This window comes from Trachurus trachurus (genome assembly GCF_905171665.1).
Source record: "Trachurus trachurus genome assembly, chromosome: 17".
In the NCBI taxonomy this organism is placed as follows: domain Eukaryota; kingdom Metazoa; phylum Chordata; class Actinopteri; order Carangiformes; family Carangidae; genus Trachurus; species Trachurus trachurus.
In genome coordinates this window covers 33,828,754-33,972,932 of record NC_139900.1, presented here as the reverse complement: position 1 = coordinate 33,972,932, position 144,179 = coordinate 33,828,754, and the positions used below count along the sequence as shown (strand labels likewise).

Here is a 144,179-nt window from a genome sequence, read left to right as displayed (position 1 = left end):
GACACAAACATCAGCAAACTGCAACAGTGACTATGCAGAGCTTAGCCTATTCTCATCTCAGTCTCTTATTCTCTGCAGCATACAGCAGCAGCAAAATAGAAGTTCAAATTCATCAATACTTTTATTTAAATGAGCCATTTAACAAAACACTAATACACAAAAACAGGCTGCAGTGAATGGGCAATGAAGACAGTTTATCTAGAGACAATTAACAATGTGCAGTTTTTCCATTATTCAGTTTCTTGAAATATTTGGGCTGGTGTTCTGCTGAATCTTTCCTTTTGCGGAAGGGAATTAGGGGAAGCATTTCCCAAATATTGCTCGGAGGAGTGAGCAACAATCTCTGCGTCAGCTGCGCCGATGCTGCAAGAAAAGAACGACCATGTTTAAAACAAATTAGTGAGATCATGAGCCGCTGAGATATTGTAAGAATGACTGACTGACCACTGATGGGGAGCAAGTAATATGGCCAGTTCAATCAGCTGTAAAAAAAGAAAGGAAAAAAAAGAGATTATTCCTATTAATTCCTTCTCCTCTGCTCCCTCATTCATTATTCCATGCCTTGTGGCTCCTATCTACTCTTATCTCTTCTCACTTCCCTCTATTATCCTGTTGGTTTCAAAATTCAAGAGGCAACTGCTTCTTTGCTTCCGTCATTTAATAAAATTGGCCTAAAACTACCGCTCCTCTCTCGGAGCCCACACAGGAGCCGATCGCTAATCAGCTGGCCCTGTATTAACCCTGTTAGCTGCACCTGTGGCATGCTTCCAGCTCTTGGCATTGATATTCACATTTAAGCAGCGGCGGCAGCAGCAGCACCCCCCACCGAGCTGGGGTGTAATGTTGCCGACCATTATGAGGTTCATTTGAGATTATCAGCATTAATCACAGATGGAGTCTCTGCCAAAAAAATGTAATCTAGGTTTTATCTACAGTATTTTATTAGCATGCATTAGTCCTTCTTGGATGAAATGAATGCTAATCCATTGACAACCCTGTGAGCTGTCTTAATTAGTTGTCATTTCTTTAATGTTATTTTTGGACAGAAATCTGAATAAATCTGAATATTGAAATTTGACCTTAAATGTGAGGCTGTAGGTAATCGGAGCAGAATGTGTTGTCAGAGAACTACAAAGCGCTGCCTTGGGCATATTGTCTGGGCTTTGGTTCACTGCCCTAAATGAGAATTTCAGCACTGCCAACTTACCTGGGCTGTGTTCACTATCTCGTCTCTCCCTCTTTCTCTGTCTGGCTGACAGTCTAATTGTCATGTGGGCAGCCTCCGCCGCATGGATTTAGTGTCGCGCTTGCCTTAATTTAATTGAAAAGCTGCGGAAGGGAAAGGAGGGAGGGGATGAAAAACAGATAAATAAAAAGTGGAACCAATCTTTGGCGGGTGCGCTGGGCGGTAAAATGGCAATGTGCGGTGAATAATGCATGGGGGAGATGGATAGGTCTGTGTGGTTAGAGCCCAGGACTGCTGGCGCTTCATTACCGAGGTGTTTGTATGCTGATGCTGTGATGCCGGCTCCTTGGCTCTGTGACAGAGAAGTGGCTGCAGAGGTCCCACCTCCCTAAACTATCTCACATTTTTGTCATTCATTTTGTCTTTTAAGCTCTTGCACCCTCTCTCTCTCTCTTCTTCTGTACATTTTAACGCCTGAAACAGCCAACACGCCTTGTCCTCCTATCTGTGTGTGTGTAGTTGGTTCTCCCATGGTATGATGGCAGAGCACAGACAGATGGTATTTAAGCATCCCTGTTCTTAGGGGGCAACACACACCAGCACAGTTCTAGCAGCCTCTCACAGAGCTAGTTCACATCATGGTCTGTGAGACAAGAGACAACTCTTGCACTTGACCTTTGACCCCTGCTGCACCTGTCCCGTCTGTGCAACAGGTGTCCAGTTAACACCGATCCCTACACATCCTTTCATTTCTTTTGTAGCAGCCTGATTAATGAGTGCATTTTTTTGTATATTTTAGTTTACCACTTGTGGTGGTGTGATTACAGACTGTGTTCAAACACAAATATCAGCCAAAATATCATGATCATTTTTTAAACCAGCCTCAAGACTCTAGTTTCAGGCGGGTAGTCACGTTCTGTGTGCTCCATTTCTTTTTTTCGCCGATGTGACTGCTGGAAATAATCAGGGGTTCGCTGTGCTTTAGTCTAACAAACAAAATAAACAACTCAATGCTCCCACTCTGGAGACTTGTGCAGTTGAAACTACAGGAGCGGGGCGAGGTTGTGTCAGTGTTGCTGTGGTTTGACGGTTCCTCCTACCTCACTCGCTCACCTTACATGAAAGGAAAATTCCAAGGAGATATTTAAGTGTGAATGTCACTTTACCTCTTGCGCAGGATACATTGCTTTTAATTATCTCGGGTTCTGGATCAGTTTGTGGGGCTGGCAGCAGTTAAAACAAACACCCTGGACTCACTTGAGGTGGTAATTGTGTCCTCAAAGACGCATTCAAATAAAACTAAAGTAAATTCTTTGGAGCATTCGATGTCTTGTGTTTGAGTAGGAGGTCCCTGGAAGGCCGGGCCTATGGCGTGCCGACATCCTGTTATGTATTCGATTTCATTATATTCAACCTCCCAGCCTGCTCTCATCAGTGGATCAGGAGTGTGCCGTCTCGCAGGCACATCGAGATATAATTACTTTCTAACACATGAAAAGAGAGAAAGAGGGAGAGAGCAGCAAAGAAACGGAGAGAGGATGAAGGAATGAACAATGAGGTTTAATTATGCTTTATGGCAACAATTATAGAATGAAAACAGAAAGTCAATAGGCAGAAACATTGTCTCATTTTCTCTGCTGAGGTGGACTGGGTTCTGCACAGGGCCCGAGGCAAACCAAAATAAGAAACAGTTGAGAGGAAACAAAGAAAAGAGGGAGAATGTGCCTGATCACATTTATTAGAGAAAGAGGAGAGCTGGTGCGACTCCAAATCCTTCTCCGTGTGTGTGATTTTTTTTCCCCCGCCATCTAATGTTTCCTCACACAAGCTAAGTGTACCACTTCACTAATTGCAACCTTTGCAAGTAATTAGGAGACTGTAATGGATTCCACTTGTACTCTCCTCACCTTGATAATTGTGGATGTGTAGGTTGGCCCACTCTTTGTGTTGAGGTCAGTGGAGATGTAGAACTCAAGTAGCTCCACAGGCTGTGTGACATTTTGTTTTCCATCACTTACTCAGAGACTCATCAGGATCAGTGTGATTATCATGCCACATTGGCTGCAATAGTATGCACGCACATGCACACACACACACACACACACACACACACACACACACACACACACACACACACATAGAGTACACGAACGGCTGTGTACTCACACACAGACAAACACAAGCTCAATCAAGGACAGATTAATTAAAGGGAACAATCTAATTAGCGTCATTAAGCCAGGAATAATAGAGAGGCTTGTACACGGGGACAAGAACTGAAGAAAGCTGTCATTGTGTTTACACGTGCACGAACACACACATATGCACAGTTACACACACACTCGTGCATGTGCATGTGCTCACATACCCCCACTTTGGGAACACACACAACTAGTTGGTCATCGATGCTCTTAAAGAGGAATAGTGTATCAATTTGTTTGGGAGGTTTTAATGGTGTTGAATCAATATTTCACCGTTGAACACATTACACGCAACACAATATGCCTCCTTTTTCACTCTTTGTCTGTGATCATGTCTTTTGAAGTTGGAAAGCAGCAGACCAAAGTGGGCACAGCCGAGTTGCCATGAGCAACGAGCCCCTAATGGTAACCCAGAGTTACTCAGTTGCCAAAAAAAAATGCCTTGGGTGGACTGTTGAACACAAGAGCCAAGGAGACGGCCATTAATTGCTTAAACACACACAGAAACATTTGCACATTCCTGATTGAACGACACATGTGATCACACACACACACACACACACACACACACACACACACACACACACACACACACACACACACACACACACACACACACACACACACACACACACACACACACACACACACACACACACACACACACACACACACACACTGGCTGTAGCCACAAGAGCCAAAATTTCTCAGAAAGTAAGTGCTTGGATGGCCTATAGCAAAAAAAAAACCTCCCAATACCATCATCCCCTTTTCTTCTCTGTGCGTACTCCCCCTCACACACACTCAGGGCACAGAAAAACAGAGCATCTCTCACTCACACACACACACACACACACACACACGGACTCGCAGACACACCTGATTTGCTAGAGGCTGCATAAATATGAATCAGGGGTGACAATGGCGTGCAGAGTGGAGCCCTGTGCATCCTATTTTCATCATTTACCTCAGGCTAAATGGATTCGGAACACTGTTGGATGGCTCACCTCTCACACTGGTTTGCCTACTTAAATGTGAAATATGGTCGAGATCCAAACCCGACCGTACGTTCTTTTCATTTGTCTCCCATTCTCTCACTTGTCTCTGCTCCCGTACTCAAAACTAGTGACACGATGACTGTCTGTAAAGAGGGAACTACTGTACTAACCAGCAGAAGTGTTATCACTGCAATAATATGCACTCACACTGGTGCAGCCATTGTGCTTGTAAATGGAGCAGAGGCAAAATCTATTGGTAGGCCTACTAATAATAAAAAAAATATGATCAAACATATCTTTGAATTTCTTTACGTTCAAGTGACAAAAGCGGTGAAGGAAAAAGTGTTATGGTTATTTATTTCAGATAGTTTTTTATTGAGTTTTCAAAAAACAAAAAACTGTAGTGAGAAAAAAACAAAACAATTGAAACTGACAGAGAGCTAATAGACAGAATAGCATGGATGCCATACATGGATCCCATCTCCAGTGTGCGTTGGATATAATATACATACTTACATACTTCATATACTATTTTTTATTTTTTGCTTCAATTTGTTACATTTCCAATAGTCGTTTCATGGTTAACACACATTGTGTTTGCAGTCACGCTGTGTAAAAATCTGGTTCATCCAATTGACCCAAAACTTTTTTTTTTTTTTTTTTTTTACCTGCCTCCAGTGCCCGGATTGTTTCATTTTTATTTGCCCGTATTTTGAAATATCTGCTTCTGAGATTTATGGCTTCACCCCAATACACCGGAGGTGAATGTAATTTCATTTCTATTGCCCACAGCATCCTAAAAATGAAAAGACTACCGAAAAAAAAGCCCAACATTGTCACGTCTTTCAAGAGTCAGTGTCTGGATTCCTCCTGCTAGACTTTGCTGTGATCACGTTCGACTGATGAAAGTTGATGACAATGAGGTCTGTGGATTATCTAAAATGACAGCAGGAACGTTTTTTTTTTCTTTTTTCTTTTTAACTGTGAACATCACAAGCTGCGCACACTGTTCACCTCCACTGTATTAGCTAGAGTTCAGAATATATGATGAAATATGATTCAGGAAATCCAGTTTGAGTAACATGAATTTTTCTGGCCACCTCACCAAAACTGGATCAGGTTCCCCACCAAATAAACAAATAGCTCTGGAGTTTGTTTCTGACTGAACTGAGATCACTTCCTTTTAAACTGTGCTGGGAGCGGCTGTTTGGTCCCACACCCGAGTAATCGCTGTGTTCAGATCTGCCCAAATGAATCGTACGCCGAGGGAGGAAACAAATTACAGTGGGGTTCGTGTGAACTAAAATATTGCAGGTGTGAAAACGCCCACAGAGTGGCCAGAGAATCTCAGAGAGAGAGATAAAACCAAAACCCTCTGCATTGGCTAGATCCCACTTGAGATAAGTAAGAAAATATGTTTTCCTAATTTGGGTAAGCTGATCCTTTAAAAGCTAATGCCCTTGACTCATTGTGCATCTCGTATCACTCCTCTGTCTGTTCCTCTCTTTCTCTCTTCATGTTTCCACCGGCTTCTCCCTCTGCTCTCGTCCTTTGTCCTCGCTCTTTACCCTTTCCCCCGGGTCTCCTCTTCTCCCTCTCTTTCTCTCCGCATCTTTCTATCCTTCAGTCCCTCCTGATGGCAACATGTTTATCCATTATTGATATTCTGACTGGGCTCGCTTCCCGCCCTCCTGTCGCCCCACTTTTCCTACAGCCTGCCCTACTTCACCAGAGTCCTCACGAGACACTCGTGCACATACACAGATGCACAAGTTTGTGTGAGACACAAGTTGTGATAACCCTGAGTGTTTATTGAGTGTGTGTGTGTTCAAGTCGGTGAGACAGAAAGAGAGACTAAGTGAAAGTCCACACACAGCAAGTTCCTATATTTAGATCCATATAAGAGACTGTTCCCAGCATCCGAGCGTGCATACACAGGGCTTAGCAATGCATTACCGTCTCTCAGGCATTCAGACGTCGACTATTCAACTCTGGAGCTCTGTTTATGTGAGCACACATTCACACAACAGTTGCTTTTAATGAACAGTTTGCTGTATTTTACTGTTGATTTCTTCATCATGACTTTTTTATTACTATCCTTAAAGCAGAAGTATGCGATCCGGTTGTTTTGGCTAATGCTGCGTTCCAGGCAGGCTTTTGAAACCGTAAATTACAGCTTCAAGTCACAACTTACGACTTTGTAGCGTTCCAGGCAACCCACTCGTGTTTTTCCGACCTGTTTTACCGGTGAAAGTCACTATAACGGCCACTCGTAACTTCCGACCCGTGAACTCGTACCAGATCGAACTGGTACGACTTCACAGGTCGGAAAAATACGAGTTTCCTTGAACGCACCATAACAGTCCTCGTCGCTACGTCACCACATTCACGGCGTTCCTTGGCTGCACACACAGCCCTGCATGCCGTTCTCTCTCCTCATTGGATAAAAACTGTAGGATACTATAAATGTTTTCTCTTCGGCTCAGAGCAGAGCAGAGTGACTGACAGACCCGTGTTTCAGTCCAAACACTCTATGTAAGTGATTGCTGTCGGAAGATATAACTATTTAAGACTTATATTAACACAAATATATTGCTTACTTCTGCTTTAACTTGGTTCCAAAAAAAAAAAAAAAGTTGTTCATAACGCTTTTGGAACATCAAGTGTTTTTACTTTTCTAATTCACTTTGTTCAAGCTAATTAGCATCCAACACATTCTTTTTCTATTACAGCAGAGCTCCCTCGTGTCTCATCTGTGAATGTGTGAGTTTGTGTGTGAGGCTCAAGAGGCTCACATATAAACACATACTGCATGCACAATGCAAACACACAAGCACATGCAACACACATTTCACATGTGCTGGCTCATATGTGTACACACACACAGACACAGTTTGAGAGCTTTGATTAGGCGGACTGTGGAGTGTATTAGCGTGTGATCCTTTGAAGAGAAAACATGAAAACGTTTGTTGTGCTCGCAGCAAAGGTTTGTTTGGTGCTGTCGCTCGACTTTGCTCCGCGGGGCCCTCGCAGTGGTAGGCTGTTTTGAAGCCCTTATCAAATAAGATTTCTCATCTGCTACTTTCCTTCAGCACCAGATTGGCTTGAAGCTCTGTTGAATCCTCTTCCACTTCATTATGTGCGTAGGTTTCTCCTTGAATGTTCCCTTGTATGTGTTTGTGCATGCATGTTTGCTGAATAATATGTTCATTTGCGTAATCCGCATGTCTGTGCGCACATGTCTCTGTCTAGGATGCATGTGGATGTCTGTGTGTATCCTTCAAGGTTTCTTCAGGTGTGTGTGTGCATGCATGCATATGTACATCCATGAGAGTGTGTGCAGAATTTTCCCCTGCGCTGACTTTTAATTGTTCTGTGCTTCTGAGAGTGTGTGTTCAGTTTAGTCCACAGCAATTGATCTGGAGAGTAATGGTTGGTGGAGAGTCCCAGGTCTCAAGAACCACTGTCTGAAACTCCTTGTAATTACCTCTGGGACCACTGGCAATGATGATGGGAGAGAGAGAGAAAGAGAGAGAGAGCAAGGAAAAGAATGAAACAAAGAGAAAAATGACAGAAACTGACAGAGATAAAAAAAAATAATAAGTGAGCAAACCCAAGTGCTGGGAAATTCCTCAGATTTTAAAAATAGCAGACAGGTTTTCACAGACAGTTTACACAGATTCTATGAAATGTCATTTATATCATCTGTTGTTTGAATTCGCTGATCGCCCGAGTCAACGGTTAACAAGGTCTTTGTGTGAGAAAAAAGGCTCAAAAATTGAACAGAAAAGTGGGGAGAAATTAGCTTCACCGCCAAAAAACAAAATGAAACAATAAATGATTAAACTACACAGTTGTTACACTGCAGGTAGATATCAAAACAGATTGAAAAATCTTACCTACTCCCAGGACTCCCTTTTATCCTTTATTCTGAGAATTAGAAAGCCTTTATTGTTACTGTGAGCTCTGTGCACAATGAAATAAAAGGCACTGCTCCTCTTTGGTGCAGAGGACAATACAGACAAGCAACATCAAAAAACACATTGATTCTTTCATATAATACAAATAGGATGAATAAAAGGATGTATGAACACTAAAATAGCACAGTAACACATTGCTACTTTGGTATTGCACTAATAGGAATGTGAGATAAATAGTAGTATCAATTTGTGGCAGCATGGCAAAGCAATCCAAATAAGCACAGTTCACCTTTTGCATTTTTTACCTCAAGAAAAATGAGAATAATGATTCATGACTGTGTCTAAGTCTTGCACGATTCAGACGTTGTGTGGGTGTGGATGTCTAACAGCACCTTGTAGTGTCCAAGGCAGCTTATCATTCTGTTTGTGCCATTGTCAGTCTGAGTCAATTTTAAAGATCTGCGGTCTCTCCCATAAGTTGTTAAGCTGTTAGCAGCAGAGCAGCCCAGCCGCTTTCTGCTAGTTTGTGTGTGTACGTGAATGTGTGTGTTGATCCAATCAACAGGAGACATGTTCGTAGAGAGCAGAGGCCAGACACAAACACACATGCTTCAGAGTTATCAGTGCTAACAAGTACAAGGCTGCATTGATCTCCCAGCAGAGCCGCAGCCTTTGGAAAATCATTTATGGTCATTGTTATTTCTTTGTCTGCCCGAATGTGTCGTTTTCAACCTGAAGTGCTGGATTTTAAATCCGAGCTGATTCACATCAAATAGATAAAGAGGAGGATTGATTCAATATTTCTGCAAAGTGGCCATGCTCATTTCAAGCTTATACACATAAACACAGTCATCACCAGCTCTTGCATGCACATGGTCACGCATAGCGCCAAGTGCACACACGCACACACGCACATATTCGCCAGCAAACAATGGGAGGTGAGCATCATCAGTAACTCCAGCAGTATAGCAAATAGCTTTGTGCTGTTGTTAAGGTATCATCATTTCTCTTTCTCTCTCTCGTTCCATATCCACAAAAAGATTACATCGGAAAGAGCGTGCAGATGAAACTGGGGAGCCAGAGAGCAGGGGAATAGGGGACGGGGGAAAGTGACGGCGCCAAAATGAAAACTGGAGATTACTGATCAACGGGTAACAGGATGAATATTTGATTCAGTCTTTTGTGATGTTTTCTTATCTGAAAACACATATTACTGTTATACTGGTGTGTTAAGAACATGCAGGGCGAGGGGGGTTCAACGCAGGCACAAAGGATTATTTTTAGATGAAAACATAAAAGCCGGCAATTCTCAGTGTTACTGTTCCATGGGAGAGAGAGGATCTATTGGTTGTATCGTGGTGAAATTACATTTCATCTAACAGATTTCAGTTAGTGCTTTTGTTCCCTTTTTGAATGGAAGAAAAGCCTTTTGGGTGTTTGAGTCGTTTAATGCTGGATCCTCCGAACGGCCACATTGTTGTTGGGGCTTCACACGGTAAATGACTTCTGTCAGTGTGAGAAACATTTTAGATATTCGCAGGATAAACCAAAAAATGACAGCTATTACGCCGTTTTAGGAGGAATGCATAGCACTGTATGTGTGTGTTACAGTGTTTGGATTACACTGGATGGGTACGGATTATGTCCTTGTAGTGGAGATCATCAGTAAGCAGTGGTGCATGTCCGAGGGCTGATAACATTTTAAACATTGATGCGACTTTGAAAATAACATATTAGGAGTTTATTGGCTTTGAGAGGTAAATGCTGGCAGGTATGTTTGCATGCAATGTGCACGCAGACACACCCACACACACACACACACACTAGACATCCTTGTCCTTGTAATTGCTCCTCTCATTGCCCCGAGGCTGCGTGAGCTGGCATATAAGCTATATAATAAAGCATATTATCCTGGCTGGTAATGCATTTCTGCCTCCTCCAGTCTGATGACAGCTGGAATTGAGCTCTGTGTGTTGCAGAAGGTGATCCATACTAAATTCCTCCAGGCAGCTTGGAGCTCTGTGTCATAGCGCTGACCTTCCCCTGACAACTAGCATAATGAGTTTTGGAATAGCGGCATCTTCCATGAATGAGTAAGGTTGCTATTTAGGTTTTACTTTGATCCCGGTACACTGAAGACGGCATATCTGGGATTTCAACCAGTATCAGTCAAGGAAAGATTTACATTGTGCAGCTGCCGTGGTCTAGAGGTCGCCTGAGAACCAAATTCAACAGTTGCAAATCAGACCTTTTTCTTGTAGGTTTCAGGAGAGATCGCTTTCCAATCACTGATTTCTGCTTGTAAACAAAGCAGCAGAAACCAGGTGCACAAAGTAATGTGTCCCACTTAGTTCTGGTCTATTTATCGTATTAGAATTGGCGCCAATCCTCCTCTCAAGTTGTTAAGGGAGCGGTAAATAAAGTCGTTGTGCCACTCACTCTGTATCCACCTGTACTCCCTCTAAACAGCTGTGCTTTGACACAATCCCATACTTTCCCAGTGAAGAAAAATGTCTGCAGTTTGGTGATCCTTTCATCTGAGTGAAGTAAACTGTCAGCTGTGCCAGTTTGAGGTGTTTGGTAGTGTTACAACTGTGAGACAGGTGAAGCCTGCCACAGTCAGTTGGAATAATGCCATAAAGTGATAATATCTTCACCACACCGCTCAAGCAAAAAGAAAACGTGCCATTCAACATAGACACCGAAAGCCTCGGGGTGTAACGCCTCTGAACCTGAGACAGAACCAGGGGTCTATCAGGGTTTTTGTAAATATTACACATTGCACATATTCTATTGTCCTCTAACAGCGTGTGTCATGTGACTGTTTTGGTGCAGTCATGTGATGGAATGATAACGCTGCAGAGTTAGGATAGTTTAATTTGCTCACGATGGATAATAACCCTGAGAGTGCAAATGCCTTAGGCATATTCTGGTGCCCGGGGGGGGGGGGGGGGGAAACCACATTCAGCTCAGGAAAAAAAAAAATCGAAGGTGAAGATTAAAACCACTAAATGTAGGATTTTTACATTTCTGGATTTGAAGCACCCAGTGGGAGCGTTGCTCCATGTTGCTGTTGCAACAGATTCAAGAGCTAAATCAACACATGTAGAGTGAGTGGAAATACTGGAATACACTGTTTTTCTATTGCAAATGCAGGTTATTCAGTACGACTCTCTGTGATAGAAATAACCTTGATTTCTATATCCCCTGTGAACATATTCAGGATATATAATATTTAGGAGGCTATAAATGAAACATAAACTAAAGTCATGTATTTGGTTATGGGGTATTCCCACAATACGTCCTGGAGGTGCTGATGGTTAATCATTTACTACAGTTGTTTTAAACCCTGTCTCCACTAAGTAACTAAGAACATGGTTGAAAATGCAGATCATAAACGAGAAGCATGGAAGGAAGATCTAGGCACAGATATATCATCAGAGGACTGGCAATATATATGCACTAAAGCTCACACCCAATCAGTCAACACCAGATTTAGACTGTTGCAGTATAAATGGCTGATGAGAATCTATATTACGGCAGTTAAATTAAATAAATACAATAGGAATATCCCAGATACATGTACAAAATGCACTGAGGCGAAGGGGACATTATTCCATTGTATGTGGCAATGCAGTAAGATAAAATCTTTTTGGGAAGAGGTTAAAAGATCAATAGAAAAAATGATTTCAAAAAACATTCCAATGGATCCTGCATTCTTTATCTTAGGTCTTTACCCAAAAGGTCATAAGTACAATAAAAGTGAACGAATAATAACAGATATGTGTCTTTTACATGCCAAAAGATCCATTGCAATGTTTTGGAAAAAGATCAGCAGACCAAGTGTTACGTATTTAAACCTTGTAACAGAATTAATGAGTTCAAATACCCGCAATTGTATTAAGCCCTTAAATTATGTACAAAATGTATTATGGCTGAGAAGTGGATGTTTGTGATGTGTATATGTAATGTTTGTTTGTTTGTTTGGTTTTGTTCTTTCTACAACACTTGTACCATAACAGGTGCCTTCATTAATGGAGCACAGAGCTACATATTGATATAACTGCATATGTAATACAAGTGTATGTGAAGAAAATGTTAATAAAAATGTTAATAAATATATTGTTTAAAAAAAAAAGTAACTAAGAACATTGGAGAGAAACCACATCCTTGCCACCAAGCCTCATTATCAGCGATCGGAGGGTGGTAGTAACACAACGTGGGAGAGAGTGTTAATAAAAATAAGTGTATAAAGAGAAGTGTGACACCAAGGCTGTAAAACATTTCCAGAAGTTGTGGAGGTGGGTGAACCGTCGCTATTTGAAAACCGTCGCTACGTTGGTTGCTGTTTGTGCATTCAAACTGTTACTCGTGTGTGGACCACTGGTATATTTTCACTTTGTGTAGTAGGAAAGTGTTAGGGGTTTTCAAAGAGAGAAGGGAACCATGAGAGAGAAAGTGTGTGTGTGTGAGAGAACAGGGGTTATTTAATGATCAGAGCAGTGTAATTACCTCCCAGTGAGGTTCAGCCTTTTAGACAGATGATTATTCAAGGAGAGAAATCTCATTTGCATCTTGTACAGTAATATGTAAAAGTGTTCACTCTACACAAATTTAAATTGCCACATTGATTTTTTCCCCCCTCCTCACTAAAACTAAATTTTTGTACTTTTTCAGCAGAATTATGGTTTTACATGTAAATGAATTTATCTGCGAGCATAAAAGAGGAGATGGTCTCCGCGGTTCGTGTATCCAGTCACGTCTCTGGAGTTCAGTGTTAAGATAAGTAACAAGGTGTTGGACATGATACTCTGTGCTCCATAAGGAGCCGAGGAAAGAATGGCAGCGGACCCGCGCCAAGGCCTTTAGCGAAGGCAGGCAGTTTCACTATGAATGAAAATTAGCCTCCAGTAATTTTGTCAAATATTTGCAACACTTTACTCTGCATGTCCACTTCTCCCCGGTCTCTACACTAAAACACACACACACACACACACACACAGGCGTACACCCCTCGCCTCGGCAGGCCCACAGCTTTCAGTATCTTCAAAGTATGAAATCAAGAACCCTGCTTTCATTCACAGCACCTCCAATTACAGTGGGAGTGAAATAGCACGGAGTGAGTGTAATGACAGCAATCTAAGCTGTGTGGGGGAGAGCAGAGGAACATCTGACTGAGCTCATGTCACATTTGCTGCTGCACCTCCTGGGGACAAATGAAGAGATAGACGGGGGAAAAAGAGATTCAGAGGGAAAGATAGTAGATTTACAACAATATTGGATGGTCAGGATAAGAAAAGAAAGAGTAAATGAAGGTGGAGAATTGAGAGAGGAATAGTGAGTTAATAGAAAAAAGGAAAAAAAGATGATTGACAGAGAGCCATCTGTTGATCTTCATGCTTATTTGTGTTGCTTTGAGCTTTTCCCCTCCCAACTAGTCCCTTGCATCGCTGACTGGGGGTCAGCTGTGACTGATAGTCTGCGCTCCTGTTTGCAGGCTGACAGATGGGCACGGGGACCGACTCTGGTGCAGCCTGAAAACGGATTCTCCATGCCTCTGTGTGCTGCCACAGCCATTTTACCCAGCTGTCAGTCACAGAGAAGCCTGGTTGACGTTATCAGTTGTACCCCGCTTAACGGTGGAGGTCTGCTCAGAACCGCTGCTGGGTAGGAGTCAGGCGGCAGCAGAGAGGGAGAGGAAGGGGAAGGGGAGGGGACGGAGAAGGCGAGGCATAAATTGATGGAAGTAGGGGAAAAAGAGACGAGATAATGGAATCTGCGAAGGTTAAACACATGAGTAGGGAAGGCAGGAATATAAAGTGAGAGATGAGAAAGAGAAGAGAGGAGAGCTACGCCACGCTATAGGTGGGAGAGCGGGATAATTAAAATGACATCAGGCGGAGGGGCCGCTAACATCGTCTCCACCGTAGATGGACACATAATGAAGATGGCTTCCAAGGCCCCTGGCTCGGCACCAAGCAGAGAGGTTAAAGATGAAGCACAACAAGAGAATCAATTCCCCCCCTGTCCCTCCTCTCCTCTTCCACTCAGAGAAAGATTTACAAGCCAAGTTATGACACACACAATAACGTCAGCCATATTTTTACCCCTGCAGTCTGACAACGGCATCCGCAGCCAATCAAATCTACCACAGAACGAAGTTGTTATCTCTACTGTGTGTGTGTGTGTGTGTGAGCGCGCATAGGTGTTGAAAACGGCTTGTCATCGCCAAATGTGATTGTGCTGCATTGAGTTGATCCAGTCAATTTATTGCTGTCAGAGATAAGGGATTCTAGGGGATGAGAAGATCGACTTTTATGGGAAACATGTAAGAAAAATAAACACCCATAAAAGAACCGGTTTCAATCACTCAGAGATGAATCGCATGGAAACATGATCGGGAAACACTGTACGCTCTTAAAAGTTCACGCAAGTGCTAAAAAGAGGCAGAGGAAGATGGAAAAAGAAATACGAGAGTGAGAGGAGGAGAACAGGGGGGATACTTTTAGCCTGGACGGGTGCAACAGAATGATGAGAAAATAAAGAATGAGAAGAGGAGACGCAGGAAAAAGAAAGAAGGCGACTAGAGAGTTACTTAAAGCTGGATGAAAGTGTGCTTGGATCAATAGATATGGATGTGAATAGGGAGACTTTTAAATAAGGCCCTCGCTCATGTCCTCAGATCCTGTTTCACAAAGAAACCCAAACTCTGCAGATCAATAGCCCAGCTCGTCTCTCTGACCGGAGCCCTGTGCAGCGCCGTAGCCGGTGGCTCCTCGTGCACGCCGCCGTCTGTGCGTCTCTTGTTTGTTGCTGTTGTTGTTCGCAGCGCTCGAAGCCCACTCAAACAGCCCTTCCACTGCTCTCTTCATCCCCACAGTCCTCCACACCCCTCCTCATTCACACCACCTTTGCTTGTGGACGTGCTTGTTTATCCAACAGTGTAACCATTCTCACTACCAAGCAACAATCTGGCATGTTTTTATTTCCATCTAAAAAAGAACCAGATCTGCTCTCTATTGCAATTTGATATAACAATAGCAATACACAGAGGACTCCAGAGTGTACCTTTTTTATATTTGCTGTTTTCAACATCTGGTATCAGTTAGGACTTTTCCTGGAATATTTTTTTTGTTTTTAAAGTTATTTATTTATTTTTTACATTCCTGACCTAAAACTGAAGAAAATACCAGTTAACTCAACAACCTTTTGAGGGGTTGCTCAACATTTTGGGAACTATACTTATTCATTTTCTTGCCAAGAGTTACACAAGAAGGTCAACACCACTCTGAGGTGGAGGGGTGATTAGCATAAAGGCTGTCAAGAAATAGGTCCAGCACGTTTTTCCTGGAAAGACAAAGAAGACTCAAGCCTGTAATCAGTCAGTGTTCAGCATCCAACTCTGTCTCTAGCGTAGGAAAGCAACTCTTGACTCATATCTGTCATGTCTATTATCTTCTACTGTGGTTAGCAAGCTAATCAGCCTGCCCTGGCTCATCTCCCATAATGACTAACTCTGTCCTCCAGTTTGTCCTAAACACACTGTTTATGGTGTATTAAAGCCTGTCTTGTAATTGTAATTATAGCTGAAGCTGTTGTCAAGCAACAGTGGCCACCACAGCTTCCAAAACTTACAAATAGTCTCTTAAATATATAAACTGTATTAACTTTAATTACCTTCAATACATTACTAACATTTCCTTAGTCCCATTTGCACTTTGTATTTAATGCTAATCAGTAAATGTTTGCATGCTCTGATGACACTCTATAGTAAGGCTACACATGATTTTTGCATTGTAGTTGTGAGCATGTTAGCATGTTGCACGGCCTCACAGAGCCACTTAGTGCAGTGCATTTTAATCACGTTACATTTTTGTTTATGTATGGATACAATTAATGAGCAACAGCATGTTAATTAGCTTAATTTGCTCCTGGCTGTAGTTGACATACAGATTTGAAACTGGTATCAATATTCTCATCTAACTTTTAGTAGTAACAGCAGCAAAGCAGCATATTTCCCAGTAGTGGGAACTATTTCTATAGCTTTATCGACAGAGAAGTCAAAAGTAAGACACCACTTCATTAAGCACGCTATCTGATTATCTAATGACCTCTGGGGAAAAAAGCAGCAGTAATGAAAAAACACAGCTAAAAACCACAAGTATTGCTATACGCCAATTATGAATACATTATTCAGGCAGAAAACATCCACTGGTAAGATATAGAAAGGATGCTGTGTAAATTCTTAATAATTCCCATCTATACTCACACTAATGCATCATGTATACATGTGTATGCACACACACACACACTACACACACACACACGCTCTTTTAATTAATTCCTGACCTGCTAGTGTGAGTCATCGACAGCCCTGGGACATCTGTTATTGAGATGCAGAGCGACTGCCAATGGTTAGTCTAAACTGAGACTGCGCTCCACTGCCTCACAGCAGCCCCTGGTCATGTGTGTGTCAATACACAAAGATTGCTACATTAGAGCTTTGTTTGACCAGAGGCCTTTTGAGTCCAGCCTAGTAGTCATATGTGTGCTTGTGTATCTGCATTAACACAGGTATGTGTGCATGTGCTGTGTGTGTGTGTGTGTGTGTGTGACCTGCATAAGAAACAATGAATTTATTCTCTATTTCTTCAAGAAGCTGGGATCAGAGCAGAGAAAGACACTGTGTATCTGTGTGTACACTTGAATGTATGCATGTACCACTGAGTGTGAGTGTGTGGATGTCAGGCCAGCTCTCTGCCCACATCCTCCTTGTTTTTCTCATTAGTAAAAGCGGACCTTGTTCATCATTATGCTGTGATGGTCGGTTCCTACTGTGCAAATGTCACCAGAGTCCTCTCCTTGTGTCACCTCTGTCTGCTTCCTGCTGTCCCCTCTGACACCTCTGGGTCCCTCCCTGCCCTTTCTCTGACAAGGAACCCTGGTGATTACAGACACACACACACACACACACACACACTGTTTTACACAATGTGCATAGTACACACACTCCTGGACTGCTAAATGTGCACACTGACACACACACACAAATGAAGAACTGATAAAAACACCCACAGACCGAGACAAGATGAAACCCATTAAAAGATGAAGCACCTTGTACCTCTGGTTTTACATTACATAAATATGCTTTACATTCCCTAATATGTGTAAGACTACACAGACATTGTGCTCTCTTAATCTAAACCCCTTCTCGCATTGCTCACCTAACAGAAACTCTGCATAAGAGTACATCTGACAATGATATGACCTCAACAAACACATGATTCAATATGAGACACTGCAGCTATTCACTCCGATGTTGCATCCAAGCCTCGCAGATGCATTTAAAACCATAGCAGCACCTATTCTTGCTCCATTTGTTACATTATATAGACGTACAAAATGATTTAAATGCTCTCTGTGCCACTTTCATTGCCTTCTCTCTTGAACATTATATAGCACAGAATTTGCATTTTGCAGGGAGCAGAGGTAATCAGTTAGATGCTTTTTAGTAGGATAAGTACTGTATGAACAGAGACTGGAAAAGGCTCTTTCAATTTGAAAAAAATGCATATTGTAGTGTGGATGTAGCAGTTACCTCCCCTGCTACTATGTTAATACAGATGCATTACTTGTATGGACTTAAGAGGAAGTGCAGGTATGATATTTTGCATCTAGATTATAAAAAATGTTTGTTTTTTTATCGCTATACTGGCAAATTCATTTTAAATAAGCATGAATTCCTAATTAGGCAAAAGGAAGGAAGGAAGGAATGATATATATTTATGAACAACCCTTAAAAGTACAGTCAGGAACATTATAATGTGTGTTATGTTCATGGACAGAACATAGACAGCTATACCTTTCACCACTGTGCTCTGCTTGGTTTGAATGTCAAGTTTATTTGTGTGGCTCTTTAATACACTTACAGGCTCCAAGAGCTTTTCAACAACGCCCACAGTCTGATAACAGTAAAAGAAAATGGCACTACCGATGTTAGACCGGCAGTGACAACATGGGGGGGGGGGGGGGGGGACCTCCCACGACAATCTCTGTAGGAAATAACAGATCATGTTCTCTGATCTTCATCTGAAGGGGAAAGAAGACGAGAACTGTTCTTATTGTGAGGCTACAAAATGTTAGCAAGATTCAAATATATATAAAATCCCTGGAGTTCAGATTGTAGGTTTTGATACATTAGTAAAGGTGAAGGAGTAAAGCTGTGACTGAATCCAAATCTCAGGTTTCATTTCAGCAAAATAAAACAAAATGAAAAGAATACCTTGTGGAAAAGGATGACAGTGTTTTTGGTCGAGTCAGATCACACTGAAGTACAGTAGTAAGTAGAGCAGAACTGAAAATTGTATAGACAGTATTTCATTATTTTTACCATAATATTTTTTTTTTTATCAATTATTTATTGTTTTTTTAACAGACAACTGATAGGGCATGAAAGGAAACACAATCGGTGGGGTAGCATAATGAAATACTGCCTTGTTATCTTCATTTTACCCCATTAATCCCCTTCCCCCCACCCTCCTCCCGATTGGCATATTGAATTAACAGGGTTGTTCAATCAATCAAAACCAAACAAACAATAATATTAAAAAACAAAACAACAACAACAACAATAACAACAAAAAAAGACAAAACAGAACCAATAATATCCCAAAGCACTCACTCATACATCATTCATTCACTCACTCATTCTACCCTAACCCAGAAATTTCATGACCGCACACATAGCCAGTATGTCAGTTGCATGCACATCTGTACATGTACATTTTATATGTTTTAGTCAAATAGACAGACAAGTACACAAGAAATAAGCAGTTCACTGCACAGCCAGAAAAAAAATAAATAATAATAATACAATTCTTACATTATATTTTCTTTTCAACACTGTTCGTTTTGCAGCAGTCTATTGTTGCTGAGAGTTAGCAGAGAGAAGGAGAGAATACACCTGGGCCGAACCCCCCACTGGTTGCTAAAGGGAGTTAAGTGTGTTTGACTCGGAGAGCTGATCAAAGCCTGCATGGCTGCTGGGCACCGTGCCCTTGCAGTAGTCTGGTTCTTACCCTCCATCGTGTTCATCTCGGCCGTAGAGCGGCTGCTCGGAGCAGAGTACGGGAGGGAAGCCTTGCTGAGAGCATGTGGACCTGCAGCATGGTGTGGTTGAACTGAGGATTTAGATATCAGAGAAGAAATTACCAGAGGCTTAGAAAGAAACATCTGAATCATTCTCTGTATATTTCTTGGAGCTGGGAGACTGGGAATGAAACTATCTCTTTGTTAACAATACAGTGGAGTTGGCAAACAAAACATTTCATTCATTTGTTAGCATTGTGTTGACAGTCAGAAAATAACCAAATTTTTCCTTGTATGTGCCAGCGGCCTCTCACTAGGTCGATACCATGAAGGTGAACAATAGGGAATTGGATACTTTGTCTGAGCTCTGTGTGGGTAAAGTAAAGCTTACACTTATTTCCTTAAAGCTGCTCTAATTGATATATTTGTAGTAATGAGGTTGAAATGACAGTGTGAAATGTGAAAGGGCCCTTTATCATGATGACCAAACAAAGAGCCCCATTAGGAAAACCACCTGAAGAGATCAGCATAGAAATAGAACAAAGAACTAAAGTGGACACAAGCATATGTCAAGACAAAGGAAGTTATTGTTCCTTTTCACAATGCTGTCGTAACCTATGACAAGTTTGTTACCTATGGCCTTAGCAACCTAATTATGTTGTCACTAATTATTTATACGACTATGCTAGAGCCTGTTGCCCTTAACAAGAAAAGGATAAAAAGAAAGAATGCAATAATAACTGCAGGTGGTGTGTTCGAGGTCAATTGTTCTTTGAGCAGTGAACATTGAGAAAGAATGACAAAAGAGCCTTAGATGCATTTAAAGTCATATCCAGGTTTTGTGTAAGTCATTTAACCTTTCACCTCCAGGCAATTATTAATTTTTCTAGCATGTTTAATCAATGCTATCGATCGCTGTCATTAGTTCTGTGTTAATTAGACTTGTCAAAAGCTATAATCCTGGTCACCGTGCGGCTGCGTCTGCACCAGGAGAGGTTATCGTCAGGGATCAGAGCTGAATGGTAATGAGGGTGTATGGGCACAAGAGATAATACCAGAGTAGTGTGTGTGTGTGTGTGTGCACTGTCTGTGTGTATGTGGGAGGTCGTAATGCTAATGATGTCACCTCCTACCATGGAAAACGCTATTGTTCACTAACACAATAACGCATTTCCTTTCTCGTTTTTCCTGCTTTGAGTGTCTGTGTAGCTACTCTGTATTAATCACATTATTGTTATAAAACTCTGCTCACACAGTCACGTTAAGGACAAAGAGCTGGTCCCTTAAGTCAAGATAAACCATTAAATTTGATGGTCATAACTAGGTTTTTAGTTAAAGCTTTTACTGTATAATCAATACTTGGATCACACTAACCCACAGAGAATAATCACCCAGCTCCTCAGATCTATGGAGGGGTTAAACGTCGTTCAGGGCACCGTTTTGGTTTTCTGCTCTGTTACTTTATAGTTTTGATTAATACTCACCACACTCATCGCTCCCAGCAGAAACACTTTTTTTTTTTTTTTTTTTTTTGCTTTTAACCCCCCCAAAAAAACTCTGATAAAACCCACAGCGTGCTGGGTAGGCCCAGCACCAAACAGCAGACCGATGACGTGAGCCGCTGAACAAAAGCCAAATAGTGTTGTGTTCACAGCTTATTGTTGCCGCCCTAAAGTAACTCAACAATCAGTTCTTGTATTTTTAAGGCTAGGGGAAAATGGCCGGGCTTTTCTTTCCTGCCACTTACAGTTAAGGTCAGGTTAGACTACAAAGAATAAATGTGGGCATGTCCGAGTGTCTATGGCGATGGTGTATCATACTACACAGCCCCACATCTGCTAAACAGCTGGAGTTTTTACTGTTTGAGCCTATGGCCTCGGCAGGGAGGCAAAACATGTAAATACACATTGATTTTTCAGTCAGTTGCTTTTAGTTATGGATTGATGCAACATAATAGACAGAGACATCTCTTGCTGTCTTAAATGAAAGTCATATGCTCAAAAATGTATACAGTAAATCCTTCCCTTGTGTAAAAGAATATTGTGCTTTGATCTGTTAAATGATCAACAGCTGATATTCAATGGCCTCTGTCACTTAAATTAACTGATGTTGGAAAGTTCCTCTCTCATATACACTGACAAATCCCTCTCTCGCTCTCTATTCTCTGTGTTTACATTGGCACACACACACACACACATGCATACAAACGCAAAATGCATACATACTTGCACAAAAATTTGCACACACAGGACTGAAATTTGATGATCAGGTGTCCTCAAACCCCCCCCGTCTTCAGCTGTGGGGCCCTAAAATCTGCTCCAACCATCCATCATGTTTTATAGTACATCACACATTACAGCCTGACAAGAAACAGAGAGAGACAGAGGAGAAGGAGGGAAATACTGAGACAGCTGAGGAGGGAGGGTATTAAAAAAAGCAAAACAGAGAGAGAGAGGGAGAGAGAGAGAGATAGAGAGAGAAAAGGGAGAAATGGAAGGAGTGTAAGGGGGAAAAAAAGCATCAACCTCTTCTAATCAATATCCATTTCCCGGGGCTGTCATGTTATTGCGAGAGTGGCTGTTGCATTACCAAACGGAGAGCGTCTGAGCCTAAATAAAATATCACCTTCAATCCAAACCATTGCATTCATCTTCATTTAACAAACACTCAGCTTTTGGCAATACCTTTTATGCTCCCTCTTCTTCGCCATGGCCAGAATGAACGTCAGAATGATGCCGCCTGCCACCTGCATACGGGAACATTTCTCCACAGAAAGGCGCTTCACTGTTTGTGTCATTGTTGCACGTGTGTTCCCATAGTGGAGGAATTGAATTTTTTACAGTTTATTACTTGTGGGCTTGTGAGTGATAGATTACAAGCAATGGAATTTTTTAGAATACATGACTCTGAAATGAATCCAACCAGGGACAGGAAGGGTTTTCCAGAAAGTGTATGAGTATGCTGTCCTTTGCGCTACACAAATGGGTTTGTTTATGTGTGTGTTGGCTGTAATGATGCACAATCAGCTTGAAAATCAGTTTGTGCTCGCGGCATGTGTCTGTTTGTGCATATACACTCCTTTAAATAAGTCTCGACTGACAGCTGACCTTATCAGCAGAAAGCAGGACCTAATTTGCGTGATGATAAGTCTGAGAAAAACATGTGAACGCACAAATTGGCTCTCCTCTCTCTCTCTTTCTCTTTCCTCACCCCTCCTGCTGTTTTTCCCCTTTTCTGCTCTCCTTTCCTCCCCCTCTCCCTCGTCCGGCTGTCATGAGTCTACGGACGGCATTAAGAAAATCATCTGACTGTTTATCAAATGAAAAAAGAGCAGCGTAATGTCATTACCGAAGCGCTGCTCATCTCTGCGATTCTCACGGCTCTCAGTCAATGGACTCTTAGTTTCCTCAGTGCGTGAGAAGAGCAAAGGAAAGACTCCGCTGCACTGGTTTGCCTCTGTCTGAGAATGTTATTTTTTTTCCACCCCGTGTTTTGGCCTATACTGGATAGATCTGAGAGCAATGACCTTGCATTTTAGTGTGTCCAAGGGAAATGACGTGAGCCCTCTCAAACACATTCGGGGCTTGTGTGTATCTCTCTGATCTCTGTGATCACTCATTTGAAATGTCAGTGTAGTTGATCAAACCCAGTGGTTGTCATTAGTCAACATGAGCTTGCAATTATAAAAACATTCAAATTATGAAATAGAATTTTTAAAGGGGAACTATGCAAGTCCGGCCCTTTTTTGCTGTTTTGGTCGCTTTTTTCTTCTACAGAGCCCCCCCTCTGCAGTTTCCGAGTCCATATTTTCACTGTCGAAAAACCTCAATGTACATTTATTGTGTCATAGTACCGTGAAGCAGTCCATGTTTCTGGGATGCTGGGTCGGAGGCACTGATCTTGCAAGGTTGATTTTCGGCCAAGAGACATTAGGTGGAAGGCAGAGAGCCTCCATAACAAGTCATTTAACTATCACAATTACTCAGAAGGTGCAGATATTGCATAGTTCCTCTTAATATGAAATAGTCATGGATGATAGGAAGCAGCGTTGAGCCTCAACCAACATGTCCAGTCTGACAAGAAAAGCAGAAAAAGTGGTTGTTCTGTTGTTTACCAACTGCTTAAGACACTGATTTCTGTGCCCTCTGTTTAAAGTGGTCTTTGTTGAGGTGTTTTTGCGCAGTTGGGGATCATTAACAAAAAACAAACCTGGAAATATTTGTTTGGATGCATAATGTGTTCCAACAGCGTGGACATGATCAGAGAAGGGGAAGCAGACAGGAAGGAAAAGACGAGAAGAGGAGAGAGAAAAGCATCTTGTGTGGGTAAAATCTCATGTCATCTCATTTGTCTGTCTTTGCCCTCTCCTCCTCTCTCATGGCATCCTGTTGCTCTGTGCTCTGGGCTCTGATCTGTGGAGCCGTGACAGGAGCCTGATCCTAGAGCTGCATCTCCACTTCAAACACAGAGGTAAATGACCTGCCGCAGTACGGGAGGGGAGCACACAGGATTATATGCATGCTACGCACAGACACACACACACAGAGTTATATGTGCTTTTGGGATATCTTAACTCGTCTTTCGGGTCTGCCTGAGTTGTCATCTCCTCCAGCAGCTGCTAACAGTCCATTTCAGCCTCTAACTCTGCCTGAGGCCAGCACCATACAGTGGCGTACTAATGATCTCTGCGCTTCGGTCTGTCTCTCCCTCTACAGCCATACGTTTCTCACCGCCTCTATCACTACGCCTAATTTACAACACTGCTTTTCCTCTCTGATTACACCTGTTTATAATCAGCACCTGTCAGCCCCTGCACCGGTTTAGCAGCCGTGTTCGTGAGTGTCTCCATAATTGCGCATACCGCCGTGCATTCGCACATCTTTGTAAACCCAGTGTCCATTAACATCGTGTTTACTGTCTCTGTATCATTAAGAACCGCAGACGTGTGTCCTAGTAAAAGACTGGGACATAAACTGAAGTGATGTAGGCACGGTCAGACTCACATTATTCTCTGTTCTATTTCCATGGCTGCTTGGGAGCCTAAAAGCCTTCATAAATTACACTGTTATTTGGGTCAAACCTCTGTTAGTAAGCACGTGGTTGATTTAGAGCCTCAGCCGCCGACCCTTAGCTCTGTGTTTGTGCTTTATATGTGTGTGCAGTGCACATAACCGCACACAGATGCACAAACAAATGCTCTGTTGTTATGACATACACAATAAATATGTGTTTATATCACAGAGAGGTGACATGAAGACACAAGGAGAAAAGAAAGGCCCAAATGTTTTTCATTTTCTGTGACCAGACCACAAGTAGAGTTTGAGTCAGCACTTGCACACACTGTTTTAGTAACCCGTCTTGTGTGGTCAGACGTCAACTGTCACAGTGTGTGTGCTTTCTGCATGTGGCTATGGATGTGCTTGTGTTTGTGTGTGCGCGTGTGCGTGTATGCGTGTGTGTGTGTGTGTGCATGCATGTGTTGGTTTGCCTCCAGAGTTGCTGTTAGTTTTCCACAGCATTTTACAAACCATGTGATTGTGGTTTTACACTACAAAAAACCCACCAAGTGTTTTTTCTCTTGAACTTGTAATTTGGCTATCCTGCTGTTTTTTCTTTCAGTTTATTTTATGGAGTCCTACCCAACTGGTTTGTACACTTAGTACATTTGTTATCCATAAAGTTTGGAAACTTTTATATTTCCTTTTTATTCCATTTGTATTTAACAGTCAGTACCCTAATTATATCGTTGTATTCAACTTTTATTGTTTTCATTTCGTGACCTTAGCTTAATGGATCACACAGTACTGAAAAGAACCCAAATAATGCAGCACGTATTTAGCCATTAACCAAAGAAGATATTTTTTCTTCTGATGTTGATGCAAAAGAAAAAGCCACTCAATATTTATGTCTAGTGGAAAATATCAATGGGCTAATATTTCTGCAGTGCTTAATAAATGAGGACTGTTCAAAAACCCGCTGAAGAAAGTCAGTAATGTACAGTATGGTTGTCACGTTTAAACAGGTTTCTTTTTACTCTTTAACCAGCATGAAAATGTTTTTTATCAAACAACAGATGTAAAAACCTCATACAGAAAAGTCCTGAGGTAAATTACTTCGGTTTGATGCCAGCAGTCGGTGATTTTTCAAAAAGAGTTGTTTCATTTAGTAATTGAACTGAATAGGAAACAAACATATGGACATAATTGCTGGGATGCTAATGAATATTTACAAGAGCCTCAGATGGTCTTTTAGCAGAACCTGGTGTGTTGGATCCGTTATTGACCCTTGACCACCCAAAAAAAAAAAAAAAAAAAAAATCTCATTAACTTTAACTCAGTGAACCGTCTGTCACACACACCGGTCAGTCTCACATTTTATCCTGTTTTGTCCATCACAGTAAATTCACAAAAATTCATCGCTGTCAACTCTTTCATTAGTTTAATGTGTATGTGAAGGTCTGTAGTCTTTGTGTTTCTGCACAATGTGAACTTTCCTTACTTACGCACCCTGTAATTTCCCAGATACACCCACGCAGCGATATACACAACCACACAACAGCAGCATTTACTCATGCTCTGCTGTCTCTTATGTCACTAGTCATATCCCTAGAGGCCACCAATCAATGCCAAGTAGACACGCCCACTTGTCAATGGCAGCCATTATGTAGATGACAAACTCGCTTGAGGAAGAGGAGGAACAGATCTGGGGGTGGAAAGGCATCATAGTGTCAGATGCATTTTATTTTATTATAAGCGACTATTTTATGTTGTGTGATTAGAACTGTGTTGTGTTGAGAATGATGGGGGGCCTAAAGCAGAATGTTGGGTGAGGTGTCAGTTGAGGAGAGGAGGAAAGGAGAGTGACTGGCGTCCCCTCATTTTGTTGTTGCTTTGGTTTTGTTGTGGCTAATAAATAAACCATCGTTGTTGAGCTAATCCGGAGTTCCTGTGTTGTTCCTCATCTACGACCCACGGATCTCTCAGATCGAGATGACGCTAACGACACAGCGTTACAATAAAGTAAAGGTGGTCATTTCTAGCAGAAGGGAAACCAGCATGTGTCTGTCTTTTTGTTGAATCGCATTCAGACCACAGCTTTTATAAATCCTTCATACATTTCAACGATCTGAGCCACACATGGAGCCAGAATAATACCACAGTATAGAGAAATTTCTAGTCTTAACCTACAGTGACAGTTTTTCTGAGGTCTAATGATGCTCCAGTGAGGCCTACTTCAAGTCAGTCCAAGCCACCACTTTGCTCTGTGTTTAAAATGCTGGAAAAATTAAAAGACCACCCCATATCTTTGGAATATCACATCTGCCAGTGCTTTTCTTGCGCGGCATCGTAGCTATGATAAAGAAATGAAGTCTTCTTCCAAAGATAATGATGATTCAGATCTTCTTTGGCAAAGAAGTTTTTATGGCTGTGCTTTAGTTTTATTATATGCAGTATTAATGGAGTACATTGTGAAGGTCTTGGTATTGTTTTGGTGTATATCAATTTTGAGGATGTTTTAAGTGAATATTTCACCTTGAAAAGCGTGGTTCAACAGAAATTACATTCTCAGTGACATTAAACCTTAGTTTTTCTGTTTTTTTTATGATGGTTACCAACAGTGTGTGTATGTTTGTGTTAGTGAGTGGCATATTGTTGAGAACTATCCCACCTTCAAAAAAATCTGTTTTACATCATACTGTCTAAACTGGATCAGTATTTATTTGTATTTGCAACATTTGTGCTGCTGAGGTCGGGGTTGCGAATGTAACCTCATTGCTTCATGCCCTCGTCAGACGAGAAACAAAGAAGAGAAAAAGCAGTGTAACAAATGAAGAGGAGGAAGAATAGGGTGATGAAAGGAGCATGAGTATGCAGAACGCAGTGCAAAATACAGCCACATTGTTTTGCTGCTTTGATGTTGTAAAATAAAAACTGCAGATGTTAACCACATAAACATCTATTTTCACCAGCCAAGACATTACAAAGTACCCTGAGATAACCACACTTTGGATGAGCTGCGTAACATCCACAGTCAGTTACAGTTTCTACACTACACCTACTTTTGGTTTAAGAAAACATTTTCTATGGATCCACCAACAGTACACCAGCTAAGCCTCAGCGCATTGAGGGGATGTTTTTTTTTTAGACTCTTCCCTGAAACATCAAAGCTTGATTGATGGCACTTGAAGAGCTGCCTTTGATTATACAGGATGGGAAACACACATATACATGTGCTGTGTACAAAAGCACACTCATGTCTCTCCATCATACATGCACATGTGCACACGCAGGCAACACGCACAGGAAATCATGCAACCTACTGCAATCAGATGTCACACACAAGGGTTCATGCCTGGATTTCACAGAATAGAAGGGCAGCGCCAGGCCTTTGGTATTTCTGAGACGAGGAAGACATTAGCTGTATAATTACACTTAAATATAGTAAATAAAGCCTCTTCTCATGCTATGACTCCATATGAGTCACTGAGGCCTGGAACGACACACAGGCCTGTATGTATCAGTTTGTGTAATTTATAGACCAGCAGATGTGGTCTTGCTACATTTGTTCTAAATTTAGATTTTCATCATCTTTTCTCCAGCGATAGACGGTGCCATTTGAGCGAGAGCGAGTTTGTCTTTGGTCAGAGTCCCTCTTGAGCCATCCAATAGCGTTTCAGCATGTCATGTCTGCCAGGCATTAAACTGTGATTTCCACATCTGTAAGGGATTATGTGGTCAATATTATCTCAGTCCCCCCCAAAGCCATCCAAGTTTTTCTTCACCTTTTTTTTCCAAGCTCAAACACTATTTATTCTCCTCTCCTCTTATTCTACTCATCCTCTATCTGCCTCTGCTCCATTTTAAAATCTGTTCCTGATTAAAGGTGGTGACAGTTGTCCGATACAGGCAGGATTCTTGCTGATTCACTTTGTCTGGTTTCCTATTTGAATTGGGTCGAACAGCATTTGAAAATCCAACAGTTTTTAGCTCATTTGCTTGCAACAACCATGCATTGATTATGAGACAGCAGTAGCTGTTTTGTGTTTTCACTTTGTTGTTTTTCTTTTAGTCTTTGTCACCGTTTTGTGTCTCCACCTACGTGGAATTTCAACTCCTGCTGACCTGCATGTTGGGTGGTCACATTGTTCTGGAACTCACTCCCTCTCACCTTTCCAGTGTTGGATTTGCGGGAGTCTGTGTCCAACTATTTCTGAAACTTTCCGGACCCAGCCTTCCGCCAAGCACCCACTTCACACTGTGACTGGAGAACTCTGTGAAGGTGAGAGAGGAGCCAGGCATTGTGCTTTCTCTGGCTCTCTTTTTTATTTGTTACATAACTATTTGTGGTTAAAGGTTGAATATGGAGAATGTTTATTAAAAAAAAAAAAAAACACACCCACGGGGTGTTAAGAGGGGTGCGGGGAAAAAAAGTATTGCTTTTCAAAAAAAAAAGGGGGGGGGGGACCGGTGTCAAAAAGGAAAAAAAGAACACAACAAAAAAAAATCGATCATGGACTTTCATGATCGATTAGCATGGCAACGAACGAAGCTTCGAAGCTTCGAATTTTTTGGGTCAGCCCTACTATTTTCCTCCCAGTCGTGTGCGTTTGTTTTCATTGAAGCCTTTTTTATGAACAATCAGTGGATCGATGTAATATCATATGCGTGTTACGATGTGTGTATTTGTGTAGTCTTATCTATCATAAACAAGAGATTATGGCTCACAGGGTGCGTTTGTATCGCAGACTCGCGGTGCCACCGAGGCATGAGCTTTTTTTTTTTTTTTCACCGAAACGAGAGCTCTGACATGGGGTCCGAGGCTCCGATCATGCAGGTTTGGTTTTCAGCAGCGGTGTGAAATTAATTAATTAAATTAATTAATTTAATTTTATGTGAACAACTTCACATCATAACATCAATAGTTTCTTTAAAGCAGAAGTGAGTGATCCGGTCGTTTTCGCTAATGCTGCGTTCCAGGCAGGCTTTTGAAATCGTAAATTACAGCTTCAAGTCACAACTTACGACTTTGTAGCGTTCCAGGCAACCCACTTGTGTTTTTCCGACCTGTTTTACCGGTGAAAGTCACTATAACGGCCACTCGTAACTTTCGACCGGTGAACTCGTACCAGATCGAACTGGTACCACTTCACGGTCGGAAAAATACGAGTTTCCTTGAACGCACCATAACAGTCCTCGTCGCTACGTCACCACATTCACGGCGTCCCTTGGCTGCACACACAGCCCTGCATGCCGTTCTCTCTCCTCATTGGATAAAAACTGTAGGATACGATAAATGTTTTCTCTTCGGCTCAGAGCAGAGCAGAGGGACTGACAGACCCGTGTTTCAGTCCAAACACTCTATGTAAGTGATTGCTGTCTGAAGATATAACTATTTAAGACTTATATTAACACAAATATATCACTCACTTCTGCTTTAAAGATGTGAACAGGTATTCTTGTTTTAATGGTAGTGCATCTTTCCTCAATATGCTTTTTAATCCATCATCCAGTGCAGCCATTCAGAACAACCTCTGACTTGCAGTACAGTCAAACAGCACATGTTGAAAATTAGTTTAGAAAAGACCATAAGCCCTTTGTCTATTTCTGTCACTTTGTTGTTGTTTTGTGTCTTTGTAATCTTTTTTTTGAGTGGCTTTGTGGCTTCTTTTAGTCATTTGATGCCTCTTTGTAGTTGCTTTATCTCTTGCGTATTGTTTTGAATCTGTTTCTGTTTGATTTCGTGCATCTGTATGGAAGTTTAAAGTCTGTTTCAGTGTCATTTTTCAGGTGAATCAGATCTTTGAAGTGTCCCCCAGTGATTCAGTGCATGACCTTCCTCTTAATAGATGTTGCACTAGACACTACTAGATATTATACAAAAGATACAAAACATTACAGGAAACAATCAAAGGAAGCTTGACTTGCAGGTCATACTTCTGAGCCGTCCTGTTCTGATTCTGTCAAACTGATTTAAATGGGTTAGATAGTTTTACTGTATTTAGATGAGATGTGACTGTAGCCACAGTATCCTGTGCAGTTGCAAAATAAAAGCAAGAATAAAGAAAAAAAAATTGGATTTGATCTGGGTATCTGGCCCCTTGGACCCCTGGGCCCTGCAACTGGTAGTGAAGTACTCCATCCATACCAACAACAAAAGGAAGAATTTCACATTACTATTAGAGCCATGCTGTTACAATTAACCTCACCCATCTGGTATTAAGTTGACACTAAAACAAATGCCAAGAATTATTTACACATACAACCAGATCCAGGTGTGTTATCTTTACCGTCATTTTACCATCCTTCTACCCTTTCGCTGCTATCTGTCCCAACAAAAAACTGCATGGATCAAATCACAGTTCTGTCAACATCCATTTTCCAGATTCGCTATAAACACGAGAACAAATACACGCGCGCACACACACACACACACACAGACCATGACGCAGACATGCACCCAGGGTGGCGTCTCATTCCTGTGGCTGATGAGAGCAGGCATGATGGGAGTGAGGCATGTAATGTGATTTATAGAGCTAGGCTCACTTTTCAAATTCAATCAGGAACTTTGATTACTGATGAAAATTTGAGACAGGAAATCGCTTTGATAGCAAACTAAAACCTCATGAGACAGAAGAGGACCGATGTGTGTGTGTGTGTGTGTGTGTGTATGTGTGTGTATGCAGACTGGGGAATACTGAGCCTGTCTGAACTTGGCCATATTTGATTAGAGACGACATACGCAACGCATTCAAGAGCGACAAAACAGGAACTCCAGCAAATTTAACCAATGACCGATGAAATCTTTCCTCTGGTTAGAGATTTTATCTGCTTTCGTTTCGTCTCCTATTTAATGCTCACACTGCTCACTCGCTTACATGAGCGCAGCGGTTTTGGTCTCACAAGCATTACAAACACACGGAGGTAACAGTCACACATTTCTGAACAAACACACCCGGCTGACCCCTTCCGAGGTCACGGTAGCAGTTTGGTCTCCTGTGTTATTTTAATGTCTGCTGTTGCACATGAGGGGACACTCAAACCCACACCTGACAGCATGACAGAGGGGCCCAATTACCATTCCCATGGGAGTGTGAACGTCTGTGTGTCATAGAGAGGGAGCGCAGAGCAGAGGAACAGAGAGAGAGCGGCGCCGCTGAAACAAAGTGAGAGAGTGCTTGCGCATGTGTGTGATAGAAACATGACAGGCTCATCAGTCACCAATGGCCTTTTAAAGTGTTCTCCATAGGGACACCTGACCTTTTCACATGATGCCAATAGCAGCTGCATGATGAATCAATCGCCTAAGCCTTTGGCTCCTGGTAGCTTCCATGTTATCCAGAGTAAATACGCGGGATGACATTCTCCCTGTTGAGACACCTGGAGACAAAAGCCCAAAGTTATGGATTGGCCTTTAATAGTGAAGGGAAAATCCAGTGGTGATCGCAGTGAGACAGAAAGAGGCAGTGGACCTCAAAGAGAGGGCTACGTGTGGAGAAAACCTTTGGATGGATGGGTGGATGGGTAGATGGATGGAGGCAGGGGAAGTCAGAAAGCTATGAGAGGAGGGAGATAATGGGGTGTTCGAGGTCGGAGGACTAGCCACAACCTTTCTGTCTGTCTGCACAGGATGGATAGGAAAGGTGAGGGGAAAAAATGAGGATGCACAAGGCCAGCAGAAAGATTAAGTGGAGGGCAGAGGGAGGAGATAGATACTGAGGAAATGGAGAACAGACCTGATTTGTAGCTGTGTGTGTGTGTGTGTGTGTGTGTGTGTGTGTGTGTGTGTGTGTGTGTGTGTGTGTGTGTGTGTGTGTGTGTGTGTGTGTGTGTGTGTGTGTGTGTGTGTGTGTGTGTGTGTGTGTGTGTGTGTGTGTGAGAGAGAGAGAGAGAGGGGGGGAGGGAGGTGGAGGGAGCAAGTGGTAGGGAAATACAGACCCTAATATGATGGGCTAAATGAGGTGTAATGGCGGTAACATAGACTGACAGCAACTGGGGCAGTGCATTAAGGGGTTAACCAAGGCCAGGAGTCACTGACCTCCCCCCTCCCCTGAGACAGAATTATCTCTCAGCAAGGAACACACACACACACACACACACACACACACACACACACACACACACACACACACACACACACACACACTGATAATGAAGATGTGGTTGCAGACCGGCCATATTTTGCCATTTAAGAATGGCATGATGGGAGTTTCACCAACACCATTACCATTTAGGCAGAGCTGAGGATGAACACAACTACCCCTGAATTTCCCAGTTCCCATTCACTGATTTTCTGCAAGACTGGTCAGGCACTCACCAAAACAAAATTTGATACCCTCAGGCTTTGTTACACAGCAGAAAATAATTAAGTGAGGGCTTCATAACACTTTAATCTTGAGGCACTTTGAATTTTAAATCATCATATTCTGTAAGTCGCAGTGTAATTGTACTGTGGAATTGAGCAAGTGAAAGAGTGTTTTCCTGCTGTGCAAACGTGTGTCTGAGGGACAAAAAATGAGAGGATGTGTGAAAAAGAAAGACGCTGCAGGCTTCAGGTGAGAAATTAGAAATATTAGCATATTTATTACAGCAACATGAAAGACATTAGAATGCCTACACCCTTTACAACAAGCAACGCAGAGGAAACTGGCATGGGGACAAATAAGCACTGTACGGTGGCCAAAGAAAGAGAGAGAGAGAGAGAGAAAGAGGAGGAGAGAAAGAGACAGAGATGAAAGTCTCAAATGAGAATCACTCATGTACATTTACAATACAGACCTGGTGGGAAATGGAGGACAGACACCATGTTTCCGGTCAAGCAAACCAACCCACATTACTAACCTTGATGGGGTGAGTAGAAGCACAAACTTGGGATTTGGAGACTTGAACTTAAAGTGTGAATATGACTTCTGTATTCTTAAAATGGGAGTGTTAAACAAACCTACTGAACAAATTTACTGATGACTCCATCTTGTTCTGACCTACTGTAGACTTTGCATGAGGAATTTAGCACTTTATGCAGCCAAAAATATCCAAATGTAAGCCAATCACATCCATCATTTGCATTTTGTTTTAATTACTGAAAACGTTATTACTCAGATAAATAATCACAGTATTTTCATTTTCTCCTTCAACTTGATTGGTAAGCAGCTTTAAGGTTTATTGTAATATTTCAGAATAAAATTACTTTCTTCTCTGTAGAAAGTGAAGATACAATTGAAGGGGGGAGGGGTCTCTGAGATGTTACAAAACCAGGGTGTTGATGTGAGGTCATCTTAAGAACACAGATAAATACTACCTGTACATACACTTTACTCTTAATATCGCCTCTACAGGGCAACAGAAAAGAAGAATAGCTCAGTAAATAAGGCATCTAAAAGGCCAGCGGTCAATTGTAGTCCGCTAGAGTGATATCATAGAGTTAGTAAGAGTAGAATGAACAGTTTCAGACTGAATTTTATTTTGCCTGTAGCTTATTTCACAAAACAGCAAAATGGTTTGGCAAAGAGAATCTCTAGATCTTTTAGCAGATTTGTAAATTAAAATGTAAATTCATCCATATGCTTTCTGTATACAAACATATTTATCAACATCATTTATCACTAGTAAAAAAAAAAAATCTAATGAGCTGGGTTGAAAAATTTTAATTGGTATCTCACTTTGGCTCCACCCAAACTGACAGTTTAGTAAACCCAGCAACCCAGTCCCTGCTGACAGGCCTGTCAAGCACAACAAATATAATTCACTGTGATAACGTTGTGCTACCATCAATTTTCTTTGTCATTCTTGAAACATTGAATTTTAGATGGAGACGATGGCTAGAGATTAATTTTGCCATCTAAGATGACAGCTGTAGCTCGCTTGCTACTAGAGCTGTCATCAGCTCAACAAATTGGTTGACAGTACCATGTCTGGCTATCCCTTCATGTAAAACCAAACCTTAAATATTCACTTGATGACTATAAACATGTTATTGCGCTAAAAGACCAAGATGGCCCATGCACAACTATTGATGATCCACATCGAGGATGAGGAAATGACATTGCTCTTGTATTGCCATGTAGAGTTACATACTTATTTAAACAGGTTTTCTCTTTTCACAATAGAAAGGACCCAGAACTGGCCTGAGCTAAGTGGTGAAATACAGAATAGCGTATGCTATAACCTGCAACCCCACAAACTCCTGTTACAGCTCCTTGACCTGGGCAGTACTGTGTAAGTACTACTGTAAGTTAGCCAGACATGCTAATGAACGTAGCTTATATTAGAGTAGATAAACACACAGTTTAATCTATCGAATATACACTTCTTTTCTTTTCTTTTCTTTTTAACACAGTTCAGGTGTTTGAGATATTGCAAGAATGAAAAAAATGTTATTAGCATCCAAACACTCTAAATGCCCTTACTCTTACAACAGCATCACTTTGTAACAAGAAGATAATATGTAAAACTTGATAGGTCTACCATGCCTGGGCACAATTGTTAGGACTGGGCAACGGTTGTTTTGGGGGAGGGTCTTACAGTAAATGAATGTTCAATTTGTGTAGGAATTTAATTTGAGGATTTCTTTGATTTTCCCTCCCTTCCTAACCCAAACAAGTATTTTCAAAAGTTACGTTGAGTTGAATGCGGAGGCAGGCTTTAAAATGTGCATGTAATTGCTGTCTACATTTGGTATGCAAATTAAGCCAGTGTATCAATAAGGAACGTACATTCTACTCGTTCTAACGCTATGGTAGAAACTGCAGTCACTGTCACCTGTCAATCAAAGCTGAAGCTTCGCGCCATGCTACATTCCTTTGTTCAGACCAACGAATCACCTCCCTTCACTTTTTTCTCCTGTACGACCCGACCCTGAACGAGTACTTCAGAAATCTCTTTTTCACAATAAAAGTACATCATAGTCATCATCATCATCATCATCATCATCGTTTTCATTACAAACATTCTAAACATTGGAAATCAACACTGTACATATTTTACACTATGATACAATCATATATACTGTACTTTATGCCACTGTTGGTCCTATAGAGTACCACATATATTAAAACTGGGTTTGGGAATACACTAAAAAGCAGATTCAGTGCCATTAATACAGTGCACACAAAGAGGGTCCCATCATATCTAACCTTGTAATTAATGTGATAAGCAGCTGTTTCCCTCTGACAAGGAAAAACCAACAAACCAATTTATTTGCCTTTTGCTGTAAACATTGTTTTGTAAATTAGCCTTATGGGTGTTGGTTTGGAACTAGGGATGCTTGAAATAGGTTGGCATGACAGATAACAAGAAAGTGAGATAGTACACAACACACAAATCCACATCCTCTTTTTCACTAAAATTTGCCCTCACTCAGTGGCACAGCTGAAATCAACACTGCAAATATTTCATCTTGCTGAAAAAAGGGGTCCGTTCCAGCGCTCCTTTTCATCAGAGAAACTACTTGGACAAAACACTGTAATTATTGTGACAGGCCTTGTGTAACCACCCAGCCATGAGAGCTGATGAAAGGAAAGAGAATAGGGGAAGAGGAATGGTGCTATGTCGCCCCAATGAACATTTCAAGGTTACCGTACTGTACATGGCACAACACTGGAAAAACAAGATACACGTTCTTGACAGTGTCAACTCTATCGTAACCTTTGCTTTACACAAAACACTAGAAAATTTCTCAACACACCTGAAACATGGGAAGGCAAATTATGAGGCTGAACTAGTCCCAACAACATCACACAGTAGCAACTGAATAGACAATGTTGTTTGGAATAGACAGTCATGGAAGAGTAAAAATGTTCACTGTGCTATCGCCACCTCAAGCTGTTGCTGCTGTTACTTTGCAACCCGTTACATCATAAGTGCAAGCAGACAAGCAAACGTGCACCGGGACTAGTTGCTATGGAAGTGTGTCTGAGAGCAGTCACTAGGGAAGCCCTTGTCCTGGTCAAAAACACTATTTAAATGAATCATCCTTCCACCCTACATGAGCTAGCAAAATCTACATCCCTCTCTATCTCTAAAGGTCCAGGTTTTCGGTTCCCCTCACCCCACACATTCATGTCATTCAGAATCTCGGCTCATTCACTGCTTTTCTGTGCACAGAGAGCAATGGAAGTGGCCATACACATACTAGATAATAACTCCTATTAAGGTTGAGCGATATAAACCTCACCACCAATACAAACGTTAGGTCCATCTCTACGGTTGTGGGACACACAGCCCATATAAACATATATCTACACATATACATATCTTCTGACCCTTTTAAAACTCTTCAAGGTGAAAACTCATAACAAACAAAATGACAGTAAAAATCAACTGTACACCTCACAGACAGTGATGATAATTATATTCTATTCTGTTTTTTGTCATTTCTTTTGTTAAAAATCTTTTTTTTTTCCTCTTTTGTTGCGCTGATATGATGTGAAATGATCAGGGATGCTCTACATGTGGCCATGTTGTTGGACATGTGTCTCTCTGTTGCTTCCATAATGGTGATTGTGTTGCTGGGACTCTTGAGTGCTAAAGCCGGTAGTGCCCATCAAGGATGGGTAGAATGGTGAAACTGCGCGAAGGTGAAGGAGTCAAGCGTCCATGTCGTCTCCATCTCAGTGTGTCTCAAAATCAGTGGAGGCCTGAGCACAGAGTATCCATTACAACTCAATGTCAGATGGGGAAACTCTTCAGGACCATCCGTTTTGGCTCTGTCTCACTGTGTGTTTATGTGGAAACTGTTATACTTGGATGTGTGTCCCCTGGGTCTGCAGGCTCTGCGCACTGGACAAAATCTTCTTCTGATGGCCGGCCAGAGTCACACCCATCTTAGATAATTCACTATGAGAAAAAAAGACAGAAAACATTGATTTATTATTGGTGTCTTTTGAGGAAATAAATCCACATTGTCCTTCAAATGCCAGGCCAAGCAGCTGCTTGAGATTCTGTGTCTGAGATACTTGTGTAAATCCCCTTCTTTAATTTCAAATGACACTCAAGTGTAATGTAACACGTCTTTTACTGACAATCTTGACCTTTTGAGTGTTTCAATTTATAGGGACGAGGCACCGGCCATTTGTACCTGACACTGATGTAGAGGATTGAGTCCAAGCTGACATATCCAGCACTGGAAAAGCTCTCCTTATACTGGCCCATCTTGATGGCCTCCAACCACTCATCCACTGTGCTCACATTGAACTCTGGGGTGGATGGCTCCTCCCTGCTGGGATACAAAGCACACTCACAACTCAATGAAGTTTCGGCCTGTTGAGTGGCTAAATAACAGTTCCTGACTTGTGTTAAAGTCAGTTACTCGCCCTTGGAACTTTTATTAAATCTGACTATTGTTGGCGTATTCGTAATAATAACAACTGTCGGCTGCACACTTGAGGAGTCACTTAATGCTTATTTATGGTGCTGGATCTGGATTTGGACAGAATTGTTTGAATTCTGCAACAGCCGCAGCATGACAGACTCAAGTCAACTGAGAAAAGAAAACATAAATCCTAAACTTTAAACCTACTCATTAGTGGGTAAGTTTGATTAATGATTCATCCCCTCGTTGCCCCCCCCCCCCCCCCCCCCCCCGCCCTCCCTCCTCCTGCACAAGCGGACATGCTTTGAAACCCTTTGACTTGTATGCTTGCTTCCTTTGGCTGTAAATTGTTATAAATGATCTGTGTGTTTCTCCGTTCTTGTGCTCAAACATTGTAAATACCTGGCACAAACAGGGTTAATTGCATCCGCAGCACCCACACTTATGTATATACAATATGTCCATGCATGGGTATATGTGCTTCATTTAAAGCTGTGACGTAGTCCATAAGTCTGCTGTATGAGACTCTTCTCATGCTCTTGAGTTTCTGTCTTTTCGGTTGGGATGAGATTTTGTGTTTTTGTGCTCCGAGTGTATCCTCTGAAAGAGACTGAAATATCTTGTGCTGCACACTCAGGTTGCTGGTCTGGTTCAGAACATCAGCCAAATGCCTGAAGTGTAAAATGTAAATGTAAAAATAATGATATACTATGGATGTGTGCAGCACAGCTGGGGGAGACGAGGTGTCTAAACCGGATATGAGACTATGGATATGCCAAACCACAAACTTACATTTATGTCTTTTCACTGGCAAATATTACTGCTTTTGGATAAGAAAAAAAGAAAATCATCTATCTATACTGTGTGCTATCAAATAAAGGCAAAAACGCCAAAAAAATATACTTAAAAAAAAAAGAAAAAGAAAATCACGTTTCCTCCTTTTTCCTAATTTTCAATACTTTCCAAGTAGGTGTACAATGTTTTTCAAGAGTACATGTCAGTAGAAGTGTTGAATTTACTGCTTTGGTTTATAACTTTCTCCCACTGACCATGCTGAGCTGTTGGCCAGCTCTCTGAGGCTGGCTGGGTTTCTGATGAGCTTGTCCAGGATTGTGACAATCTGTCCAAACTTTGGCCTATCGCTGCGTCCCTTCTCCCAGCAGTCCAACATGAGCTGGTGCAACACCACAGGACAGTCCATCGGAGCAGGAAGACGGTAACCCTCATCTATTGCTTTGATCACCTGCAGGGACATAGAGGCAGGAAGTCAAGTGCTGTAATGAATACAAGAAAAAGGGAAATAAAAATGTCCAGGAAATTTATTTTCCCAGTTAAGAATAGGCCTGATGGTCAGTGAAGCTGAAACATGAAGAGTGTGTTTTTGACTCACGTCCTGGTTGGACATCTCCCAGTAGGGTCGCTCTCCGTATGAAATCACCTCCCACATGACAATCCCATAACTCCACACATCGCTGGCTGAGGTGAACTTCCTGTAAGCTATAGCCTCAGGAGCCGTCCATCTGATGGGGATCTTCCCTCCCTGTAAATGATTTAGATCACAGTCAGCATTCTTGGCAGTCTGAATATACCATCCTGAACCTGATATTTTACCATGTCTGGAATAGTGTAAATATTTAAAGGTTGTTTTTATTGCTACGTTTCTGCCTGAGTGTTGTAGTAAATCAAGAGCAGATCTGACAAAGCAAATTATAAGACGGTGCCTCCAGAGAAACCTGCTGCCATCAATAATACAGCAGATGAGATTAAGTTCAACTTCTGCTTCCGTGTTTATTCTTGCACTTGACTTTCCTTTGCTATCAATTTCCTTGTCTTCCTCCATGCTGCCTTTTTTGTTGTTGATGTGCAGATCAAAAGGATCCAATAAAGCCTGGTGTATAGACACAATAGGCAGTGAGTTGTCCCCGCCCTCCCGCTCTCTTGTCTACACACAGCCTCTACCTCTATAGGGCTTGGTTCAGCTTTTTAACATGCGGCAGCTGCCTCTGCACCACCTAGTATTCCCCATCTCTGCTTGGTCAAAGTCAAATAAAAGACAAAGCTGCCAAGTCACTCAGCGCTGTACTTTCGTTTCCACCACCCCCCTGTCCACCCCTACACCATCCTCTGTTTTTTTCTTCTCTTAACTGCTCTCACTGGAGCAGTCCTTCCCCCTGTCTTCCCTTATTCTCTCTCTCAGTCTCTCTAGATCCTCAGTCTTATTTGATATCCAGTCCTCTCTCCCTGTCTCTTCCCCATCTCCGCCTCGGCCTCTCTCTTTCCCTCCCCCCTTCATGCCTGCAGCTCTCCATCTAGGTCTCCTGACATAAGTCGGAGTATATACGGTATGTGTGTGTGTGATTGCAATAGAGCAGTCAGCGGCTGATACACTCCTCCCAGGGCAATGCTAATGCCATATTAAAAATAACATCCCCAACACTTCCTATGAATATGAATAATGCCGTCTCCTTGTGGGCATTTTAGATGATTTACTCCACAGTGGTTTAACTCACTGGCGTTTGAGTTTCTTCATTCTCTCACAGCTTTGTGAGAGCATGTGATGTTGACAAAGAGTTCTTCGATTTGACTATATACTGTATAGGCAAAGATATAAAGGAGGGGGGAGGATTTTTACTCATCCTGTGTATGCATTTTCTTTCTAGAACATCACATGTTTGTGCCATCAGTGAACCTCAACCAAAACTGCTTAGTTTTAAAACTGATTTCACCATCTAATACAATGTTAAATAGATAGATTGTTAGATTGAGATATATTGACAGATTGATCAATTTGAACATGGCAAATTGAATAAATGTGAGGATTGAGCAGACTCGTGTATCAAGGACTGTTGCTGACCATGAGATGTGGTGAACAGATGCATTTACTGTCCTCACCGTTATGTATTTATTTGTAATACACTGAATTTTCTTTATTATAATTAATTAATACTGTATGTTCATTGATTTTCAATGTAAGTGCAGCACGAGCTATACAATAAAAAAAACAGGCACCACAGAGGCGGTGTTATTACATAACGGTGCCCTTAGAGAAATATATTAGAGCTAATTCAGCCAGACTGTTTTTGTGGAAATGACCACAGACAGCAATCAGCTGGTCATCTCAGGACAGGAGCTGGCTTTCTAGCTACGAGGACGATTGGTTGGTGATATTCAACAAACAGGTCCTCACACACTTCCAAAATACATTGGAGCATGTTTGAAGTTTGACGTTTTTGTAAAACGACAGCATATTTGAATTACTCAATGGTTTCTCACTGGAAAAAGGGAAAAAAACAAACTTTATTTAATGATAGAAAACAGAACAGAACAGCCATAATCATTCAGTCTGGGTTGCAGTCTTTGTCATAGCCAGTGGTTGATGTGCAATGCATGCTGGGATACATATTTACAGAACTGACTGACCAGAACTGAATGTCCAAATTATATTTAGTCTAATCAGGTCCTGTAGGGTCCCTTGATATTGCAGCTAGTCTCAGGTTTGTGCATCTAAGCAGTGTCTCTAATATCCCAAGTGGACACACTATCATGTTTGATCACTTGTTATGTCACAATAATCACAGGAAGCGTGAACTGTGAAGTGCGAGGAGAAATAAAATCTGTGTTGTGATTAATATGACTAATTATTTGTAGGGATTATTCTTGAACTGGTTCTGGCTGTTTTTGATCCTCTTGTGGGAGCGTGTCTGAATGAATTTATGCACATCTGGTTTAAGTTTAAGTTCGTGCCAGGCTGTTTTGGATCTAGAAGAATAATGACAGGATGAACTGTGTGCGTCTTACCCTCGTAGTGTACGCAGCCTCTGGGTCGTCCTCCAGAACCCGGCTCAGGCCAAAGTCCGACACCTTACACACCAGGTTGCTGTTGACCAGGATGTTCCGCGCTGCCAGGTCTCTGTGAACGTAGCTCATGTCTGACAGGTACTTCATACCTGAGGCGATGCCGCGCAGCATGCCGACCAGCTGGATCACCGTGAACTGGCCGTCGTGTTTCTGGACAGAGAGACAAGGAGAAAGATGAATTAATACACGGTGCGCTGTGTAAACGCTGACATTAAGCAGCAGCGAGGGGGGGGGGGGCATGTAGATTAGTGTTGGGTCCTTCAGCAACCTCAGCTGGAAGTGGAGGTTCGAGCCAGGATTCAAGCACCTCTCATGGCACCAATCCACGCTTCTGAAGTGTCCCTGAGCAAAATGTCTGAATCCTTTCCAGCCCCTGCCTGCTAACTCTGCGCTTTGACCCCGCTCTGGAGGCTGGCGAGCAAAAGATGGATTTCTCCTTTCAGGGATCAATAGCGGATCACACACACAAAAAAAAAAGAAAGAAACCCTACGTGCAGAGGATTGGATCTGACAGAGCAGACAAAACTTCCCACTCTAACGCCGACCGTGTGCCCAAGCAGAGCTCACTGGATTTCAGATTTGAGCTGTCTTTGGCAGAGAGTGGAGCCTGTTGATCGATGGCGGTCCAGCTCACCTTCCTCTGCCAATTATTTCTGCCCTGGGCCAACGGTCCCCGTTAAAAAGCCATCCATGTTATCAGTCACCCTCTCTCCTTTATATCATCTCTCCTTCCCTCTGTCTTTTTGCTCTCTCCATCCATCTCTGTCCCTCCTCAGTCTCTGTCTCAGGGTGTGAGAGTGCAAGAGGGAGAGAGAACTCTGTATTACTTTGATTCAGTCTCCATCTATCTATCTATCTTCCTTCATCTTTCTGCATCTGTGCACCCCCCCTGTACCCCCCTTCCTCTATCGTTCTTTCTCTGTCTCTCCCTCGGCAGCTGTGGAGTAAGTTAATTAGCCGGTGGTTTTGTGAGATGCTGATTGATTGGACTGTCTAACAAACCTACAGACTTCCTCTATCAATCTGCCCACCACATTGCCTTGCCAGGAAGGAGGAGGAAGGAGGGTGGGCAGGGCAGGGAGAGAGAGAGACGAGACAAATGCAGGGCATAGAGGTTGAGCAAGGAGATGGAGACAAATGAGAAAGGTAGACAATGACTTTTTTGGGGGGCAGATTTTGGCATATTATTGAATTTTTATTTTTTCTTCCAAGACTAAGAAGGAGAAACCTGAAGACAAAGGGAAAAGATGAAAAATGCATAAACATAACAGCAAGGAGATTTAAAGATGAGCCTGCCTGCTTTTGTTATTTCTGAGAGCTGAAAGCTGCTTGATTAATTGTCAACATAATTAAAGATGCATATGGATGCCAGCAGCACGAATGAGCTGTAAAACCCATAAAAATGATGATTCCATAATTATATTGAGCCACTGCGGACACCTTTTATAACCGTTATTACAATACATACCGACCGTAACACACAACATACATGTATTGTGTCTGTGTGTGGGTTGCTGTGTGACTGCGTGTGTGTGTGTGTACTGTATGTGCGCGTGTGTGTTCTCAAGACTTTATGCCTTAGCCATTTTTTATCTGTCAGATTCCATTTCATTTTGCTTCAGTGTTGCTGATGGGATTGGTGTCTATTTAGTGATGGGCCTATCATCACGGGCTTAATGGCTTTGGAGCACTGCAGTGATTTTACTGGCTGACTAACAACTCTGAATATGAATCAGGGGGACTTTCAACGTGAGGCACACAAGAGCTGGAACAATCCATTCATCTGGGTGTGTGCAAAACCCAATTCAGGGCTGCTTAGCTAAATAAATACTGCACGTTTGTCACTTCTGCTACACAGTGTGTATAGACAGGAGTCATGAATCACACATTCGACATGTTTCACATTATTGAAGCTACTCTTTTTGTGCTTGCAGCTCCCATTAAATGTAGAGTCATTCTTGTTTCTGTATAATTGACATTTTAAGAAATGCTTCAAGACCCTATGTCAGGTTTGATAAAATTCATATCCATTTCATGTGTCTGCAGGTTTGTGATTTGTTCAGGCTTCAGGAACTGATTCTTTAAAAATGAGCTAATGTAATGAGGTATGGAGTGACGGGTTGTTCTAACTCTTGTCTTAATGTTTCTCCTGACAAAGCCTCTTTAAATCTGTTGTCTAACAGATTCGGCAAACACCCCTCTCAGGATGGACTTTTGTTATACTCCAGCATGGATTTGAACTCAAAACAAGTCTCTTTTCTGCGATCATAATACTCTGCTGACTGTACTTCCCCGCCCATGCATGATAATGTTGATTCATTCAATCATTTTACATCTCTTTGGAGGAGATTTCCAGTGTTTTTCTCAGTTGCTTTTAACCATAAGACTTTGGCGGTGTAACATTACATCTGAAATGGACTGTTTATTTTCGTATCGTGCCGAGCAAACATTGCACACAAAGCAATACACTTATTCTGTTTTATTGCCATTTTGTTGCTGTTTTCTGCTTTGGGAAATGGACACTAAGTGCATTTTATAGACCCGGTATCAAACATCATGTAATGAAAGTGTAGGAAAGGCCACACAACTGAGTGAATGTGGTACACCAGCTCTATGTTTGTAAAGAAGTTCAGTGTCTGTGTATCATGGATACCTTCATGTGTGTACTCTGTATTGATGAAATGTTTCTAGAAACTGAGGCAGTAGTCCTTCACTTTCTGTGTTCCTCCTTTTTTATACTGCAAACTGTCTGACATGTTGTTTCCAGCTGCACACATTTATGTGTTAAGCAATCATGTGTGCTTCTGAACATATTAAACAGTCTGGTTCAAATCAAGAAAACAACAGTCAGCTGACATGGTGCTGCTTATTGTTCAGGCAACTAAAGTTAACCCCTGAACTGAAGTCCTTGGTGGTTTCTGTAAAGTTTTACAGATTGAATTCTCCACCTTGGACAGATCAAAGACACATTTAGTGCAGTGTCTTTATACATTTTCAAAAGAACGTGTCCTCGAGTACAGCTGTGATTCTTCCAGCTGAGCCGTGACTCACCTTGAGGAAAGTGTCCAGAGATCCGTTTTCCATGAACTCCGTTATGATCATCACTGGCTTGCCTACAGAGAGACACACACAGCAAGGCAGCTGTTAGTCGGAGCAGAATTACAAGTAAGAAAAGACACAAACTATAAAGAGATGAGGACAGAGAAGTAGTGGCGTCCACAGCTGTGACCAGCCTTCCTCTCCGTCTCCCTGCTTCTCTCTCTGGGGGATAACATGGCATGTCGTCATCAGTCACACTGACAGCTTCTAATCAGCCCTCTCCATAAACGCCAGGAGATAATTAGAATGGACCAATCCACCAGAATGTGTGTGTGTGTGTGTGTGTGTTGGGGGGCCTCCTGAGATCTCATGAATACTAATCAGCCTCAAGGGGAAAGGGGGTTGTGGTCAGACCGTTGTGCACCTGCACCTGAATGAGTGTGTGTTTGTGTGCATGTGTGTGTGATGGAGGGGCGGTTGACTGACAGGCTGCATGCACTATGGTCCCTGCATGGCATCTGGTGAGGCTTACAAATGATTAACAAAGTACCTGCAATCACACACACACACACACACACACACACACACACACTCACTGATGCACACACACTTCAAAAACAGCAGTTGTCCCTAGTTGAGCTTGGACAATTGCGAACAAACACACAAGGTGTAGTTACAAATGATGGTGTGTGTGTGTATGTGTGTTTGTGGGGGCCAGGGAGGTGAGGAGGGGACTTGTAAACACACAGTCTATGTCAGTGGTGATGAATAGGTCACATTTCCTCAATCAGACCTCAGAGATGCTGGGGGAGAAGTAAAGACGACACAAGAGGAGGCAGAGGTCTGCTCGTGGAATTGTTTCAGGTCAAAAATCCCAGTCTTTTTTCCATTCCAACTTGTTATACAGTATAGCTGCTTTTTATAATACAAGACATGGGTCAATCAATTATTTGCTTTAGGAAGAGGTTGATTAAAACCTGAAACCTCGTTTGGTTAAACTGAAGAAGAGAATGGGAGCAGAGACTCATGAAAGAAAGAAAAGGTTAAATATATAAAGGATAAATATAAACCAATGTATAGTATAAAAGTGTATTGGGGTAAATAGGAGGTTAAGGATTGAAAAGATAAAGGTGCAGGAAAAAAAAAGTTGGATCAGAAAGGATGAAGAAAGAACGGGGTGAAAAGGGTCAAAAGCTTGTCATGGAACAACACCACAGAGGCCTACAGTGAGACTGTAGGTAAAGACAGCAATATATCACCTTAAATGAATTCACTATCTCGCTGCAGCAAACACACACACATAAAGGGACACACACACAAACAGAGTCGCCTGGTCTCTGGTGGTGGTGTCTTCTTTGACAGTAACATTAGTCTCAGGGATAAAAGTGAAAGAGAATTGGATTTTCTTCTGCTGGGGGTGAGGACTGCTGGTCACATTTATCTCCACATGGGGCCTGTGTTGTGTGTGGCGTATCGCTGTGTGTGTGTGTGTGTGTGTGTATGTGTGTGTGTGTGACAGAGAGAGAGAGAGAGAGAGAGCTGGTTTCAGGGCACAGCAAGTTGGGAGGGATGGCACAATGATGACCGGCTGATTTCAGCCCTGTTGAGAACATGTGTGAGCTTTTGTTTGTGTGTTTGTCACAGCAGCAGATAAAAACAGTGGATGGGATTGATTCTGCCCGAAAGGAGGTCTGACTCCTCACAGCTTTCTTTCCACCGAGCCAGACGTGAGTGTGTTCGGACGTGCGCGAGAGTGTGCGCTTAATTGTGTCTCGGATTGCGGATCCCTGTGGATGTGAATGCATGCATGTTGTTTTGTGTGCGCCTGTGTGTATCCATACAGAACAGATAGGCATAAATGTCATATTCTACAACGGAGACAGCCATGAAATGGAAAAGACCTATAAAAAACTACCACTGAAAACCAATTATGTGTGTGTGTTTATTGTGTACACGCATGTATAAGCCCATATACTGTATGTTACTGAGGAAGGAGAATATTACCTTCAGGCCCACAGTGTTAGATGCGTTCAAGATAGAAACACAATGAGACACATTCATTCTGTTGTGTTGGCCTAGAGGACCATGTGAACCTGGCATGGACTGACACACAGACACACGCACACACACAAATACACACTATCGCTAGCCATCATCTGGACACCTGCCATACAGAATTATCCTTGCAACTCTGAAAGATAACAGAAGTTACTAATAAAACTGACCACACACACCATTAGGCTGTATATTAGCTCATTCTCTATTATGTTGCAACACACACACACACACACACACACCCTTGTAATGCTATCTTTGTGAGGACACTCATTGACATAATGTATTCCCTAGCCCCTTACTGTAACCTTAACCATCCAAAACTATCCTGAATAAATAAATTCAAATTCAAATTCAAATGCCTAACCTTAACCGTTACTCTTAACCTAACTTAAACCTAATTATAACCTAAAGTCTTAACCCTCAAACAGCCCTTGGAAAAAGTGAGGACCACTTCCCAAAAATGTCCTCACTATGCTGGTTAAAAACTCGTTACAGTCCTCACAACGTAGTATGTATACAAGAACACACACACACACACACACACTTGTTTTACAGTATTTGAAATGACGCGTCATTGACAAAATGCATTCCCTGTCCCCGTACGCTAACCATAACCATCCCAAAATTGTAGCTCAAGCCCTAAAACCAATTCTTTTTTTTATTCCACTTTTAGTCACAAAAATGTATTTTACAAGTCAACAGTATATAAGTGGTTTTTCTCCCCCTCACCTCTCACCACCCATCCCCACCTCCTCCACCCAATAATACCCTTACAGACAAGTAAATTACTGACAAATTCATATCAGCAGAAAAAAGAAAAGAAAAAAACAATTCTTAACCCTCAAACAGCAGTTAAATCTGGTTGGGTACAGTATTTTGGCCCATGATAAACTGTTAAACCTCACAAGTATAGCTGTATAGTTTAATTTTTGAACCCCACAAATATAGAAAGAACAAGGGTGCACACACACACACACACACACATAGACACACACGAACTCAACAATACCAAGAATTCCTTTCACTTCTTGCTGCATCTTCATCACACAGCACCCACACTTCAAACACACCAGCAAGACGGCGCCTCTCCATCTCATCATGGAGCTGCTCTCCGCCAAACATTCACGAGCGCTCCTCAATTTCCCCCTGAAAGCACATAATTAACTAATCACGTTCATATTCATTTGAATGTATTGCCTTTCATCGCCGACAGAAATAACACAGCCGTTTGCAGAGCTAAAAACACCTCTGTGTACGGGTGTGTGTGTGTGTGTGTGTGTGTGCGCGTGCAGATTGGGTATTGATGTTCTGCCAGGTGGAGTGTGTTATGGAATGGATCAGAGAGGAGTTTGCTCCTTTTTACAGCTCTTCATTAGGTGAAAGTAGAAAGTGTTGTCTCTGCTTTTCCAAGGATAAAACTTGGATTATTTAAGCTTTGTGTGTGTGTTTGCTTTTTTTTTTTTAATTTTGTGTGCGTGCGTGTGTGTGTTTGTGTATGAAAGTGACAGGATACTCATATAGAGTAACTGGGAAATTACATTATGAGAGGCTGTTTCTCTGTGTGTTAGTGTGAATGTAAACGAAAGTGATAGACTCTGTATACATCCTCACAATTACATTATGAGTGGCTATCTGTGTGTGTGTGTGTGTGTGTGTGTGTGTGTGTGTGTGTGTGTGTGTGTGTGTGTGTGTGTGTGTGTGTGTGTGTGTGTGTGCTAGTGGGCCGCATTATTGAATGAGGCAACCCAAGGTACAAATGAGAAAATGAAATAACTGCTGTATTGATTAATGTTAAGGGTCCAAACTAAATGATACAATGCTTTTAACACAGGACAGATCTCTGTTCTGGGAAGCGCCGCGTGAGGATACGGGGGTGCGGAGAAACGTACAGACAGAAACTCAATAACCTTATCTCCTCTCCTCTCCTCACCTCTCCTCCCCCTCTCTTTGCTTTCTCATCTCCCCTCATTTCCTCACGTTTGTCTCTTCGCCGTCTCCCCTCTCATCCATTCGCTCCTCTTTGCCTCAAATCTCTTCGCACATCTTCCCCCTGTCGCCCTCATTTGTTCTCAAGCCCCATGTTCTCTCATTTCCTTGCTCTTGTATCCTATCTCATCCATCGAACCCCCCCCCCCATTCCCCCATTCCCCTTTCCCCCAACACCCCACACCCATCGTCACCTTTTCTCTACTTTCCCCCCTACATTTTTAGTTTGTCTCCAGATCTGCTTGCATATTCAAAATGTGAATAACTTCAAACACTCTGAAAGGTAGCATTGAAACACTTAGTGTGCGACTGTGTGTTGAGTGAGGGAGCGAGCAATGTGGGCAGATGAGATGGAGCTTGGTAATTGAGGGTTTTCCAAATGAGCCGATTGTTGCAGTGATTGTAAAACACATAAAGGATGGATGGATAAAATGAGGGACGGGGGGAGATGAAGAGAAGATAAGGGGGAAAGGAGGGAGGTGGGGGGAGGGGGCGGGAAGGGGCAGATTGCTGCACTTTCCTGATGTGTAGAGAAGACAAATAGAGAAAAGATCTATTTTTTTCTCTCTTTTTCCGCATGTGGCGCCGCAATTAGCATGACAATAGCAACAATCAGGTGACAGACAGCAGAGTAGGTTATTATGGTGGCCCATTGCAGGCGCTGAAGGCTTAAGTTGGTTTTAAGCGGCAAGAACACACACGCACGCACACGCACACCTAAAAGAATGAAACAGGACGATGCAGTCAGTGGAACTAGACACTCATGCACTTGAAGTACAGCTGTACCAAATGTTAAATAATGCTAATTTAACCATTACTGCAACCACAACTGCCACCACCACCACCGCACCGCACTTCACTACAACTACCTCTGTGGCTCAGGAGGTAGAGTGGGTTGTCCACTAATCAGAGGGTCGGTGGTTTTCGATCCGTGGCTCCACATCCAGTCCACATGTCAAATTGTCCTTAGGCAAGAATACTGCAACTTGAATAGCCTGTGATACATCATAGGTGTGTGAACGTGTCTGATGGAGAAAAGCACAGTACAGTATGTAGCCAGGGGGAATGTAAAGCACTTGAGTCCTTGAGACTAGAAAAGCGCTATATAAATGTAGTCCATTTACAAGCCTACTTGTATTATCCCTACCACCACTGCTGCTACTAATAGTCCTTCTACTATTATGCTGACAGTGTTACTTGTAAGACGTAAGCTACATTTACAATTCTGCAGCATCTACAGGAATAAGATCTACCAGTGCCTGTTAGCATTATTGCTTCCTGTACTATGATGCTGTAATGATAAAGTGATAAAGTATAGTCTGATTAATTAACTGTATAAAAGAATCAAATCTGGATGAAGTAACACCAGCAACACCTCACACTTTACAGACTTTACACACTTCACAGATCTGACTACATCCATGTTATAAGGAATAGGTATAGCATTTATGTTCATGTGTAGGTGTGTGTGTCTTCAAGTGTGAAAATGTGTGATCTTATGTAATAGTAAAATGTTCATCTTTGGGTCTCACACTACAGCTTTTGCTCCTTATACGGTATCATTTGCATCACATTAATATTTCTGCACCTGCTACTGCTACTCTAAGAGTTGCCTCTGCTACCCCTACAGTACTACTGCTGATTCTGCTGCTGCTTACACCTACGCAAACCAATCCAACACACCTGAGCCCACAGCAGCCAGGGTCAGCCTGCCTGATTAGACTGAGGGCGGTGTGAAGGGACCAGCTGGTGCCGGAGAAAAAGGCCTGAAGGAATTATTGACCCATCTCAACTCTCACCCCCTTTTGCTCGCACATACACACCCTGGGCTGTGACCTGTGAAATTACTGCTCCACTAGTGAGATTTGTTTCTGAGGAGCTCTATCAGCTTCTCAATGTGCCGTGAAGGCAGGTGAGAAGAGAGGCAGAAAGAAACGCGTGTTAAAGAGCAGGCAGACACTCACGCACCACAAAAACTACACGCATAGTTTTATGTTCACAGAAGACATAAAGAGCGCCTCACTACGCTATGGCAAGTTTCTTGTCACACTGTTTCCACTGTCAACTGTGGGTTTTTTTTTCCTGCTGTCACAGAATTTCAAACATTTGACAGTAATTCCTAAATTTATTCCAGTATTTAAAATCAGAATGGTGCGTGCATCAGTGCAGAAAGAAAAGAAAGTACCATAATTATATGTCTGCCTGTCGGAATAAAACAAACACCTTTGATTCAGTTTGTTGCTGCAGTAGGCCGATCCTACAAACTACCTGAGTCCTGCTTACCAAAGGTCAGAGGTATAACACACCAAACATTATTTAGACAATGGGAAAGAGAGAGAGGGAGAGAAAGAATGACAGAGTAAAAGGAAACAAATAAGAAATGCAGGGTTGGGGGGGTGGGGAGGGGTATGCTGCTGAATATTCATGAGGCTAAAAAAACACATCCAATTAACTTTATGAATTATTAATATTCATGATAAAAGCCTATGCATATGCATTTGCTCTTTTGTTGTTGGCCTAAGTGCCACTGAGCAGCGATGTGATGGACTGAAGATCCGTGTGTGAGTGTGTGTGAGAGAGAGATAGAGGGGAAAGCTGAGGTTTATTTGCCCGTCTGCACGTTTACAATTCTGTTCCTTTGTACTGTACCAAGTACCTCCTTCCTTTTGCACGTCTGTAGATCTCACAAACATCTGCATGACGAGGTGCTGGATGAGTAGCAGAGCAGAGCGGTGGCAGTGACGCAGAGGAACGTGAATAGAAAGTGCGAGATAAACTGAATGAGCAGAAATTGCTGGTTATGAATGATATCTCTAAATGAGGCTGTGCACATCTGTGGCGGCACCTGTATCGAGTGAAGGAGCTCGAATGGAGCTGCATCATCAGGACACACAAATAGGAAGTGGAAGATTGGAGCCCTGTTGTAAATTCTTTTTGCCTTGAACCTCTTTTCATGGTGAAAACCTGAATTAGGGTTGATGATGCTGATAATAATTATAATGTAATAAAGCACATTTGCTGTGTATGATGACTAATAACCATGAACTAATAACAAACATCACACAGGAGACGTTGATGTTGGATCATAAAGGTTGAGAATGAGATGCTTGGTTACCACGTATCTATCTATCTGGACAGGGGCCGCCATATTTGTTTTCTCAAAGCAACTACCTCCATTGTTTCAGGGGCGGGGAGGCATTACAGTAACAAAAGCTCTCGGCCAAATCTGCCGAGCAAACTGTGTGTGCTGCGCTAGTGTGGCTGTGGTAACAAAACCAACAGAAAAGAAGAAAAGGATGTGTTTTCAAATTTAGCCGGCTTAGTGCTGACGTACTCTGAGATTTTGGTGAGAGAGACAGAGCGAGAGAGAGAGAGGGACAGACAGCACGAGAGGGAGAGAAGAGGAGACCGGGGTTGACTGAGTGAGACCGAGAGCGAGAGAATAAGAGACAGGGCTGCGATTGAATGAGGAGATTAGATGGACACTGACTGAGAGAGAGAAAGAGAGTGAGATAGGGAAATAAGACGAGAGTGGGATAGATGGTGAGAGAGAGAGGGTGTGTGTGTGTGTGTGTGTGTGTGTGTGTGTGTGTGTGTGTGTGTGTGTGTGTGTGTGATTGAGAAAGCGAGAGCCAGTGATAACAAATCAGCTATCTTGTTGAACCAGGCCTGTGTCTGTCTCACCGACATGAACACACACTCGCTCTAATTGCCTAACACAATCATGTGAAATAAACAGGTGGCTCTTTGAGAGGCGGACAGTCGCCATTCACACGCACACCCCTATGCGTCATCGGTTTGTTACCATGGTAATGGAGCTTTTATCTGATCCAGGGTCACCACCAACATGGATGTAGCTCTGCTGTGGGTAACACAGGTATGTGACACACACACGCATGCAGTGCTACAGCAGCACACGTACAGGGAGAAGAAAGTGGTGTGTGTATGATTACACAACCAAACATGTCATCAACCAGTGTTGCCAGATCTCGCGAGAGAAACAAGCAACTGGAACTATGAAAACAAGCCCAAAACAAGCGACCCCCCCCCCCCCCCCCCCCGCCAAAAAAAAAACGCACACATGCCTATCACCCTAAATCCACCACATTTTTTTTTTTTTTCGGTTTGTTTGTTTGTTTTGGTTCCAAAAGAGAAATAAAGAAAAACATGTGGGAAACGGAAATGTAGAGTAAATTCTCCATGTAGAACCCCTGGCTTTTATTTACTTAAACCATAGCCTACTCTATAAAACCACCTGTGCTTCAACTGCCGAACTGACCCAGTTTTAATCGGGTCAGACCCTACTGCTCCTTCTCTTACCTTTGGTCAGTCGGTTCTCATCTTGCTGTGTTTGGGTGGAAATTATGGTCAGGTCGGACCATGGCCTGGGCTTCCCTTTTTTCTTTTTTTGGGGGGGGGGACCAGCTTTAATTTGAGAATTTACGGTAAAGTTAATTATCTTGATCAGTGGAGGAGAGTGTGGTGAAAGCCAGCAGTCTCGTTAAAAAAAACCCTCCGCTATCACTGTGGCAATGTGTGTGTACGGGGGAAAGAGAGGGGTGGAGGGAACGGGGGTGACAGATGCAGCAAGAGGATACACTATACTGTGTTTAAATAACATATCGAAAATATCTGCAGGACAACTCATGGAGCTGGAAACAAGCATAAATAAGCAACTACACTTTCACAACAAGCCCAAAGAAACCGCAACCCGCGACGACCAATATTTAGAAGCGACTTCACAGAAAAAGAAGCCCAAAGTTGCGTATAATAAGCGGACTTGGCAACACTGTCATCAACCCACTGAAGGTTTATAGAGGTTTATATTTGTCACTCACATCTGGTGACGACACCCTCCAGCCTGATGATGTTTGGATGGTCAAACTGTCCCATGATGGAGGCCTCGGACAGGAAGTCCCTCCTCTGTTTGTCTGAGTATCCCGCCTTCAGACTCTTGATGGCCACGTAGATCTCCCTCTTCCCCTGCACGCGCAGCCGACCACTGCACACCTCCCCAAACTCTCCTACACACACAAAGGTTTGAGACAACTTATATATTATGTACTGATGAATGTCTGAGCTACTCTATCTGTAGTTTTATAAGTTTAATAAGATCTAATATAAAATTTTAATGTTTTTTTTTTACATGTCCAAAAGTATTTAATTTTACAGATGTTACTGTTCAGTTACCAAATATAATGAGGATTATCTAAGGGTGCAAATATGACTCAAAAGAATCCCTAGAATGAACCATAGTTAAAATCATTTGAATTCACCCTGAGTTATTTTTTTTTTTCACATCTTTTCTGGATTATTGGTATAGCCCACTGCTGTTTTACTTCCGACTCACCGGCTCCGATGACTCTCTCTATGCGAATATTGGAAGCATCGATCTCTTTGGCAAAGTCTCTGACAGCCTGGTTGGGGTCTTCGTAAGTGTGAGGATGGATGTAGGTCCTGCTGCCTGGGAGCTTAACTTTGAGAGGAAAAGTGGAAAAGGAGGAGAGAGTAAGATGAATGTTAAATGTATGGTAACATATTCATCTTCGACTGGGTGCATGATTGTGCATTTATTTCAAAAAAGATAATAGCATTAATAAAGGATTGAAGTAGACACTGATTCCCGCTCAGGCGCTTGTGCATCATTAACGCACGCTGAAATGTGAACAATTTAGCGTGGGTGCTCTGTCTGAGTGGCATTGCGAGTTATTACATAATGAAACACATAACTACTTTGTTCGCAATGGTGTTAAAGTAACTCATAATTTTAACAGGAGCCCATAAAGAGCTTCAGCTCTGCCAGCAAACAATTGTGCAAGAAAGTGTGAAATAATGTGGCTTATTCAGCCGAGGATGCTGCAGAGTTACAGACTTAAGTTGTGTGTGTGTGTGTGTGTGTGTGCGCTATATGAACTGTTTAAATTCTTATTATACACATCTGAGGTGATGTAAACAAAGTGTGAGTGGTTGTATATGAATAAATAAACAGTGAATTTTGCTCCTGGAGTGTTCACCTTGGTTTAAAGTGAGAAAATCTGCCTACTCATGTCTGTTGTTTACGGCCATAAATACAGACACTGATGTGATTCATTGCGGGTGGGAAAGAAGTTTGTTTTAAAGATAAGTTCTGTGTTCGTGTGTGTGTGTGTGTGTGCGGAGGTGCTTGCATAAGCATAAGCGTGCATAAGATGATAAATCACCGAGTTAGGAAAACAAAGCAAAAGCAAAACGCTCTACATTGGTATCCATCATGGTGTAATGTTAGTGATGAATTTCGGCACAGGAGAGTCACACATTCACATGTTTGATTGCAACAATATGAAAAGCATTTGATTTGTGTGTGAAATGTGTGCTGCTTGCATGGATGCTCGTGTGTGTGTGTCTTTACCTCGGCCATGCTGGAACTGCATCTTCTCTTCATCAGGGTCCTGTTTGGCTTTGATGTATCCACAGTGTCTGAAAAGATAAGCACAGCTGTGTTATGATCCTGTATCGACTGTTTTTCCACTGTGCAGATGTCAAAATGGCTTTATAGCACCTCTATGGATGATCACACAGCGTGTACGTGCGATAACACACATGTTTACTGTATTAAATCTAGCCAATAGTTGTGTGTATGAACAACTAGGCTTCTCCTTTTGTCTATACACACCCTGCTCCTCTATCTGAGCCTGAAGGGAGAGAAAAAACCTCTCTTTCTGTTTTACCTGTCAGTTGTACACTTCTCTCTAAGGAAGTTAAGTGTGTGCGTGTGTGAGACAGATGTCCCTATAGAGGCGGATCTATGCATTTCAGCACCCTTCTGGCCATTAACCAATTCTTTTAACATAATCATGGGTCACACACACAGACACACTCTCCTTTGCCCTCTCTCTGCCCCCCCTGTGTGCACACGCCCTGCGGTGGTGCTCAGTTCAACGATCAAGACAAAATATTGACAAATTGATCAGCTTGATCCTGCTGTCCAGCTGTGAGGAAGTGTTAGACCGTGGTTCTGCTTTACAGACCTGGCAGGGGGAAGGCTCCCCAGTGTGTGTCTGTTTTTGTTTTGTTCTTTGTGGTATTGTGGGATGTCATATGTTTGTGTCAATGTATTTTCTCTCTAACTTTGTTGTGCGTCAGCCTGCAGCCCTAATCACCCACCACTAAAACTGTCAAGAGAGATTTATCGCTCTTTTAAATTTCAGGCCAAAAACATAAAATGTAAAAGCCGTTTTATATAATAAGGTACTAAACATGACATAAATACTGTGGCGTCCTCCTCTCCTCTCCTCTCCTCTCCTCTCCTCTCCTCTCCTCTCCTCTCCTCTCCTCTCCTCTCCTCTCCTCTCCTCTCCTCTCCTCTCCTCTCCTCTCCTCTCCTCTCCTCTCCTCTCCTCTCTTCCTCCTCCTCCTCCTCCTCCTATCTGCACAGGTAAAGCAGCAACCAGTCAGTGTGTCTGTCCATCATGGAGACAAATTGATTTAGGCTTAGAGCCAAGGGTAACTGGGAATCTGCAGCATGTGATTTAAGGAAGCAGCACAGAAGAGAACTGAAGAGAAAAGGAGACTGAAGGAAAGGATGAAAAAAGCTTTGATAAAGAAAAGTCATAGGAGAACCAGAATAAAGACCAATATAATAATAAATAAGAAGAATAAAGCAGAGTAATGCCTGCTGACTACGAATGAGGAGCACACATAGCAACAGAAATGGAGAAAGGTGGGGGTCGTGCCAGGCTCAGTAAATCTCAGTCATTTGGTGTTTAATCCTTGTGTTGATTTTACACAGCTGAATGCATGGTGTAACCCAGACATCAATAGGCTGTTATGGGAATACACTCACATGCGCGAGGGTAGAGACTGATTGCTGGTATTTGGGGAGAAAGAGGAGGGGGCATAATGTTCTTATGACAGGGGGAGTTGGGCCCCACCTGGTTATCAGCTGGGCTCAAGCCAGTCAAACACCAAGGGACTATCATTACCCCCTTGACACACACATACAGCGCTTGGGGGCATGTGTTTAGAACATATGGGGAATGGGGACAGGGGGCACACCTCTGCTCCCAGTGTGATAATCCTGTGGGGGCGCAGACACCCACAAACACACATACACACGTGCAAAAAACACCAAACCCCACATTTAAAACACTTTCCCATCACTGTAGAGGTAGGCTACAGTATATCTGCATTAGCATGGGTGTGTTTCTCCATGGGTGTGTGGTTACATATGTGAGTGAATGTGCGTGTGTGTTTGTGTGCCTGATGGGAAATGAACACATTTCCATAGTAATTACAGAGCGACTCATTTCTCCTCTGCAGTTAGAAGTGTCATGAATCATTAGCGCTGCAGTCTTAAGCATAGTAGAAACCCTGACATGGCTGTGGCTTTTGTTTCCCCTCGACGGCTGTGTCTGAGTCCATGTGTGTGTTTGAAATAGTATACAGTATTTGTAATACTTTAAATGCAGCTGTGCAACATTTAATTTAGGAGTGGACTCGGGAAGACCTTTATTTGTTAACATAGCATAGCAGTTGTACATAAAGTAACAGCTGTTTGTTCAGCATTTTGTTTCATGTAAATGATCCACTTTTTCCTCTTTCTGTCATTCTGTCGTGTTAATTTGCCATATATTTATATCAAACCATCAATGACTAAAGCAACATTTTATTTCATCCCCCTATTAGCTCTTCATTGTTCTCAAGATGTAAACAAACATAACAGTATAGAGTAGTATAAATACAAACAAATTAATAGTGAAAACTAAAAATTAACTAACTCAGTTTTTGCAGGTACATAGAAATCTATATCCTATTACTGTAGTTATGTTGTTTGTAAAATAATGCTTTAATTTGTTGTATTTATTCACCTGAGCAATATTTAGTAAGTCAGGGAAACAGTCACAGTGCTGTCAACCTACAGTTCAGAGGCATAATGACCATATCAATCCTGAACTTGACATGAGTGAGAGGTCGTACAGATTCACATTTTAACATATATATATATATATATATATATATATATATATATATATATATATATATATATATATATATATATATATATATATATATATATATATATATATATATATATATATATATAATTCTAGTGTGTGCACTCTTACTCATCTGATCTGATTGAAAGTTCTGCAGCTGTAACTAAGGATCCTGTGGTGAGAGTGTGGTTAGGCATGACAGTCAGTGCTGACATGAAGCAGAAGATGGGATTCATTTACCGTCTCAACAAATATTAATTCAAAAGCGCATGTACAGTATCTTAAACCTGTGGTGCCAACTCCAGTCTGTGGTTTCAAAGCCCTCCCTGAGTTTGACAAGACAAAGCAGTGGTAGGCGAGTGTGTTTTGTTGGCCATGACATATCTCATACTATAGTTTGGTGCAGCTGCAGAACACATGGCTCTGCATGGTCACCGCACAGCCTTGGTGAGTTCCTGGCTGTCTGCTATTGATTTGGATGCCACAGGTGTTTACTGTGACGTTGAACATTCACAGGTCCAAACCTCCTGTATTGGCACTATAGCTGCTTCTTTGTCCCGCTGTACTGCAGTGGGAAGCTGGCACTATCTGTCACTGGGGGAGAAATCATTGTGCCATTTAGCAGCCGTCCAACTGCACTACACACTGCTGGTTTGTACAGTAAATACACATCCCACCCACGCGGCCGTATGCAGATTTAAAGTACACACGCCTTGCACCGATCACGCAAAAACACACACGTTAATGGACTCCGATATCAGTATCACACCCAGGCTCTCACCTTTCTTTCTGCCTCTCTCTGTTCCACTTCACTGAGGACAACAGGCTATCCCTGTCCTCCAAAGCCACACACTCCACATTTGCATATCAATTTACTTTTTAATATAATGCTCTGTCACTCGAGACCCATTTGTCATTCTGCTAGCAAGCTTCCACCTTCATAGAAGCAGAATCCATATATTATTGTCGCCATAGCTCCTCCCCCATGTTCCCCTCTTTCTCTCTCTCTTGCTGCCCTTTATCTCGCGGGTGGTATATTCTCTCTTAATTCTTCCTTTAAGTGAAAACATTCCTTTGTCCTATAACCCACACATCCTCTATTCTCTCCACCCTGTTTCCATCCATTTATCCATCCCCCCAACAGGCCCTGTCTTCTGCTCTCTTTTTCTTTGTACCTTTTTTTTTTTTTTGAAAGAATGGACACTAGGAGCTGGAGAGAGAAATAAAGAAAACCAAGAGAGGGAGAGGGAGATGGAAAAAGAGAGTGCTGACAGGCAAGAACGCACAATGGGGGTCCTAGCCTGCATACCAACTAACAAGCAATCAGATGGAGGGGAAGAGCAAGGAGAGAAGGGGAGGCAGCCGTAGGGATAGACTCTCGAAGGTTAACATATGGGATGTGGGAAGAAAGAGGGGTGGGGCAGGATTTGTGCTGCAACGACAGCAGCTGAAGATAAAGAAGAAGAGAAAGAAGATGTATTATGAGAGGAAAGAGCACTAAATAGCAGAGTGGAGAGTAAAAAGGGAAACAAGAAGGATGGAGATGTCGAGTAGCGGCTTTGTGAATGGAAGATTCAAAAGGAATAAGAGCGTACAACACTATCAGCATGTAGCTCACCCTGAAGGTGAGTAAGAGAAAAGATAAGAGACCTGATAGGCCGATGACAAAAAGAAGAGTGTCAGTCAACAAAAATGGCGTCCATATCTTCTCAAAATCACAACCAAACAGTAAACTAGAGAAGACGAAGGCAGCTCTTAATGCCATATCCATTCGTTGTTTTTTACCCACCTAATCCCCGCTCAAGATAACTAGGAGCTGGATCCTATCCCAGTGTGCATCAGCCAGAAACCAAGGAAACACCTCGGGCAGGTCGCCAGTCCATCACAACGCTAACACGAGATAGAGAAATACGCTTGAATTCACTCCAGCAGACAATTTGGAGTATTCAGTCCACTTGACACTGGGAAGAAACCGGAGCGCACACAGGTCAACTCACATAAGCATGTGGTGAATACTGACTGTTTCTGTCAGCGAACTCGAACCACAAATGTTAAGCAAATATTACAGTCAGAGCAGCCAAATAAAATCAGTCAGGCTCTGTTTTTGCTGCTGCAACAATAAGAACAAATCTGGCCTAAAGCCATCGGGATGGGGAACTCTGTCCTCTGTAGATGCACCGCCTTGTCTAGCATATTGTCTTTCTCTAAATCCGATGTGTTGCCCTACACATTTTCATTTTGTACTCAGGTGTGTACACTGAGTTACTGCATAGCACAGTTTGCTTTACAGCGCTGACATTTTTCAATATTACATGCTTGAAAGCAGCCGGCACACTTGTCCAATTGCACTTTTGCATTTTAATACTCACATATAGACTTTTTTTTAGGTTTTTTTTTTAGCATAGCCTCAGGAGGATGCTTGATCTTGAAATTCACAGCACACATTGTATGAGCATGTGGCAAATAAAATATTCATTACAATGGCTATACAGCTGTTTGACAGCGATTGGGCAAGTCAAAATGCAGGGGGTCCTGTACGAAAACGCTCCAAGAATCAGCCTGATTGTATAATCTTCTTAACACTTTACAAATGTGCGACAAAGCAGGCCTCCTCCTTTTCCTGATATTGTCAGTATTATGCCAAGTCTTCATTTATTGGTCTATTAGCCCGGGGCTAGATTGCTGCTTCCACTTCCCCTTCAGTCTGACTCTCGGCTATAGAGAGGGAGACGTTCACTGCACTGAGTCGAGCTGATTTGTGCTTGTTCCTCTGATAACCAATGTTTCTGATGTTATTTAGCAGCAGCTTGACAGTGCAGCGTGTAAGACACAGACAGGGCCATCATATCACACAACCCTACAGTGTCCTCTGATGTAATGGATTCAAAGCTGTTAACAGCCTGAAGTTCACAAATAAAGTTATCTTATCAGAAGTGTGTGGTGAGCCACTGGAGTGGAGTCCCTATCTGAGCCAGAGAGGAGAAAGAAAGAATAAAGCAAAACTGAGGGCCAGCAAAATAAGAAAAAAAAAAAGCAAGATGGAAGCAACAAGGAGGAAAGAGGAGAAAAAGGAAGAAAAAGAAAGAGCACAGTGACAAAAGGAGAGAGGGAGCACAGAGCAGATCAAACAAAAGGCAAACCTTGGCAGCTTGATTATGCATTAGAGGGTGAAGAAAGGAGAGGCTGAGGGTACATATGGGTGGATGTTGGAATAACCTTGAAAAAGAAGTGGGACACAGCCCAGACTTTAAAACAGCACAGGAGAGAGGGACCAAAGACAAACAACGCCTGTGTGTGGACGCTGATGCGCTGATGACAGAGGCAGGGACACAGTTTATCTTCATGTAAGTGAATAACCTTGGAGGAACACTAACCTGAGACATGGGGGCTAATAAAGTGTGTGTAGCGATGAGCTGCTGGAATCATCTAGTTTGTTTTATATGAGTGGCCACATTTTATAGGATTAGAGGCCGGCTACCGGCTCCAAGACTAAAGTAGAAATTGATACACTCTGAGACAAGGCAGACTCAGAGGGGATTGTCCATATGGAAACTCCTTTCCTTTCCTTTCCTTTCCTTTCCTTTCCTTTCCTTTCCTTTCCTTTCCTTTCCTTTCCTTTCCTTTCCTTTCCTGTCCTTTCCTTCCCTTCTCTTCCCTTCTCTTCCCTTCTCGTCTCCTCTCTTCTTCCCTTCCTTTCCTCTCCTCTCGTCTTTCATTTCCTGTCTCCCCATATTATTTTCCCCACTGCTAATCAGAATGACTAGAAAAATGAAATCAGTAAATCATTAGTCACCCCTCTGGCATGACACAATGAAATGACACATCTATCCTCCTCTCCTCTCTCCATCACCCCCCTCCTCTTTCACCTCATACATACACAGGGATAAACACACACGCATACACACACACACACACACACCCTGCTGTGGGTGTCTGCTCACACCATTACTCATGATAATGGTGATTCCATTTAATATCAAGCTATTAAATTAAAAATAATTACTGGGAATGAAATCAATGGATTAAATTCACTTATTATTTCACAGCAAAATTAAGCTTCGCTCTCCAACCTGAAAAACAAAATGCATTCACTGCTTGGGTGCTAATAAACTATGAAAGCTGATTGTGGATAATTAATTAAGAGTCAAAACACCATGGAAAAAAACAAACAAACAAACTGACAAAAAAGTATGTATGATTTAACCGAGCGTTCAAGAACACAAATGAGTAAGATTTCTTCTCTCTCTCTCTCTCTCTCTCTCTCCATCTCCATCTTGGCCTCGGTCTGGCACCAGCTCAGCACTTTCTGACCACAGTGTAAAAAGATTTACTCGGCTCGGGCTAATTATTAGGAAGGGGAAATGATTAGCTGAAGAGTTATGTCTAATAAATCTGTCTATGTTTCATTAACACCCTGTTTGGAAACATTTCATTTAGCTGCCGCTCATTAAAGAGAGTGCTAATGGAAGGAAAGGAGAGGGAAAAGGAAAGGAGAGAGGAGAGGAGAGGAGAGTGAAGGGGGGGTGGAGGGGAAGGGGGGAAGGAGGGGCAGTGAGGTCTGGAGCCGGGCTGCGGTAATTGGTGTAATGTAGCAGAATTTTTAACAACCTGGTGAAAAGGTCAAATGTGTGAGGATGAGAAAAGGGAGAGAAGACGAAGCAGAGGAGCATGTCATCTTTATCATTAAGAGAAGTGTATCTTTATATTTGCTAACAGATCAGTGTGAAACTAATTCCCCTAATGATGTTTCTACTCCGACACAACTTGATTAGGTCATGATCATATTGTGCGTGCTTGTGTGCGTGGACCCATTAATGCGCAATAAACTTTAAAAACCCCGGCCAAAGGAAAAAAGAAAAACAGTTTTTGAATTTGTCTGATGTTTATAGGACATCTGATCAATCTCACTGCAACATCTGCTCATTTGCATAAAGCCCGAGTGAAATAGTTTTGCACCTGCGGCAACTAGCTGCTGTTATTGCACTGTTTGTTTGTGAACCACTTTCCAGGGATTCTGCAGACAAAGCTGTATTCAGCTGCATTAACCCAATACACCAGCTACACATACAAATCTAATGTTATTACACACATCGGCATCGTCGTCATCATCATCGTCCATACATGCACACACGCCTCCTCCTCACACTGGCCTGCTCTGTTTCACTAAATCTATTGCCCTGCCAAATTATTATTGGAGCTATTATCAAGCAAACAGTCCAACACCACCCACCAAATTCACCATAAGCACAACATGGCAAACATAATTCTATTATTTATCCCTTTGTTGCTGAATGCCTTTCTACTTCCTGTCCCTTGGGATTTTTGTGCTTCAAACCCAAGTATGTGATTTAAAAAATAATATTTTTCACATTCAAACTGAAAAAAACTCTCTTACTTTCCAGTCTTAGCTGTTTATAATTTTAGTTTTCTCACATCGTCTTTGAAATCCAAACAGTCAGGCGCACACACAGCATTTTTTAAAACTGTTTTACACTTAATTAGTGTTCTTCAGTTTCTCACAAGTCTCTTTCACTCACTGCCTCTTAAATCTGCTCTCTGCTCTCTCAACAGCATGTTTTCATCAGCGCGAGCTTCCCCTCCTTTTTTCCCCTCATCACGCTTCCTCTCCTCTTTTCTGTCATTAAGTTTTTAAGAATAACCCTGGGCTGCACAGCAGATGCTGCGGCGGTATAAAGAGCTTACGTGCGCAAACATGCACATCAACAGGACATGCTATTGTGTGTAAGAAGGTAGAGCTGTTACCGCTCTCTATTAGCGAGACTGAGAAGTCTTTCTGCTCGAATCAGCCACGTTATGACATCTCACTCAACTTTGTGCCTTTCTCTTTTGGCCTTTCACTCTTTATTATTCAAAACTCTGCTCAGAAAAGGTTGTTTTTCTCCAACTAGCTCTGTAGAATCTGACTCTGGAAAGTCAACTTGCACTCTTTTTTTCCATTTTTGATAAAAACTCAACCACGTCGCACGATAGTTATCAATGAGAACCCTTGTTTGATCTCACCTCTGTAGATGAAGTAGTAAAAACTGGCTTCAGGCAATAATTGTACATCTTATTCTGCACTAGGTTTCCAATTAGTCGCTGCTTATAATTTGATGATTTTCATATATTTTCTTTAACAGATTGCAGCGCGCCCGAATCCCTGCTGAATATCTCTAGCTCTCACAACAGATGTATCCCATAAAGGCAAACTTTCAGACACATAGCAGATGACACGTACTATATCTTTAAAAAAAATCAGGCATCACATAGATGGAACAACTTCATGCCGACTGCTCACCAAAATTCCCACATTAAAAACATGAACATGGGAGAACACAGGAATCTGGCGTATAACCAAAGCCTGCAGCTATACAGAGGAGATGGATCCCAGGATGGAGAATCATTAGACTGCAGACAAAATAGAGGCACATGCACAGATGCTGGGAGGCAGAAGCTGTAACATGTTTAACAAGGAGTGAGAGAAAGTGAGGACCAAAGGGGAGAGCGCTTTTTGAGTGAAAGGCCATCTGCTGAATCAGTGGCCGTGCCAGTCGCTTGCTAACTTCCCATCGCTCGCACCTGCCAGCCTGCCAAAGCACCCTCAGGAGGACAAAAGCACCAACTTCACACACAAACACACGACGTGCTCGCACACATATATAGTCGCGGAGCAATAATGGCACGCACACAGCAATAACCGATGTGATTTGTCAGCGCCGTGCTGTGTCTGAGGAGCTCTCAGCGTTTTTCATGTTTTTCCCTCCTGCGGTAACAATAGCATAACAGCACTTTATTAAACGAGAACAGGACAGAACAGAACGGCCTGCAAATCAGCCTGTTTATGAGCCATGGCTGTTCAGTAGCCTGCCAGCTAAAGCTGCAGGGAGTGCGTATGCACCCATGTGAGTATAGGAGAGACAGACACATTGTGCATTGTTATTTCATAGTACATCGATAAAACCCTTCTATCAGACAAATGTTCAAACTATGGAGTGTGAATTCAATTGGTGAACTCTGGGTAAAAACTCCAGTCTAGTAATTATTAGGGGAATGATTTAAACAGGTGGCATTTAGGGGAGAAAAAAGGACCTTACAAATGTCTGGTGGGAAATCATTTCAACCTCGGCTGACTCACGGTGTCTATTTCAATTTCCAATTTAATCATTGTCCACATTGAACAGGTCTCAGCAAATACATCAGATTCTCAATACTTTACAGGGGGGTTTTCATCCAAATGTAAATTTCAAGAGCGGAACAGGAAATGAAAGCCAGAGAGCCAGAAGATGGGGAATATGAAGAGAAAAGCAGAAGCAGAGCGAGGAACAGTGTGTCGAGCAGAGTGAAACGAGCAGAGAGAGTGGGAGAGGGAGAGAGAGAGAGAGAGAGGGGGAACTGGACTGATTGACAGATAAGACGAAGTAGATGAAAAGGAGAAGGTATGGACAACATAAGAAGAGACTAACAATCCTTATTTTCAGACCTGTAACATGGCACTTCTATTGCACCTAACAGTGCAATCACCCGCCCATCATTGCCCCTGCCCTTCCTTCCTCCTCCCTCTCCCCTCTCTTTCAAACACACTTGTAATCTACCTTTTCATCTTTTGCTCCTTGCACCTCTCTCTTCTTCCCGCTGGCTCTCCTCCTCCCTCCATCAATCTCCTTTTCTCTCTCTCAAGCCTCCTCCTCCTCTCCTCTCTCTATCTTTCACACCATCTCAAAATGTAGCTCTCTAGTGGCGCAAACATACTTCAGATGTGCGCCCTCCCCTCCCTCCCTCCCTCCCTCCCCGCTGCAGTCTGTCATTCCCGCTGCCTTTCTAATATCGCCTCATTTTATCCTCCGCTTGTGTCTCTCCTTTACCTCGCTTCTGTCCATCTCTCTCAACCCCTGAGCTCTCTCTTTCTCTCCCTCCTGCTCTTGTCTCTCTGGTGATGCAGCTTTGATCCTCGCCTCATCCCTAACTTACAAAAACAGCGTACACACTCCATCTATGTGCACGCAACACACTCACACAGTTTGACAGATGTGCAGATGTTGTTTAATAGAAAGCAGTAATCAACGCTGCTTCCTCCCAAGTGCCCCCACCTCTAAATGAAAGAAGGATGGATAGAAACAGAGGAGAGGAAAGAGGAATTGATGGCAGTGCATCGACCCCTCACCTAGTTAACACCTCCTCCGCCTGTGAAACCTGATAAGTTGAGTGTGAATGTGTGTTTGTGTCATCATGTGAGTTCATAACACACTATGTTTAAGAGGTTGTTTTAACCTCTTACACATACAACCTCACAATTCCCCTCTGATTACAAAGAAAGTTGATGTGTTCCCGTTTACGTGCCTTGCGTATGTGTGTGCATGCATGCGTGTGTGTGTGTGTGTGTGTGTGCATGCATGCATGCACGCGCCACACAGGACAGTCTCCACTGATTACATCTCTCTTAGTCAATAGTGAATAGAGCACTCAGCCTGATAAGCAATCACCTCAATCAATACTAATGTTTTCAGTGTGTGTGCATTAGTGTGTCCACGCTGATGTGTGTGTGCAGCTCCTAACATGTTGCTAATCTAGTCGGAGCTCATAGAGGATAAACATTTAGTTACAGGCACAGTAAATCAGAGGCCTGTCATCCTATCCTCTCCTCTCCTCTCCTCTCCTCTCCTCTCCTCTCCTCTCCTCTCCTCTCCTCTCCTCTCCTCTCCTCTTCTCTCCTCTCCTCTTTTTGTCTTCCTCCAAAGAGCTCTCTCCTCACTCAGATCCTTTCATCTTCTCACCTCTTACCAATCAGCATTGTATCTTTTCCTCTCTCTCTCTCTCTCTCTCTCTCTCTCTCTCTCTCTCTCTCTCTCTCTCGCTCTCTCTCTCTCATCTCCTTCTCCTCTTTGGCCTTCTATGAGACAGAGCATGAACAGCAGCCTAACCTTCAAAGAGAGTGATTATAGAGAGTCCACGCTCTTCACATATAGAATAACACGCCCTTTCGCTGGGCTTTGGCATCAGTATAAATGTCAAAGTTGGAGGCCCCGGCTTTGGCACACCCACGTGTAATCCCTCAGAGAGGCAGAGAGCTATGAAGGGAGACCAAGTGGGAGATCTCCAGCTTGTGTAATAATGTGTGTGTGGTAACTATTGTGTGTAAATGAATACACGTGTGCAGTGCCAGTCAGGCCATGTTCAGTACGGTACACATGATCAGGGGCAGATTCACTTTGTGCCTCTGTGAGCCATTGTTTTCCTGTGGGGTGGGTGAAGACCTTGAGGCAACACTACCTCAGACTTTGCTTGTTGCGCTGGTAGTTGAGTCAGTTTCAACTTTAATCTTTTTTTTGTCAGTGACCCTAGAATGGTTGCAGATGTTTGACAAAAAGCCTTTTTCATGTTTATACTGTAAGATGCACTGCAAATTGTGCAACAGAGGCTTAAAGACTGAAGCTGGAGGTCTTCAATGTTTGTGTTACTGTCAGCAAATCCCTGTAAAAGACCAAAACTTGACAATGTGTTAGTGAGTCTTCAATAGTTTCCATTTCCACGGGCTGTCTGTATGAGTACAGCTCCAAGCCCACTCTTTCCTATTGCAGAAATACTGTATATCTGTGTGTTTTGGTATGGGAGCATTTTGTCACAGGGCATGTGGTTGAGGATGTGAGAATGTCACAGATCATTGTCATATTGTAATCATGTGAAGGTTGGGGTGATAAATGATCATATTGTTCTCTGTTTTGTGCATCATGGGTCAAACTTTCAAAAACAGTTGGCTCTTTCAAATATATTGGCACTTTCTGGTTGCCTGCCACAAGTTGACATAAAGCCACACCAGCCTTTACCCCCCCCCCCCGGCCTGTGCTTTGACTGATCTTGCGGTGCAGCTCAGTCGTGTATAGAAGTAGTCATTGTTCGCTTCACTTTTGCCCCTACCTGCCACTGACGATAAAACAAGTCACCAGGAAGATGAGGAGAACAATTCCCCCAGCGATAGACACAGCCAGGATGGTGGACTGGTTAGGGTCCCCGATAGCCAGAACATCTGTACAGGAGAAGGAGAGAAGAAGAGGGTTAGTAAAAACAAGCATAAAATGAGGAATAAAATGAAGCTGAGGGTGTTTTCTGCAGGAGTAAAGTTAGGGATGAAAAGTCTTTTAGGGAGGCTGGGAGTTACAGAAAAAAAAGAAAAACACAGCAAGAGAGATGTTGAATGTGGTGGTGGTGGTGGGGGGGGGGGTGAAATATGATAGCAATAGAAAAGGAGATAAAAGACAGAGGTTGAAGGAGAAGGAAAAAGAGAGAGCAGCAAACGGGTAAAGGAGAGCGAGGGAGGTGGGTGGAATAGTAAGTAAGGTCCTTGATGAAAAGTGCTCTCCCTCTCTACATTGCCTATGAGGCTATGAGAGTGGACGTGAAAACCATTCCCATTCGGCCGCGCTGTCCAAATGGATATGTTAACATTGCACATAACAAGGCTACCGCCGAGAACTTTCTGCAAAGAGGCATCGATTTTTACGCCACACCTATCGAGCCATTACTCAAAACAAATACCCCATTTATCTGGCTTAGCTAAGCATGAGCGGATGCGTGTGCCTGCGCGCGCCTGCGTGTGTGTGTATATGTACATACGAACGTGTGTGCGCGCGTGTTTGTGTGTAATGTTGGAGGCAAATTAATGCCTCGAGGCAGGCACAGATAAGCATTGATCTCCTATTACATTTACTGGCACACACATACACAGCCTTCTTTAACAATCGATAGAATTGATCTGATTAGATAACCTTGATATGATTGCTATGGGGTCAGCGGAATCTGGCAGATTTTACGTCGCTGAACTTGACCGTGAACCTCCTGTATGACGGAGCTGTATATACCAGCGATCCCTAACCTGAGCACCATACGGTAAGCTGCAGGCTGCAGGGCAAAAATAGAAACCCATCTTTGAATTCTTTTTATTGATTATTGAATGATTAGTAGGCTAATGTGTGCCTGCTGTACGCCACATACACAATCTATAGTGCAGTGCTATACATTAACTGATTTATCCCCCACTGCTCTGCCTGCCTGGGAATCAATGCTCACTTTGAGGAGCATATTACAGGGCCTCTAAAGCAGAAAATCCCGGGGCACATAATGAAGAGATAATGAAAGTGGATGACAGCAAACAAAGGATAAAAGGACGAGTGACAGAGAACTTGAAAACATAATGGCGGAGACGCAACACAGTTTGCCCAGAGGTGTTTGTCCCCGCTAGCCTGGATCAAACCCAGGTTAGATTTCTCTTTGTTGTCTCCTGCTCCTCTTTCATTTCTAAATGACCAGTAAATGGCCAGTCCCCTTTAAGCAATACGAAATGAAAGCTACTCAACACAGATCACGGCTGTTGCAGTCTAAAAATATGATTCATCCAGGTAGTAAGCTGTCCAGGCAGGTTTAAATTAGTTCACCAAACACCTGAGGATGGCAAGTTGTTTGTATTCTTCGCTGTTATCAATGATTTATGACTGCTGTAAACTTCTTCTGCCCTTTAGATTTCAGACCTCACAATCCAGAAACCAAGTTTTTCCCTTTTTCTTTTTTTCTTGTGAAATTGGCTTTTCTCCTTTTACCTGATATGTATTCTAGGATGCTTTTCAGCGCTCAGATACATGGACGCCCTGTGCAGCTGCCGAGGTTTCTTTGTCTGACAACAGAATTGAAGAAGGCGTTCGGATGAAAAGTGAGGTATTTTATCACCATCCAGTGCATTGATCTAAACTGCATGAGGGTGAATCTCTCTCTTACTGCACTTGATATCACATTGCAGACCTCTGCTGTTAATCTTTGTGTTTCTCGCATTCACCTGCACCATTCACCACTACTGTAATATGGATTTCTTGTGTTATTTTCACTGCATCCACTATCTCCAGTTATCAGCTGACAACCACAGGGAGAATATCTACAAAAAACAAACATTTACCATTCATCTCTTTACCTTCATGGCTGGTTTCCAGTTCGATCTCTCCACCATAGCTCCCGTAGCCGCCATCGGTCCGAGCTCTGACCCTGAACACGTAGGTGGTCCCTGGTTTCAGCCCGTCCACTGTCATCATGTTGGAGCGAGTCTTCAAAACTGTGTAGTTCTGCTCCCGCTGGTTCTGAAGTGGGAGAGACAGAGAGAGAGAGAGAGAGAGGAGGAGGCGAGAATTAAATACCAAGCTTAGTGGGTAATACGAAGTGTCAGAGAGGTAAAGTGATTGTGGCTAAGAAAAGGGCTGAGAATATAGACGTACTCTGAAGGGTTGTATAAAGAGGAATGGACTGTGGTATCGAGAGAGACGGAAAAAGAAGAAAGAAAGTCTGAAAATAATAGAAACCTCAAATTGTTGAATCATAATGTCTCCAGGGGCCAAATACACCTCACTAAGTTTTCATTTGTTCATCACTGGACCATTTGGTAGCATTTATACATGAGCATCTGTCAAGTCCCAAATCTTATCCTCTCTACACTTGGGGGCAATATGCAGTTACTCAAGTCCTGCTACGCTTCACCCCTTGACTACCTTGTATGGGTGTGTGTGTGTGTGTGTGTGTGTGCACTTACAAATGCGTGTGCAGGAGGATGAATAAAGAATAAGTGTGTCTGTCAGTAAGCTGATTCCCTGCAGAGAGGCTGATACTCTACCTAATGGAAGACACTCTACAACATGGAATAACACTATTTTACTGCTAATGCCCACTCAACACACACTCGCACACACACACACACACACACACACACACACACACACACACACACACACACACACACACACACACACACACACACACACACACACACACACACACACACACACACACACACAGGCTTAATTTCATCACCTTGGCCGTGTTTTACGAGGTTTGTTCGACAGATGTGTGGTTAATTGGCTTGGTGTGAGCAGTAGGGGGGACATGAGGGAGAAGGCAATGGAGATAGCGAGGTTGAGGAGAGAGAGATTGATGTCATTAAAGACACGCCCCGAGGCCAAACCAAATATTCTGCGAGCCTGGACGACATGTAGATGAAGAGAACAAGAGGAGGGAAGAACATTAAACACACTGCGCTAAAACTCTGTCCTTGACTAACAAAATATACCTGCACCACCTCTAAAGCTGACTAATTGACACATAAAATGTCGTTTGTACGTTCAAAGCAAAGTGTAAGAGTGGCACATGGCCAAGAAGTTGGCCTCATGACCCCCTGTTAAGATTTTTGAAAGCTGCAATGTACAGTACCATCCATCTGCGCCACTACAGTGGTTAACAATGTAGATTATGGGCAGGGGGAAGTGGACATGGTCATGGCTTAGAAAAAGAGCCCAACTTGGGATAGCAGTTTTGTAAAGAGAGCTTGAAATAGCTGATAAAAACATGCATAGTTGTCATTTCATTCAACCTTCATATTGGTTAGTTAGTAGATATATCATAGCAGTCATAGCAGCAGCCACACTCTTTGGTTACAAAACTCTGATGGCCTTTTTTGAGCCTTTCTCCCAGTGTGGTGAAGGACAAAAATTTTGGGACCATGACTAAAGATATTGCCCACATTTATTTCGCTTCAGTTATCTGTTGTCTGTCGTGGAAATTCTAAGCTGTTTGCTGTTGGTGAATAATGAAATAGAGACTTCGCCGGCGGACATGATTTTATTTCCTTGCAAGGAAAGGTCAGTTCGACCCAAGTGGGTGATGGTAAAGAAAAGACCAAGACAAAGGGGAGACCGAAACACTTATACCTGAGGAAACGCCCCCTCAGGTATGCCACACCCCTCTTTCTGCTGCAGGGGCCGGTCCAATACTCAGACAGTGTGTTTTCAATGCTCTTTTGTCTGTTGCAGGGTTACATGTTAAAGGGATAGTTCAACATTTTTGAAAATTGGCCCATCGCCATGATCCCCCTAGTAATAGCAGTAGGTTCGTTACCTTTAATTGTTGGTCCAAGCTGCTTTTAGATCGGGGGAGAAGAATACCGAGCGGCGCAGCTACACTACGGAGGCTAATGGAATTTCTTGGTTTTGCTCATCAAACTCAGCAAATACACAACCAAAAAACTCAAAAACGCAGTGGTGGACAAGTTGTGACCTGCACATTCACCACGCTATGAGATAATAGCGGAAAGTTAAGAGAAGTGAAGCAAATACTCGGAACTACTTTCTTCAGTGAACCACTGGTCGGAGGGACACAGTGTGCGCACCTCAGCCAGTGCCGTAGTATACGGACGTATCTGCAGTAAACAGGCGCTTTTGAAATCACTCCGCCGAGCAGCCGTCTAGAGTGTAAAGTCCGACTTTGCCTCTAAAACAACTCCATCTCGCAACTTTCCGCTATTATCTCATAGCGTGGTGAATGTGCAGGTCACAACTTGTCCACCACAGCGTTTTTGAGTTTTTTGGTTGTGTATTTGCTGAGTTTGATGAGCAAAACCAAGAAATTCCATTAGCCTCCGTAGTGTAGCTGCGCCGCTCGGTATTCTTCTCCCCCGATCTAAAAGCAGCTTGGACCAACAATTAAAGGTAACGAACCTACTGCTATTACTAGGGGGATCATGGCGATGGGCCAATTTTCAAAAATGTTGAACTATCCCTTTAAGAGGTCTAGACATTAGAATACACAAATGGGTAACAAACAAAGGAGTTCTGATACCTTGGGAGGAAAGCAGGGGTTGGGGACGTCTCAAGTGATTAAAACAAAGGAATATTCAAATTTACCATTACGAGTCTGATCCAAAATCATAGAATGTAAACCAGTCTTAAAACCACCAACGTTTTGTTTTTACACTCAAATTTTGGTGTGGAATTCTAAATCTTCATAAAACATTTTTTTTTTTAAAGATGAGGTTATTTAGCAAAATGTTAAATTGTTCCTTGAGGACGGACTGGGAAAAAAAAGGATTTCAGTTTTAGGCCAGGCTGCAAAAACGCTGGATCCTCCACCTCCCATAATCCAAACTTATTGCATCTTTTCCTATTTCCTGTCTGGTAAACACACCCACCTCTTTGTAAAATTAACGGAGTGCCTCTTTAAATTTGTGTGTGTGTGTGTGTATATGTGTGTGTGTGTGTGTATCTCACCTTCTCATAGTAGATGACCTCATACTCCACTATCGCCCCGTTGGGTCTCTCTGGACCCTGCCAGGCCAAAGTCACGCTGTCCTTGCTCCGCCTCTCCTTCAACACAACGCTCACTGTAGGAAAACACAGACAGAGAGGCAAAAGTGTGTGAGCAACAAAAGAGAGAGAGCAAAGTTCAACGGGATGTGGAACAAAAGCATGAAAAGAGACAGAGAAAGAGAGCGGGATGTGGGGGCGAGGAGAGAGAGATGAGATGGATACCCTCTGTGTTACAATCAGACGACCCAAATTTAAAATGTGAGTCACTAATGAGTGAGCTTACAAGGTGTTTTATAACATGTGTGATTACAGTATCCTACAGTGTGCGTATGTGTGACGTGTGTGGCGTGTGATCTGCTCATGTTATCTATGTGTAAACTCAAGATCCTGTGACTTGCTTCCACTTGCTCGTGTTGGTTGGAAGTTTGTGTGTATGTGTGCATGTGTGTATGTGACAGGAGAAGGAGTCTCATGCCAGGATCCTAATGAGTTAACAACCTCTTCCATCCCTTTCACACACCCTCCCCCTCTCGTGTTATTTCACACACACACACACATCCGTAGTACGAGTCCTGTTAGCCATCACCACCCTGTCATATGTGCTTCTCCTGCATGAATTTCCCCACAGTCCCACACTGTGAAAGATGTACACTACATACTGTATGATTATACATTCAGAAGGGAGACGTGCAGAGGTCGTTATGTGTCATCAGAGTGATTTTACAGTTGTCATGTAAAAGCCTGATGCTATCAGTGAGGACACTGCAATCAGGAGACAAGTTTGAAAAATACACACTTTGCTATTCTATAAAGTCCCAGTTCAGGCTGGCAAGTGTTCTTCCCCAGAGGATTTCTTTTTCCTATCAGCCTTTAAAGGTGGATATCACTGAAATCCTGCAGAATCCTTTCCTCTCAAGTTTTTCCTGCAATCTAAATCTGAAAATACCCCGCCACACATATAGATTATACCATGAAGGGACCATCTGTGTCAACAAATTCAGTTTTTTTCCACATTCATACTTAAATGTAAAGATTGTGATGATTTTTTTTTTTTTTTTTTTAAGCACTGCAAAAACTCAAATATCTTACCAAGAATATTTGTCTTATTTCTAGTCAAAATGTCTAATTTCTTGTCAAAACAAATCTAATTATACTTAAAATAAGACTCGTCACCTAAAAATGAACTTGTTTTTAGATCATTTTTACTTGTTTCAAACAAATTTTTATTTTGAAATAAGTGGAAAAATCTGCCAGTGAAAGCAGGTTTTTTGTGCTCGTAATAAGAAAGAAAAACTTGCTTTCACTCATTAGTTTGAAACAAGTGAAAATGATCTAAAAACAAGTTCATTTTTAGGTGATGAGTCTTATTTTAAGTATAATGAGATTAGTTTTGACTAGAAATGAGACATTTTGACTAGAAATAGGACAAATATTCTTGGAAAGATTTTGAGTTTTTGCAGTGAGGAGAGACTGCACCTGCAGCTTGTGTGATCTCACCTGTCTGTGACGTTGTGACGTTGATGACTACCGTTCCCCTGGGTGTCGGACTTAAGTCTGACACTCCGTTCTGGCTCTCAACAGTGAAGCTGTAGTTGGAGTCCGGCTGCAGGTCGGTGACCAGCACGGTGGCCGAGGACAGACCGAACTGTCTGGGGACAAAGTGGACGCTGCTCCCACACGGTGTGCACTTCTTGCCGTCACCCGTGCACTTCCTGCAGTGGAGGCTGTAGGTGATGTCGCCTCGGCCGCCCGTGTCTCTGGGCGGCGACCACTCCAAGGTCACGCAGGTCTCATTCACCGTGGAGATGGGGTTCTCTGGAGCAGATGGTGGACCTGAGGTGAGGAACAGACAGATTTATTTCTCTCAACTTTTTTTTTTTCAACTTAAAATTGCTCAAATTACTTAAAAGAAAAAAATCAAAAATTGCTACAGTACAACAGAACCAGAGATAATTTTTGCAGTTCGACCGTTGACAGTTTAGTCATAGATTGAGGTGTGTTTTCTAGCAGCAGCCACTGTAGCCTTGAGCTGTTAACCTCAAGCAGAGTTGAGGAGTGGGACACATGGGTCTGCTTTTTTCTTTTCAACTGCACAGCAGCAGTGATTTTTCAGTTTCAGACCCAGCCAACTCTGACTCAAGTGATAATTTGGGGTAATTTATCAGATTTTTCATGAAAAAAGCTCTTTTCACTCTCCAAAACATTACTCCAGAGCAATCATTGATTGAAAACTACACTTAGCAACGAAACAGGTAGTCATTTGAGAAGTGATTTTACAACGTATGCCTCATTGTGTACACTAAAACCACACCGCCCCAGCATGCATCTTTTGAGAAATACGGTAAAGCCCAATTAAGTGTGTCTGCTACCGAGCCATTGCACCATTCCTGACTGATGGATGTTTCCCCTTTTTTCCCAAATGCATATTTGCTAAATGTGTATTGTGTTCATGTTCATTTCCAAATTGATAGCAGCTTCTATTAAGAGCAGAATTCACATTGATTAAATTAAAAATGAATTAAACAGGCTCCAGCCAGAGGGTGGACACTTAGTGCTCGATTAATGATTAGTTTTGGAATGGACAGTGATAAAAAGAGTTTGGCTGAGTGTAAATCTGACGGTGTGACAATATATCACACTTCTGAAGTTTAACCCATTTTTTAAGATAAGTCACATGATGCTTAATAGTAGAGACTGTCTGGGTTTTTTTTTTTTTTTACCATGTGAAGTTAACTGATCCTCTTTGGGGCAGCACTGCAGATAATAAATAGTAAATGGACAATGATCTATAGAAAGTGCCAGGAGTAATTTTCTCATGAGTCAGGTACATTTTATGATTTAGAGCAGTTAATAAAGCTCTGAACTTCAGCTGAAATGATTAGTGTGTCACAGTCAGAGTCCAAAAAGTGTCAGTAATCATTTTCCAGGACGCCGAGACAGAGCGACACACAAACGCTCTTAATCATACATTTATATGAGGCGCGTTAACGTTGATGCATAAATTCAAATGCAGACAATTTTTAACTTGAGGCTGAAGAAGCTTTTTGTAACTAAATAAACCCGGGAGGTTTGACTACTTCTCAGGCACATGCTCGCCCACGTAGATGTGAGTGCTTGTATGTGATATTTTTATCACATTCAGTAGTGTGTGTGTGTGTGTGTGTTTCTGTGCACATGTTTGTGTTTGTGTGTGTGTATATACATAATTCAAAGAGGTATCAACCCTCCCAGCTCTCTGCGTCGGCAGCCTTGCTGTGTCACACAGAGCACCCGTTCAAATGGACGAGCTCGTTGTATTTCATTCTACGCACGGTGCTGTAGTTTCTCCAAACAGCTTGTTCAACTACTTGTGTAATAATCGAGTCCTAATGAATGAGGTCAACGTCTGGGCCTTTTCTGTGCTTTTTTTTCTTTGGCAAATCGGTCGTGAATATTGGCAGATCGGACACTTCGAGCAAACCACTGACATGTTTGCCATGTCATTATTTCTCTGATTATGGTTGTTCACAGCACAGTATGACGCAGGTATCTTAACCATATGGAGATTTGGCAGTAAATGCCCATTCAGCCTGACATCTCATCAGGCCCTGGCTGAGCGGCGAGCCCCGGGGGTGCTGCCGCCAGAGCCTTGGACTTTCCTGATTAGGGCTTCCCAGTGGCGAGCCTCTGTGAAGTGTGGGAGTGATGGGGGATAGCTGGGCGTGGGCATCAGTGGATGGAGGCCATGCTGGGGATAATTGAGGCTGTCGGTCATAAATCTGCTGAAAGGGCGTGCTGACTTATCCCGTTAATTCTGCCTTTTTCTTTCCTCCACCCCCCCATCCTTCCCTGGGCCACACTTAGCAGTCCGTCATCATCGTTTCTGCTGATCGGCCTTTTATGACAGTTAGATTATATGCCTCTGATAGACCACTAATTCCCCCGCTGTTCTATTCTTTGCCCGTGTCTTAAGTGTCATTCTCCATATCTCTCCATGACTAATTCTTTCACCTTTTCTCCTTATTTTCTCATTTTCTCCCCTCGATCCTCCTTAGTGCTCTTCACCAGTCTGGAGAGCATGTGTGTGCGTGTGTGCCCATACATATTTGAACAAACTGTTACTCATTTCCAGCTGATAACACCTGTCACATCTCACCTGCAACAACGATTAATGAGTGTAATCTACCATAACCTGATAATGGCTTTGGGTATGTGTGTGTGTGTGTGTGTGTGTGTGAGAGAGAGAGAGAGAGAAAGAGAGAGAGAGTGTGGTCTTCCATATTTTTCTAGTTCTTTTTTTCTCTCGCCATGTCACTATTCTTTCCCACCCCCACATCCCTCCACCTACCTCATCCATTTCTTTCTGCCCCTGTCTTTCGTTCAATCTTCCCCTCCTAATCCTTTCTATTCTGCTCCGCCTCTGTTCATGAGGATGTGGTCCGATCCCTTTGGCTCTTTGTGTGTGTGTGTGTGTGTGTGTGTGTGTGTGTGTGTGTGTGTGTGTGTGTGTGTGTGTGTGTGTGTGTGTGTGTGTGTGTGTGTGTGTGTGTGTGTGTGTGGCAGAGAGAGACTAAGAATCATCATCAGCTTTCTACCAGACTATCGCCCATATCAGTGTTCTCATCTGAGATATCTGTGGGCTGCAACCACACAACTCATTTGTGTGTGTGTGTGTGTGTGTGTATGTGTAGTCCGTATGTATCGCCAGTGTTCAGTTAACCAATAGCAAATGAAAGGAGGAAAATGCATGGATGGATTATTAATAAATAAACAGAAAGCCACCATGTGATGTGACTTCTCACAGGAATACACCACAGACTCATAAAAATGAAATGCAATCCAATCTTTGTAACAGTGTGTCGTTTTACAACATGAACACACAAACATCCAAATGCAAATATTCCTAGCATAGTGTCCAATTAGCCTCCATCTTTATTATTGCGTTTGCGAGTGGTTCACGTGATGTGTTAGACCAGGGGCGTCAAACATGTGGCCTGCGGGCCAAACCCGGACCGCTAGAGGGTCCAATCTGGCCCACAGGATGAATTCGCCAAGAGTGAAAATCACATAGAAGACATAGAGGCATAATGTTGGAAAAATGTAGAGTTCCTGATGTTATCTATAGGTTATAAGGCTTTTATTATTTTATTGAGATCAGATAGCACTGTACTGTACGTGGCCCCTGAACTAAAATGAGTTAGACACCTCTGTGTTAGACTGTTTTTTCCCCCTTGTGTTTGTCTCACTCACGCGTGCAGGCCATCGAGCGCGGGTCAGTCTCAGCTCGGTAGAAACTCTTCTCACAAATGCACTCGACTGCTTGTTCCTGTGGGGACGAGCTGTGAGGAGGACATTTGGTGCAGTAGGCGTCTATGGCTGAAGCTTTGTAGGTACCGGTTCTGCAGGCTGAGGAAAGACACACACAAGCAGGAGATTAGGACATGTGACAACAACAACACAAACGCCTTTCCAAAAGCATCAACTTTAAAGACCTAAAAGAATTTTTCTACTTTTAAAAGTGACTGAGTAGCTACAAATATTTTAAAGGGTCGCAGCTGTAAGGCCGCAAGCTGCAACGCAAATGGTCCAACAGTAAAGTTTTTCTTTATTGCTGGTGTTTTGACCCTTTTTATTTCCCCCCTCTATACACCCTGGAAGCACAGCAGTGAAGCTGTGCCAGATCTCCCTGCTCCCTGCTTTTAGGGATAATTCTGGGTTATTAGAAGTTGGTTCTTATTTTCATAGTTTTATAGCATCATTTCTGTCGGTTACTATAACATACTGCTTGCCAAAGTAATTGCTGAATGCTGGGAACGCGGCAACATTGCTAAAAAGAGACAAGAAATTCAAGTAATCAGATGGTCAGAGAGGGTTTAAACAAACTCTCGCCAGACTTGACTAGAAGAAGGCGAATGGTTTCTTTTTCAACTTCTACGCACCATAACTACCATAGCTGTGCCGGCAAATACTTTTTATGTGCAATGAGGGATATTACAGTGATTTTCAGGTGGATTAACTATTGTTTTTTATCCAAACAAGGTAGTTTTATCAGAAAGCCCCCACACCCCCCACATCCAACCTTGTTGAGGTATGTTTTCAAATCACAATCATTAAAGTAGCTCGAGAAGTACTGCAATCTTAACAGAGAGGATGGCTATGGCTGCAAAACATCCAACCAACCAAGGTTGTAATAAATCAAATTCATCCTCAAAGCTTGTGTGAAAATAAATGAGAATCAGACGAGTAAGAGCAAGAAGAGAAACTCAAAAAGGTAGCTAATGTACAATAATACAAAACGACACGAGGAGTTGTGCTGCGGCAGGGTATAGCGCAGATTGATAGGTCATACAATGTACCAAGCAGCACCCATGGCAAAGAACAAGAAAATAAAGTTTGATTTGATGTAATGTGACATTAGGACTACGTGAGACCCTTTTACATCATATAACCACAGGGTTGTACAGTACAATGACATAGTGCAACAGGAGATCAACTGCCGTTCCTGTTATAGCGTTAGATCTTCAGGCAACCGGGGGAACGAAAATACACACAGCAATAGTCACAAAACATAATATGACTATTGCTATGGCTGTTACAGTGGCTGCATATTAGTCATTATGTGGAGTCATAAAACTGGGGAGGCAAAACTGTGCTACCGCTCAAAAGCAGCAGCACGCTGAAATAGACCGGGGAGTTGAATGATTTCCCTTTTGCATCCTAGGCACTAAAATGGAATTCCTGACTTTCCCTTTGGTAATCTGAATATAGATTAGGCATGTATTTATTTATACATTCATAGGTCTGGTATTCCCATCCTCGCAAGCCTTTTCTGCCACAGTGGTAAATCGTATTGCAGCGTACAAAACCCCATGTAAGGAAAATGAGGGTGTCTCAAATGCTATTCGATACAAGCGCTGTGTGTGTTTGTTTGCACGCGCATCATGTGTGTATTTCTGCGTATGAATAGGTTGGATCAATGATGCGATACAATCCGCCAGGTGCTGATTGCATGTTCTATGCTGAGTGCTTGTGTGCGAGAAGGTGTTAAGTATGCAGTGTGGGAGTGTGTGTGTGTGTGTGTGTTCACTTGCTGATTGCTTGTGCTGGTGGTGAAGGTCACGGATTTAATCAAGCTACACGTCGCTCGTCCCAGAAAGGTTGTAAATTATCACACAAACACACACAGACAAACACACACACGCACACACATGTGTTTTTTGAGCGTATTTCCTTGATTTAACCTGCGGATAGAGGATGAAGAAGTAACTGCAGCATAAAACTAGTGTGATTTCTCACTGTGGAGGTGAGTTCTTCCACCTGGACGCTGAGCTCACTCGCTCACATACAGACAGTATTTTTAGGCAAATCATTCATCATAGGGGAGCAAAGTCCACTAGCACAATCCCCAACAGACCTGAGAGAACACTGGAGAAGGTGTGTGCGCGTGTGTGTGTGTGTGTGTGTGTGTGTGTGTGTGAAAGAGAGGGAAAGAAATAAAGGAAGGGAGGAAAGAAAAGGAAGGGAGTGATAATTCTCAAAGGGTTTCTACTCTCCTTCCTCCTTGCTGTCAACTTCCAAGGTAATGGGTGCCTATGTGCCGTGCTGGTGACTGTGTGTGTGTGTGTGTGTGTGTGTGTGTGTTCCTGTTGGCTGGGTAGTACGAGCAGGTTGGAAAAGCAGCTTTTCTCCGGGGACGTTTCATCCGGTGAGTCCTGGCTCCGGGCGCTGGGCAGCCACAGAGGCACAAAGGACCCCAGCGCTAGAGGACAGGCAGGGCGCCCCATGCCAGGCCTGGCGTCCGAACAACTGCCTGATCAAAAACTTTGTGCAGGAACGGGGACTTGGCTGCGTCGAGTGGAGCTTCCTCCTTCTCTTGATCTACTGTTTCCGACTCCGCTTTACCACCTCGCTCTCAATCCAGTTATTCTTTCTCCCTCGGTCCCCTTCTCCCTCTCCCTCTCTCTCTCTCTCTTTCTCCCACTTTTTCGTGCCTCCTTTTTTCCCTTCAAGCTACTCCAAGTGTCTGCCCCATGGGAAATGTGTTACTTGACTTGGTTCCCTTATGATTAATGATTTACCATAGCTATAAAAAAGGGACAAGCAGGCAGAGGAAGTAAGACAGTGCTCACATAAACACTGACTCACACACAGGAGAGTAAAAGTTAAGACACAAAAGCTGTGTTGTCGAACCGTGAGCTAACTCTGAATATGCATCATCCACGAGGTAAGTTTACAATGCAATGTACAGTATATAGCGCGTGTGTGTGTTTGTTTCTTCTAAAGACAAAGTGTGGTCTCAGATCCAGTGTCTTATTAAATATTCATCCGGTCACCAGAGAGACTCAGTGTATTTATGCCAATCGATAGCTCTTAGATATGATATAGTACTGCCACTCAAGACACACCCTCAGTCACCATGCACTGATTGGGAAGGGAACAGCCCAACTATCTAACTATCTCCTCTGGGAAAATGCCGCACACTGAGGTGATTGAGCTCTCTTCTGTTTTAGTCTATTTCTAGTCTTCTCTGTTGTTGTTTTTTGTATGTTTTAAAAAAAAAATCTCATCTACAGGTTAGTTTTTTCAACCAGCTATAAAATTTTAGTTTCCCAAAGACAAGTGCTTTAAAGGTCAGCATATTTTTTTTTAATCATATTTATTTATTCTATTTACTTGCTCTATGAGCTTCTGTAATGAATTGCTTTGCACAGTTAATTTCAGTACCAGGAACCTGTTTATGTTTTGCATTTTTTTTTCTTCTAAAAATGAAGATGAATTGATGATCAAACTTTTCAAACTTTCTGTCAATTGGCAGTTTAGTCTACTCACTTTCCTTAATCACTTTCCTCAGACCCGATCTGTTTTCAAGCATGAATGAAATCTATTAATACTCACAGAAGGGTTCAAAATGAAGTGCACTCAGTCTCCTCCTTACACACACACACACACACACACACACACACACACACACACACACAGGGACAACGTTCTTTGTATGCAGCTTTTACAGTTTATTTACAACTGTTAAGAGTTAAAGCAGAAGTAAGTGATATATTTGTGTTAATATAAGTCTTAAATAGTTATATCTTCCGACAGCAATCACTTACATAGAGTGTTTGGACCGAAACACGGGTCTGTCAGTCCCTCTGCTCTGCTCTGAGCCGAAGAGAAAACATTTATCGTATCCTACAGTTTTTATCCAATGAGGAGAGAGAACGGCATGCAGGGCTGTGTGTGCAGCCAAGGGACGCCGTGAATGTGGTGACGTAGGGACGAGGACTGTTATGGTGCGTTCAAGGAAACTCGTATTTTTCCGACCTGTGAAGTCGTACCAGTTCAATCTGGTACGAGTTCACGAGTCAGAAGTTACGAGTGGCCGTTATAGTGACTTTCACCGGTAAAACAGGTCGGAAAAACACGAGTGGGTTGCCTGGAACGCTACAAAATCGTAAGTTGTGACTTGAAGCTGTAATTTACGGTTTCAAAAGCCTGCCTGGAATGCAGCATTAGCCAAAACGACCGGATCGCTTACTTCTGCTTTAAGAGTTAATTTATAAATATAGAGCTGAGTCACAAGGCTACTGGGTAAGAACCTAATCAGCGTAGTAGCTACAACACTATGACCTATTCTGTACTGGGCTGTGTACATGTGTGTGTGTGTGTGTGTGTGTGTGTGTGTGTGTGTGTGTGTGTGTGTGTGTGTGTGTGTGTGTGTGTGTGTGTGTGTGTGTGTGTGTGTGTGTGTGTGTGTGTGTGAAAAGTCTCTGTCATCTTGTGTGACGACAGAGGCTGAGTGACAACCGCACCGGAAGAGTTCAGGAAACGTTTTCAGACGTTAGAAAGAGGCCTTTACAGATTCACACACAGAAACACACACCCAACATCTCACTATTGTAGTCATTACACTCTAATTACATTCAAGCAGGCAGCTCTGTGTGTGTGTGTGTGTGTGTGCGCAAAATCACATCAGCTGCACTTTTCTGACACAAACACTTGCCGAGCTGTGAGCTCTCTCCTCTTCATCCCCTCCTCCTTCAAATGTTCTTGCTAGTTCAAATGTTCCCTCGCTCTCCGCTGCGCTCGGTTCAAGTCAAACACTGGATCCCTGCCGGCTTTACCATGAAGGCTAAAGAGGGGAGAACTCTTTGTGCGGTTCTGTGTGTGTGTTTATGTTTGTCGATGGGTGGGTGTATAGTGAAGAGAGAGAGAGAGTGTGTGTGTGTGTGTCCTTTTTGAGAAGGAAGTTGTGTAAAGCTCGTTGGCCCAGGGGAGATGAGCTCCATAATGGTCACCATGGCAACAGGCTTTCAAGATGGAACCCTTCTAGTACCCCTCGAGTGCCACAGCTCCTGGAGCACAGAGCTGCTTGTTTGTGTGTGTGTGTGTGTGTGTGTGTGTGTGTAGGCTACCCAGGCGTTAGTCGAGGCCAGCTACTTAAAAATTGATACATCAAGCGTCAGTGGAGAAATCTGACGAGATTGAATCTGACGTCCTTTACGGCCACCGGGGTCGCATCTGTATGTGTGTGTTTGTGTGTGTTTGCGCTCGTGTGTACATGCCCGTGAAACACGCTTTCAGTGGAATTGGCACGGCCTCATGGTAAACAAACCGAGGGAAGTTGAAAAACAATGTTAAACCTTATATAGGGGAAAAGAAAAAAAAAGATGCCAATAAATCGCTGTCAGCTCGCTGGTGCTTGACTGGTACTGATGTGTTTGTAAACAGCATGTGAACATTGACGTGTGAGTTAGTAAAAGCTACAGGTAGGTACAGTATAACATGTGGCTTTAATAACCGAGAGTGTGTTTGTGTTGTCAACAATGTCCCCTAGTTGATAAGTGGAGGTAATGTGTGTGTATGCTTTTGTGTGCAATATGAGGTTCTGTTTATAGAGTAGAGAGCAGAGCAAAGTGCATTAGTGTGTGTGTGTGTGTGTGTGTGTGTGTGTGTGTGTGTGTGTGTGTGTGTGTGTGTGTGTGTGTGTGTGTGTGTGTGGTAATAACAAGGTTTGTGTGGAATAGAGATGTCAGCATCAGGGTCCAGCCCCCTACTGAGATCCTCTAATCCCCATTCGGATTTCATAACAACCTTTCACACCATAATATTCACCATTACTACTAATCCTCTGAAACACACACACAGTCACACACACAATTCCACAATCCCATGGGCTGTTCTTTCTTTCGTAACAATTCATCTACTTATCATCCTTTCATTACCTCACATTGTTTGCACTGTACTGTATGAACAATAACACTGATCAGTGATATGTTTACATGATGACGTCCTCATCTCCACAGACACTCTGTGGAAACAATGAGTTCATTAAGGTCAATGCTAAAAACCATCCGACCATTAGTAACTGACAACATTGGGCAAAACACACAAACATGTTGATTCATATCTAATACACTACATTAGCGATCATGGCAACAGAGACAAACTGCTTCTTTTACATAACTTTTCCATTGCCCCATACTAACATTTAGACTAAAATCAGATTATTGTGATTTGCATGAAACAATGATAATCATCAATAATCTCAAAATAGATCATTTCACCCAATTACAATTGCTTAAAGCAGAAGTAAGTGATATATTTGTGTTAATATAAGTCTTAAATAGTTATATCTTCCGACAGCAATCACTTCTATAGAGTGTTTGGACTGAAACACGGGTCTGTCAGTCCCTCTGCTCTGCTCTGAGCCGAAGAGAAAACATTTATCGTATCCTACAGTTTTTATCCAATGAGGAGAGAGAACGGCATGCAGGGCTGTGTGTGCAGCCAAGGAACGCCGTGAATGTGGCGACGTAGGGACGAGGACTGTTATGGTGCGTTCAAGGAAACTCGTATGTTTCCGACCGTGAAGTGGTACCAGTTCCATCTGGTACGAGTTCACGGGTCAGAAGTTACGAGTGGCCGTTATAGTGACTTTCACCGGTAAAACAGGTCAGAAAAACACGAGTGGGTTGCCTGGAACGCTACAAAGTCGTAAGTTGTGACTTGAAGCTGTAATTTACGATTTCAAAAGCCTGCCTGGAACGCAGCATTAGCGAAAACGACCGGATCACTCACTTCTGCTTTAAAAACGTACAAACTATTAAATATTTTGTCTTTGGAGCTAAGAAATGGACATAATTGCCTATTAGGAACAGCAACTGTTGTTCACCTCTTGAGTTATTTTAAGAATTTAATTGGAAGTTGAGACAAATGTGATTTTTAAAAGTATAACCAAAATAGTCACCTGTAAATTGCACTGCAGGGCAAGTTTGAAATGCAATTTGATTAGAAGAGGCAGCAGCGGTCTACTGGGGACACACAGCATTCATGACTCACAGTGCTTGGATGGGGCTGGTGCTCACTGGTACAGAACGCCAGCAGTTTGGATGTCTGTCTACCACTGCACTGGGATTCAGTGAAACACTAACAAACTTGAATTAACTTTGCTTTGATGACTGATTCCAATATTTGTAGACTCGGTGTTGAATCACATTTTATTTCACGGCTTTATTATTGCCTTTCTTGCTGTAAAGGGCAATAAAAGAGGGAGTTTATATCAGGCAAGGCAAAGCAGTACTGAGAAAATAGAGCAGACATTTAAGTGCGTAATTACAGTCAATTAACAAACACCACATGTTGAAATTATATAATAAATTTTATGCAGACTGTCATTTTGATGTCTGTCATTAATAAAAACCCTGCTAATTATATTACAGGTGTTGAAATAACGTATTATCAGATCCTGTGGTACATCTGGACTTTTATGGGTAGACATTATTTGATTTGCTTAAAAACAATTTGTCCCATGTGTCATGTTAAATCAGAATCTTAATAACCAGGCTTCATGATTATATTATGTTTGTATGTGATGTTTCTGGACATGATCAGATGGTGGAAACATTGGCCTGCTACAGTAGTTATTTTATTCCCAATTCAACCACAGTTCATCATGTGAGGGGAAGAGAGGGGAACTTCAAAACTTGACGTTTTCCTTCAAAGCAGATGCAGCAGAGACGCAATTACTTTAGACTGCAAGAGGCTTTTTGTGGGAGAGAGACGAGGCAGGATCACATGGCTGCAGAGGGGACGTGAGATATGAGCTGTGTCCACACAGTAGATATAGGCCTCAGGACAGACCCTCACTGTGTTTATGGTATCTTATGGCTTCTCAGACCCACACACACACACACACACAGTGAGACCAGATATGAAACGGTGTGTGATGTCCACTGCATGAAGCACATGAGTACACTCAGACTTGCTGAACTACTGTCTGTCCTCTGGATGCCGGCCAATTACAGAGAGCATGCAGGCCGAGGGGGAACAACAGGCTGAAGCTTCCTCTCTTCCTGATTCTGTCCATATCTGTCTTTTCTCTCTGTCTGTTCTCCTTTCTCTCTGTTTTCCCTCCTGTCTGTCGACTTGTATTTTTCTGACTCTGTCCTGTCTCTCAGTCTTTCTTTCTTGCTCTCTCTCTCTCTCTGAGCATCTCTACCTCTATTTGTGTGTGTGTGTGAGAGAGAGAGAGTCTGCCTTTGTGTGTGTGTCTTATTTCCCAGTGGGCTGTCTGTCATACGTTGACCCTGACCTTCTGCAGAGCCCCTGCACAAATATTTACTCTCTCACTGACAGGAACACACACACACACACATAAACCTCCAAAAAAAGAAAAAGAAAAATCACAGGGATAGATTTTCTCCAATTTCAGTGCAATTAAAGCAAACACACATCTACACAGACACACACTTTTTTTTTTCGTGGTAATCCAATCTGATGGTTCTCTAATTTTAACCCTAACCCAGCGTGATTATACTGCAGTCTAAAAACAGATTAAATAGATACCAGGTGCATGTGTGTTTCTGTGTGAAAGGGGTCATGGGCGAGGGACAGAAAGAGAGGAAGAGAGAGAGAAAGAGAGATCACGACAGGGCTATAGAAAGAGTCTGTTGGGAGTTGGCTTCACAGTCTGAATAACTTATTCTTCTGCCTGTTTTGCCATGGAGAAAAAAGAAGGCCAGAAAACACAACAAAGATTCACAACCTCCTTTTGAACATAGCCACACAGACCTGTACAAACACACACACACAAAGCACAATTCTGCACTGCATACACAGATTCAAACTTTCAGTACAACCACATACTGTAGCTACACTCTCTTGCCCCAGACCCACACACACATATAGCTTAAACATCTTTCATAGAACCCAAGCCACAGAGCTTTAACACACCATAAACACACACTCTCCAGATCTATGTATCTGTCTCCCCAGATACACACACACACACACACACACACACAGACACACACCAGTAAACGTGCCCGCATCGGCCGGCCCCGTGACCGGCAGAGTGTGTGTAGGAGGAGCACTGCACCTCCTTTCCTCACCCACGTTATTTTCAGTTCATCACTCTCAATAATTCATTCTCTCCGGCGGAGGAGTTGGAAAGGAGAGCCCGGTGCTTTTTCCTCTGTCACTTACACACACACACACAAATACACATCCTCATACCCACATACAGATGTGCCTGTCAAGTGCGAGGCCGTATTCCCGTGGTCCTTAATCTGTGGGTGGGCAGTGGTTAGGTTTGTCATGAAAAAAAAAAAAAGCACAGTAGATTGATGATGGCAGGAAAACAGTGGTTTATAGAGACAAACAAACACTGAGACAAAGAGATGCTAAGTAAGAAACTCAATGCTAAGTTGCAGGCCTGAAATGACAGATTACTCTCTAACAGAACAGATACAGCATTATCTAGTTATGAATGAAAAAATTGTTACATGTACTGTATATAATACTTCCCTCTAACCAGATGTCACATCCTCAACACTTCAGCACCAACTGATGTGCAGGAAGTCACGGGTGTCACGTACAAAGGGAAAACTGGGAAAACTGCTACTGCACTGTGATCTGTGTGCTCTCCATCACAGGAACTGCACAGCTCAGAGCCTCAGGAGCTTTTCAATGTGACACATAAATATTGGCAAAACAATTAGATTGCCTTATGAAGAGCCTTGAAATGTAATGACACTCACAGACATCAATGGTAATTGTTATAATAGCAGCTGGTTAGCAAGAATCCAAGCTGAGAGGAGGCTTGGTATCTGACATAAACATGGTTAACGATCTTTTCCTTGGTCTCAGCTTTATTTAAAATGATAAAAAAAACTGAGAGTATACGGTATGTTTACATAAAGAGAGTTCAATGTGACATTATTTTCTAAAACTTGTATAAATTTGTTTATTTTTTAGCCATAATTCACAGAAGATTTTATTCTCTTTTGCTGCATATTTATAATGCAGTATAACCTACCACACATTCATGGGTAGAGTTACTTCTCATTTTCAGAGACATTATGGGTTGGATCAGGGGTTTTCAAAGTCTTCCTTTGGGAACCAGTTCTCTGACAGAATTGAGACAACTGTGTTACATTTTGGCACCAAACTGCTTTTTGTCCAACAACTCCCATGAGTCAATGGGGTAATTCTGTGTTCTTGTTTTCCTCGCCACTGGTCTCAGTATTTCTCTGTTAAGATTTCTTCAGGGTCATTTATTTAATTATCTTCAGAGGTCTCCTCTCAAAAACAAATGCACTCTGTGATTAATTCAATCAAAAACACTAAAGCAGTTTCACCTTAAGAATCATCTTTTTCTGTGGACACAAGACGTCTCGTTGTTTCTCTGATGACTTCATCTGATAACTTGCAGACATCCAATGACTAAAATCTTTAATCTGATTAAGGTTTCTAGTGAAAAAATGGCAAAGATATAAAAAGTGTAAGATATAAAAATCATTTTAAAACCAGAAAAAGAGTCAAATTTCACCCCATGCCTTCACTTCTGGCAGACAGCCAATTAAAATCAACCGATTGAAATTGAGGTTTAAATATCGCTGGAATCAGTTGGAATAATTTAAGTACACATTTTTTTAAAAATGACTGATTGTCAGCTCCAACTGTTGACCATGTGGATAAACCATTCAAATAAACTGGCCAAAATACAATAACTAAAATCCCATTGTTTCCCCAGCGCTGACATGCACCTGTCCCTTTTATCTCATACTGAATCTCTGCCTCACATTCCCTGCAGCCACTGTAGAAATGTTCCATTTATATACTGTAATAATACAGCAGCTGTTCCAAACAACCATCAAAAAATGAGACATAATCTGTCGCATCTCTCATTAGACTCTGTCTAACCATTCTTTGGTCTGGCCAACGCTGGAGCTGAAAAGTCTATTTGAATTTTCTGAATGGTTCCTCTTGGCGTGTAGAATAATAGTGCAGCTGTACGGCATATGAAAGCAGCGACAAATTGGACTTTGACTGTGGCTACATCTGTATGTCGTGTTTTGGAGCTGAGCAATAACGCAATAACTGTGCAACGCCGGCCCAATCAGTCCGACAGGCTGATCGTACATCTGGAAGCCATCCATAAAGTAGAAAGAGAGAGAGAGGGAGGGAGGGGCATGAGGGGAAGGGGTCAATGGCTGCTTTCCTGTTCCTGTGTTCCCCGGTTGGGCAGCCCCCGCCGGCTGCCTGAACGCCTCCCCTGCTCTCTCTCTCTCTCTCTCTCTGCGCGCACACACTCCGCTCTCTCGAAACCTTTAGATCTTAAATGGAGCAAACTCAACACAAATTCAACACGAGAGGGAGAAAATGTGAAAATTATGAACTTTCCCATGAGTGCACACATGTTTATCCCTAACTGGAACTCAACAGCATATGAAACGCAGCCAATTAATGACAACTGTGCCCGAAGGGGACGCGCTCTGCCCTCTACACCTCTCTCCTCTCTCCTCTCTCTCCCTGCCTCCGTCTGTAGGGAATAGTGCTATATAAGGACGTGAAGAGTTGAAACATGCGTTAACAGTTTCTCAGTCCTTGGCCTGCTTTTCCCTCTTTTTCTCTGCGGGTTTTGTTCACACAGCTCAACCCGCTGCACCAGACTCCACTCTAGCTACACGAGGTCCTGCCTCCCACGGCCGCCTCGATGTCCACAGGTTTCACCGCGGCTAACACTTCAGCGGTGCAAACACCATCTTGGTGCTAAGGTGGCTTTTGGCATCTCGGCTTGTGTCTGGCGAGCGATCCGCCATGGCGACAGAGGAGCTGGGCTGGGAGGCTCTGTGTGAATAGACATTATCTGGGTCAGTGCTGTGTGGGTATGTAGACGGGGACTATGGTGTGTAGAGGATATAGCGAGAGCGCCTAACCCTTTGTGATTTTGTGTCATTTATTTAAACACAAAAGAGAGGAGATGAGAAGGAGGGAGAGGGAAAAGGGATGGAGTTTAGGAGGGACATGTGAGAGAGCGGAGATAAAGGCGAATAAAGGAGAAATGAAGGCAAAGGTGGCTGTCATTATCCAAATAAATGAAAAGTGGAGTCAGGCAGGCGGAGCAGCCGAAAGACACACACTTACACACACACACACGCACACACACATACACAGATAGATAGAAGGACAGATGACTGGCCTTTACTTGGCCCATATATCCATTTGTCCTTTAAGAACATCTGGCTAGTAATAACACCCTGCCTAACACTTCAACAGCTTAATGCCCTAATGCCTGTAGCAGTGTACGCACACACACACACAACACATGGATTCTACACACAAAAAAAAATCTCTTTACTTTCTGTCTAAATCCTTCTTTTAGCCGCCCACTCCCTTCCTACCTACACCTTTGTGCTCTCTGGCTCCCAGAGCTGCCACCAAGAGAAGACCGAAGAAATGAGAGAACTATGTGTGTGTGTGTGTGTGTGTGTGTGTGTGTGTGTGTGTGTGTGTGTGTGTGTGTGTGTGTGTGTGTGTGTGTGTGTGTGTGTGTGTGTTCAAGAACATACTACATGCAGGAGGGAGCCCTTGACCTTCAAAAGTCTGTATGTGATCAACATAAAAATGCTCACTTCACCCACACTGCCTCCACTGTCCACACACTTCTCCTATAAGGGTGGAGGAGGCAATAGAGGCAGAGATCAAGCACTGTGTTGGAGAGGCAATAGAGAAAGGCAGGTTCCCTACTGAGCTTTCAACACACACACACACACATACACACACACACTCTGCAAATGAGCTCAACCTCTTTCACAGGTGCGAAGATTAGCCTTTTCCTACATCTGTTCCCTGCTCAAGCCTTTCATTATGAACAGAGACTACAATCCTCTTATGAGATATAAAATTCAAAAATGTATTGTGTCCTGCTGTGTGTGTGTGTGTGCATGCTGCCGTTTGTGGAGTCACCGTCTTTCTTTCATTATATTCATCTGAGTGCATATCTTGATGGAGCTTTTACAGTGCGTGTATCATATAACTTCCACTTATCCGCACAGAATGTAGGTTTTCTTGCGGAGAACAAACAAAGGCTTTTACTGTAAAGCCTTTCCTGCTGTGCTGTGGTCAGAGCCAGGTCTGATCGACTGAGCGGCTGAGCGGGAGGCCTTTGATCGCTGTTTGTCGCTGGGCAAACAGAAAGCTGAATTCCCCTTCACAGGTTTAGCAATGTTCTCCAAAAAAAAAAAAAAAAAAAGAAACCTGCAGTTTTTTTTCTCCTCCTGTGAAAATGACATTATGCAGGCTTTAGTTATCCATTCCAAAAGTTATGATCTCATCATTGTGGTCAAATGGGGTTTGGAGTGTAACGAGGATGTGAAGCGGTGTTAAGCGATGTTTCCCTGGCTTACAGGTTGCATGGCTGGGCCTTAAAGCTACAGTTCAACATGAGAGCTGTTTTGCAGCAGACAACAGCTGTGCACCATCTCTTATTTTGAGCCGCCAAGTATGAGCAAAGATTTTGATTTGATTTTTAGACACAATGGTACCAATCCTGGCTAGTGGCCACTTCAGTGTGACAACAACACTTCAGAGCTTTATTGTGTCCAGCCAAGAAGTAGTCTGACACATAACTCCCCCTCCCTCCCCCTGACAATGCAACATGTTGTTTTCACACTTCCATTTTTTACAAGATACAGTATATCTTGTTATTTGAGCTTTAGAGGTGATGATGGGTGGATTTTCTTTTTTTGTCTGAGCTCATTTTTATTATACAGAGCGGTATCAATCTTGTCATCTAATGAGGATATTTCCTAAAATGTTGAACCGTTCCATTCATGCGCAGACACAAGAGTGATATGAATCTTCTTATCTCACTCTCACAAAGAGCAAATGGTTGCAATAACTCTCCAAATGTGTGTTTCTCAAACGATGAACAGCTGTATGTCTGTAAAATATTATTCCAAGCAACAAAGGAGTCCAGAAATCACAAGCGTTGGTTGTCTCCGTCAACAGAATGAACACATTATTGATGAGGCAAATTACACAGGATTGGATGCACGTTGGATTTTTTCCTCCTCAGTGATTCACACTTTGGTTCTGGTCCAATCTGAGACGTGAAAAGAACAGCAGGAGAGCTAAAAGGAATCGGTGTGGTGTGACTTTGAAAAGTTCCTCTTGTAAAACAAGTTTTCGCTTCATACTGGCCGCATCAAGCAGATAGATGAAGACGAAGAAAAGGGGAAGAAGGGAGACCATTAGACAGGTGGAGCTGGCGGACAGACAGACATGTCATCCTGACCTATATTACTTTTGCCCGCTGAGGAAGAGAGAGAGATGAGAGCAAGAGAACTTGTGTTGAGGTGACAGGTGTCTGTCCTTCTCCACTCCGACTCCTCCATCTCTCAGGCATCTGAGGCAGTAATTGGTGCTGTCAGACACACAGAGGAGGACAGAACACACACATACGAACACATACTTAGTCACAGCATCACACACACACACACACACACTCCTGCCCTTCAGCGTGTACCCCTTGGGCTTAAAGCAGGAGAGGTTTGAGAGGAATATTCACTACATCCTCTGCCAGCTGTGAGACAGAGAGACAGCAGGAGAGGGCAAGGGAGTACGAGGTGGAGACGGAGGGAGCGGAGGAAACAGTGGCAGACAAAAACAGAGAGGGAGAACAGAGGCAGAATGCACAAGAGACAAAGACACACAGAGGAGAGAGAGGAGCGAGAGCAGGAGAGCGAACGAGGCGGGGGGCTTCGGCTTTACAGACAGAGGCCTCCGCATGGGGTACGGAGAGATGGAGGAGAAGTGACAGGGGTCTGCAAATGTATGTGACAGAGAGATAGAGAGCGAGAGAGCATGTGTGTGAATAAGGGTGAGAGAGAGAGAGAGAGATTATGCAACCCCAGAGGTGACAAGGCAGATGAGTATGATTTCATGTGATTGAGCGGCAGGGCCACAGCCATCAGCGCAGCAGTGTGTGTTCAGTGCACGCCTCAGTGCACATCCAACCCAAAGGTGAACTAAACAACACAACTGAGACACAACAAATATGTGTTTTAAAGTTGCAGTGTTATGTAACATTAAAGGATATAGGGTTGACTGTATTTTTCTCAGTGTGAATTTACTCCATGACAACATCGAAGCCAGTGATGTGTTGATCCAACAAACCAGCACCGACTCCAGTAATGATTGAAAACATCTCAAGGAGCTGCATTGCTGACAGCCATCTTCCTCAGTTATGATAACCATGGGAACTGTAGTTTCTTTTAACTTCCTCCTACAAACATAATTTCACTCCAATTAGCCAAATGAATGCGCATTATTCTGCTGCCAAAAAAAAACAAAACGTCCCCACTCCCCACCAAGTGCCTCCCTGTTTGTGTTATGTCATTTAAAAACTAAAGTTCTTTAAATTACAGTGTAATTGTCTAGAAACGTACTGATACCGAATTATATTTCAAGGGAATGTTCATGAAAAAAAATTGGTCCAATTTCAGTTATTATATAAAACTATGACAGTTACAGTGTTCATTTGGTACACATCCATTCATTTCATTCCAATTACTTGCCATTGTAACCTAAAGAGCGAGTGAGTCACTGCACAGCGGGCCAGGCTGAGCATGTGAAACCTCTCTCTGTGTGGCTGTATTATTACAGGCAAACATTCAGTCCAGTCTGGAGAGTAAAAGCTCCACTAACATCCACTTCGTTTTACATGAAATCATCGTCACGACCTGCCGGTTTGTCTCAAAATTAAGACCACATTTCCCATGAGTCTCGCTTTCTCTGTTGCTACTTGCTCTGTGTGTGCCTCTGTCTGCCTGAGCAACAACCCTGTTTGTCATACAGTAAAGCAATTCAGCACAATGAATCTAAACCAGTGACATTAACACCATCAAAACATATACATGAGTTCTGTATAAACACACTAAACGTGCCTCACTTAAGGGAATAGGAAGCAAGCATGGGGTGGGAAAATAGAAAAAGAGAAAGATGAACCCGTGATCTATAAATGTTTAACGAGAGCAGACAGAGGAGATGGGCACTGCGTGGAGGAGGAGGAGGAGGAGGAGGAGGAGGAGAGAAGGAAAAATGGTGAGGTGAAAAAGGAAGACGGTATCAGAAGAGATGGGTGAGGAGCAAAATGGGGGGCTTGTAGAGGGAGGGAGGTGGAGAACAGTCCCATTATAGAAGCAGACAGCAGAGCAAGGTTAGAAAATAGCAGTGAGGAGCCAGAGATTGGGGGGAAAAAATGGCTGTAATTGGTGGTGTCTGGTGTTTGTCTAACACAGAGAGGCTAGTAATGATTCCATTAGCGCCTCACACCGAGAGAGAGACAGAGAGAGAAAGAGAGAGTGAAAGAGGGAGGCGAGGACAGAGCGAGAGAGAGAGGGGGAGAGAATGGGAGTCAGGAGGAGAGTGACACAGAGACAAAAAGAGGAGGCGGGAGAGGTCGAAACACTGTGAGAAGATTCACACAGAACATTAGAGCAGGAAAACAATGAGCATCAGAGCAGCTAAATGGTAGAAAAGACCCAAAACAGACACACACTCGCACTCAAAAAGAGCAAGAGAAAGCGAATTCAAGGCGCCTGTTCGATAAAAGAGCCGTTCACCTGCGCGATGGTTCTAATTACACATGCCCTCCTGCTCCCTCTCTCAGCTCTCTCCCCCACCTCACCCCTTCATCTCTTTGTGCGACAGCAAATGAGAGAGGGTGATTTAAATGCATTAGCAGAGTGTGTTTTCCCTATGGAAGACCCTCAGACTGTGTCAGGGCAGGAACCTTTTGTTTGGCGCTGATGCTGAGCGCTGAGAGGACTCTTTAAAAGCCTGGCCGTCGTTCTCCCTGGGACACATTAAAGTGCAACACATGGGCTTGTTGTACTTCTCTGTGTCCTCTCATGTCTCTGTTAAGAGCAGACTGATTACAGATGCAGTTACATTAGTAGGCATAAGTGAAATTTTGACGAGGAAAGGGAACGGCGACAGAGCACAGGCACGCGCAGGCAAAAACAGCGCAGGCATCAAAGCAGTTTCAACAAAAGAAAGCTGGTTTCCTGGGTGTCAATTTGGCGTTATTTCACAGGCAACAAACAAGTGTGAGATGTGTTGGGCTGACATACGTGGGACAGCAAATTCTCCAGCTCATTGCTATGCAAATCCTCCCCAAGATCCCACAGAAATGTTTTTCCTAATACTGAGTAGGTGGCGCAGACAACCCTGCGGCGGAGCAGCTTCAATTCACCACCAAGGAATTAAAATGTATTGAAAAATGCTTTTTGATTGTTTCCGGAATAATTGCCACACCAGAAAATCTGCCTTTGAAAAGAACTGAAACCAAAATCCTGTAGTCGAAGACAATAGCTACACCCGTTCTTCAAGCGCGCCTCATCTGTAGCGACCGTAACTTATCAGTCCAGGGACACATATATTCCCTGACCTCTGACCTCCGACTGCCAATAAGACTTCATCATGACTTCTGTGCACATGCACATACATGCACGCATGGTGTTATTGAGTTAAAGCCAGCTTGTTAAATGCGCTTACGCTGCTTTATTTATTCTCTGCGGAGGGATGAGACTGAGGGAGCAGACTGATGAGGTCATGGAGATCAGCGAGGTCAAGCGCTTTGCTGCGTCAGACCGACTTGAAATGCAGCGAATGTGACATGGACCTGAACACTGCAGGTAGTGGAATCATGTGAAAAGCTGTCAATGAGCTCACCCCTCAAATAACTGCGGCGTGTCACTTTTACGAGACAGACAGACATGTAGCTCAACAGTCGGTGTTTGATGATTGAGATGCAGCCAGAGTTCTGCCACAATCTGTGCACATTACCAGTCCGCAAACTACACAGTACAGCTTGTTCTTATTCACTTGTCTCTAAGGCCCAGCTGCCAAGTTTTCTGGGTGTCTTGGCTGCTGCTTCTCCAAAACAACTGAAAATGCATTATGTGCACCGATTCCAAGTTTGCAGCAATGAATATCTATGATTCCATTTTCCTTTTTTTCGGGGAGGAAGCGAGCCCGTGGGGACAGGTGACGGCGTGAGTCTAATACAGGTTGCACACACGGTATACACACACACACACACACACACACACTGCACACACCATCTGTGGAGTTTTACGACTCAATAATCTGCTTCCTAAGGCATACCTTCCCCTCTCCTCCTACAACGCAAACACACATCAATAAGCGCTTTCTCACACACGCGCAAATACACACACACATGCACTCTCTTACCGCTCTCCTCTACTCAGCAGGGAAAATGAGATATTCAACTCTGACAAACACGCACACACACACACACACACACACACACACACACACACACACACACACACACACACACACACACACACACACACACACACACACACACACACACACACACACACACACACACACACTTGAAAAAAAAAGATGATATGCCTCAAAGCAACTCCTACCCTTTCCTGTGTGAGAACTGTCCTCGCAGAGCTGGGAGCTGTATAAAAGTCACTCTGAGTTATGACACCCGTGCTGACACACATAGTCACACAAAGGAGCCTAAATACACAGTCAATGACTTTTCCATCCCCGGTTTCACAACAAAAATCATGTAAGAGGGATGCAATGTCTCCACAAAGACACACAGGCACGCACAGGTGCACACGCACACACAGAACGGAGGCGATTGCTGTTTTTGTTTTGTAAGAAGAGCACTTCTGTGAGCTGTCGAGGAGTCTCACTCGTACATTATATAAGAAGGCCAACCTCGATGAGACCTGTGCAATGCATACTCTCTACACTCACTGTAAAGCATTCACTCTTTGTGCAGGAATACATTTGATTTGAATAGACAGAGGCATTAAACCAAAAACACTGCACTTTCTCCTCTGTCTCTATATCGTTCTCCCACACATTCTTCCCATACACACACACACACACACACACACACACACACACACACACCCCCACCCCACTCACGCTGGCAGACGTCCTTGTTCTCCTCGAAGCCCGGTTTGCACACACATCTCCCGATGGGAACGAGCCAACCCCCGTCCGCGCTGCAGTACATCTTGGGAGCCTCGAACTCCTCGGAGGCGTTCACACACAAACCGTGGACCTCCACCAACGCCGTGTCCCCCCCTGTTATCGTGTCGGGGAACTGGGCCAAGTTGAGAACAGTGAGGGGGCACTTCTTGTAGAAGACCCTGACAGAGACCAGGGCGATGCAGGCGCCCAGGTCCTGGAAGGCCAGGTAGAAACCCTTTTTACTCAGGTTGCTGATGTCGCGCACCTCAGTGTTTAACTTCATGACACGGTCACCAACGTCCACCTGTGGACAACATTTTTCACGTGTTAGTTCTTTCAAATGTGAGCATTCAATCAGAGCTTTTCTTTCCAGTCCAAAAAGTTGGTATTCTATTTAGCTTAAATGTTGAAACTGGAACTGAGCATTTCCAAGGCAGATCCAATTATGTCCTCAACATCCTGACAATTTTGCAAGCAAATGGAAAAAGATGATTAAGTTTTAATACAACCTTCATTCAAATCCTGTTTTAAAGCATATTGTGGCAAATGGGGAATATTTAAGATATAAATTTGGACTGTAGCTCTTTTATATGAGGATGAAGATCACATACACACAGGTGGAGCTTCACACTAAAATCAGTCAAATAATCATTGTAGAAAACACAGTACAAAAGACAGTCAGCACACAGCTGCAATGAGAATAATTTGGAGCGTAAATATCCTCATTGAAAATGAAAAAAAGAAGAAATTGGCCAATATGCTGTAATTTGGAAACAGCAGTCTTTCTTACATTATTGCATATTGTGTGTGTGTGTGTGTGTGTGTGTGTGTCCATACCTGTGTAAAGCTCTCATCTGCAGCAATAGTGTCAATCTTGACATACTGGCTTTCCTTGATGAACCACAGGTTGGCATTGTTGGACTCATAGTAGTACATGTTGAATGTCTGCAAAACAAACACAGCGTCCATCAACGTTCACACTCAAATTCACATTCAAATTTAATCGACCAGACAAAACAGAATAGCACACAGAGTGAAGAGACGATTAAAAGTCAGAAGCTCTGTTCTCCAGCTTTTCTCCTGCTTCTCTTCAAATCTCTGTCCCTGTGTGTCGATGATGGCTGGTCAGCAGCTCCGTCTGCAGTTTGGTGAAAGCGCAGCTCTGCACAGACTCATATTATCTCTGCTACTCATTGTGGAGATGTAATGAGAGTGAAAAGGGTGCAGGGGGCATACAAAGCAGAGAGAAATGAATACAGAGGAGCAGTGATATTTGGCTGATATGAGAGAATCGGGGACTGCAAAAAAAAAAGAAAAACTCAGAAGTTAAAATATACGAGCAGCCACAAAAAGGCCTCTGGAGCATCGTCTGTTTCATTCTGCAGCTATTCTCTCATGTCAGTCTTTTCCCGCCTCTTGTCTATTTATCTATTCATCAGCTATCAAAGTGTGTGTCAATCTGTGTGCGAGTCTGCATATGTTTATTTAAAATCCTGTTTTCCTGCTCTGCTGTGTGCCATATAAGCTGCATTAAAAGCAGTGAATTCATAGAAAGCAGTAATTAATGTGCAAACAAAAACTACCACCTTTTGTCAGGCTGTTTACACTACATGTACTGTAGCCAAAAGTGTAAACAGTGCAAAGCTGGGAAATCTTTCATATTCTGTGAAATGGTCTAATGTTAATAAGCAATTATATGATATGTTTCTACTTTCTTTTCATATTTCTGTCATGTCTATATTTTCTGCTGCAGACTAGTAAAAGCAAACAATACAGCACCAGATCAAACATGAAGCTCAGGGCAGGTTTAATTGAAAATGCAGAGATTTATCATTAAAGTAAATTTGCTGATTGATTGACGTCACCAACAGCTAATCGCTCTAAACCAAGTTGCCACTGCGTGCGCTGTAGGGTGAATTAGTTCCAATTTGTGAATGTCTTTAATTTGTGTTGCAATTAATGTGACATTTTCATGACAAATGCAATATGTATCTACTAAATTACATATTTGAGAAGCGAAAGAGCAGCTGATTAAGTTAGTTAACTCAATTTTATCCAAAAGGCTGAGAGCACTGCAGAGCTAGAGAATATATGTAGGATTTCAGGAGTGATTTTTCTCAGACAAACCTCAGACTCCAAACAATTTCTGTCTCCACCACATTTCATATCAGACTCACTCCTGTGCCACTGATCTCCAAAAAAATAGAAGAAACATGTGTTTTTACTTCCTTCCCTCCAAAAGGAAATTCAGAGAGCAGACGGCTTCACAACAGCACCCATGGAGCTCAAGTCAAAATTCAATGCTTTGCTCGCCAAGAGTGAACAAACAAGCAGCAGAAATGCAACGGGAGGGCCTAAACACACACACACACACACACACACACACACACATATACACCCCCTCCAGTTGCAAGGATATTGGTTATCTGTCACCATGCGGCACACGTGTTAAAAGAGCTTGCGTGTGTTGTGATGCAGACCTCTTTGCAGGTACCAGGCACCCCGGGCAGGCTGTTGCAGTCCCTCAGGGTGAACTTGATCTCGATGTAGACGCGCTGAGCCCCTTCTCGGCTGATGTGGCGTGTCCTCAGCCAGTTGTTCTGGTTGGCCTCCATGACGTTACACACCTGGTAGGTCCTCATCGGGGTGTTCCTCTCATCCATCACACTGATCTCCTCCCACTGAGGATGAGCAGCAGAGAGAGAGAGAGAGAGAGAAAGAGGAGAAAAAAGCAAAGTGGGTCTATTAGATGAGAAAGACACAACATCTTTATTGAATGTGATTGTGATTATTCACAGCTCTATCCGGGGAGTGTTTGAGGCACATTTCAGATCTTTGACCTTTATCAAATGACATTTTTTGATGAAGTGCAACAGGAAGAGATGAGATGAAAGAAGTACGAAGTAGAGAGGAAGATGGAGCCGCTGAAAGGGGAATGCTGGAAGAAATTAAGGAGGGGAGAAAAAAGGAAGGAGAAGAAAAAGAAAAACAGGGAGAGATGGGAGAAAAAGGGGTGACGAGGCGAGGGACCGTGCTAATTTCAAATCAAAGTCCAGGCTGACGTGCAATCAGCGCTGAGTGACATTCAGCAGCACTCAGCTGAGAGATCATCCTACTCCATCAGCAGTCAATGGACAAAGGAGATCTCAGTCCAAATATTGCTTATGGGAAACTGGGCCCAAGTTCAATGAAGTGTGGTTTAGTGAAAACCAACGACTAAGCCTGCGTGCTCTGTTTTCATGTCTGGGTGAATATGAGTGATGATCTGTGTCAAGATGACTGAAGGACCGTCTTTGTCTATGTTGCACGTGTGCATAGAGAGAGAGTGTGTTTTTCTAAAGTGAATGGGTGATTTAGCTCCTAAGAGTGTGTGTGAGAGAGAGAGAAAAAGAGGGGAGAGTGAGCATGGAGTAGGTAGGACAGAGCTACTTTGTCTCCCGTCATCTGCTACCATCTGTTTCCACTTCTGACTAAGGCAGTAATTGAGAACACTTCTCGCATGAGCAGGAAAACATTTCTATCCACACACACACACACACACACACATGTACACACACACACACACACGCACACACATGCTCACATACACATAAGAAAAAGAACATGTCTATCCCTTAAAGAAACGGAAAATAAACCAATGTGGTCTCAGAGTCTCAAGATATCTGATCCATTCAAGGGGAAGCTAACTGGATTTTCTTGAACATGAACACGCACGTCGCACACACACACACACACACACACACACACGCACACACTGGATGAGTCCTAGTTTGTGGTGAGGGATGAGAAGACCACCATCTTTGTTCTGAGCTCCTGTCATCATCTTAATACTGAAGCTTTAAGCTCCCGAGTGATGAGCACATATCACCTTACAGTCGTCCAACCATGTAAACACATAATACATGGCATGAACATATACTGTATACACACACACACACATGGGCACACACACCTGCAATGCACTAAAGCACACACACACACACACACATACAAGACCCACAGGAGTAACTACCTGTCACCCCTAACGTGTCCTAGAATTCAAATGAAACCAGAACTGTAGGTGAAGCGAGAAGGGAAAAAGAGGAAGAAATAAAGAAGTAAAGAAAAGAGAGAAGACGGGCTAATAACATGAAAAGAAAGCAGCAAAAAAAAAAAAAAAAAGGCAAAGAGACTTTCAGACAAGTCCAGGCTAGGGTTGGATTCTTGAGGTTAATCTGATGTGACGGCCCAACAACCCGGCAAAAGCTTGACGCATTTCACCTCCAAGTCCTGAGCACTAAAACAGATCCACATTAAAAAAAAAAAAACCCTACACATTCTCACATCGACTCGCACGCACTCTCACCGTCTCTCTCACACACTCAGATGCTTTTAATCTCCATAGCCTCCCCTGAAATGTCTACTGTGTATGAATTGGAGCTAGAACAAAACCAGCTCCCTCTTGAATCTGACCCAAACGTCTCTGAAACCGAGAAAAAGAAGGAGAAGAGGCAGGAGATTGTTTAAGCTGCTGCATGCAACTGACAGAAATCTCCCTGACAGCCACTTCAGAGTTTGAAGATTATATATATAAGGGGATGTATCACTGGAGTCTTGCACAATAACTTTGAGTCATTGTGATCAACCGCGCTCGATTCAATTAAAAGAACAAAAAGCCAGACGGAGGGAGAAAGAGAGAGAAAAGAGGAGAGAGATGAATGAATGTTGGTAAATTACAGGCTCGCCTGGCACTAAATAGACCCATCTGTGCAGAGCTGGGACCAGTCGGACATCACAGGACGGTTGCACACACCCACACACACACATACACACACAAAGCTGAGTCCCCAGGGAGCAGTGATTAAAGCATTTATGGGAATAGTCATTGAGGGATAAAGAGGGCTTTATGATGTCTTTGTTTATTTCTTTGTAGGCAGAGTTTGGAGTGGCTGGATTACTGCCACTTCCTCGTGAGTGACTTATTTCCCTTGATGGCAAGTCTGTTCATTGTCACTTTTAGCCGGTGTAACGCACAGGTGTGTTTATGATCACCCAAACAACCTGCTTACCTCAATATTTGCAAATGATACACCAGCCGCTGGAGAGCACGTCCACCAAAAGTGAGTTTGAGTTTTTTTTTTCCCTCCCTAAATACACACAAACACTCACATACACACACACACAAAATGAAAACTGTTGCCTGTGTTGGTTCAGACTGAGCACTAATTAACATTCAGAATGAAACCCTCCTCCCCGAACCCTCAATCACCTCGGCCAATCAGCACGGAGGCCGCTTGATTGCTTTGAAGTGAAGCAGAGACGTCAGATCGAGGTTTAAGTTCAACCATTCACCAGCTTAACATAATACCCCCCCCCCTTCTGCAATCATCTGATGGGTACACCTACGAGGACATAATTGGCCTCCAACTGCTGGAACAAGCCCTGGCTTAGTGAGGACGGTCGGGGTGGGGTGGAGGGGCAGAGAACGAGAGAAGGAGAGGAAAAAAAACACAGATGCAAGATGAAGAGAGAGAAGAGGGGGAGTTGTGGAGCCTCTGGGGGTGGGGGGGGGTCGAGATGCTGCGAGGGCCTCCCATTTTCAAACATCATTAAGACGTATCTGTTTTGTGTCCCTCACGAGGAACACCCCTGCACGGTGACAGAAGTGGGTCTCTCCACTCAGTCTCAGGCACATCCGGCCCTGCACGGCCTGGATTATGCGTGACCCCCGGGGGTCAAGTGTGGTTTTTGGACTAATTCACGCAGACAGTGGTCTCACATTGGTGGGAATTGCCTCTCGCTGAGTCCAGTCCACAGGTTTAAAGGGCAAAGGTCAACTAGATAATCCCTGTGATACGAAACATAAAGGCCTTCTCACAGCCCTGGCACCTCTTCTCTTCCCCCCTCAGTCTATCACTCTCTTTCCCTTTTCTTCTCCTTCTCATTACATCCAGAGAGCTGTTCTGAGCATCTGAGACATGCAGTATGTATATAATTATGATAAACAAAAACAAACAGTGCTGTTGCCAACAGGTTTGGCAGCGTCTACACAGTTTCTTTTATGGTGTATGCCACCAAGTTAGATTTAACTTGACATTTTCTGGCTTGTTTCATGGCACAAAAGGAGATATGTTTTGAGGGTTGTTACTGTAAGATGCAAGAAGGGTAGACGAAGGATCAACTTGGAACAGTGATCCCCTGATGCTTTCAGCTATCAATTTATTTCTTTTTTTTATATATTGGTTGGCCACAGTAGCAGCTTGTCAGTCTCCTCTGATGTAACAGCTTCCTGTTCCTGCTTTTTCTCACTCCGGTATTTAAAACTGATCTATTGACCCAATAGCATCTTGTTGTGTTGATCTGTTTTTAATGAAGAAGAGCACTAATAGCAGCTCAGCAACCCTGATGATAAAGACACATTAGATTTCCTGTATGTGCGTCATAATATAGGTATACTATGCAGGTATCCTCTACATAAGGACACAGGGACAAGTGTCACTCTAAACACAGAATAAATGTCTGTTAGCTGATACAGTGTGTGTCAGAGGAGTCATGCCTGGCCCTAGAGCAGTGGCTCCCAACCTTTTGTGGCTCGTGACCCCATTTTGACATTACAAATTTCTGGCGACCCCGCAATCATGTGACTGCATTCTTAGATGAATTCCTTTTTTTTTTTTTTGGCTTTTTTGCCTTTAATTGACAGGATAGTCAGAGAGACAGACAGGAAATGGGGAGACAGAGAGAGGGAATGACACGCAGCAAAGGGCCACCGGGGGATTCGAACCAGGGCCAGCTGCAGTAAGTACTATAGTCTCGCTATAGACGCCCCTCCCTGTGTTTAAATTGAAGTACAAACTAAAATGGTGTTGAGTTTGAGGAAAACACTGATGTGAGACAAAGAGTTCACAATATTGTCTCCATGCTATTAACTTTATATAAACGTCGTCACACTGTAAGAAGTGGCAGCAATGTCAAAACAACAACAATCTCCCTCTATTGCACTGACTTGCGTTTTGCCTTCTAGCTGTTTATGACAACACCACTTTTATAACTCACTGAAGAAAACTGTGTGGCCTTTTTTTTTTCAAGAAGCAGAAGCAGCTGCTTATTTCATATAGCTTTTTGAATTTCTGTCAGAAATTCGTGTTTATCTAGGAGGACGATAACATCTGCTTCATGTACACAGAGAAAATGAGAACAGCCATGAGAGCAAAGACTTTACCAGCTTTAACCAATTTAATAGTTTCCTCTGACAGATAAAGCAGCAGATAAAACCAACCAGCAAGAAAAGGCACTGGAACGAAACAAAATGCTTTAATTTTTATTATGTCTCATTATAATGGTTGTAGTGTTTATTTAACAGAGGAGTCGTGTGGAGGCCTGTAGAGCCAACCTCCTCTCAGTTTCTGTACACACTGGGGGTGGGGTGGGGTGGGGGGGGGTACCAGATCCCCACTAGACTGACAGTTCATGAAAAAGATATCCAGGATGGAGTTTATTGTATATATTTTACTTTCAGCCAACACACTTCTTTGAGGGCAAACTAACAACACATGTGCTTTTCCGGGCCATGAATAAGGCACCCCAAACTGAACTGTACTTTCAATAAAACTAACTTGTGCACTCTGGTTTTCAAAATTAGATTGAACCTTTGGGCTTAGCCACAGATGGAACACATTCTGCTCTTCTACAAGGAAAAAAAAAAAAGAACATACACAAACATCCACAATATGGCCACACAATCAGAGCATTTCAAATATGTGAACCTGATACCCTTGATTGCTTGAGAAAACAACCTTGTTTAGCGCTGCTCACTTCAGCTGCCTCTTCTCTGCCGCGCACAACCATGAAACCGCGTGTGGCATCCTGCAATTTAACACACTGATGCTGAATGGTGGAGAGGAAGTGCGTGACTCAAGGGGAAATAGAATTAATTCAGCGCCATTCAGCAGCTCTACTGCTGGAGTGACATACAGAACCCCGCTCTTACTTCTTTATTGAATCAACTTTGTCATTCTTCCTCTCTGCGCTCTCACCCTCTTCCTCTCCTCTCACTTCTCTCTTGTCATTTCCTGATTCATCCTGGCTGCACCCCAGACTCCCCTGGTCCCTATACATATAAAACACTAGTTACGCAACGCAACACCCCGGCGTACGTGGAAACGACACCGACAAACCATGTACAAACCATGTCCTCTTACGTAAGAATATTTACCCCTTCACACTATCCCCTCACTCTGTCCCCCCCAAAAGAAATCACAACCCGTAATAAATGGTGGCTCCAGTGCCACTGCGTTTTCATCGCAGCAGAAATAATTTGTAAATTCCCCCTGCAGACTCCCGATTTAGCAAGGAGTGCTCAAGAACCCAGTGCTCTCTAAAACACACACTCCAGTGCTGCTGCTAGCGCTGAGTCCCTGCCTGCTCCCTGAAAATAAAACATGTCAACACGACCCGCCAGTTGTGATCAGATTTTGACTTTTGCTGCCAAAAGTAGTAGTAGTAAAGAGAGGATGCCTTTTGTTTATTTATCTGTGTGTGTGTTTGTTTGTGTGTGTGTTGTGCTGCATATACTCACCCCCTCATTAGGATAAGCCTCCCAGCCCAGGTCAGCCAGAGCTGACATGGAGTCCAGCAATGTAACTGCAAGAACACAGAGGACAAACATTAGTAAGTCGAATTCTATTTCTCAGTCTCCATTTCCTTAAAGTCACAGTGATATTGACGATATGCAGCTCATAACATCATGTTGTAAACCTCGCTCCCTCCTTTTCATATAAAAGAGACTCAAAGATGTTTCAGTGTTTTATACAAGGGTGTCTTTTGTTGTGCAGAAGTGCAACAGCAGTGGCATCACAAACTGTGGTAAACCTATAATTTCAATTTCCAGATTACTGTGGTTGTGCTGGAGCTGTTATGGTCCAAAGGGACACAAAGTCAGTCACTGAAACAGCATAAAGACATCAAGGCAAGAGTATATTTTACACCAACATTTACATTTTAGACATTGAGATACTCCACCCAAAACCTCTCTCCCTTTTTCTCACTCAAGTATCAACCGCAACTCGCAACTTACAGTAATAGTCCTGAAAATGGTTTGTTTCGAGCTTTGTGTCCCTGAAGGACAAAGGAGACGGTGGTCAAGCTGATTAAAATGGATTTCAGTATCTACATGTCTTCAGGACGAATAACACATCTGATATATTTTTGTGAGAATAAGGCTAAACACAGTGCTTTTGTCAAATTCCCATCACTCCGCCAGGCGCACGAGCAGACACATGTTGGACTGTGCACATCAAGCTGTGATAATGGTCCGAACCCTTTTATCCAAGCCCAGTCATTGGCTGGAACAGAATTGCAGAGCAGAGGTGAGGGATTTGAGAAGTTTGTTTCAACATCTCACATTTTTCCAAAACAGAGTAACTATTGAAATCCATCACAAGAACTGCGATCCACGTTCACGCACAATTTTTCCCCTAGATGTTTCTTAAACATACAGTGTACATATCTCTGGGATTTCTGCCAGCCAAACACAAGTGGAGGTAAATTGAATCTTGTTTGTGGTGTTCACAGATTGGGGAAAAAAATGCAGGTAAACAAACTCAGCTGCAACTTTTATCTTTTCCCATTTACTGCAGAAAATCCACAGATCCTTCTGTGAACACTTCTCATACAACTCCAGCAAAGAAATAGTCGCTATAAAAAGTGCTGACAACATGGTCTGTGGATTATTAGCTCTGGAGATGGATATCTCAGAACCTGAGGACATAAAACTAAAACTATCTCCATGGCTGGATGACATAATAACTCCATGAGTGTAAGTGAGAAAATGTGTGTCTCTTATTAAATAAAACAAACCTTTCAACAAGTGTTTTACGCCGATATTCTGGACTAAAATGCTGTGGTACTAGGAGAAAGTCCGTATTGAAATACGTATATCACTTTAAGAGGAGAGTCCGGCGGGTAAAGTAGGATGAAAACACATATGATTCGAATTGTGTGTTTCCTGTGTGCGATCTCCTGTGCGACAGGAGGAAGTGAGGGAGGATGCAGGAAGGTGAGAATGAAGAGTGAGGAGGAGAAGGTGGCAGGTTGACCAGCGGGAGGCATAATGAAAACCTGCTCTGACTCTGGAGCAAGGTTCTCCACCTGTGTGCACGCATGCGTGTCACTTGTTAGTGTGTGTGCGTGTGCTTGTTGAAGCTTGGCTCGGTAAGGTCCTAATCATGCCTTCAACACCACTGACCATCAATATTTAATCAGTATCCATCTGCAGAGACTGCTGCTTCTCTCTTTCTTCTCTCTCTCTCAATCACACACATCGTAGCTCTCCTAGGTTACCCTGCCGCTATTGAAATCTTTGAACCTATGCTTTCACTCCACAGATCTCAGATCAGACAGCCCGAGTCGCTGACCTGACACAATTGAAAACGACTGCATCACTTTAAAGCAGCACCTCCAATTTTTATAAGGTGCCTGCAGTGACGTGGAAAAACTATTCCAAAGTAAGAAGAAAAGAGAGTTTGCCCTCATGAATGCAAATGAGACTAATCACTCAATTGAAAGAGGTAAAAAAAAAATGCCCCTCTGTGTATCCATACTGCCTGTAGGTGTAACAAAGGGACTGTAAAATCGGTCCGACCTCCTCTTTTTCCTGGCTTCCCCTTTCTTTCTCTTCCTCTCGCTCTCATGCTGTTCATCAGCCCTAACTGAATCCCAGCCGTTCTCCTCCGCTCAGCACACAACGACAGCAGGGAGGCATGTCATGCTGCATTAGAGTGTGTATATATGTGTGTGCGCGTGTAATGGCACGCATATCTGTGCGCGTTTGGGTGCGCTAGCATCCACACAGCAGCCACTGCGTGTGAAAACAGCTAAAAAAGTGCACTTGGTGTAATGAAGCAGAGAGAGAGGCTGCACAGCAGAGCCGAGGTGAGAGAGAGAGATAGATTAAATGAGAGGGATGAGACAGAAACAGCGGAGGAGAGATGCTGAGCAGCAAAAGGTCAGAGGCAGCCTCTAGCCCATGTGTGTATTCAGAGAAACTAAAGACCATTTAGACTGCTTTCCTCAGTTCATGAGCATTTGAGTGGCATACAGAAATAGGACATAATAGTATAATAATATGTGATTTCAGGGCGTGACAGAGAGCCACGTGCACACACACACATCCCCTCACACACTCATATTTCTACTCAGTGATAAAAGCTGCCTATCAACAGGTTTGTGAAAGGTGGTAAAATTGACTGTTTCACATACAGCCAATTATGCCAATTATATCCCCTGTGACTCGCTGGCTGTAGTACCCTTTCATGTTTTCATGAGGAATACAAGTGAAAACAATCTTCATATTTTTTAGGGGTTGGTTTATGAAATTACAATTTATTTCCATACACGTGTATTTAGGGTGAGAGATAGTTTTGGTTCGTGCAGATATTTGGACGGTGCTGTGAGGTAAACACAGGTTTTTGTGCTTGAAACATTGAAATTCTGTACTAGTGTGCCTTTCCAGAAATATTTTCACCTACTCTTGAAAACACACAGGCTTCAACGTGGTCGTTTTACAACACAGAACCTGTATTGCTCTTGGTACGTTACTAGGTAGGTAGTACAATACACACTGACCTTTGTGTGTTTGTGTGCTTCTGATCTGATCCTAGTTTGTTGAACCATTAGGACAGAAGCTGAAACACAGCTGCTAAAATTTTGAATTATTTTTCCAAAATTGTGAGCACCACAAACAAAATTGTAACTCCATGTTCTACCATGGATGGAGGCAGAAATCTCCATGGAGGGTTTTTATTTTTTTTATTTTCAGGCAAATAAAAGCTAAACTGTCGGAATAGCTGGAGACCTCTGAGCTATGAAATATGTTTTCTGGAATTTTTCCAAAGTGACTCTTTAAAGGAGCCTTTTTGTTGTAAGTTGTGCTACTCCTAGCTTACATGGACAATGTTAGCATTAATGAGCTGTTTATTTACCAGACTTTTTAGGGGGTCAGATACCATTGCCTTTACAAGACAAGGCAGCATGCTAACTTCGGTGGAAGAGAATGAACGACAGAGGCAAAATAAACAGTTTCTTCCCGCAACTGCAGGCAGGTCTTGGTAAGAAAAGGAATGGACTTTGATGCTGAACTTGCAACAATTTGCTCTAGACAGGTAAGCAAATAGCTGTTAATGCTAACGTTGGCAATGCAGCAATAGCAAGATTTACAAAAAGCTCTTTTTGTGCATGTGGAGTTACTCATTAGGTGGAAACTTCCTGTGCAGAAGTGTCTAGTAAGCCAAAGTGTTAGTCAGACCATTACATATTCAAAAACCATTTTCTAGTCCACTGGGAAAACACACACACACATACATAAACCTACACATTGACACTTTTTCTCGTCTCCTCACACCTCCTGTCAATATCACTTATCACTTGCAATCAATGGCCAGACTCATCAATGTTGTATTAGCTATAGCTTCCTGTGTGCTGACACAGCCAATATGCATATAGGCTAAAGTGTGTGTGGCACGGTGTGTGTGTGTGTGTGTGTGTGTGTGTGTGTGTGTGTGTGTGTGTGTGTGTGTGTGTGTGTGTGTGTGTGTGTGTGTGTGTGTGTGTGTGTGTGTGTGTGTGGGTGTGTGTGTGTGTGGGAAGAGAAAAGAAGGAGAATACATAGCCTTCTCCCTGAAACAAACGGATCTCCCTCTATCCATATCTGTCTAGAGCTAAACCCTTTGTCTATGTGTTCATCCATCTTTAAATGTTCTCACCCTATCATCTCCATTTCTCTTTTCTTTCTCAGGAGAACTGACTAAATGATGTGCGTGTGAATGTGTGCGTGTGTGTAATCTAAGCCTGGGCCAGGCCAGCTTTGGCCCGGAACAAAAACACCAAGCTCATCACTCAGTCACTCAGGCCAGGCTCATGTTCGACCTAATGACAAGTCACACACACACACACATGCACACACACGATTTCCAGTTCGATGAGCAGCTAAGCATGACATCTCATACTCACAGTGGAGCTTCTTACAAATTTGATCACTCTGACAGCTATTGAAACAACACAAATGTGGATTTCCCTGCAATTCTATCTTAAAATACAACATAAACAACCCAAAGACATGCATACTCCCTAATATTTCCCATGGCTTCATCAGAGGACATAAATGCACAGATCTATACTGAGACACATGTGACCTGATTACTGTGAGAGTTGTTCAGTTACACAGAGACACGCTGTCTTATTGATTTTCAGCACCAAACTGTGAGGTTTACATTTTGAGAATGAAAGATGAGGAGGAACTGGGATGGGGGTGTGAAATTGTACATCAGAAATCCTTGTACAGATACAGGAAAATGCTGAAGCTGCACCCACTTACACAACTGTGCACATAAATGACAAAACATTTTTCAATCTCTTTGTCTCTCCATCTCCTTCTGTGTCTATTTTTCTTCTCACTCCTGTTTCCTCCCTCTGGGGTGTCTGTCTCTCTCTGTCTTCCTCTCTGTTTCTCTCTTCCTCTATCTCTGTTTATGTCTCTCTTCCACTCTCCCTCTCTCTCTCTCTCTCTCTCTCTCTCTCTCCCTGTGTCTGTCTCTCTGGTCGGCACACACTGCTTCAGCTGGGCTGCAAGAAGCTGTGATCCACCTGCCAAGAATCAAACGGCGCTGCCAACAGCCAGATTGGCACACAAAGAGCCCGAGATGCTTGCACACATACACACTCACACACAAGACTGACAAACACACACTTTAAGATGGTGCCAGTGCCACAAAAAGAAAAGACTGCACAATGAGACCACCACACAGACTCAATATAGAGTACAATATGTGACTACATAATAAGCTCTTAAGATCTCTTCTACTCAGAATAGAAAATATGAAATGAATCATTGGACTCAATAGATAATGAAGGGCTTGCTGACACCATAATCAGCATGTTCTCTTACATGTATAAGCCAAGTTGTTGTTATTTCTTACTGATAAGATTTTTATTGAAAAGGTTCTGATGAGTTCCAACCAGTTTTCACTGAGGTTTAATGTCCCTCAACACCCAACACTTGCATTAAAAACGCTGACAGTGACACTTTCACTTCACGGATCCTCTTGTAAAAGAACATCTTTCAGTAATAGTGAGAAGGAAAGTGGGGAAATGCAAATGAGATGCCGATCTTTCCTTTTCAGTACACAATAATCAAATGATCAGACAGAGATGTGTTTGTTTTTGATCAGATTTTTTTTTTAATTTGTATTTAAAACTGACTTCAATAGTGAATCACTTAGACACTACACATACACAATAGGTACAAGCCATCAAAACAAAAACATATAAGAACGCATAAGAATCAGAGCTGCGTTGACAAAGGAAATACTCACTTTTACACCAGGCACTTTAGACACGATAGACGCAGCCTTGTAAGCACTTTTAAAATGTAGCACTTTTGAGTAGCTTTACTTTGTAAGCACTTATTGCAATTGTTGTTTGCATCGTATTTCTATGTGATACTGCTTTTATGTCGTGATATTGGTTTTATGTTTTCTTTTACGTCTGGGGACTACTGTGGCTATGGATGGAAATAAGCAGTTCTGCTAAATCCTCCATCTATTTACAACAATCCTGTATTGTGCTTTCATTAATATGCACAAATATAAGTAATAAATAAACAAAAAAAATAAGTAAGTAATAACAAAGAGCATTGCATGTACTTTTATGTTAATTGTGAATACAAAGTGTAAAATACATTCAAATGCAAATTACTTTGAAATTTGCAACTCTATTGCTTGGTCAACACAATTTGTCTTTGTGCACTCAACAAAACAACATATTTGCATGTAAATACATTGTCAAATATAAATATTTTAAAATTACATAAATTACTACATTTATGTGAAAAAAGTGATAAAATGAGTCTGTGTGCTAAATGTAATGCTACAGCTATGAACTAGTTATCTTAGGCATATTGGTGTGGTTTAGCATAAATGCTGAATTTAGAGAGGACAAGTGGCCTCGTATGTGTTAGGTTTTGTATGATTTAAACAAACTATACAAATGATTACAATCATTTGTAAGCTTGTATGCAGATTTATTTTTTCCTTTGGACTGAGGTAGCCAACCTGTTTGTACAGTACCCGTACTATATGCTAAGGTACACTAAACATCTCTTGATAATACTGAATGCATGAAAGCTGTGTTGATCTACTCTTATAATTTGCTACAAGAAAGGTAAGAGCATTTCCCAAAATGTTCGACTATCCTCGGAGAGACAGTAGGCTACCACTGAGACTCAACTCTCTTCTTTAAGACAACAAAAGGGGCTAAGAGCCTGCTTTAGTAAAACAAAGCCTTGCAGCTTGCAAAGCTTTCCTCCAGATAACTTACTCTGCTCCAATATACAACTGTGCACGAGTACACACAGACACACACCCAATATCTCAGTATTAGTAGCACCGCACACACACAGCTCCCACCGCTTCCACTCCACTGAGAGTGCAGTTCAACGAGTGAGAGTGTTGTCAGGGCAACAAACGGGCCGGTGGAGAGCAGGATGAAGGAGTGGGAAGAGTTGAGCTCTGAACTTTAGGAAGAAACTGGTGTCGTACCAGGACTGCTACACTTTCTCTCTCACTGTCTTTTCATCAGTCCTCTCTCCACTCATCCACAAACCACCAGAGGCTCTCCGTCCGTCCGTCTTTTTTCCTCTAGTTTTCTCTCTCCATCTGCGCCCGCATGCTCTGCTCATTTTATTGAAGTTCTCTGATACTGTATGTCCTCTGGTTAGTTTTACCATAGACATGGGAGATAGGTTGACTGTAGTAATTGAAGAAGTTGGCATCACACTGAATTTTTTTTTCCTAATCGGACGTCTCTGCATTTTAGGATTTTTCAATTCAACAATTCTGCAGTTTGTATTCATACTTTAGATTTTCTGTTTGCAGAAGCTGGCATATCCTAGGCTGCAATGTTTCAATTTCACTTTTCAGTGCAGTTTAGGGGGAGACGTTAGATGAGGTGTCTGGCATGATTTCAGAGTAAAAATATTATTTTTCTTCGAGTGTGATAGCTGGCTGCAAAATGTGTCAATGAATAATTCAATGGAGTTAAATTAAATTCTAATCCCAATTCTTATGTGATTCACTTCCATTGCCGTTTCTCCTGCTTTCCATTCTGATCGGTGAAATGTTATGTTGATCCTCTACACTTCAACACACACAAAATTAAATTCCACTTTGGGCTGGACTTAATTACACAGATTAAAATCAGCTATATTAAGTAGCCTCGATCTGCATAATTACACAGTAGCCTATAGCTGTACAAATGAGTGATAGACAGGAGCAGACCACTGAAGCTAAAAAGCTGATTCTGTGAAACACATGAAAAAAATCAATTAGGTATTGACATGCATGGCTAAGTGGTAGTTAGGTGTCTGGATCGTCGGTCATCTGACTTACACAAATTAAATTATAAAACCTGTGAATGGAATTATAATAAAATAACTGTTTATCATTTGCCCTTAAACTGAAAAACAAAGTTACTAAATGCATAATTAATAATGACTCTACCAAATATAATAACTGAACTCTAACAACACTGTGGGTATTTTTATAGGCACTAAGGTGCTGGCCATCAGGTTTTTGAAATATCACTTGAATGTGTTTGTGCAACACAGCAGCACTCATCCCCGTTTTGAGAAACTGAAATACACTAATGGGGCGCATAGAGAAATAAATGGAAAAATTTGGCATACAAACACAGCGCTGAGGCCACTGATCCATATCTGCTTGTGCAGGTGTGTCTTTAACAGTAATCATTAACATTAAAATGGTGATGTGTACACCGATGTGCACTGCACACTGATGTGCGCGCATGACACTGATTAATTGGCTATCATTTGTTGCTTCCCTCTTCCATTATTTATGATAACAATGGAGAAATAAAGTACACCAGAGAAATAAATGCTGCAGCATTTATTTCAGCAAAAAACCAAAGTGGGTAAACCAATAACTGGGACATAAATAACAAAGAGTGGTGGGGAGTCAAATCATCAATCATCTATGCGGAGATATAAAATTACACCATGTTCCATATAATTATCACTAGAATATTATATATTCCACAGAATCTGTTTAATCAGTTATCTGGCTCTCAACATTAGCTACTTTACAACAAATGTGTTAAGCGACGTACAAATAAACTGTGATGTGTGCTACTTGCATTTTCTTGATTGGCACATTTTCCCATCCAGAGCATATGTTCAATGATAAATACTACCAATACTACCAATGCAAATGTGTGTGACACATGTGGTAAGATATTGTGATGAATGCTGCGGACAAGAGGAAATTTACAAAGCAGCTGTCATCAATATTCTTAATCGTTGTTTCTGTGCAATATTCTCTCACATAACTCATACAAAGAGGGAGACAACTCCGATTAACAAGGATATACATCTGCCTTACTTATTGAAAGTTCTCATTATATGTCTGTGAATTTTCGTGAATAAACCAGACACAATGTGAGATAAATCTAACCCAATTTCAGGTACAGATAAGTTTGAGATAACAGATGAGTTGTCTTCTTCTATGCTGCAGTCACAATAGAGGAAAAATGTGACGACTGCTGCAGAGCTCTTTTTGAATTCAGCTGCTTTAGTGAAGTGATTTTTAAAAAGGAATCGGCATGGTTTATTGAAAACCTTATTCTCTAAAGCCTTGAAAAATGCTCCAGCAGCCCAAAAGGCAGATGGTGCACAAAACCAAACCAAAAATATTAATGAAAATATCCATGTGCTGTGTGTGATGAACTGTACCTCGATGAGCTTGCTTCTTTTTTTTTGGGACAGCTCCCACCCCATGCACTCCACCTTCCACTTTGAGGTACATTAGCCTACTCTGCTATTTCATATACACTGGCAACACTAGCAGAACAGAAAAGATGCCATTCTGACAGGAGCGCTGCCCTAGTTTGTCGCTTGAAGAGGCTCTGGAGTGTGTGTGTGTGTGTGTGTGTGTGTGTGTGTGTGTGTATGGGGGGCTGGGGGGTGCTGGTTGAATGCTTACAGTGTTGAACTGTGACACGCAGTCAGATCCAGACACTTGTTTTTTTTTTTAATAAGCCCCTTCCACTTGTATGCCAACAACTCATCAAGGGCAGAGAGCAAAAGAGCAACATACTGTACACAAACCAGAGACCTTGAGAGATCAGAAACATGTGTAGCACGTGTGCCGCCCGCTACATACACACAAACTGCGATGCACAACACAGTTCATTTAACAAGCTGAATTAAAATAGCCAGTGAGAATTGAATAGAATGAATGAGCAGTGACAGAGGAGGGAGTGTCTTTCTCTAAATTCTCCCTCAAGTGGCGTGTGTCTCTCCTTTTTGGCTTTTCTTCAACCTTTTTTGTGCTCTGTTGGTTCTTAAGACATTCCTCCTGATGGGACAAGAGCACACACACACATACACACACACAAACACACACACACAGCTGTCACACAGTGGTTGGTCACAGGAGGGTAAATTGGTCTGGAATCTCATGAGCAGTGGAGACGGATAGGAAATCACATGTCAGATAAAAGTGTGCTTAGACAGGCTGCTACTGGATACACACACATATAACATACACACACACACACACACACAAACAAGGACCTCAGTACCTGTCAGTGCCACACACCTGCAGTAATTGTCTGTCTAGCAGCTTGTCTGTCTGCCCTCATGCCGCCATCGAATCAAACTTAAACCAATTTGCACTGATGTGGACACCATCAAGTAGTAAGCAGAGAGATGTAACAAGCTTAACTTGCAAAACGCTGGAGCTGAAATGGATGAGCGGAGAGGATGTAATGCCGGAAAACTCATGGGGGAATTATGCTTAAACAAAACAACCTCGAAACAACAGGCGAATGTTTGCTAGCTTGGCCCCGTTTGCTGCTGCTCCATTTTGTCTGGCAAAACATCACAGGATTCAGCTAATATCCATACTGACCAATGTACAGTCTCCTTGTATTTAGAGAGGAATGTCGAGACTGCTAAAAAAAAAAAAAAAAGGCAGTTAGAAACTTAAAGGGATAGTTCAACATTTTGGCAAATTGGCCCATTGCCATAATCCCTATAGTCATAGCAGTAGGTTCGTTACCTTTATTTGTCGGTGTAAGCTATTTTTAGAACGGCGGAGCGGAGCGGCAGGCTGCTCAGAGCTACACTATGGAGGCTAATGGAATTTCTTGGTTTCCCTCATCAAACTCATCAAATACAAAATCCCAAAACTCCAAAACGCTTTCGTGGACAAGTTGTGAGCTGCACAATCACCACGCTATGAGATAATAATAGAACGTTACGAGACAGAGTTGTTTTAGAGGTAAATTCATGCAAAACCGCTGATGCGCGTTGCCTTCAGGGACAGTTTTTCAGCAAGCAGACTCTGTATTTACCCTGTATTTACCTCGAAAACGGCTCCGTTTCGTAACGTTCCATTATTATCTCATAGCGTGGTGATTGTGCAGGTCACAACTTGTCCACGAAAGCGTTTTGGAGTTTTGGGATTTTGTATTTGATGAGTTTGATGAGGGAAACCAAGAAATTCCATTAGCCTCCATAGTGTAGCTCTGAACAGCCTGCCGCTCCGCTCCTCCGTTCTAAAAATAGCTTACACCGACAAATAAAGGTAACGAACCTACTGCTATGACTATAGGGATTATGGCAATGGGCCAATTTGCCAAAATGTTGAACTATCCCTTTAATAGCATTAGTGTTTTCTGACCGGACACTCGGTTTAATTACTTTGAACAGCCAGCCACCGTGATAAAACGTTAGTCTACTTCTGCTTGATGTCATTTTCATCATAATTTTGTCCGAAAAACTTCAACAACTTGTACACCTTTCAGAAAAATAAAAGTCAGTGGCTACCTGTATGAATACCGACACTTCAATTTAAACTCCCAACTCCTCAGGTGTTTTGTGCTCATAATAAACAGCTGCTCATCAGCTCATGTTGCTGCTTTCTTGGCCAGGCCATGCTTGTAAAAGAGATTTTTTTTTATCTCAAGCAATTTGCCTGGTAAAATAAAGGTTAAAAAAGAAAAAGGATTGGAGCAGCTGGCCAGCAAACATATCTACAGATGACCCAAATCCCTCTGCTGGTTGTTTATAAGGCCGCCTATAATGCAGTCTTTCACAGTCATAGCACGAGCCAAGCCCACAGAGCAAACAACACAAAACAAAAACAGAAAGTGAAAGAGAATGTGCGACAGAGAAAGAGGGACGGAGTGGAAACCGAGTGAAAGAGAGAGGGGTGGAGGTAAGAAAACAACCTAATTCAATTTAGCCAATTTAAAGGTCAGGACAAGGGGTGCAGGGTGGGTGGTGCATGTAAGTGATGAGGGGCAGTGAGAGAGAAGTGCTGGTTTGTGTGTGTGTGCCTGTGTTCCTGTGTGTGTTTTACGGTGGCGTATATAGACAGGGTTGGGGAGTAAAGGATTACACATTTGCTCTCTCATGCAGGGAAAGAAAGGAGGGTTAAGTGCTAAACTTGTCAGCCGTCTCTGCTGAAGTTGGCTTCATTTTGGTAATGTTGATATTGGGATGCCCAGCATATTCCAATGTACGGTCGATGGCAAAAAAACATGAATGAAAAAAGGATCACATTTTTAAAAGGATCCTGGACTCTCATTATAATGATAATGTTTATAATGAGCATGGTTTAACAGCAATGTCACGCTGTTTCCAAAACGACACCGACTTCAGCAGAGAAGTGATTTTTAGAGTTAGCCTACAGATTTAACAGTGGCTCCTGTCATTACTTTGTTTTCAAAATATCATCATGTTGCTTGCCCTATACGCTCACAAACAAAACCTATTTTAAATTGTGTTTTTTTTTGGAGGGTATTCTGCAGAAGTATTAAAGATTCAGAGGCTGTAGTCTGGATTGTAGAGCAGAGAAAGCTGCTCAGTTTTAATATAGCCTAAGCCTACTAATTTAATGTGATTGGCTATTTAAAAAAAAATCATTAAAATATGGCTGGATGATCAATAACAAATTGGACTGTGACAAATTCAAACACATTTATTAATGCCTTAGTTTAAAGGAGCCACGGTAGCCTTTGAGATCATGTGTAAGATCATTCTCTAAAGCAAATTCAGTGTCCCAGTTAAAGGCGCTCAGGCAGGCGATTTTGAAATAATCCAGAAAGTATTCAGAATACATTACTTTACTTGAGTAATCCAAATACATTACAGATTACATTTAATAAGGACATGTAATCAGTAATCTGTAGGGGTAAGTAACCTTCCCAACACTGCGTATAGACAGTGGTCAAGGCCCAGTGATCAGTGATTTGAGCAGCAGCAGTTAAGGGCTTGTTCAGGGGGGGAGGGGTGCTTATACCCAAACCTCACTTCAACATCATACATCACACACTGAGGGAAGACTTCCTTTGACATTAATGAACTCTGCATCTGACGGGAGTCGTCCAAGCCTAGAAACTGTTTAAGGTCTGGCTGGTTAAGACACACACGTTTGCCCTCACAAAGGAAGCCAAAATAATGTGTGAAGCTTAGAATCTGCTGTTTCCTCGTAGAGAGATATAAAATAAATTAACATACACACGGTCCACAATATTACGTTTTCCCAAGCACACCCCGAAAATTCAACGCACTTTGTGGCTTCTTTTCATATGCATATACAGTATGGATATATTCCAGATGCTTTTATTTGTTTTCACATTTATTATTTTTTAGACTTTTTATGAATAATTCAACAACAGAAAATAGAGAGGGTTAGATGAGGATGTCAACATTACTGTCATGCATGGAGAATTAAGCCCAAACAAGGAGACTGTTAGCTTATCTTAGCATTAAACCTTGTCTCATTGATTCATCTCTAAAACTCACTAATTAACACATAATGTCTTGTTTATTAAACGTGTTGAAAATAACACTGTCAACACAGCCATTTGTGGTTATATAGTGGTTGTGTGCTGTATTATTTCCCTGACCTGAAAACCTTCACAATGACTGACAACACCACCAGCAACTTCCTGTTAAAGCCAAAATAGCTGCTACAAAAACAAAACGACATGACGTGTTAATTCATTGGGCTTTAAAGGTGCTGGTAGGTGAATTTCTGTCTGTTTCCCCATTTTCAGTCTTTGCTTCCAGGCTGTGGCTTCATATTTATCAGATAAACGTGAGAGTAGTATCAAATTTCTCATCTAACTCTTGACGGGAAAGAAAGAACGAATATACGTCATACCGCATTCGAGCTCTCTTACCAACACAACAACAGAAAGACAGAAAAGTAAATGGAATGAATTTGAATAGGCAGTGCTGAATACAAAAACCATATTTAGCAGCCACTGACTATGGCACAATGGCTCTGTGGGTGCTGTTATGGGTTCTCTGCTCAGCAGAGCACAGAGAAAAGGTTGAGTTATTCAGTTTGTCTACAACTACGTCTCTGTCTTTGTTCCGTTTTTCATCATCACTTGTGTTTTGTCTCAGATTCTCTCTTGTGAATCGGCCTTTTATTTATATTTTCAGTCGCCCTGCCTCTCTCATGTTCTCTCTCTTTCTCTTTCTCTCTCTTTCTCTCTGTCACACACACACACACACACACACACACACACACACACACACACACACACACACATGCGCACACAATGAATCCATGAGGTGAAGCCCTCACAGCAGAATCATTCTCTGTCACTGAGCTGTATTTATAACCCCATCTATCAGCCAGACCCGGGAATACGTGACACTATTCTCCGGACCAAGACCACCAAAACTGCCCCCCAGCCATACATTACTTTAGCACGAGTGTGTGTGTGTGCATGTGTGTGTGTGCATGCAGACTCACACACACACATATGTGTGCTTGCGTAGGGGCATGTGTTAAGCAGATATAGGGCTCAACCTCATTACAGAAATCATACAGTGGCTCACGGCTCCTGTCCAACTGTTAGAGGTCAGAGAAAGAGTCAGAGAGAGAGAGGGAAGAGAGAGGGAAGAGAGAAGAGGACAAGAGGGGAAACAACTAAGAGGAGAGCGATGAATGCCAGGAGGGAGGCTGATAGAAAATAGAGGAGGGCAAGATATGAGAGAGGAGGATTAAAGATGGAGTAGAGGAAGTAGCAAAGAAAAACAGGAGGGTGCTTCCACTTCTGCACTGCTGTCTCTGTGCTGCTCTCTGATGAGAGCGGAGATCTATATCCTCTTCTGTCCAAGGTCATGGTTGTTACATGGGAGCAGAGCAATATCTCAGACTCTCTCTCTCACACACACACACACAGACTTTGTGAGGTATGGCTCTGCCGATAACTACAAGCAACCATTATAGATTAAAGCAATTAAACCAGAGGCGACCTTTAACCCAACATTTTACCACAGTCAGGATCTCGTGCGAATCATAAGATGTGTGTGTGTGTGTGTTTATGTGTGTGTGTGTGTAAGTAGAGGGCATGCTTTACATATGCTTGCCTCACTGCACATTCTTAATGTTCGCCTTACGAAGCAATACAGCGTTTCCCCCCCAGTACCCTCAGGCCAATCCAATAAAAAACTTCATGTGTAGTCTCAAGACCAATTACAGATTACAGAAAACCTCAAGACTATAGTATAAATCCAAGTCTGAATCACCACGAGTTTCCATGTTTCCCCTCCCTCTGCCGTATTAGGTCAATAGTATATCATGTGCGCACTGATTTCGGGCAGAATTTGGAATTAAATCATTGATTTGCCTCCATTAATACACTCTAATCAACATCCAGCTGCGGTGGAAGGAAGCACGAATCTCCGATCACGCTCCTTCGTTTTTCAAGCATTGAGGAGGTATATTTAGAGACAGGGGGGGAAGACATAAAAATAGAAAGGAGTGGTAGTCTGCTCCACTCCCCGGGATGATTCTACACAAGAAAGGAGTTGTTTAGAGGTAACAGGGAGGAGAATGTGCAAAGAAACGACAAATACAGCGTGGTTGCACCGTGTCAGAGAGGGTGAGTGGGGAAGAGGCGACGAGGACAGCAGGACAATAGGACAACAGGAGACCTGCCAGGGAGCTGTTACATCAGTGTGCCCTCAGGGTTCAGACTCATTGTGTGTTGGGCTCCCTCTGCTGGCGCACCCAAAAACTCATCCACTCCTCGTCCTCCTTTCAACTGGTGATGACAAAGGCCTTCGGATGATGCTCTTCATCGCAGCAACTTATGAATGAATCCATTTCCACTTCCACGGGAGAGCTTGTTCCCACCGTCCACACTTCCTCACAGCAATTTCAAGCAATTCTGCCGTTTCTCTCGAAGCGCCGTGTTCCTCCAGTCCACCCTCATAACTGTGTTTCTTATAAATGCCAACAATTTTGGAGGAGATCAATAGCACCGGTTGTAAACTAAGCTTGTTGACAGCTTAACACTATTTTCCCGCTAACGCTATCAGCTCTATCAAAGGGACTGTGTTCTTAATTGAGCCTTGAGAGCTGCATCTCTCCTTTTATGACAGCCTCGCTTCTGCTACTAGACAGACTCAGAGGGAGGATTTCCTGGAATAACATGACTGCCGAGATGCGTGGGTGGAGAATATGCACACTCATAGACAAACACAAGGTACATACACACATACGCACACAGACACAGACACACACACACACACACACTGGCACAAAGAAGAGCAATCCCTCAACAAAGCGTGCAGTCACAGCAGGAAAACTGGCAGGCCGAAAGGTAAAAGCAGAGCGTAGAGCGGCGGGCAAAAATGGCTTCATTGGATTACTGTCCCAATGGGGCACATGCACACACCCTCTACACACGCACACACACACACATACACTAGTCGGCCGCTGAGTTTAAAAGGTGCCAATTAGACCAATAGTCAGAAACAGCAGGAAGAGAAATGACCAGAGGATGAAGCACTAAACGAGTCACACACACACACACACAGCACACACATAGTGCTTTTAAAATTCTTTGACAAAGTGTGTATGAGTTACAAGGGAACCCCTTGACCCGTCAGCCACCTCAAATATTCTCCTACTGAACATGACACACACACACACACACACACACAACTGCTCACACGCGCCGCAACTCACAGATGCTCCTTTTGTGTTTATCTAAATCAACAGGAGTTTCCTTTGGCCTCCAGTTGGTTTCATCATTCATACTAATTTCAATGAATATTTTAACAGTGTGTTTGTGTCACCCTCACATGCATTGTCTCCTGCTGTTAAAACACTCCTCCTCCTCCTTCTCTCTCTCTCTCTCTCTCGCCGACTGTCTATCCTCCAGAGCTTTTGTTCTGTGTGAACTCCTCGGGGCTGTGACATACATTCAGCTCAGTGTACGTACAGCACAGCTTATATACTGTTAAGTCAGCCTTAGACCGGAGATCCCATCAGACCATAGTGTGGCCTGTCACTGGGTGTGTGTGTGTGTGTGTGTGTTTGATGTGACTCGTTTACAGTAACTGTTTAATCTTTCCTGGGTGAGCCTGGAGTTGATTTTGTGTGAGTGAGAAAGAGACAAAGAAAATGTCAATGAACGGCAAATCATGCAGCTCATAACAGGGATGGAGCCTTGTTGAGCTACAGAACTGGAGCTTTTGACACTGAACCAATACAACTCAAGCCACAGCTACATCACCTCCAACTCCTCTGACATCCAACAAGCAAAAAATAATTAAATTAATAGCTAAATAAATAAAAATGACAAAACACCACACACTCTCCCACTTTTCCAACAGCCACTTATTACGTTTCCCTTCCTCTCTCTGCTTAGTGCAACTTCATCTACCCATTAAAACAAGCCAGCTTCCATGTTTCACTCCACCAAGCAGTCAGGAGTAGTTAGTAAGTAAATGCATTGGCAGATTTCAGCCGAGCATCGATGTTAATACAATAACTGAGAGGAGCTGTGACAAATTTAATGTAATTGCTGCTCCTCATTTGCAGACCGAGGCAGAGAAAAACATCTATCAGTGTGTTATAATGAAGATATGTATAATTGAGAAGGATTTTGGCAGGGATGTCAATGTTGTTTTGGCCTAATCATTATAAGTTGGACTACTTTGATGCGAGGAGAATAGTTCCACCGATAAATACAATGTGGAGGAGCCCCCCCCCCCCCGATGTCAGAAAGTGAAATGTCTACATCAGCCTCCTCTATCTCCAGCATGGCAGGGCTGCCCGTGTGTATATGTCATACAAATTTAATGTCAGTATGCTCGAGAAAGAGAAACGTGACGAACAGAGCCCCTCTCCCCTCCTCCTCCTCCTCCCTCGTTCTCTCTCTCCCTCTCTATCCCCGCTTTTCTTAATGCATGATTCATAACCGAGCCGAGCACTTAACGGGAGTCTCCGCCGCTCCGCTCCGCTCCTTTCCCCGGCAAGTGGAACCGCGGGATCGGGGGGCTTCCTCCTCCTCCTCCGCCAAACACACACCGCGCACAGCCAAGTCATCTATCTCACTCCACTTTAAAGGGGCTCAACACAAACCACGCCGGGGATCACCCACCTTCATTCTCCGGGTAATTCCGTAACGCCCGGCACGGCGACAGCGCGTAAAAAAGAAGCAGGGAGGACAGGAGGGAAAGAGATGGATAGATCCACAGGACGCGTGGTGGTGCCATTTTCAGGCTGCGCTGCGCCCTCGCTGCATCCCTGTTGGCGGTGTCGAGTCGGTGAGCGCAGCCTTGCGATTGAGGAGAGGGGGAGAGGGAGAGAGTGAGTGAGAGAGAGAGAGGGAGGAGAGGAGAGGAGGAGAGGCGGTGGGAAGGAGGGTCCACAGTCAGCCAAGTCCTGTCAATCAGCCGCCTGGCTCTGGGGTGGTATAGCAGCGGTGTTAGGAGGCTCCTTGCACTAGGTTACACTGCAAAAAAAAAAGATATGAGTTTTAGAATTAGAGCAAACAACCCTTTCAACTGTGGGACTTAACCAAAGTGTTGTTATCTCATCCAAAAACAAGTTGCATAATGGAACTTGAGATTTAATAATCCATGTCCACCATTAGGAGCAGTGACACTGACTATTTAACCCTACTGTAAATCTCCACATGGAGCACACACATTTATTATTTTTGGGAGATGTTACTCACATTATTAAATTACAACAGCATCCAGGTAAAATAGTGATTCCACTGTGTTTTGTTGGGTTTACCTAGTGCCACATTCTTGGGTCGAACAAACCAACCTCAAAAAGCTACCTCGTTACCGATCCAGAGTTGTTTGGATCCACAGTCGATAGTCTGAGTAACATCAGGATAAACACTTCCATCTCACTGTAGAAAATACTGTCAATTATTTTGATAAGCGACATGGGCACACGGCAATTACTGGATTAGTGTCAGCTCCGACTTGCCTCTCTCTGTCTTTGCCCAGTTGTTGATATGGATCCTGCAGATGCTACCAGCAGAAGACGGCGCTGACATGCACAACAGATCCCAATCAAACACTTAATGGAGATTTATTCAGCCTATATTACATTGTATTTGACTCCAGTTTGGACGTCAAGAATGTGAATGTGGCTGCTGGTACATCTCGAGCAGGCTGTCTTTAAACATGAATAAGTAATGTGCGCAGCCTGTCATGTGAAATGTGCTAGGAAAAGCTGAGAGTGTGCAAGGTCAACCTCTCAATCTTCCACTTCTTTTACGCAGCCAACTGACAGGGCTCATGTGGCGAAACCGCTGCCCCTGACGGGAGGAGATGCCTCTAAGAGGGACATGTTGCCTCGCTCGCTCAAAGGGCCCAGTGTGAACACGTGAGTTTGTGTTCACACACTGAATATTGTCTCTCATCCCTCCAATGTCAGTGTTAAGCAATTTTTTTTTTAGGTTGAGTTCAGCACATCACTCTGAAAACCAACAGAGGATGTGACTGAAACTGCCTATTTTGGTTTTTGGCTGAATTAAACAAAGATATATATGTTTTTATAGGTGCTGGATGTTGTTTGGACAGATCCAAATGAGCTGCTAACCCATTTCCAGTCTTTATACCAAGCCAAGCTAACAAGCTGGTATAATTTTTTCATCAATTCCTATAAGAAAATCTAATGAGCATATTCCCAAAATGTTGGAACTAATCCTTTATTTCTCACTTCTACTAAAACATTTTTGGTGTGTGTTTTTGAATGTAAACTGTTTGAGATTAGAGTCTATTTTCATATCTAAATTAGCAATTTTCTCTCTTTGAATGCCCACGGGAATTGAAAGAGATCCTATAGGTCACCTGATGCACTGGGATTCTTTTTTTCTTTTCCCGCTGCTGTGGCTAGCAGGCAAATGTGATCTAAGCACGCCATGATTTATGGAAGGATCATGACCACAATTATATTTACCACGAGTAACGTTCTTCTATCACGCTTCTGTCCCAAATGAAGCTCCTGAAAGAGCTATAAAACTGTCAAACATACCCTGATTTATTCTGAAATTCTGTTTTACCCCCTCCCGGCCATGTGTGTAGCTATAGAAGTGTGCGTTGGCTTTTGTGTGTGTGTTTTTTTTTCCTTATGTGTGAGTGTGAAGCAGCCACCTCCACAGATTTGTTAAGGGTCCAATTATGGTGATGATTTGCTCTCTGCAATGGCTTTACTAGGATGACCTAATTTTCTCATTGAGTGTGTGGGGTGGGGGAGAAAAAAATATTACTCCTTCTTTCTTCTCCTCCTTATTCTCACCCCTTCCTCCTTTTTCTTTCTTTCTTCTCCTCCTTCTTCTTCTGCTGCCATGACGCTGCATTCATCCGTGCGCCGACAAAACATCGCTGTCATGCATTCCAGCAGTGACAGCGTGACATGGCCCCCTAAACCCTTGTCACTCCCTCCACACACACACATGCATGCACCCAAACATACACATCCTGCATGCTTTGTGGAAGAGTGATCTCGGCAGTGTAAAGTGCTGCTTTTGCATAATGACATTTCAAGGCTGCAAACACTCTCTCTCACACACACACACACACACAGACACACATAAACACATGCAGTGACAATCCACAGACAGAGCTGAGTGACAGTTGCCCACGAGAAACAGTTGAAATGTGTCATGCGTTTCCTCGTGCCCTTATACACATAACTCCATCTCCATTTGTCTCTATTTCACCGGACTTATTTCCTCTTGCAAGTCCTCATCTCTTCCTAGCCTTTAACTCGTTTTGAAAAGAATGTCTTTTTCATTCATTTTCCCTCCTCTTCTCGACCTCTACATTCTCACCCTTCACCCTGCTTGGCCCGGCTCGGTCAGCCATTCACTTTCTCTGCATTGCTCCACTAAGCAGCCACCCTGCTTCTCTCTTCTCATCCTCAACAAAAACTCACAACCACGCTGCAAACGTATTCAGAGTGCCTCAGTATGAGAAAATAGAGGACAGTCACAAAGTTGGATAAGCGCAACAGGCGGTGTGGCGGGAGTGTGTGCAAAGTGTGTGTGTTGCATGCATGTGCCATTGGCAGCGATGGCTTGTTTGACAAGGGGCAGAGGTGATGACAGGGTCGTCTGTCTTGCCAGGAACTCCCCCCGTAGCCACCACACTCTATATACACACACACCCTTAGTCCTATTCAGAGCCACTCACTCATGTGGTAATGTCTCTATTGTGACAGCCTGAACGCTTTATGGGCAACAGCTTGGTGCTGGCATTTGGGCAGAGGCATTAGTGTGTATATGAGCATGAGCGTGAGTGTGTTAGTGTGTGCGCCTGTGTCTGGCTCATCCGCTGCGGAATCCGCCCATCTAGTGCTCCGAGCATTGAAACCTCCACTCCTCTGCTCCAGACCGGTGACAGCAGAGCAGAGAATTGCAGGACAAGGGATGTAATGGGAGGCTGAGGCAGTTCCAGGCACCAAGATTAAAGGACAAGACTGCACACACACACACATACACACACACACACACACACATCATTGCACTTCACTCCACTCTTACTTTCCTACTGCCACCCTCTCCGTTAAGCAGGCAGAGCGATTCGTCATGTCAGAGAGCCCTGGTGCTGCCATACAACAAAAGGTGAAAGGGAGTGTGGGAAAGGGCTGGTGCACAAAGCCCTCCCTGCCCCCGTCTGTCTCCCTGTCTCGATTGCATACGGGGGCCGAGAGCCCCATCAACATCCCCCACCCCGTAGTCTCCAAGGCCACCATCTGCAAAAAAAAAACAAAAAACAATCTCCGTAAACCTAGATGTATACCTCCATGTCCCAAGTTTACTTGTTAATTTTGTGGTGCAGCATACTGTAGCTCAGGGCACCAGCACGGCCAGGAGCAGGGTTATCATTTCAACTGTGACCACAAATCTTAAAATGTAGGAGTTCATGGTTTGTGCTCACAAAAATATCTCAACATCAGTTCTCTCCTTTAGCTCAGTCCAGAGTCAGACAGTCATAGAGGGAGATAGAGGGAGGAAGAGATGGAGGGACGGAGGGAAGGAGAAAGAGATAACAACAGCTATTCAAGGAGGAAAAAAATCGGCCAGACTCTGCCAGCTCTACTCACAAAAAGGGAGCGGGAAAGAGACGGGGGATCTCCTTGAGACTGACGCCGACTCTGCAGACAGAGAGGCAAACAAACAAACAAACAGGCAGACAGACAGTTAGAAAAAGCTGAGAGAGGAGGATATTCACACTGTTCCAAATATCTTCTCCTTCTCATCTGGTTACTAGAGACCGAAATATTGGTGCTACACACACACACACACACACACACACACACACACACACACACACACACACACACACACACACACACACACACACACACACACACACACACACACATTGACAAACTGCTGACTCTTGGGCAGAGTGAACGCTGTCTGGCATACAGTATAGCTGAGTCCAGGGGAAGGATATTTACTGTAAGCCTGCTGAGGAGGAGCAGTCAGTGTCTTGCCATCTCAATCACGTCCTTTTCAAACAGAGGAGGGATTTAACAATCAATGAAAACTGACCTTTTCTTCCTGTATCACATTCCTGATGGAGCTGACCTGTTAGCCAATGATGAGAAACAATGCAGATACACCCGACTAGGTGAGAACGAAAATTTGAACAACACACTCATTGGAAGACATTTTTTCCCTCATTGGGTAAGAAAATATCTATCTATGAGGCCTTCAAAAAACTCGCTTGAGTCTAATGGAGACAAATGGGAGAAAGCCGGGGAATTTATGTTATTTGCTTCAGCTTGTGTCACAACATATAAAGGGCGTTAAAAGAGAGGGGGATAAATGGATAAAGGGAAGGATGGAGTCATCATGAGTAACTGGAGTTTGCCCAAACAGTGACAGTCTGTTGGCAGAGAGAGGAGGCAGAGATGCCCGGCTCAGAGCTCAATCATTTCCTGCTTGCTTAGTGCCTTATATAGGCTGGGTAGGATCAAGGAGAATATGAATGAGGATTTAGGCTTCACTGTCATACATATGGATCGCACATAACTGCTGTCATCAGACTTCCAGTCTCATTATGATCTGGATTCACTGATGCCTCACTTACAATACAGCTAACCCTTTGTCCAAGAGTGTGCAGGACTATGAAGGACATGATGGGTAGAGGAATGAGACACAGACCTTCAACGGTAATTATTTTCCTTAACAGGAAAATTCTGATGTCTCACCCACGAGAAATTTTTAAAAGGTAGAATTATGAGTTAGTAAATGGTATTACAAGGCAGACAAACAAATCATGCAGCACGGAGTTAGAAAAAAAGCAACTTGGCAGGCTGTGAATAAAATATTAATGATTATTTCATGCTTATATATACATATGCAAGTCATGGAAAAATAAAATTCCTGGCAAGCACAAGGGAAAAGTCAGTACCACATAAGATAATAATAACAGCAGTTAAATGAATAATGAGAATGTTCATTTTTAATATTCAAAAGTCAGTCCATGGGTGCAGATCCTGGAGGGGACGGGGGGGACATGTCCCCCCAATTCCTGAAAAACATGAATTGTTCCCCTCAATAAAAATACCCTAAGTTATTCAAAATTCAACAATGTATTTTCAGACTTCACATTCTACACATTTTAGGTGCAAATGTGTGATAGAAGATATATCAAGAAGCTGTTACAGATGAAAATTGTCGGCTGACGGTTGAGTTTTGGTACATGGTATCTTAAAGACAGCTTTACTGCTGAGGTTGTTAGTTCTTTATATATTATTTTTATTATATAATATATATTTTTTGGATGATAAAGGAATTAAGGTTAATGCTAAGACATGTAACACCACAGACTGCTTGCGATCTTAGACTTTAGAAATAGTTGTGAATCAACAATCCATTGATGTGCATTTGTCATTGTTACATTGTGTTTTGCAGCTGCTCGTTCTTTGTTTTTGTTTTTCTTGGCCTGAGTACATCTGAACTTCAAACCCTCCTCGGGCTGATTTATCATTATGTGCAAACTGAACAAGAGAGGATCCATGATGGATCCCTGGGGTACACCCAATTCATTACTCAGAGGCAGTGATATTTCACTATCCAGACTCGTGCATGTCTTCATGTCATACAGACGGATGCCCACAGGACCAGTCAAACAAACTATTCTATGGGAAGTAATTAAAAATATATTTAGATGGGGCCGTGCGTGGCGCAGTGGTTAAAGCGGCCGCCCCCCATGTAGAGGCTACTGTCCTCAACGCAGGCGTCCCCGGACCTTTCCTGCATGTCGTTCCCCCTCTCTCTGCCTCCCCCTTTCCTGTCTATCTCACTATGTGCTATCCAATAAAGGCAAAAAGGCCAAAAAAAAAAAAATATATATATATATATAGGCTATATATATATATATTTAGATGACAGTTCTTCGTAATGTAGAACGGAGGGATGAGCAGATTAAGATTTACAAAGAAAAAATGTGTTAAACATTAACTTATATTAGTCTACAGAAATCTGAGTCCAGCTGATATTGAATAATTGATCAGGGTCATAAAAGTTCCCACTTTTTTTGGGATTTCACCTTGTATCTTTAAGAAAGAATCTCATTGCTTTAGTCATAGGAACATGAACTAATTTAACTACCACAAAAGAAAACTAAAATGATACAAATACAAAAAAGTAAAGTTTCATGTAACATTTGATTTGAAGTTAGACTTGCTCAACTGTATTTGAAAGCTTTCAAAGGAAGTGCAAATTTTTCTTTCACCTCTTCTTCTTACACACATATAAACACACACACAACCAAATTATGTACACAGTGCAGATACACATGTTGGTGTGATTTGTCACCGTCTCTCTTGGCACGGACAGGCCTGCACTAATGGACGAACACTCTTTGTGTGCTAAACAAATTAGCTCCATTACTAAGAGACAGACAGCAAGGGTGAGAGAGACGAATAGAGAGAGAGAGAGAAGCAAAGGGTCCAGATAAGGGATATAAGGGTAGATAAATGCAGTGAAAGACAAACATAAAAAAGGAAGAGGAGCGGGGGAAGAGATTTATACATGGTATGCAATGAATAAGAGAGTCATCTTATCAAACACAATTTTGTGCGAGTGTACGTGTCAATGTGTGTGTGTGAAACTGGCTAGACATCTAAGCGTTTCGAGCCCTCGTGAGAGAGAGTAAATGTGCATTATCGTCCATCCATCACTCACTCATTACTCATTCACTCACTTACTCTCAGACACACACATACACACACACATGGAGCACATACATGAATGCTGATAGGCCCTAATACGTGCACTTAACACCAGACTGGATGCGAGTGAGACACATTTATCTCCATGCAGCTGTGAAACGATGCTGAGTGCATCTGTGAATGTGTGTATGTGTGTAGGAGTGAATGTGATCCTCCAGGTTTCAGGTCAAAGCAATTCTCTGTCAAATGAATGGTTCATAATCTGATTGACAGGCAGACTCCCTCCTCTTCTCTGTCTTCTCTTTGCTTTCTCATCGTTCGTCATCCATTTTCGTTCCTTCTCATTATCCCTCTCTCCTGTTGTACACACTTCTCTGTTCCTTTTACACCCTCTCACCTCCTCTCATCTGAAACTTCTTTCGATCCTTCCTGCCTCTTTTAATGTTTGTCCTCACCTCCCCTCCGCTTCACTCCATCCTGTCTCACTCTTGATGATATAAACACATCATTCTGTCTGTGCCGTGCCATGATCGCATTACCTGTGGTAACACCGCTCATGACCACAGCACCTTCACCATCTGGAAGTGTTTGTGTTTGTGTGTGTGTGTGTGTGTGTGAAAACTCCTCTTTACAAACATGTATAAAAATGTGCGTACACATTCAAAGTGAATGGAAACAGAAGCACAAAGACTTTCCCATCAGAGTACTGTAGTGACCTTGAATCTTTTCTCTGAAAAATACTACAGTCACGTCAGAATCGTGTGTAGCAGAGATTCTTTGTGGAGCCGACATGTTGCATCAATAGAGAGATGTCATCCAGAAGACCCAGGTTACATAAGAATCTTGTGCTTACATGGAATTATCTCTGGCTCTTTGAAATACCTGACTGAAGCTAAGATTGTTACTCTTCAGACTCTGCAGATGTCATTAATCAACATTTTTGTTTGTTTAATTCAAAGGTCTACAGATAACACAGCCAAGAGCCAAGGTCCAAATCTGGCTGAATGTGTAGCATCCTCTTTGTCTGAATTATTTAATGTAAGGTTACTACTCTTCTACTCTCATAAAGGCTGAAGTTGTACAAGGACAAAAAAAAAAAAATTAGACTTAAGAGGCAGATGACACCATCTATCACATTATAGACATATAAGCATGTACAATGCACAGCAATCTCACCTCATTCAGATTTTCTGCCATTGTGTGACTGAGATATGCTTTAATCTAAAATATCTCAGCCTAACCCTGACCCTTTAAGTTTAATGTTTTACTAGCTGGTAGTGGATTGCTGTGATTGTTGGTGCACATATTCATATTGCCCTCAGAATGGATTTTCTTCTCATGCTATCATCAGATGAAAGCTCCTTTATGACCAGAGCCTACCTGTGGTTACATGCTGTCATTCCGACATCCCACCACTCCGACATACCAAGATTTAGACACACCGCTATTACGACATGCCATCGTCCCACCATTCCGACAATCTTTTTACTAAACTTAACCACCTTTCATCATTGCCTAAGCCCAACCAGTGCAAAATCTTTTGGGAAAAAATACACTATAGGCAGGATGTTTAAAAAAAAAACACCACCACCACCACCACCTGCAGAAGACATTCCCATCAGCCTTGGTTCTGTTTTGTGTTAGTGCTAATAGCTAACATTGCGAAATTAAGATAGTGTACAGTATAGGCTATGGTTAAAATTATATGTAGTCAATGTCACCATGTTGTTCACCATGGGAGCATGTTAGCACGGTGGTGTTAGCATTTAGCTCAAAGTGCAGCCTCACAGAGCTGCGAGCGAGGTTGTGGTTTCAGGGTTTCAACATTGAATAGGCCTACACATCTTGTTGGCAAACTTAACAGCTAATCTGCCACAACCTGCTACAGTAATATTGAGAGTTGACATATTTGAAGAAGCTAGTAAAAATGATAACTGGAAATCTAAAAGGGAAAAATGTCAGATGGAATAGGCTACTCCAGCATTTAGCATGACCAGATGCATGTTTTATGTTAGCCTGTTTAGCCCACATTGTCACCAGTTTATCAGCTCAGACTTGACAAAGCTCCTCCAGAGCTACAGAACACAGCCTAGAGTAAAGTTGGTGGAGTGCCCATGCCTAATGGGAAAAAAACATCAGAAGAAAACAGTGAACTGGAAGATGATCTTATTGATCCTGTGCAAGTAAAAGGCCCTTCTCACCTACACAGAGAGCACTGTGAAACGTCTTAAGGCTAGCTTTGACTTTTTTTTCCCTGTGTATGTGTGCCAGTCTTACTGTAAATGTAGGAGAGAAGCTGATGTAGAGTTCAAAGTGAGCTGGGCCCTCTGCACTCCTAAGGTTGAAGCCAGTGGGTTCTAATCAAATAGATGTTGATCGATCTTATAGCCCTCAATTAGAGCAGGGTTAGGGCTTCCTCTTCTCTGGCTTCACAACCTCTAACCTTCCTAAGGATGTATACAGTTAGAGAGAAAGCAGCCGGCGGAGAATGCAACCAGCAATGCAAGGCGCACTCTCACTTTAGGCTGCAAGAGGAAAACACTTTACCAAAGTTTCCTTTGACATTATCACAGAGATTTAATGATATGCTATAGGCCTCATTTAAACTCTTAGCAGCTGCCCAGGATCTATAGTGCCATGTCACTCAACAATCAATATCTTTTACACACACACTCTCTCACACACGTACACACACCCTGGGAGGAATCTCTCTTATCGGTTAACATCAGATCAAGCAGATACACTTGAATGGCTATTGGGGCCAGATTGACTCACAGTGAGGGGACTCAGGATCAATGTTTTTGCTTGCAAGCCAAACTCATCCTGTTCTTGTGTGTGTGTGTGTGTGTCTGTGTGTGTATGTGTGTATCCAGGGAGCACTTGCCTGCCCAACCAGCTGTCTGCTTATTCACGGCATATTAATATGAAGATGCTGGTGGCTAGGATCAGAGGACAGACCCACAAACCCAGAGCAGGCCGAGTGCGTCCATGGACTCGCCTGACAAGAGGGGCCCTGGGTCGAGCTCCCCCGCTGGGCTTAAGAGACAAAGACAAGTGCCTGTGTTTCCAAACATGGGCCCCTCTCACCACCCAGAGGTCAGGAACTTAGAATAATCTAGCTCAAGCAGGAGGGACCATACTTTCTCATGCGCACACGCACACACACACACACACACAGATTTAGGGATTAAGGCTTTGATATGACCCTGCTTAACCCGCCAGAGTAACAAATAGCAGGGTGTCACAGGGGTACAAGAGGGCTGTAGGAAGACATTTTCAAAGGGTGGAGGGTCTACGTGGGCGTAAAGACGAAAAAGTGGTGTTGGTAGGGATGAAAAGGGCAATCATGGGACATGTGCTTGACAGACAGAGCGCACATCTGCTAAAAGACAGAAACAAGAAGCAATAAGGTGAGGACTGGTCGGACTGTGTGATCAAAGCAGATAAATAAAGAGAGAGATGAAGAGAGAAGGAGACCTTGCTGCAGTCAGCCATGAATGAGCTTGGTGGTCTAAAAAGGGACGCAGGCTCTTTGATCCTCCTCCAGAAAGGCTCCTCAAGGACAGCCTCGTTTGAACTGCCACCACCGATGGGAGACAAATGACTGATGCAATAATCAATCAGTGGATTCATCACCTGTGCCTAAAACAAGACACACACCAGGTTTTTCCAACACTTTATTAGAGCACAATATTAAACAGCAGCCTGTGTTTAGGCCGTGCAGTATCTAGAATGGGAAATCTAAATTATTCAAACCGAGCTGACATTTTATCTCTTTAGCCTCACAACATGTATTGCCATGAAGAGCAGAATAATGTCAGCTATAGCCTGGGGGTTGCAGTAGTTGTATTTTTGCCACCCTAGACTACTGGGCTAAATTTGGATGACTCTCTCAGAGCCTGTCAAGAAGCTCAGGCTTCCCTCTCGCTCACTATGGGGGAAGTACGCCATCTAGTGCACGAGCAGCGTGATGGTTCACAAGAGGAAGCAAATACAGAGGAGCAGATCACTGCGTGCATCAGGGCAGTCAGTGAAAGGAAAGTGATGCTTGACTGAAATTAAAAAGAAGATAATCGTTGCAGGAACTCACGGCACATGCTGTTCAAACACATTTCACAGTCATTTATTCTCAGTGCAGCGTTGAAGTCTCTGTTGTTTCTGGCTTCTGCCTGTTTAAAGGAGAGGGAATATATCAGCATTTGCTGAACCACCTTATCCCTAAATTGAAAAAAAGATAAAGAGAAGACAGAATTAGATGGATAACCAGTCCTTACATGAGTCTATGAGTCAATTTGAGATGCTCACAAAAATTACTATTGTCCCCATTCATTTTTTTTGCAATTTTGGTCCCTACTGAACTCCTCACACCTCCTCATGCCTTCAGGTTTTTGTATGGTTCTGTAGACACAAAGATGTAAAACCAACCACTGTTCCTCTATGCAGGAATATTACTACTTCACTCTCGAGTCTTCACACAATTTAATTTAACACAACTCTTTCCACTGCCTCAGCAAATAATAGCACTAAAAACATGTCAGTTAGGTCAGCATCCCTGACCAAAAGGCACTGGCTCAAGATCTGGAGTTGGTCCCCGGGTACTGTACAAGCTGTATATGTGACAAATAAAGTACCTTTACCTTTACCATAATAAGATGCTATGTTGACACAATAGTTCAGAGAGAGGACAACCAGATAGAAAAGTATGAAGGAAACATTTGGGATATAAAATTCTTCCATCACAAGTTGAATAGATTCAACTAAATTATGTAGTACTACAACAAACTCGATTTCAATATTAGTGCTGTAACTCTTTGCAAGAATATGTTCAGTCCACTGCAACAACACACAGTAACACAGTAGAATAAAGTGACCTCCACCTCCCGACTAATCGGCTCCTTTTACCAAATCCAAGGAGAGGAGTGGACAATTTGCTGTCTATAATAGCATTGGCTAAAAGAGACAGGTTCCTGAGGAAATGATCGTGCTGGATCAGCTGTGGCATTGCGCGTCTCCCAACCGTGAAGAAGCGCGGGCGGAGCGCCGCTATAATTAAAGCGCTTATTGATTAGTCTGCACGCGCTCCTGCGTCCTCTGGACCGTGAGCCGGAGGCGCGGGGCGGGCCGCTCCCTCTCACAGACATTCAAATCACCTCAGAGCTAAGAGAGCAATGTCTATGCTAATGTCTATGGTAATAACGGTCCCCGTTTCAAGTCGATTATTGACGCTCTCCCTAAACGGACGGTTGATCCACAATTGAAGCTTTGTGTTGGAGGGGTCAATAGCGAAGCGATTGATACCGGGGCAGGAGGTCAGTTTCATTTCAACTCCACCGGTTTCAGGAAATGAATTGGGAATGACTTAGTTAATTGGAATATTAATTGAAAAGCAAATGACATTTCTCAACTCCAAGTGGGATTTCTGGTCATCTCCTGGTATTGAACAGAAATATACACGATCCAGCCATAGAGACCCCAGGGAATATGTCAGGATCAACCTCACACCAGTTTCATTTAGGCATTTATGTAGGTCTGTGCTTTCAGGTTGCACAGGCACTGTGTGTGTGTGTGTGTGTGTGTGTGTGTGTGTGTGTGTGTGTGTGTGTGTGTGTGAAGAGACCACAGAGACAGAAAACTAAGATAAAAAGAACATAACACACAACTCCTATAGGGTAAAAAAGAGGACTAGCCATACTTTGCTTGCTGGAGCAGAGAATAACAATGGTTGATGGTTGGTGGTCGACCTCTGGTGGGTGCTTGTGCTGGGGGCAAAGCAGAATATCATGCAATCAGTCTTAGAAAGGTCGGTGTATCGATCGGTGTGTGTGGCTCCACCCTTACATATCAAAAACATCTCTGCTCTTCCTAACACTTCTAAATGACCTGAAGTGCACTGCTCTTTACAACGGTCCACTCTAAGACAGTTGGGCCTGTTACACCGAAGCACCAGCGTCTCTCAGACTCAAAGCCAGACACATAGCTCTTTGTTACAAGCGTACCTGGCCTTTATAGAAGTTTCCTGGCTGTTTTTCTCACTGGAGATGAACTTATCAGAATGTGCACACAAACAGAAAGGAAAGGGAGCGAGTTAATCACATTGTCTGATCATTATACGTCTTTGAAAAAAAGAAAAAGAAGACAGAATCACGTATCTTTATCTTCTGAAATGAATCAATAAAAATCCTCAGTGTTGGATAAAGGATAAAATTAAACCTTGATCTATCTGGAGCTGATTCTTTATTAAACAGAAGCAGCAGACACAGCCAAATATATCCATCTGATGAGACATTCCTTTAATTACTAGTTTAATTTGAGACATGCCACTCACTTTGTGTCTGTCTTTCCCTGTGTGTGTGTGTGTGTGTTTGCTTTGAGCTGCGCACCCACCGCGGATGTGTTTCATATCAGGAAACACTCTTCTCTGCCACAGCCCTAAAACTCTGTCCCCATTTCAGCTGTGATAGAGCAAGCACAGGGCACAGATGTGATGATGGCTGAGTGAATCATGCATGAGTTGATGAGTGGGTGTGAACGGATACATTGTGGTCAGAAAGTTGAGGTTTGAGGCAGAGGAGTTTGGTTTTCCTCATTCCTGTGCTCACCTATATGCTCTGTGCACGGTGGTGAGGTGTGCTGGTGTAGTGTCCCGGCCTCTTTTACTGCAGCCTCAATGTTTGTGTGTGTGCATATAGTGTATGTAAATATGTTCATTAGGATGCCCCCATGTCCCTGTATAGGAGACTCGACAATGTGCTTCTTATTCCCATTTGTGGTCGATATCGGATGAGGATATGAGAGTCAGTATTGATTGTAATTTCCTGCGATGCTGCGTTCCACTCTCTTGCTTTATCAGGAGACTAATTCTTATCAGCTACGCTGTCGGCCAACCACCAGCCCTGGCTGCCGCCCAGCACAACAACTAATGAATAAGAGAGGAACGAATAATCCAGCGAGGCATTTCTGCTCTGACAAACAGGTTGCCACAGGGAAGATAATGATGAGACTGGGATATTGTGTGGAGAAATGTGTACGTTTGCACACGTGCCGAGTACATCAGTACAGGCGGATCATTATATGTGTGTTTGCTTGTGTGTGCCTGCATGCCTTTGTGGGTTTGTGTATGTTCGCCAGGTTTGTGTATTGTGCTTGGTGAAGGCAAACACCAGCCAAGTTTTCAATGATTTTAATGACTGGACATTTGGGACGACAGGCATCTGTGTGCCTCGGGATTTGCTGTTGTTGACTGAAGGAGTCAAGGGCACAAAGACAATGTTTGCCTTCCATCTTGCCGGCAGGTGGATGGCCAATCAGCTGTTTTTTCTTTTCTTTTTTTGCTGTCATTGTAGAGCTGGTATAATGATGTGATGCCTGCGACCTATCAAAGGGGCCCAGATACACACTGAAGGTTTCACTTCTCCTCTATCTCTCTTTCTGATTCACACCTGTTGTGACTCCATTTTTCTTCAATGGATCTTTGTGTTGCTGTTTATCTCTCTTCCTCTTCGCCCATCCTTTGCCCTCACCCACTCTATATCCTTTTCACACTCTCATTTTCACTTTCTCATTTAATCCATCGTCTCTTTCTTTCGTTCTCTCTCATTTTAAGCTTTAAATTGAGTCCATTATACTGTCAGTCTGCCTGGCTTTACAGTTGGCTAAATGCTGTGTTAAAACTTCGGGATTAACGTATGCTCTGAATCAACTATTCATGGCCCCACTCTCCTAAATGTACGCCCTCTAACTATTATATAAATGAACTTTTCAATACTTTTTCCTCCCTCGTAGACCATACATTTTTTATTATACTTTGTCCTTGAAAATATTCTGGTGCAAAATTTAACTGAAACTGCCTAGTTGCCACCATGAAAAACCACCATCTCTTTTATCAAAGGTCATGTACACACCCCCACAAGTGTTTTCACATTTGCCTGCTGATCAGACCTCTGCTAATGGCATATACAGTATGTGCCAAGGAAATAAACATATCCCATATTTGGATCTCACACATCATTCCCAGATGGTTTAACTCAGTGCTTTAAAAAGCTATAGGTACCACTTTACAGTAAGATTGTGCTCATAAAGGATTCATAAATGGGTTATGATTTGGTTATTAATTTAGTCATTAACATGTTAGCTGGTAATATACGAGTAGTACTAAATAGCCACAACAGCCAACTAGCTTGTTTGGCTAAATGGAAAATACATTTTGAAGACCGAAGGATGAAGCTGGATGGTGCAACACAGGTTAGATAGTAACTTCCTCCATTTTGGCCTTGCCATCTTCAAAGGTCATCACTGCCAACAACTCAAGCCCAAACAACAGAAATCTGCACGTCAATACTTTGTCTTTGTGAGCAAACCCGCTAATCACAGCAATTCCAATGAAATAAATGTACTTTGGCTGGAAATGTCATAGTTGTCCTGACATGAAAGAAAACAAGTCAGTGAAGGAGATGTCAGTCAAACAGTCTACAAATGCAGTCTTTAGAAAGACCCAAAAATAATTTCAGTGGCGTGGGTGTACCATGGGTACAGAGTGCTGTTGAACAAAGCTTGACTGAGAATGTAACTGTCATTGATGTATGTGTGGTTGACAAAGTGAAAGTTTTGTTCAGTTAAAATGGTAACATTTCTCACAAGAATAGATTACAGTAATTACATGTGATTCTGAACTCATGAGCTGTAAAAAAAAAAAAAAAAAAAAAAAAAAAATTAAATTAAATTAAATCCTCTGAGCTAACTTTACTTTTCATAGAATTAAACTCTTTTATCAGCTGCTAAACTTGCATCTTTTTAAAAGTTACTATCAGTGACTCTTACAAAGGAGGCACCCTGTGGCTTTCAGAGTGAGTGTAGAGGAAACTGATGAGTATTTCTGCGTGTATGTGTACACTTTGTATGTATGAAGATTTGTACGTTTGACTGCTACGGTTGTATGTGTTGCTATGTGGGAAGAAGTGTGGTTATGTGATATATTTTCAGTTATGGTTGGTGAAAGGTAAACTCATTGTTTCCCCTCTCCACCCTGCGGCCACAGTGACTATCCCCCATAGTGTGACGGTTTTGAAGTGATAGAGGCGGAAGGGCTGGTGTTTTAAAAGAGTGACAACCAAAACGTGAATGACAGAGGTACTTCACTCAGCCACTGAAGGACAACACCACAGTGCAAAAAGATGAGATTCTGCCTGGCTACTCTTGTCTGCATCGCCACATGGATGAGCTCAGTCCAAGCAAGTGAGTACTGAAAATAATGACATCATCATGAAGTGTATGGTCTGAATGTTTGCAAGCAAAATAGTAACGGTACTTTATCTTTCTTTCCCTGTGTGTGTCTTGTTTAGACAATGGACGAAACTGCCCTTGTTTGGGGACGTCAACCACCAGACCCCGAGTGCAACGGATTAAGAATTACACCATTCAGCCTGAAGGCTTGTGTCCCGTCAAAGCTGTAGTGTAAGTAATTCAGCAGTTTCACATTGTATCAACTATTATACTGTATATTCTGGGTGGGTTCAACCAAATTTGAAAAACAAAAAACTGAAAGAAAGAAAAACGTATTCATTAATTTCCTCACTTTCCCATGTGGACAGTGATCTTTTTGCTTGTCCAGGCTTTCAGATATAGTAAAATATTCTGGATCATCCAATTTACTGTCAGCAGTTGGGACTATACTTTCTCCTGGGAAAAAATCCTTTTGAAAACAGTTTACAGAGAGAACTGTGCATTATTCATGGTAACAGGGACCCTGTTTACAAAGAGACACTGCTGTTGAATTGTCAGTGTATAGAGCCTGGATATTTCAATACCTAAATACATTTCTATATGGCTAAGTACCACTAGAGAGAAGCAAGAAAACATAAATTTATATATTTTTGTTTAAATTTGATTGAATCACCTTGTTCAGAATTACAACAACAATAAAAGTGCATTATGATGCCATTAACAGCTCACAATCAATTGCAGGTTTTTCACGTTGAGCGGAAATATTGTTTGCTCCGACCATAACCTTGACTGGGTAAAAAAAGCCATGAAGAAGGTGGACAAGGACACAATGGTGCCACCAGTGATGGAAGAGAAGGAACAGGTATCAACCACAGTCGTGCAGAAGGTGGACACAGAGACAACGGTGCCACCGGTGACAGAAAAGAAGGAAGAGGTTTCAACCACAGTCATGCAGAAGATGGACACAGAGACAACGGTGCCACCGGTGACAGAAAAGAAGGAAGAGGTTTCAACCACAGTCATGCAGAAGGTGGACACAGAGACAACGGTGCCACCAGTCACAGAAAAGAAGGAACATGTATCAACAACTGCCATGCAGAAGGTGGACACCGATCTAGCGGTGCCTCCGGTGATAGAAGAGAAGGAGAAGGAATCATCAGTTGTCATCACACCCGCAGCATCCAGGGCATCAAAAAGAACAAAGCCGAAGAGGCGCAGGATAGGAAAGAGACGACAGAGGAAAACAACCCTGAGAAGGATGAGAGGGCTCAAAAAACGTGCCTGAGGACAAGTTAAATTGACCACTGTATATAGCTATACCACATTAACAGTAAAGATATCTGGAGCAAAAACTACCTTCTCCATATCATAATTATAATTATTAAATACACAGTATATATTTAAATGTATGTTGTCTCTACCTTGTGTGTTTGTGTGTGTCTGAGGAGCCAGATACTATATCTCAATAAAGTGTTTATGAGCAAATAACATGCTGTTGTTACTAAAAAAAAAAAAGGAGTGCAATCTGGGTCACCACTGGCCTGCATATTTAACCTGATTCTCAACGTATGGAAGTAAACCAACGCACAGCTAAACCGAGATAAGAGATCATCATACTGTAGGTACTGTGGTCTGCAACAAGTGGTTATACTGTAAACATAGACATATAGCACAGCTGAACAAACCATAATACAAAAGTACTTCACACTGATATGAATGATATTCCTTGAAAGTGTACTGATCTGACAGACCCACAATTCCACGATCTGAGTGGCTCAGCACTAAATGTGCATGGACAGCTGTTGTTTTATGTTGCTGTGATCATTTAGGTTATTTGCCATTGGAAATACAGCATGCTATTATTGTAATTTATTATTATTGTATCATCAAATTTAGAGCAAGTATCTTACTTCCTCATATCACATAATCTTTTTATTTACTGTGATGCACACAAAATGTCAAAAAAAAAAAAAAAAAAAACTTCCTGAATGTGGTAAAGTGACTGGAAACCTACAGATAATAATCAAAAGTCAACCTTTAGTTTGTCATCAGCCATTTGGTAAATGTGTTGTGTTTAGATGCAGTAAAGCAGCAACTTCACATCATATGTTTCTTATTTTTGTCTTTCAGTTAATTTCACTGACGCAAACTTTGGAGAACGGTCACTGTTTTCAGGTCATATGTAGCTACTATGATTTTCAGCTTAAAGAGATTTATAGTGATGCAGTAAATACGTTTGTGTTATGTTTTTAATAACACCGTCCTGCTTCAGGTTTAGGAAATGTTTAGCTATTATTTGAAACACGGTGGTTGTCATATCGCTATTGCCACCACATCCTGAGGTTGGCTAGAGCATCTTTGTGTGCAAGTATGTTTGTGGTCACCTAATTCGAAAGAAAGGTATAAGAAGAACCATGTCCTCTTTTCTCAGAAACACAACACAATGTGACACAATATTTTGGCAGCTTTGCATCGCTGAACATGTGTGACAAAACTGTGAAATTCACATATAGCTATATAAAGAATTTAATTTTTGTGTGATTTGAAGGATGTGACCTTACACCTTTGTTGATGAACTTGAATGTTTGGTTCATTCTTACTGCTCTCATCGTTCTCCAGCTGCATCAGACAGCTGATGCAAAAAAAACAAACTCTGATAAACATTTTTGTACCTGCAATCTGACATAATCTAGTGAATGTACTGTAGTGGAGTATTCAGTTGACCAAAATAGAGCAATAAGAGAATGAATATTGCACTTAAATTCAGCAGATGACGGAGCGTCGAGTAGCGCAGGAGGTTAAGCAGGCGCCCCATGTGTAGAGGATATAGTCCTCGCTGCAGGTGGCCCCAGTTCGAGTCCCGCATTGGGCAGCCCTTTCCTGCATGTCATCCCCCCTCTCTCTGCCACCCATTTCCTGTCTCTCTCAACTGTTCTATCTAATAAAGATGTGAAAAGCCAAAAAATTCATCAGATGATCAGATGTGTCTTGAAATGAATGCTCCTTTTGACCTTTTGAGGTTGGTTGTTTAGACCATAGGAGATAATGAGTAAGTATTTGTGCGTCATCATGATTGGAAAATTGTCATTCAAAATACCCTTTAATGCATTTGACAGGAAGATGGTACAACATTTAAATCAATCTGAAGAGACACTGGTACATTATGGAGGTATTCTGAACAGATAAACCCAGGGCAGAATCGCACTTAGACCTGCAACTGGGCTTAGACAGCCTATTAGGAAGTACCATATAAGGAGTTGGGGTCAATATTGGACTCAAACACAGTAATATATGTCTGACATTACTTGTCTGTGTGTGTGTGTGTGTGTGTGAGAGAGAGAGAGAGAGAGAGAGGGAGGGAGAGTGCTGTGTGAGTGTGTGTAATGTAAATGTGGGGGCTGGAGAAATTCTCTGTGAACGTTTGCTCCCATTGGGTTAACCACAGCTTCTCTTAGTCGTCTCCCCGCACACACACACACACACAACACACATGCAGAATGAATGTACCTGTACTGTAAATGCTGTTTCACCATCCCACATCCCAAGTCTCATGTCTATGAATAGTATTTCTGGCTGTTGATTGCAGTCAAAGTACTACACATTTTTGCAAAAGAATTGCCTATATTGCACAACTTACATTTATGTATAGCACCCTTCATTTTAGTTGTAAAATAATGACACTATATCATGACACAGTGGAAAATGGAGAAACACAGAGAGACAGAACAAAAGTCAAATCTAGTGTAGGTTTATAATACCCTTCATTTTAGTTGTAAAATAATGACTATAGCCTCCTATATAATGACAAATGTGCCAGTGGAAAATGCAGAAACATAAGGAGACAGAACAAAAGTCAAGTCTAGTGTTGGTTTATTTCACACTTTCACTCTATACACATTAAATCAAATTTACACTCATTTTCTCACTTTAATCACCTCAGACTACATGTGTGTGCACATCTCAGTCATCGAAGTAGCAACAGTGGTGGGCTACTATAGGCAATGGGCGGGGAAAAACCATTACACTGTGGTTTGAGCAAACGGTGCATCAACCTCAAGCGCTCTCCACTCTGAGCCCCTCACACCTCCCCCAGCTGCAACACACTGAGCTGTACTTTCTCTTTCAGCCCACACGTAGTAACCGAGACTTTTTCTATTATGTGCTGGAAATGCTGGAAACATGTGAACTAAAAGCCCCCTAAACTTCCACCTGGTCAGCCTGAAACCCACCATGTCACATTGTCACATTGTGATAATGAGGGGTAGTGGAAAACGGTGGCCATCAGGAAAATGATTAAACTGACACCACTCTGAATGACTCATCCATGGTTTGAGATCTTGTTGAGAATAGAGTTTGTGTTGGGGTGACTTTTTATGTTGCATGTTGAATTAGTATGTCGTTGAAAAGTTGTTACAGTTAATAACCC

The 144,179-nt window shown here is 42.7% G+C and overlaps 2 protein-coding genes across 2 annotated transcripts; one reads left to right on the top strand and one right to left on the bottom strand.

Moving 5' to 3' along the window:
* Window positions 1–37,121: 37,121 nt before the first annotated feature.
* LOC311001218 (ephrin type-A receptor 3-like) lies at window positions 37,122–123,597 on the bottom strand (the record flags this gene model as incomplete). The annotated part of the gene is made up of 19 exons (XM_083992243.1): window positions 37,122–37,221; window positions 37,463–37,600; window positions 38,746–38,939; window positions 39,087–39,236; window positions 41,495–41,704; window positions 44,606–44,667; window positions 53,476–53,661; window positions 53,988–54,113; window positions 55,026–55,093; window positions 67,525–67,633; window positions 69,566–69,728; window positions 72,681–72,793; window positions 74,217–74,552; window positions 77,949–78,104; window positions 96,963–97,314; window positions 97,848–97,955; window positions 99,491–99,691; window positions 105,568–105,632; window positions 123,483–123,597. The coding sequence occupies 19 exons, from the start codon at window positions 123,595–123,597 to the stop codon at window positions 37,122–37,124; spliced, it is 2,952 nt and encodes a 983-aa protein (XP_083848369.1).
* Window positions 123,598–139,647: 16,050 nt separating this feature from the next.
* On the top strand, window positions 139,648–141,232 carry LOC311000370 (uncharacterized protein). The gene is made up of 3 exons (XM_083991052.1): window positions 139,648–139,765; window positions 139,873–139,984; window positions 140,495–141,232. The coding sequence occupies exons 1-3, from the start codon at window positions 139,705–139,707 to the stop codon at window positions 141,036–141,038; spliced, it is 717 nt and encodes a 238-aa protein (XP_083847178.1). The 5' UTR covers window positions 139,648–139,704; the 3' UTR covers window positions 141,039–141,232.
* The last annotated feature ends 2,947 nt before the right edge of the window (window positions 141,233–144,179 follow it).

Excerpts from the sequence above, each read along its gene's own strand:
- LOC311000370 (XM_083991052.1), top strand. The coding sequence starts at position 139,705 with ATGAGATTCTGCCTGGCTACTCTTGTCTGCATCGCCACATGGATGAGC. Across the intron at positions 139,766-139,872 it reads GATGAGCTCAGTCCAAGCAA|ACAATGGACGAAACTGCCCT; the intron begins GTGAGTACTGAA and ends TGTCTTGTTTAG. Across the intron at positions 139,985-140,494 it reads TGTCCCGTCAAAGCTGTAGT|GTTTTTCACGTTGAGCGGAA; the intron begins GTAAGTAATTCA and ends AATCAATTGCAG.